Source organism: Syngnathus scovelli, chromosome 14, assembly GCF_024217435.2.
Source record: "Syngnathus scovelli strain Florida chromosome 14, RoL_Ssco_1.2, whole genome shotgun sequence".
NCBI lineage: Eukaryota > Metazoa > Chordata > Actinopteri > Syngnathiformes > Syngnathidae > Syngnathus > Syngnathus scovelli.
In genome coordinates, this window is record NC_090860.1 from 5,799,018 (window position 1) to 5,940,158 (window position 141,141).

The 141,141-nt window shown below is 44.9% G+C and overlaps 9 protein-coding genes and 1 long non-coding RNA gene across 18 annotated transcripts; 8 read left to right on the plus strand and 2 right to left on the minus strand.

The window, feature by feature from the left end:
- The first annotated feature begins 11,887 nt into the window (after positions 1-11,887).
- Positions 11,888-13,554, plus strand: noto (notochord homeobox). Its single transcript, XM_049740065.2, has 3 exons — positions 11,888-12,189; positions 12,269-12,447; positions 13,185-13,554. The coding sequence occupies exons 1-3, from the start codon at positions 11,892-11,894 to the stop codon at positions 13,389-13,391; spliced, it is 684 nt and encodes a 227-aa protein (XP_049596022.1). The 5' UTR covers positions 11,888-11,891; the 3' UTR covers positions 13,392-13,554.
- A 4,799-nt stretch (positions 13,555-18,353) lies between these two features.
- Positions 18,354-23,275, plus strand: emx1 (empty spiracles homeobox 1). The gene is made up of 3 exons (XM_049740063.2): positions 18,354-18,910; positions 20,074-20,258; positions 22,842-23,275. Exons 1-3 carry the CDS (start codon positions 18,490-18,492, stop codon positions 23,007-23,009), a joined length of 774 nt encoding a protein of 257 aa, XP_049596020.1. The 5' UTR covers positions 18,354-18,489; the 3' UTR covers positions 23,010-23,275.
- Positions 23,276-32,322: 9,047 nt separating this feature from the next.
- Positions 32,323-43,519, minus strand: rab11fip5a (RAB11 family interacting protein 5a (class I)). 3 transcript variants are annotated; one of them, XM_049740006.2, is made up of 6 exons: positions 42,998-43,519; positions 39,506-40,002; positions 38,765-39,203; positions 34,896-38,255; positions 34,028-34,139; positions 32,323-33,881 (listed from the first exon to the last, which is right to left on the minus strand). In XM_049740006.2, the coding sequence occupies exons 1-6, from the start codon at positions 43,330-43,332 to the stop codon at positions 33,624-33,626; spliced, it is 5,001 nt and encodes a 1,666-aa protein (XP_049595963.1). In that variant the 5' UTR covers positions 43,333-43,519; the 3' UTR covers positions 32,323-33,623. The 3 variants fall into 3 exon arrangements, with proteins under 3 accessions (XP_049595963.1, XP_049595964.1, XP_049595965.1); XM_049740007.1 differs by lacking the exon at positions 42,998-43,519 and adding an exon at positions 41,315-41,754; XM_049740008.2 differs by lacking the exon at positions 34,896-38,255.
- Positions 43,520-43,596: 77 nt separating this feature from the next.
- LOC125980660 (uncharacterized) lies at positions 43,597-52,375 on the plus strand. Its single transcript, XR_007485702.2, has 2 exons — positions 43,597-44,033; positions 47,704-52,375. It is a non-coding gene; the product is annotated as an uncharacterized lncRNA (long non-coding RNA).
- Positions 52,376-53,778: 1,403 nt separating this feature from the next.
- LOC125980649 (G-protein coupled receptor 151 protein) lies at positions 53,779-57,278 on the plus strand. The gene has a single exon (XM_049740061.2). It carries the CDS (start codon positions 55,175-55,177, stop codon positions 56,282-56,284), a length of 1,110 nt encoding a protein of 369 aa, XP_049596018.1. The 5' UTR covers positions 53,779-55,174; the 3' UTR covers positions 56,285-57,278.
- A 2,241-nt stretch (positions 57,279-59,519) lies between these two features.
- LOC125980646 (calphotin) lies at positions 59,520-63,619 on the plus strand. Of its 2 annotated transcripts, none has more exons than XM_049740039.1 (5): positions 59,520-59,649; positions 60,609-60,731; positions 60,969-61,149; positions 61,370-61,872; positions 62,220-63,619. In XM_049740039.1, exons 2-5 carry the CDS (start codon positions 60,609-60,611, stop codon positions 62,640-62,642), a joined length of 1,230 nt encoding a protein of 409 aa, XP_049595996.1. In that variant the 5' UTR covers positions 59,520-59,649; the 3' UTR covers positions 62,643-63,619. The 2 variants fall into 2 exon arrangements, with proteins under 2 accessions (XP_049595996.1, XP_049595997.1); XM_049740040.1 differs by having other exon boundaries at positions 60,969-61,140.
- A 459-nt stretch (positions 63,620-64,078) lies between these two features.
- On the plus strand, positions 64,079-67,944 carry LOC125980645 (mitochondrial antiviral-signaling protein). 2 transcript variants are annotated; one of them, XM_049740037.2, is made up of 6 exons: positions 64,079-64,131; positions 64,360-64,456; positions 65,184-65,306; positions 65,544-65,724; positions 65,939-66,447; positions 66,803-67,944. In XM_049740037.2, the coding sequence occupies exons 3-6, from the start codon at positions 65,184-65,186 to the stop codon at positions 67,223-67,225; spliced, it is 1,236 nt and encodes a 411-aa protein (XP_049595994.1). In that variant the 5' UTR covers positions 64,079-64,131; positions 64,360-64,456; the 3' UTR covers positions 67,226-67,944. The 2 variants fall into 2 exon arrangements, with proteins under 2 accessions (XP_049595994.1, XP_049595995.1); XM_049740038.2 differs by lacking the exon at positions 65,184-65,306 and having other exon boundaries at positions 64,081-64,131.
- A 1,293-nt stretch (positions 67,945-69,237) lies between these two features.
- On the plus strand, positions 69,238-72,353 carry pank2 (pantothenate kinase 2). Of its 2 annotated transcripts, XM_049740035.2 has the most exons (7): positions 69,238-69,685; positions 70,236-70,588; positions 70,661-70,914; positions 71,051-71,227; positions 71,324-71,447; positions 71,681-71,806; positions 71,867-72,353. In XM_049740035.2, the coding sequence occupies exons 1-7, from the start codon at positions 69,451-69,453 to the stop codon at positions 71,915-71,917; spliced, it is 1,320 nt and encodes a 439-aa protein (XP_049595992.1). In that variant the 5' UTR covers positions 69,238-69,450; the 3' UTR covers positions 71,918-72,353. The 2 variants fall into 2 exon arrangements, with proteins under 2 accessions (XP_049595992.1, XP_049595993.1); XM_049740036.1 differs by lacking the exons at positions 69,238-69,685; positions 70,236-70,588 and having other exon boundaries at positions 70,765-70,914; positions 71,113-71,227.
- A 375-nt stretch (positions 72,354-72,728) lies between these two features.
- On the plus strand, positions 72,729-84,042 carry loxl3b (lysyl oxidase-like 3b). 4 transcript variants are annotated; one of them, XM_049740028.2, is made up of 16 exons: positions 72,733-73,034; positions 74,737-75,081; positions 75,217-75,380; positions 75,476-75,693; positions 78,724-78,789; positions 79,406-79,450; positions 79,632-79,842; positions 79,933-80,113; positions 80,440-80,594; positions 80,931-81,101; positions 82,020-82,179; positions 82,278-82,521; positions 82,625-82,740; positions 82,897-83,033; positions 83,428-83,539; positions 83,620-84,042. In XM_049740028.2, exons 2-16 carry the CDS (start codon positions 74,745-74,747, stop codon positions 83,691-83,693), a joined length of 2,391 nt encoding a protein of 796 aa, XP_049595985.1. In that variant the 5' UTR covers positions 72,733-73,034; positions 74,737-74,744; the 3' UTR covers positions 83,694-84,042. The 4 variants fall into 4 exon arrangements, with proteins under 4 accessions (XP_049595983.1, XP_049595985.1, XP_049595982.1 ...); XM_049740026.2 differs by lacking the exons at positions 78,724-78,789; positions 80,931-81,101 and adding an exon at positions 81,690-81,845 and having other exon boundaries at positions 72,729-73,034; XM_049740025.2 differs by lacking the exon at positions 78,724-78,789 and having other exon boundaries at positions 72,734-73,034.
- Positions 84,043-84,265: 223 nt separating this feature from the next.
- On the minus strand, positions 84,266-85,835 carry mrps26 (mitochondrial ribosomal protein S26). Its single transcript, XM_049740066.1, has 4 exons — positions 85,471-85,835; positions 85,009-85,155; positions 84,628-84,751; positions 84,266-84,538 (listed from the first exon to the last, which is right to left on the minus strand). Exons 1-4 carry the CDS (start codon positions 85,683-85,685, stop codon positions 84,407-84,409), a joined length of 618 nt encoding a protein of 205 aa, XP_049596023.1. The 5' UTR covers positions 85,686-85,835; the 3' UTR covers positions 84,266-84,406.
- Positions 85,836-141,141: the final 55,306 nt, after the last annotated feature.

Sequence of the window (141,141 nt, forward strand, 5' to 3'; positions counted from 1 at the left end):
TCTTACCATTTAATCCTGCCGTTAGCCTTCCTCAAAACCAGCGGGTGCGGATGTTTGTTTGTCTCTGTGTGTGCCCTGCGATTGGCTGGCAACCGGTTGAGGGTGTCCCCCGCCTACTGCCTGAGGACTGCTGGGATAGGCTCCAGCACGCCTGTGACCTCCATGGGGAAAAGCGGTATAGATGAATGGATGGCTGGTTCACCAACTCCGGTCCTCAAGGGTGCCAATCTAGCCCGTTTTATGTGCAGCCCTACTACAACACACCTGATTCAAATGATCAGCTCATCAGGAAGGTCTATTAAGCCTGATAACGATCCTAATTATTTGAATCGGGTGTCATGCAGTGGGGGTGCATCTATAACAGGCTGAATTGGCACCCTTGAGAACCGGACTTGGTGACCCCTGCTAGAGTATCAAATGCACAGTTCATAAATAGATGGTTAAAAGTAATTCCACTTCCATTACAGGAGTCCAGCAGATATTTCATAACCAGTCACATACATCATCAAATGCGTCTGGTCTCGTTTGCTGGCACTGTAGCGCCCTCTTGTGTAAATATTTGATATGACACAGACCTGAACCGACTACTGTTTAAGGACAAATTTGGATGTAATTACAACACAATACAATACAACACAACAACCGAAAACAATAGAATTAGAGTAACAAAATACTAAATTATACCGTCAGAAAGTTTAGTAACATTTTTACATCCAAAATAACAAAATACGGTCGGTCGGAAGTGTTGAGATAGATACGTGCATGCTTATAAAGTGAAAATGTAAAATCTATACGAACATAAATACGTTTAAGAAATAATTCAACAAAAAATGTTCTTGGTTGCTGCTAGCTTTTTGTCCAGCAGATGTCAGCAGACGCCGGAGGAGCTGCCGTCTGCCTGTGTGTGGTCCTTGTTTGAAGTTCTCACTCCACTGCAATGCAATCAAGTGTAGTGTCGGGCTGTGTGCGTGTGTGTGAGGGGAAGTAGTGTGTGTGTGCTCATGATGGGGTCCATTATGAGGCGCAAAGTGTCCTCCAGTCTTTGTTTTAGTGCTTTGATGTGCTCTTTACATTGACATGGATGCATACAATGCACATCACTGTAAACCGCCGTTGCCATGGAGACGTCAACGCAAACAAAAAGAGGCATCATCGTGTCTTGTTTTTTTCCACTACTTTAGGCACGAGCACACAATATTGCGGGTTTTAAACAACAAATTTGCAAAAAAATAAAAGGACTTGCTTAATCATAGGCAATTTTATGAATCATTTTAAGATTTGTTTTCAAATTTTATACATTTTGGAATACACCTGCAATATTAATACTAATACTAATACTATTTTCACGGGTTAATGTTATGAATTTTTCATTTTTTAAATATTTTTTTATATTTTCAAAACTTTTACGCATGTAGGAATTATGGGTAATTTTATGAGGGATTTTTAGGGATGATTCTTAAACTAACCAATTTTGGAATAAGGCCGTAGCAATATAACGTGGGTAATAGCTTTGTCATTATTTTCCCATAAAGTGCCCAAGGCTGTGCGTGTGTGTGCTGTTCAGAGGAAGTGGTGCAGTACTATAAGTAAACAGAGTTTGCAAGGAAGCAGAGGAAATGATGGAGCAGCGATGCGTGGAGCGAAGGCCATATCCGGTCCGGCCTGGCTCGGGCGGGCCGGCTTGAGGTTCCTGAAAGCAGCGTGGCCCCATGTGAGCGAGCAGGCACTTTACGGACAATGACACCCACAGGAAGTGTAAACACAGGTCAAGTGTTAAAGTCCAACCCGCCAATTCTCACCTCCATTAGAGGGGGGTGTCTGCATCAGCACCCCCGCCGCCACGAGCAATTCACAGAACCCCCCCAAAACCTCAACACACGGCACCTGGGCCGAAAGGGTCATCAATGATATACTCTTGTTCAATGCCAGGATGAGAACACGATGGATTTAATCTCTTCTTGCCTGAGTTAATCAGATCAAAGGGTACTTTTCATCGTTTCAAAATAAATGCAGTAAATGAAGCTAAAATGCTCCACTTGAATGGATACACAGATGGGCAATGCTAAAGCGCTCAATTAAATTAATATAGTCAATGAAGCTTATGTGTGAAACAGCTAACATGCTAAATGAATATCGAAACAATTGATAAAACAGCGCGCATGCTAAATATGTATGTATGTAATATGTAATATGTAGTAGATGAAGCTAACACCCTAAGGCAAAACCGACACAGCAGACGGAGCTAACATGCTAACTGAAAGATTGAATTGTGACTAGCGTAGGAAAATCAATAAAAATGGATTCAGCAGATGAAGCTAACAAGCCAAATGACAACAGATTCCAGTTCTAAATGAAAACAGATGAAATAAATACAAGCCGCAACGGTTAACGTGTTTTGAGTGAAAAAGACGTTTTCAGGCATCCAGAATACACATGGCGAGTTCCCGGGTCGTTTCGGGAAGTTTAATCCCTCATTAAGTGAATAATGAGCCCACAGTGCTACTTCGATGGCCCCCGCAGGTCCTCAGAGGGGCCCCTCGAGGGGCTCGTACAGTAGCAGGTGTCGATGCTAATGGATAACGGCGGCCACATGCACAAATGCATCGCAAGCAACATCTGCATAGCCGACAGGCACTGCTCTTCACACAGCCAGTTCGCATGAAAGTACAATTTTGTAGGATTTTGATTCAGCACAGTTACAGTGTCCAGTTAGCTGGCTATAGCTATTGCCTACAGTTCACCCATATTGCCATGTGAGAGTGCCTTGTTAGCCGTGAGGGCACGCATCTCATGCAGAGAAAGACAGAAGCGTGAAAAGGAAAACTGAAGTTCGACTTGACAGCCAGTATGTGGACGGGGGCTTGTGGCTGGTTTAGAGCGCCTCATTGTTGGCCTTGAGTGCACACACCACACAGAATCGTATACTTCAGCAGTGGTTCTTAACCTGGGTTCGGTCGAACCCTAGGGATTCGGTGAGTCGGTCTCAGGGGTTCGGCAGAGCCTCCACTGCGGAGGTCCGAACACACCTGATTTATAAATTTGCATATCTGAAATAGTCTCGCAAAGGCAACAGCAGAAGTCCCACTGATTTGCTGGTATGTCATTTGTTGTGAATTCATGCATTGTTGGTTTTATTCTTTGAACAAGGTGATGTTCATGCACGGCTCATTTTGTGTGACAGTAAAAAAGGTCTATGTCTTGAATTTGAAAAAAAAAAAAGTTTTTTCACTAAAGAGGGATTGCGCATATGAAACTGCTGGGATTCGGTACCTCCAACAAGGTTAAGAACCACTGTACTACAGTTTTCATTCAACCATAATCTTTGATTGGTGATTTTTTTAATATAAACATTTCAAAGAATAAATAAGAAAAAATATCTATCATTAATATCTAAAAAAAAAATCTACGATTTTCTTTCAAGGTAAGTAATTAAGCAATTATGACCTCTTGTATAATTGCTGACTGCGAATGGGCTGCTATTGACGTACACGCACTTTCAAGCTCAATTGTGCACGATGGCCCATTAGGGTGACGTCATGCTGCCCGCATTCACTCCTATGACTTTGAATGGGCCAGCACAATGAATGCGGAGTGTATTCCTTGTCTGGTTCCAATACACGTCCGACAATCCGCCACTTCCTCCTTAATGAACTTCAACATTGCTTTTGTCATGAAAAGGAAGTGGATTTTTTTTTTTTTTTGCGAGACAAATTTATTTATTTATATCTAGAAAAAAAAAGCCCGATAGAGTTGGATGAAGGGTGGTCCCAGCACAGTACAGGCATTGTGTTTACCTGGTTGATGAGACGTCGGAGTGTCACTCAGCTGCGCAGAGCAAACAGTGAGCGAGCGCATGCGCACGTTGCGCTCTCCAAAAAGGACAAGCGGTGTTTGCAGAGCTGCAGTTGAAAGGCTGACTCGCAGACGCTGTTTCGCCTCAAATCGCCTCGCCCGCAGCAGCGGCACCTCGGTGAGCAAAGCAAAGAGATCACATGGCGCAATTAGGAGCGCAATCGCCTCGCAGCGCAGCGCAAACACGTCTGCACAAAAGACGCTGCTCAAGAGTGCAATCAGTACACGACACGCAAACACCGGCGGCCAATAATGAGGGGAAACCCAAATAGGAGTGAAAGTTGTTGGGATCAAACGGAGACGGGTTGGGGCTCGCTGATGGTGTAGGGCAGGGGTCCCCAAACTTTTTCCTGTGAGGGCCACATAACTTTTCCCTTCTCTGATGGGGGGCCGGTGTCAGTTTGTAACAGAAAAAGTGTGACGATCGTAGGGGTGCTTAAAATTTTTTATTGTTTTCCAGAAAGCCACACATAACCAAATAACCCTTTCCAGGTTCTTTACAGAAAAAAAGTCAGGAAATAAATAATAACACTATTAATGAAATAAATAATAACTAAATAACCCTCTCTGAGTTCTTCACAGAAAAAAACTGGAAATAAATAACACTATTTATGAAATAAATAATAACTAAATAACTCTCTCTGGGTTCTTCATAGAAAAAAAAAGCCATGGAACATTAACTTTCTGTTGTGCCATGCACAATCTAAACAGATAAAGCTCAGTTGTCAGAGCAGAATCTCTCTGACACATATGAGCAGTCTCTTAAAGTTCTTGTGTTCCTTCCTTATAATCCTTTTGTAGGTTCCAGTAGGCTTGTAGACACCGCTGTTTGCAGCTCTCTCTCATCAACTTCCCTGTGAAAACCACAAAGGAAGCAGGTTGAGAAACTGAACTAAGTGATACAGCACCCACACAGCACAATACATTTCACTACCAGTATGGTTGTAAAGATGGATTTTATCCCAGTAGATTTTATTATGATTATATTTGTTTATGCTCAGAATTACTCATTCAAGTCAGAAAAGTGAGCTTACCTATGTACAGTGGGGGAAATAAGTATTTGACCCCTTGCTGATTTTGCAGGTTTGCCCACTTACAAAGAATGCAACGATCTACTATTTTAATCATATGTACATTCTAACAGTGAGAGACAGAATCCCAAAGAAAATTCCAGAAATTCACATCGTATGAATTTATAAAAATTGATAACCGTCTGATGAGAAAAAACAAGTATTTGAACCCCTGGACAAACAGCAAGTATTCTGGCTCCTACAAGCCAGTTAGTCTTTCTTTAAGACACAGCCCCAATCCCAACAAATTATCTACATCAAATACACCTGCCACACCTCGTTACCTGTATAAAAGACACCTGTCAACACCCAAACAACCAGCATCCAACGTCACCACCATGGGCAAGACCAAAGCGCTTTCTACGGACATCAGGGACAAGATTGTTGATCTGCACAAGGCTGGGATGGGCTACAAGAGAATCGGAAAGCAACTTGGAGAGAAAAGATCAACTGTCGGTGCAGTTATCAGGAAATGGAAGAAGCACCACACCACCGCCAACCTCCCTCGGTCTGGGCCTCCACACAAGATCTCACCTCGTGGGGTCTCCCTGATCATGCGAATGGTGAGGAATCATCCCAAAACCACACGGGGGGAACTGATGAATCAACTGAAGGCAGCTAGGACCACAGTTACAAAAGAAACGGTTGGTAACACACTACGCCGTCATGGATTGAAATCCTGCCGCGCACGCAAGGTCCCCCTGCTCAAGAAGAAACATGTACAGGCCCGCATGAAGTTAGCCATTCAGCACCTGGACGACTCAGAAGAGGCCTGGAATAAGGTGATGTGGTCAGATGAGACCAAAATAGAACTTTTTGGCCTCAACTCAACTCGTCGTGTTTGGAGGGCAAAGAACACCGAGTACAACCCAAAGAACACCATCCCCACCGTCAATCATGGTGGTGGCAACATCATGCTTTGGGGGTGCTTTTCAGCCAAGGGGACGGGACAACTCCATCGTATTGAGGGGAGGATGGACGGGGCCATGTATCGTAGAATTCTGGACCAACATCTCCTTCCCTCAGTGAGAGAGCTAAAGATGGGTCGAGGATGGGTGTTTCAGCACGACAACGATCCTAAGCACACCGCCAAAGCAACAAAAGAGTGGCTGAAGAAGAAGCACATCAAGATTCTGGAGTGGCCTAGCCAGTCTACAGACCTGAATCCAATTGAAAATCTTTGGAGGGAGCTTAAAATTCGAGTTGCCAGGCGACAACCTCGGAACCTGAATGATTTGGAGGCTGTCTGCAGGGAGGAGTGGGCCAATATCCCTGCCGAAATATGCACAAAGCTTGTCACCAACTATAAAAACAGTTTGACATCTGTGCTGGCCAATAATGGCTTTTCTACAAAATATTAACATGCTGTTTGTCCAGGGATTCAAATACTTGTTTTTCCACATCAGACGGTTATCAATTTTTATAAATTCATATGATGTGATTTTCTGGAATTTTCTTTGGGATTCCGTCTTTCACTGTTAGAATGTACATGTGATTAAAATTATAGATCGTTGCATTCTGCAAGTGGGCAAACCTGCAAAATCAGCAAGGGGTCAAATACTTATTTCCCCCACTGTATCTTCATCAGTGTGAACTGTGGGCCTGCATCTGGCTGGTGAGAAGTTGAATATCAGGTTCCATTCTAGTTACAGCCAGTCTCAAGCACTGATGCAAATGTTCATCTGTCAATCTTGATCTCATCTGAGTTTTCAGCAGTTTCATGCGTGAAAAGGTTTTCCGCAGATATACGTGCTGCCAAAAAATAGACATTTTTATTGCGTGTTTTTTGATGTTAGGGTACGTGTCGTTTGGGAGGGCGGCATAGAAGTCAATGAGACTGTTGGGCTTGAATGCGTCTTTCAGAACATCACAGTTCTGTAACTCAGCCAACTCAAACTGATATGAAGGCTGGGCTTCATCAATGTCGGCAACAAAGGGGTTCTGAAAAAGACGGATTTCTTTTGCATGAACATGTAGTTCACTGAATCGCACACCAAACTCCGCCTTCAGCATTTCCAGTGCTTTCACGCACTTTTCAGCTGGGAACGGGACCGCTGGGTTCTCTGTCGACAGCTTTTGGGTAGCAGGGAGATGGACGAAGTTGTGCTTTTTCACTTGTTCCAAAAGCAGCGCTAATTTCACCTCAAATGCTTTTATGTGTGAATACATGTCGCAAATGAGTTTCCCCTCGCCTTGTAGCTGCAAGTTAAGGCTGTTAAGTATTTCTGTCACGTCTGTTAAAAATGCGAGGTGCCATTTCCATTCTGGGTTGATCAGCTCTGGGACCGTTTTGTCTTTTAAATGAAGAAATGCGTTAATTTCGGGTAGCAGATCGTAAAAACGCCTCAAAACTCTGCCCCGGCTCAGCCATCGGACCTCTGTGTAGTACAGCACATCTCCGTGCGCAGACTCCAGTTCAGACAGGAATTCTTGGAACTGCCTGTGTTTAAGTCCCTTTGCTCTGATGAAGTTTATGCACGACACCACAACCTTCATTACAGAATCCCACGTCAACATTTTACAGCACAGTGCTTGCTGGTGAATTAGGCAGTGGACTCGTAGCGGGGCGGTGAGACCCCTTTTTTCCAACTCCCGGTTCATGCGTCCTATTAGACTGCGAGTTTCGCCCACCATGCTAGGAGCCCCGTCAGTCGTGATGCTAGCCAGCTTTGACCAGTCCAGGTCCAACTCCTCCATGGTTTGGCACACTTTGTCAAAAATATCCTCTCCCGTTGTAGTCCCTTTGAGACTTTGGAGGGCTGCCAGCTCCTCGCATATCTCAAAGTTTGCGCTAAATCCACGAATAAAAATGAGCAGTTGCGCTGTGTCCTGCACATCCGTGCTCTCATCCAGTGGTAATGAAAAAAAGTCAAATTCTTTCGTCTTCTGCTGCAGCTGGGCATATACATTACTCCCGATTTCTTCAACGCGTCTGGTGATTGTACTCGCCGACAGACTTACGGCATTAAATACATCTTTCTTCTCGGGACACACCTCCTCCACGACAGCATCCATACATTTCTTAACAAACTCTCCGTCAGTGAAAGACTTACCGCTGCTTGCTATCAGTTGAGCAACCCGAAAGCTGGCCCGAACGGATGCCTGGTTCGGCTGAGCTTGGCGTACAAATGTATTCTGCTGAGATAGTAGTCCACTTTTTAGCTTAGAGAGTTTGTCTGCTCGTATTTGGCCTTGCAAGCTATCGTACTTGTCTTTATGACGGGATTCATAGTGTCGGCGAAGATTGTATTCTTTGAATACCGCCACCGTCCCTTGACAGATGAGACAAACAGCCTTTTCTTTGCATTGAACAAAAAAATAATCGTTTGTCCACTGCAGGTTAAATACCCTGCATTCTGAATCAATTTTTCTCTTACCTAACCTTTTCGCCATTATTCCGGTCTCTCTTTGACAGGACGGGGCCTAGGATTTTTTTTCTGGAGGTCAAATAGGAAAAAAAATCCGATAGCGTCTCTGGTATTGTTCAGAGGGCCGGGCCAAATGTGCTGACGGGCCGTATCCGGCCCGCGGGCCGGATACGGCCCGCGGGCCGTAGTTTGGTGACCACTGGTGTAGGGGTGCACTCGCCTGTCTTGTTGCCGGCACCGTGAGTTCGATTCTCCCATTGACGGTGTATGTGTCAAAAACTGGGGGGGGTGTATAGCGACGGGAGAATTAAGATGAGAGGAAAACTAATTTTAATTCAATTGGAATTATTTTGCATATGATATGTGAGAAATACGATTAAGGGTTTTTAGGGTCTCAGGAGGGGGAAGCAGTGCAACGTCAACACTGTTTACAGTGGGGATGGCGTGCTGCTGACCTCGACTTGGGACGTCGTGAGTCGGTGGAGAGAATAGTTCGAAGACCTCCTCAATTCCACCTACACGCCTTCCATTGAGGAAGCAGGGCCTGGAGACTCTGAGGCGGATTCTCCAATCTCTGGGGTCGAAGTCACTGAGGTAGTTAAAAAACTCCTCGGTGGCAAGGGCCCGGGGGTGGATGAGATCCGCCCAGAGTTCTTAAAGGCTCTGGATGTTGTGGGTCTGTCATGGCTGACACGCCTCTACAACGTTGCGTGGACATCGGGGACAGTGCCTCTGGATTGGCAGACTGGGGTGGTGGTTCCCCTCTTTAAGAAGGGGGACCGGAGGGTGTGTTCCAATTACAGGGGAATCACACTCCTCAGCCTCCCTGGTAAGGTCTATTCAGGGGTGCTGGAGAGGAGGGTCCGTCGGGAGGTCGAACCTCGGATTCAGGAGGAGCAGTGTGGCTTTCGTCCTGGCCGTGGAACAGTGGACCAGCTCTACACCCTCGGCAGGATCCTCGAGGGTGCATGGAAGTTCGCCCAACCAGTCCACATGTGTTTTGTGGACTTGGAGAAGGCGTTCGACCGTGTCCCTCGGGAGGTTCTGTGGAGGGTGCTTCGGGAGTACGGGGTGCCGAGCCAACTGATAAGGGCGGTTCGGTCCCTGTATCACCGATGCCAGAGTCTGGTCCGCATTTCCGGCAGTAAGTCGGATTCGTTCCCAGTGAGGGTTGGACTCCGCCAAGGCTGCCCTTTGTCACCGATTCTGTTCATAATTTTTATGGACAGAATTTCTAGGCGCAGCCGAGGCGTTGAGGGGGTCCGGTTTGGGGACCTCAGCATCGCGTCCCTGCTTTTTGCAGATGACGTGGTGCTGTTGGCTTCCTCAGGCCGTGATCTCCAGCTCTCGCTGGAACGGTTCGCAGCCGAGTGTGAAGCGGTCGGGATGAGGGTCAGCACCTCCAAATCCGAGTCCATGGTCCTCGATCGGAAAAGGGTGGAATGATGAGATCCTGCCCCAAGTGGAGGAGTTCAAGTATCTTGGAGTCTTGTTCACGAGTGAGGGGAGGATGGAGCGTGAGATCGACAGGCGGATCGGTGCAGCGTCGGCAGTAATGCGGACCCTGTACCGGTCCGTTGTGGTGAAGAGAGAGCTGAGCCAAAAGGCAAAGCTCTCAATTTACCGGTCGATTTACGCTCCTACCCTCACCTATGATCACGAGCTATGGGTCGTGACCGAAAGAACGAGATCTCGGATACAAGCGGCCGAAATGAGTTTTCTCCGCAGGATGTCCGGGCTCTCCCTTAGAGATAGGGTGAGAAGCTCGGTCATCCGGGAGAGACTCGGAGTAGAGTCGCTACTCCTCCACGTTGAGAGGAGCCAGATGAGGTGGCTCGGGCATCTTATCAGGATGCCTCCTGGACGCCTCCCTGGGGAGGTGTTCCGGGCATGTCCCACCGGTAGGAGACCCCGGGGACGACCCAGGACGCGCTGGAGAGACTATGTCTCTCAGCTGGCCTGGGAACGCCTTGGGATCCCCCGGGATGAGCTGGATGAAGTGGCTGGGGAGAGGGAAGTCTGGGAGTCCCTCCTAAAGCTGCTGCCCCCGCGACCCGACCCCGGATAAGCGGAAGAAGATGGATGGATGGATGGATGGATGGATGGATGGATGGATGGATGGATGGATGGATGGATGGATGGATGGATGGATGGATGGATGGATGGATGGATGGATGGATGGATGGATGGATGGTTTTTAAAACGTGACTAATGAAGGATCGTGAAAATATCACAAACAATGGTGGAAAGCGCACCCACCTGAAAAATTGGCAAAAGATTGCTGATACAGCTAGGGGTCCTCAAAAGAGCAACATTTTAATAAGGTTTATTGACCATAAAACATAATTACAATACAGTGGGAACAAAACTTCTAAACCAACTTTGACAAAAAACGACTGCAAAAATTAAACGTTAACAGCAAATTCTTATTAGAAATGCCTTTTTGTGTCCCTTTAACATATATTTCCGATTTTTTATTAACTTTTTTTCTTGGCACAAGTTTTGTCGTATATGTTAACTTTTTAAGTTTGACGTATACATGCTTAGACGAATAAATAATAATAAATTTATTAATTAATCATATAAATGCTGAACCTAACCCTCAATTCATAAATATCATGATATGTTCTATGTTGATACAATCCTCAAGTGTCCCAATAGAGCTGACTGTGATGTGCAAATTGCACTGACCTAAGCCAGTAAAGCTAATTGATAGATGATACTTTTTTCTCAATAGCCGAGAGAGAGGAGGTGCCAGGCAGCAAAGTTGCTCCTCTAATGACTTTCGCACTCATCGTATTCTTCATGCAGGGCACCCCCCCCCCCCCACCCACACACACGCATACAAAACCACAAATTCGCCAGATATGATACAGATAGCGTGGTTAAGGACGACACAGTGCATCAAGGTTGCAATCCTGATAGATTATATGGTCGTAATAGAAACAAGAGAAGCCGTAAAACAAAAAAGAGAAAAACATCGGTTGTCAAATTTGACGCCTCCATTAGGCGGCCCATTTCAGGGAGCGACACCCCGGCCGCAAAACGTCACACGTCGTGCTTGCCCCCGTCATTGTTCTCGAGAAAGGCCATAATCGTGTGTTTGTGAATCTCTTCATGGTTCCGTCGGCGACTTATTCAGCGGCTAAAATGGGAACGAGAAAAAAAAAAGTGGAGTTCTTGCAAGGTTCTCATTCGGTCACGCCGGTGAGATGATTTGCCTTTAATAAGATCATTTGGCAACATCAAGGTTTTCCCAGCAGTCGTGATTACATCTGGACTCAAGATCCATGCAGGAATTTGTAGGCCGGCTAATTCTGGCTGGGAGTCAACGACCCCCAACCCGCGTCTTCAAAAGCCCCCCCTTGATCCCCCTCCCCGCCCCCTCCTCAAAGGGTGAGGATGTTTGACAATCCCATCTTGTACTCGTCCCGCAATTAATTGGATACGTTGTTGGGATGTTGGCTCCTCTCATCTTTGGCTTGGGGGGACAAAAAAAAAAAAAGGGGGGGGGGGGGGTGTCTGCTGACACCTCCGCGTCTGGCCGGGTATAAAAGAAGGGAGGCCACCGTTAGCCTCGCATGTTCATCTCGTGGCAAGGATGCAGATTCCGAGCAGCAGAGCCACGGGAGCTTTCGGCGGATACTCGGTGCGTAATTACGCGCCGGCGCAGCCCAAGACCAAGTCATTCACCATTGACGCGCTGCTCGCCAAGCCAGACGAGCGCAACTCAGAGCGGGCGAGTCCGGGGCTCCCTTACCCGGCCGCACTGCACCTCGGCACCGGACTGACCTACGCGCCTTGCCCGTACAACATGCTGCCCACCGGCTATTCCGCCGTCTACTGCTGCCCGCCGTTCCCCTACCAGGCGTCCTGTCGCGGTGCCTTCTACGCGCAAGGTATTCAATTCAAGTCCTTCTCACTTGGAATGCTTTTCAATCATCTCACCTTGACTGACTTTTGTGACTGATTTTGCAGCGGCGTCAATGCCAAAGGTGCACGCGTTGAAAGCCAAGGGGGGCAAGTCCAAGCGCATGCGCACCAGCTTCACCAGCGAGCAGCTCTCCCGCCTGGAGAAGGAGTTCGCCCGGCAGCAGTACATGGTCGGCTCCGAGAGGTTCCTGCTCGCCTCCGCCCTGCAGCTCACGGAAGCGCAGGTCAGAAAAAAATACAATTAATATGATTGAGTTTACGAGACAAAATGAAGGCAACAAAGTTTTAATGTGCATTGAGGTTGCCATTAAATGGGAGAAAAATTTAACCGACACTCAGTGAGTGCTGACATAAGAAATTTCTATCTAAATCAATTTAAAGCATATAAAATATGTTGTAAATATGAAAATTATTGTTTTACACGTTAAGAAAGAAACATTAACTATGTCTTTGATACTGAAATTGTGTGTTTGATAAAGTGAGGGGGAAAACAAAGCGGCGATCAGTTGTCCAAACTCAGGCAAGAAATAAAACTGCTGTTTACGTGACAAATTAGAAGAAAAACACTTTAGAAGTTTCTTTTCTTCCTCAGGTCTTTGATGTAAAGCGAAAAAACCCTTATAACTCCTTGAGTGGGTGGTCATAGAAAGATTAAATTCCAGCACTCAAAACCAAATTTCCTTTCACGTATTGCGTGAATATATTAACCGTATATATTAACGGTCAAAACTCTTTTAAGACATTTCGTCTTTGATATTGTCAATTAAAGACACTCAATGATGATGAATGACAATTGCAAACACTGAAAAAGATTTTTCTTTGACATGAGAATGCATTTTGATAGTGTCTTTGATGTCTTTGATTTTGAGGGTAAAAGTTCTTTCAGTGATTAGTTAACTTCTAAACATTTTTAACGACTCCAAGTGACTTATTTTTAGTTCTTGTACTGTTCTTTTTGTAGGTGAAAGTATGGTTCCAGAACCGTCGCATCAAATGGCGCAAGCAGAGTCTGGAGCAGCAGCAGGCCAAGCTGGCCAAGCTGGGCCTAGCTGCCACCACCCCGCCCAAAAGCCCCGGATCTCAAGGCCACGCTGACGAAGAGGAGGAAGAATTCTCTGACTCTGACGTGGATGTGGATGTGTCCGATGATGCCCACGAGCCTTGCTGAAAACCCCCCTCCCCCAAAAGACTCTTGTCCACAGAAGACGACCTATTCCTATTTAATAGAAGTATAGTTATATATTTAATTTTTCTACATGCATTGCTCTTTGACTATTGTTATTTTTTGTATATTTGAATGACATATTCATAAATATATTTTATGCAATGAACGTCACTACTTTGCCTGGCTTCTTCATTCAATGACACAGCATTACACATTTTCAAAGCTGATTCAGCAAACAGGCCAAACGAATATGAAAACACTCACAAGGGGCTAATGCTAAAGTAATTCTAGTTAATAACCAAAGGTGCCATTTTTCGTCATTAAATACACGAAAGAAAAAACGGGGTTCACGGCATTTGGTTGGCAGAACAAATGAAAAGTTCTCTCGAAGGAGCCCCCCCCAATTACATCTTAGCAGCCAAATGCTCAGCACAGGTGTACCTAATAAAGTGAACTGGGGTGGACGTAAACGGCGAGCAGGTCCTGGGCCTCCCGTGGGCAACCAGAGACACATCAGCCACATGTGCCGGGATAAGACGCGAGAGCACGGTGTGCATCGGAGTGGCTAATTGGCGACGCCGAATCGCAGACAACGGAGCACAAAGGCGACACGCTGAGAAGGTTTCCATGTCACTAATCTGCTCCCAAGAGCTCTTAACAGGAGAAACGCTCACCTCGGGGATCAAGAGGGCTTGTTTGAGGCTTTCATCTTAGGTAAACATGACTACCAACACTTTGAGCACATCACGCCACAAAGGTGGCACACAGGGAAGCGTACCAGGTACTCTCCAGTTCTAAACTGGATGATGAAGTTGGCACGGTTTGCTTGGACAGAATGCTCTCAGCGCCGTATGACTAACAACCAACAGATTTGTGATTGACTTAAGTGAATGACTGACTAACAAACTAACTCATTTACGAACTAACTCACTCATTAAATACAACACTGATGATCAAACTTCCCAATGAACGAACAAAGATGATGAAAGCAAAAGAACAAGAGGATGGCAGCTGAGAAAAAAAACAAGAATTTAGCTGAAAAAGAGTGAAGCAGATCTAAGTGGCGAGTGATCTGATTTGCCCGCTAAGCCCGCAAAGCAGCGTGATGAGATGACGCCTGCTATCTCAGCATCCAGCGTAATCCCATTGAGGGAGGACCAGGGGCAGCCTGGGAAAAAGTGGAGGGGATGAAGAGGATTTGGGGAGGGGTCAGTGGAGGGGTGCAGGAAGGAGGGGAGGGGGGTCGTGCTCTCAATTAGCAAAGGCCACCTTAACGGCTGGAAAGCAACACCAGGGGCTGCCGGCTGCATGGGCTCCTTCAAATGAATCATTGCTTGTGATACCAGGCTTCAAAATCAGTGAGACATCAAATACAAAAAAAGTACTGTGCAGAATTCAAGACAAATTTAATCCACCGCACTATTCGGCTCAGTTGGAAAATTTATTTTGGTCATTTACTTTCACGTACCACTAGAGGGAGACCTTGTATCGTTTTAACAATCTCCAATAGTTAATAAGAACAAAATAATGCAGCATGACAAGCGTGGAGTCCAAATTGGAGGTTACATATGAAGATGGACATGTGGAGGCGAGAAGAAGGTGTGAAAGTTCTCATGCCTCGTCAAAATGGCGCTTAGCATATTTTATGTGGCGCACTCCATCTAATAGTCATTAGCTTTCATTACTGCGTTTGAAGTGGAAGCAGGCTCTTTTGTGAACCAGCACAATGGCGGACCAAGCACGGACGTGGCCTCCTAAGGGGAGGAGACGGGGACACGCCTCTTCCTGTCTGCATTCAGAGTGGCAGCCAATCAGCGCGCGGAGTGAAAGGGAACCAATAAAGTGGCAACAAAGGGCAACTTTACAGTAGAATGACTTCTGCTTGCAGTTCAATACAGACCATTTTAATTGCAAGTTATTATTTCGAAAGGATTTACTTGTAAAGGGGCGGTAAGCCCAAAAGTCTATCTATCACGTGATTCCACTGCCTCGATTGTAAATAACCTTTTCACTTTGAACCACAGGCAACTAGCTTAATATCTTAGAATTTACTGTATCATTGAGGTGCAATCGATTGTATTGAGCTGGATGTTTGTTTAGGCCGAGTGGGTGTAGTGGGATGGGAGGGGGTGGGGGTAGGCTATGTGGGGGGCGGTCGCAGCTTGTCGCGCAGGTGCCACATACGCGGCGACGTGCTACTTTTGCCATGTGGTTATTGTGGCAAGGGTGAATTTCTGCAGGTGGCGTACATTAGCATCAAGGCACACATTAGCGCTGAGCACACAAACAAAATGGCCAATTAGGTTATTTTAATGAAGGAGCCATCACATCTTCATTCATCTCACATTCCATTCAATCACCATAGCAATATTCGCTTGAAAAAGTATTGCGTTCATTATACATATTGACTTGCAGCAGATTGTTATTCTTCACTCACCTGTCGATTAGCATAAAGATGATGTCATCTGTAATAAGGAAATGTTTGCCACGTTGTAGTCCATATTCACTTCAGTCATGATACACTGCAAATTCTATGGTGTTAAAAAAGGGAGGGGACCTCAAACTGTTGTACCTGGCTTTTTCCGACAAGTGGCAGCATAAACCCAGAAAACTGATACAACACGAATTGCTCGTTTTCATTCGCAGGACTTGAACCGTTATAGGACAGTGCTCTTAAAAGATTTTATACCAAGTTCTACCAGAAAATTGTAAGTAAACATTCATCCAACAGCATGTAAATAAATAACACCTTCTCTTTTCTTTCTTTTTTTTTTTTTTTTTTTTTGATGAAGCGTCGGGAACGCTTTTTTCAAAAACGTCTTTTATCAAAAGTTTCTTTTGAAAGTACATTTTGCCAACACAGGGGGGCAGCTGTCATGTCTGAACAGGACATCAGACCAAAACCATTTTGGATTGCACGGGTTCATTTATTTGAATTCTGTCATTTATGCGGATTTATTTCAGTCAAGAACATTTTCGAACGGAGTTGTTGAGATTACGCGTGCATGTTATTTTAATTGGATAGTTCTGTAATTTTTTAAGAACGCCTGGCATTAATAACATTTGACACAAAGACGACAGTAAATTAATTAAACCGGATGATTCCCTATTAGCATAAGCGTTAACGAGCGAGGAAAAAGAATTGAAATCTCAATTAAAAAAAAATCAACGTTTATGGGCTGATAATGTTGATACTGTTTCATATAATTACTCTTTTTTAAGAAGTGTGTGGAGCACTTTCATTAACACCTTTGTTCATTTCTTTACCACTATATATTAATAAAGTTCACACGCATGATTAGATTATGCACACGTAAGGTGTCATATGCATTCTTATCTTTCTCTTTAGTCTACAATCTTGAAATGGGATTATTATCACATTGTGACGACGCATTTAGAATTAGTCAAACATCAAAAACATTGACGTGAAGTTCCAGGTTTCTGTGGGATGGTGAGACTCAGGTGATTAGTGGAGCCTGGAGCTCAAAGAATGCTGAGGCGGCATTTTAGTGTTGCCCTGCAGGCAAACAGAAAGACGTTTTCACAATATGGTCTTAAAACTACTTCTCTTTCTTCACTTTTCAATCTTTTAGTCTTCTCTTAATGTGTTTAAACGTCGGCAAAAATGTACATTTTCAGGCAGATCATTTTGTCAAAATATTAGGAACAGCACACGGGGCAATGTGAAAGATTTTTTGTTTAAATTGGCTCGAGAAAGTGTACCTAATGAAGTGTCCAGCCAGAAAAGAAACTGAACCGTGGCGCAGGTGGTTTTTCTGAGACACGCGCGTGCGCACCCAAACATTAACCTGCAGCGGGGATGCGCTTGAGCGCGCGTGCATGCCCGGGGGCTTTTCAGGATCAAAAAAGCTTTCATGTTGTTAAAAAAGAAAGGTTAACCCAATGACAAAATGTTTCATTCCTTCAAAGTCGTGACTCGTAAGTTTTAGCTTGACTCGGGCTGACGTCACTTGCGGAAATTAAATCTGCTCGGCTGGTGCGTTTAGGAGCCTTTAAAGCTCTAAACGCCTCATCAACAACTTGTTTAACGCTAATCATTTTCTATTGCAACTCGCTGCACATTCCCAAGTCACTTATTAACTGTCACGTGTTTTTTTTCTCTTTCTCACTCTACCTTTTCTTTCCACGACCTAAATCCTTCTCGTGGTAGACAAAGTGTTTTTGCCCAGAGCTTGCACACAATGTAAACGTTTTGATTAAGTATCTAAAAAATGGACAGACAAATAAAACACACTAAGATTAATGTGATTTGATTTTTATTATTATTATTAATTTTTCAGTGTGAGAACGGAGGCCAATTATCACTACTGTTAATGAGTGGCAGTGTTTATAGTGCCATTGTAAGTATACAATCTCAAGAATATAATCGACGGTTATGGAGATTTAAAAGCAACTAAAAATACTAAAATAAAACATGAAAACATGTTAATTTGCATTTGACAGTTTATAATAAAAATGCGCGACGACATCCATTAATGTGAGTCCTTAAAAAGATCGCTGGACGAAAATGCATGCTGGAATTGTATTATATATATTTGTATTGTATTTTATGGATTTAAAAAACCCAATCAAAAAGTCGACTTTGATATGAGTCCATTTTCTCAAGAGGGACACGCATGATCAAAAAGATGATGATGAGACGATGAGGGGGGAAAAAGTCGAAAGTAAAGAAGTTGACCGACCTTTCTCAAAATTAACGCATGGAGTTGGGGGAAAAAATGAAAATATATTTCAGCTAAGTTGGAAGAATTTTTTAACACCGATATGTACAAAACGTAAATTTTACTGGCTACAAAACGAGCTTCTTGACGGGCAGGTGCGGTGGTCCAATCAACGTCCGCGCAAGGAGGGGGGGGGGGGGGGGTCGAGGGCACCCCCACATGCACGCACGCTCTCACTTGCGCAGCCTTGCGTATAGAAGAAAGCTTTGGCGTCAAGGAGGACTTGCAGCACTGTTGACTTTTCAAGCAACATCTCCGAGCTCCGAGCGGAAAGAAAAGTTGGACATGCAGATCTAAACGAGGATTTAGCAGGGAACAGAAAGAAAAGAAAAAGAGCTCGACTTCTTTCTTGTCTGGAGATGTTCGCGCCTGCAGGCAAGCGCTGCTTCACCATCGAGTCTCTGGTGGCCAAGGAGAACCCGCTGGCCGAAGAGCCCATCCGCCCCACGGCGCTCAGCTACGCCGGTCCGGCCCCTGACGCCCTGATGGGCGGCTACCAAGCGGCCGCCGCTCCAGGGGTGGCTGCGGCGGCTGCCGCTGCGGCTGTTGCCCGCTCGCTCTACCCGAACCCAGCCGAGCTGGTGTTCCCCGAGTCGGTGAACCACCCGCAGCTGGCCGTGGGCCCCCACTCGCACACCCACCATCACCACCATCACCACCAACATCAGAACCAGCACCTGCAGCACCACGCGCACTTCTTCGGCACGGCGCAGCACCGAGACCCGCTCAATTTTTACCCCTGGGTGCTCCGGAACCGCTTCTTCGGACACAGGTTTCAAGGTATAATGCCGCTCCTTTTCCGATGAATGTCAATCAACGAGGCGCGGACGCAACGCGGTCATTTTAACTATATGCAGCACAAGATGTAATAAAAGATGCTTTTATATTATTTAAATGCAAAATTCAAGCATGCACAACATTTAGCCATTGGAAACCTCATCTGGCTTTAGAAATGCACGACAGCAATAATATATATTTTTAAATTATATTAACTTTAACAACGTGTTACTTATTACAGGTGTAAAGTATTTTTTTTTAATATAAATAGCATACGATTCAATACTATAGATCCAAAGACAGTAAGTTCATTCCTCACTTACTGAGTCATTCTGATGAATATTTGTCTTCGTACCTGATCACAATTTAATGCCCGCGCGCGCGTGTATGTGCGGGGGAGGGGGGGGGGCGTTGTAATATGAAAAGTCATACACACATTGAGAACTGCACTCGCTCAATTATTCATAAAGAAGCAAAATTACTGAGGATATATCCTAATCAAATATAAATATTTCGAAGAACCATGGTAGATTTTTTTCAAATGACAAAATTATCAATTGTATTAATAAACAGCAAATAAAGTAAAATGATCAAATTGAGTCAAACACATAATATATATATATATATATATATATATATATATATATATATATATATATATATATATATATATATATATATATACATATACATATAATTTAAATCATAGCATATAAAACTCTGCAATGAGCACTTCTTACTCAACATGTCCTGTACACACCAAATGAAAAGGAAATTCAAGTACATGTCTACATTAAATTACAATCACCATAACAGTACAAATTGCAAGTCGTTATTTATTACGAATAATTAATAACAGAATTTTTTGATTGAAAAATATTGTACTCATTTAGTTTTTTGCTACCAAAGCATTTACTGCATGTGTGCACTTCAGATGTTAAATATAACTTTAAACGACAATAAACGTGCGTTGGACATTTGAATAGCAGTAAAGAAGTTGATAGATATTTGGCGAAGGCAATTAAATCACGACAAAATGGTCTAAAATATAAATGTTTTGAGCTGCAGTTTTAAGCGTAAAAAACGGGCAAACAACTCACGACGACTCGGAGTCGTTCTTGCAAGGCCGTAATGGTGGTCCGGTGTGTGTCGTCCGCGCCCGGCAGGTCATGACGCGTCCCAGGACAGCCTGCTCCTCCACGGCCCGTTCGCCCGGAAGCCCAAGCGGATCCGAACCGCCTTCTCACCGTCGCAGCTGCTACGCTTGGAGCGGGCCTTCGAGAAGAACCATTATGTGGTGGGCGCCGAGCGGAAGCAACTGGCCGGTAGCCTAAACCTGTCCGAAACCCAGGTGAGGTCCCGGGGAGGAATTAAGGCAAACAAACACGGTGACTCCTCGCGTTCTTTTGAAGGACAAGTATTGAATAAATCGTGTCCATCTGAAATATCGACCCTTGGGGAGAAAAGAAATCATGCCACATCTACCGGAAACACCAGAGGTTAAGTGATTAAAAAAATTCCCCTTTTGATTATTTAGCAAATTTTGGCGTTTAATAAATATACATGTGCATTGTATAATATCAGCAACAATAATTTAAGTAAATACTGATTCATAGTAGCTTTGTGGATAATTGCTACTCTTAATTTGGACACAAATAGAGGTTAAATTGTCACAACAAAAATATTCACAGGATACACTTATACAGTGGAGCCTCGGTTTTCGAACGTCCCGGCTCTCGAACAAATCGGTATTCGAACATAAAATTCGAGATTTGTTTGCTTCGGATGTCGGACGAAATTCGGTTGTTGAACCTCGCGAGATGAGCCGAGAGGACCCGCATGCCAACTGACTCCGTTCGTTATTACATTCTCGTTACTTTGAGAATTGCATCAACTCTAATCATGCTTCCAAAGGAAGCAAGTGGGAGTAGTAAAGCCATCCTAAAACACAAAGACGCTCTTAAAACAATACGACAGTGAGCGCCCGGCGCGCTGCGGTTGCGCGATCGGACCAGATTAAGCTCCTTGCGCACTAGGTCCACTTAAATTTTGGAAAGTACATCAGGACATTAAAAATATTTTATAAATTTCAGCGACGGCTCTGTCACAATAATGCGACCAGCGCGGTGTAGTTGCGCGGTCGGCGACGCGCTACGGTTGCGCGTTCGGCGGTGCGCTGCGGTTGCGGCGATCGGAAAAAAATTAAGCTCCCTGCGCACTGAGGTCCACTTAAATTTTGGAAAGTACATCAGGACTTTAAATTTTTTTTCTAAATTTCAGCGACGGCTCTGTCACAATAATGCGACGAGTGCGGTGCAGTTGCGCGTTAGGCGGTGCGCTGCAGTTTCGCGTTTGGACAATTTATTTATTTTTTTTGCTTCGAATGGATTAAATTTATTTCCATTATTTGTAATGGGAAAACATGATTCGGAATTCGAACGATTCACTTCTCGAACAGCCTTCTGGAACGGATTGTGGTCGAAAACCGAGGCTCCACTGCATTAGAAATACAGAAACAAACCAACAGTGTAAATAAATACAGGAGCCAACGAAAAATGTTAAACATTTAAATCTAATCCAAGCATTGAGAGTGTTTATTTTTTTTAATGACGATTTATTCATTAATAATACGTTTGCTGTGGTGGTTGTATGTTAGGGACAATATGGTCCGTGGGCAATACGCGGCACACTACGTTCTGAAATCCATCACACCAAGCATTTGAGTGATCAAAAATCTTGTGATACTTGTTGTAGAATTTGTAAACGTATTATTATTATTATTATTATTATTATTATTATTATTATTATTATTATTATTATTATTATTATCATCATTATTTTATTATTTGATAAAACAGGCTAATTAAAATGAACAGTCATTTTGGTTTAATGCACTTATATTTTTTGATGTATTATAAATGATCAAAACTATTGGTAAAATGTTCACATTATAATTTTCTGCTTTAAGTGTTATTAAATAATAAAATGAAAATAAAATACCAAAAGAGAACGGACCATTCTCTTTTGTTGTTCAGACCATTATACTATGAACTACGTCTAAATAAATCCCATAATCATCAGTTCGACGTTTGTGAAAAAAACCTGTTCATAATCTGTGACCAAACTTTAAACTGATGTGCAAACGCCACCACAGCAAATCTGGAAACAGTGACAGCACAACACAGTTCGGGTCATGTGATCAAAGCAAGATTTATCGACCAGGCTTTTACTACCAGTCATAATGATGGCGTTCGCACCCTCGCTCTTGCCGCTTTGACAAGTCCAAAATAGCGTGTGGCATATCTACTGACATCACTTATTGGATGGAGGTGTGTGTTATTGATGCTATGTGGGTGTCAATTAGGCCTAATGGGCCATAAAAAGACATCTCATGAGCCAGCAGTATTGTTTGCGTGAATGACGAGACTTCTTGCTTAAGCTGCACCACTTGCTTCATCACCCTTCACCATCATAACACTAACACAAATACATGACATCAAAGTATCAGTTAGGATTGGCATATAAAAAAAAAATCTGACTTTTTTTTTTTTTTTTTTTTTTAGAAAACATAGTTTTTTTTAGTTTTATTCCAGGTCACATGTGACTACAGTCTTGTTATTAAACAGTGGGCGATGGTTTTTGACAATACTGGAGTACATCTTAATGAATGTAAATGATATGCGAAGTGAGAAGAAATCTGGCAAGGAGGCGACGGCAAGTCACGAAAAACAAAAAAACTGCAAGCAGGCATCTATTTGTGTGTTCTCGTAGACTCTGCTTGCTCCACAATATTGTGTGCGATGAACTTGTGTCACTCCCCAATGTTGTGCGACACGTTGTCGCTCCCCAATGTTGCGTAACACGTTATCTTCCCACAACGTTGTGTACTCACCGTGAATGGACTTACTCATGTGTGTGGCTTGCATCCGCACAGGTGAAGGTGTGGTTCCAAAACCGGCGGACCAAGTACAAGCGTCAGAAGCTGGAGGAGGACGGGCCGGATGCCCAGCAAAAGAAGAAGGGCAACCACCACATCAACAGGTGGCGTATGGCCACCAAGCAGACCAGCTCCGAGGACATCGACGTCACGTCGGAGGACTGAAAGAGAACAAAAAACAAAAGGAACAGAAACACTGCTGCCTCACGAGGACCAACAACACTATTTATAATGTAATATGATGAAGTATATGTACACGTACCGGGAGCAAACAAGACTGTGTGTGGAGTGGGACGAGATGGACTGGGACGAGATGGACGCAACCCCCCCCCCCCCTCCCCACTGTGTTCTCAAGCTGTTCTTTCATTAAAGCTGCTGTGTCAGTCACCAGCCGTGGTTTACTTTCATCCCCAGGCACACAATTTGCCCGTTTGAATGAACGCCTCCCTCAAACAGATGTCAGCCACAAGACGCTACTGCTCACGTACGCTAACCAAAACAGCAGCACCAATCCAAGCAGTCGCTCAGATGAATGATTCCTTGACATGAATTGTAAATTACTAACATAAGCCACATACTGTAACACTCCCGGGCCAGGCTGGTTTGGGCCGGGTCACGTTTTGCTCTCCTCACGCACGTCGAAGCACAGTAAGGTCTGAGCGCTTCTCGAGCCTCTTGAACAAATTGACACGAGGAGACAAAACCACGTCAACGTGCCAGGAAGTCAGTCGCCCGCCTTCTGCTGTTTGTTGTCGGGAAGACAAACATGTCAAGAATGTCGCTGGGCGCTTGCGCAGGTGTCAGGTGCGTTACCCAAGTCGCTGCGCACACAAGTTAAACAGACGGAGAGGGAAAGTAGTCGGCCATTGTGCGGCGGCTGGGGCCTCTGTAATCACCTGTCAAAAGAAACGGAAGGAATCTGTCGCTAATGACCGCTGGGCTTTAGCGATGAGCCGTGATGTCTGACCTTGATGTTTTGTTTTGTAAACCAAGAGGAGCGAGTGGGGGTGCTCTTCTCACTTTTTGGACAAAGAGCACAAAATGGGTGTTGTGAAGGACTGGCTTTCAGGAGATCCAACTTGTATGCACGCTGGTACACACACACACACGCACGCACGCACACAACACACATACACGCATGCCCACGCACGCACGCACGCACGCACGCACGCACACACACACACACACACACACACACACACACACACACCTTTAATTTAAAATCCATTGGAAATTAAATGAATCTCTGCGAGCTAGTTGTGCACCAAGTCAGCGGAGAATGAAACCAGGTGTCTCTTATCGCCTGTGTCAGCAAAGAGGACATTTGGTGATGGGAAAAACAAAAGTGTGTGTGCACCAGCAGATGACAGACGCCTTGACGAGAAGTTGGAGATAGCGAAGCGACTGTCTCCTTGCGCCATCATTAGCTCAATGCGCTAAAGAGCAGATGTTATTTCCTTCCTCCGCTTCACAAAACAGCACCTCGTGCAACAAACGTCGCGTCACTTGAGTCGCATGATAAGAGGTGCAACTGACGACAAATTGCAGCTTCACTAATTAGCATGCTACAAAGCCGCTGTTTGGGGATATTATGCTTCAAGAAAATGACGATTACGCAGTAAACACACACCAAAGTGGGCAATGGCTTAATATCCCCGATTCAATATGCTTATAACATTATTTGGACCCGCCAGGTCGTTGTTGAGGAAGGTGCGACTTCATTTTGCCAGCACACATCAATGCGACATGTGACATTTTTTCTTCACAATTGCCATGGCAACCATACAAACACTGTAGTTGACAGTGGAGGATGCGAGGCAGCAAATGTGAAAATGAAGTGCAAGCAGCACTCAAACACATATCGTCACCTGCGGCACTACCTTGACTTACAAGTGCCTTGACTTACGAGTTTTGCAAGTTACGAGCCATCGCTCCATGCAACTATATAAAACCAAAACCAGACAATCCAAGTTAAGCAATTTACCCACGAAATAATGTTACTTTATAGTTAGCTTCTTAAGCAAAATTCTAACTTTATGCTAGGCTAAAGACGTTTGAACTGGTTGAAAAATCAAAAGGCTAAGGTGAGCGACTTAGCATGCAAGCATTTGTGTGTATAATGACGTGGTCCGAAAGCAGGGACCACTCACTTGCAGGTGTTTGTTGCCACGTCTGATTGACTGACGCAGACCTGAAGGAAGGAGACAAAAACAAGCAGTTGTATGACAAGACGTGAAAGCGGAACCCAACAAATTGTGACAGTTTTAAAGACATTTTTAAACGTTGCTGCTAATGTGCAGAAAAAGGTCCAATTTGGCACATGGAAAGTCTGAGTGGAGCTTTGCTAATAGTTGAAGCAGATGGCAGAACCCAAGGTGTGAAGTGGGACAATTCTGTAGGTGGGGGAGCATTCAGGTGTCTTTCTTTTTGTTTTGTTTTTTGGGGGGGTAGGAGAAAGTGCAAAACTGGCTCCTCCATCGGAACGGAAGGCGTCTATTCGCTACATATGTCTGACTTTGCCACCATATGGCTGCGGGAGCTATTTCCAGTCGTAATTAAAACCTTCGGCAAGTGGAGAAAGGCGGTTTGTCTCATTCGGCGCGGGGGAAAGATGACTGCATAACGCAAGAAACAAAACACGTAAAAGCAAACAGACCAATTTGGACAATTAAATGAATTCAACAAGTCGATACATAACAAATACCTGCCATATCTAAAATCAAACTGGCTCTGGGCCTTGCTAAGAGACAAAATATGTGCTTTGACACCACTAAAGTGATTTTGTCCAGATTCTGTCCATTTTCAAACCTGCAACTTCTTCACCTGAACCAACTCAATCTATAAGCAGAGTTTTCCCATCTCCAAGGATAATACTTCCTTTGCCACGTGGGGACGGCGAGCACAGCGGGAGCTCCCGTGAAGGAGCTAGCTCCATCGCTCCTCCGCCTAACAAGGAAGAGCGGCTGCCTAATGAGGGAGCTCATTAACACGTCGGGCTGCCTTGTCTTAATTAGGCAGCTCGCTCACAAAACCGAGCCTGAGAGGAGGCGGCGTCAAAGAGGTCAACGACAGAATCAGGAGTGTGCTAAAATGCTAACTTGCTAATTCCAGCATGACACCCGTCGTTTGTATTTCATTGTGGAATAAACGCATGTAACGTCTTTGTGTTGACAACGTTCAGCATGTTCATTAGCTAATGCCAGTTAGCGCACTAGCTTGACTTTGAGTTTAGCATGCGTGGTTAGAAATTACAAGCGTGTACAAGCAAGTATAATGCTATTACCACTTCTTGGTACAGAATGCTAGTATGGTTAACGATACCGGAATTATAAATTGTGTTTCAGAGATTTTCTGTAACATCATGTAATGATGTTTTTGTAGGTAGCACAGGATCCGACGTCAAATACATCCTGATCAAGGTTTACCAATTCTAACTGTAATATCGAACAGAAGCAAAGCATTTGGCAGAACCGAACCATTAGTCCGGTCTGCTCAAACTAGAAGCCCACAAGTTGTAATTGCTTCACTTGAACTGAACGGTAAAAATGCTCTCAGTGGTGTGATCCATCACCGAAGGGAGGCCCTCTTACGACCATCTTGTTCTCGCTCTATTGAACACCAGCGAGGGCGATCTGACATTGAGGAGAGGCTCTGCACACCCCCACCTCCTTATTCACTCTGCAGTCTGGAATCCCAAACACACCTGGCTAGAGGACTCAAGCTTGTCAGGCCTTCACAAAGATGGCCGCATTCCTGAAGAGCCAGCTGGAAGAGGGGCTTTGCTTTCTGGCAAATGATGCACCCGAGTATCGCCGTCGACATCGGGATCCGTCTATGAATCAGTTTAAGCCACGCGGATCGGCCTTTTTTGAGATTCCCGTCAGCCATGAGACACCCTCCGACAGTTTACATGAACGCCATATCGCACAGAGAGCCTGCGATCACACTTGACATATTTGATTAGTTCACAAATGAGCATCTTCATTTCGCTTGCCATCTAAATTCAATCCAAAACTGGAGGTTGTACAGAAACATGGCCTGGTTATGTCCCAATAATAATCTGGATAAATAATAATACGAATCGTAATCTGCTAGATAGCCTCGAATCATGGAATCAATTAACGTGAATGCTGCAATCATTTGGAATTATTTGAAACTGGCGGCGATTTTCCGTAAGCTAATTTTCACTTGCATATTTGAAATTGCGTCAAACAATCGTGTGCGGTATTCACTGGCGAATTGCCACCGGCCACAATTCCAACAAATGGCAAATTAATCGCGAGACACTAGCCGGCGCCTTTGCCTCTGGTCGAGCTCTTTATCGTCTAATTGATTGACAGGCCAGCGCTTGATTAGGTTATTACAAATAAATATAGCCCTAAGTAAGCAAACAAACAAAATCCAAACACCACTTTGCTTGTGCTCCATCCAATTAGCTTTTTTTAATTACCTATTATGCTGAGGCGCACGGCAAAACGACAACAATGCGCATAGACAAATCGGCAAAACGAGGCCCTGACATAGACGCCACTTTAGGGGTAATTACCCAATTTGTTTGCGGCAGCAGAGTTCTAACAAGCAGCCAATTACCGCAAAGAAAGGCTGCGTCGCTGCGCAAACCTGTTGATTTAATTAGATTAACCGCGTGCTACGGCGCCGGGAAGCAGGCAAACAATTTAATTACCAGCCGGCGGCCCCGGGGCATTGTGGGACGACGGCTCTGTGGACCCACGAGGGCCGATGCTGCAGAAAGAAAGCAACACAAAGGAGACTCACAAACGTATTTTGTGGGATCCCTGCCTGAAAGAGAAATTCAGATCTCTGGATTTTTTGTGTTATGAATAAAGAAATTCAATTCTGTGACTCTTTCACTTTCTTTAACCATTACTTGGTTGCTGTACTTTATAAAGGTCGCTACAGTTCGTTCTGTGTCCACGTTTTGGTGCTAACCCGCTAATCGCCGTCTCAGAGCGCGGTCGGTGAAGAAAGCAAAATATTCTGACTCGGTTCCAACGGAAGCGTCCGCAACGCAGCGGGAGATGGATCTTAATCAGCGACCAGCCGTGTGTGACCTTTTCCAGGTCTGAGACAACCTGACGTTGCCCCCGCGGAGCCGCGACGCTTCCCGGGGTGAACGCCGCCTTCCCTGTTGGCCCACATGACAAGCTCTCAGATCCATAAGAAGTTCCACAGCAAGACACCGCCAGTGGCACTGAAAGGTGATAAAAAAGACAAAGAAAAAGCCAAATATGGGCATGGTTTTTGTCATAAGACTTGTTCGCTTGTGATGAGTCAGTGTTAAATTTCACAACCTTGTCACAAAGACCGTGCCCAGCCTCTGTACCGGCTTACCTCCAAAAGGCAGAAATTTGGGTCGACTTCCCGCATATTCAATATGCTAACCAGCTTTGTTGTGAATGGGTCGTTGTTCTCCCTAATTTGTTTTGGACGTCAGCTTTCCTCTGATTGGTTTGTTCCTGATATATCTGTTGGCTCTACGATGCTAATGACTTGATTCAAATTTCACATGCTGTGGATGAGTTTCGCTTTTCTGTCAAAATGTCGGCAAATTGGTGGTCAAGTCCACTTCATTTTCTGCCTTTGGAGGTGGGATGAGAGCCGAGCCAGAGTTGGGACGCTGCCTGTGTGTAAGGGTGTTGTTCTCAGTGGCGCAACAGGGGTGTGAAGTTTAACACCCGACATCCTAGGCCGACTCCCTAAAACCATTCGCGCTGCCCAGCACTCCTTTTGTTTTTGTACAAAATTTACAGGTGTCAAGCTCAAAGCGAGCGAATAAGTCGTCCTTTAGCGACCGCCCTGAGGCATTCACGAAAGCGACAGGAACAATGGCGGGGGTGCTCGGAGGGGGCGTGACCTCAGACCGGGACCCGTGAGGGGGTCAGGAGGTCGTCAATTAAAGGTCTGGTGAGGAGCCCCATTCTCTGAACCAAGGCACCTTTTGCACTCAACTCGAAATCTTCTTTTGGAACACTAACTGTGTTTGTAAGCAGGACTTGCTCAGAATATTTGAGCATATTTACGTTTTTCTCTTGGGACACCCAAAAGAAGCTCAACACACACCGACGGGGCGAGCATGTGCGAGCCTGGCCCACTGGCCGCTCCGGCGAGGTGACAAATGAGTTTCCTAAAAGGTGATGAGCGCCACTCGACGACGCCGTCGCAGCAAAAAATACCAACGCCCGTCGTCCAATTTGCACTAATTAGCTTGACATCAGGTTGGGAGAACGCTGTGGTCCCTGGCCGGCGCCCCCCCGGCCCCTTTCCGTCCTTGTCATTAGGAACAAGTCCAGGCGAGACCTGGCCCTGCGGGGTGTGCTCTGTGTGTGTGTGTGTGTGTGTGTGTGTGTGTGTGTGTATATGTGTGTGTGTGTGTATATATGCGTGTGTGTGTGTGTGTGTGTGCGTGCATGCACGCACGCACCCACACTTCATTGTGTTGCTATCACTGTCAGTGGAGAGCCCGCCCACCACTTGGTAGCATCGTTCCTCACAGACCTGAAATGACCACCACACAACCAGGAAAATAAATAAATAAATAAAATTAATACTAAATAAAAAACTAATAATAATTTGCATTCACTTTATTCAAAAATATGACATTTTTCCAAATTGACAAAAAGGCATCTACATAAGTCATTCTAAAATAACAGGCAAAGGAAGCTGTTACAAAAATTGTCTGATTCAAAACTATTGTTTGCTTAACTTGGCCACAAGCAGGGTGGAGAATTCATTTTCGCTAAATATTAATTACATTTTCCAATACATCCTTAATAAAGGTCATCATTTGAGTTTTTTGCGCTCCAACTGTCAATCAGTCAACATATCAAATCATATCGTCATCATATTAGCGGGAGCCAGATGTTTCCACACACCAGGTGGCGCCTGCTCATTAGTGCCTCTGACAAACTGTTTCCTGTCACCCTCTGACAGAACTCAAATCAGCTCGCACCATTTGCAATTAAATTCCGTAATAACGGCGCCAGCGACATCCCTCAAATCATGATTATTATAATTAATAACGCAGCATAAGGAATCATTTTGGAGCGCCCAGCCGCCGGCACCCGTGCCTAACTTGAGTTTAATTGTGGCAACTGCTAATTTGGATGAAAATCTGCTCTGCGACGATGTTGACATATGGATGTGTTTGAGAAAAAGATGCTAGGTCACTTTTAAGTTTTAAAGTCCCTGATTAGCAGGATAAATCCAATTAATACTTCCAATAACATATTAATCTTGTTTACCGCATCAAACTATACATATGGTTGGAAAAATTCCATGCATATTCAATTATAACCATAATTGTGTTGCGTCTGTGCTTTAATTCCGAGTCCATTAAGAGAGTAATTATTTTTATTTCTTGGATGTAGAGTCGGGAGAAAAGTGGGGGTCATTTCTTTGCCCTCAACCGCTGATCTCCAAACCAGCGTCCCTGTTAGAGAATCTGCCCAGTGTTTAGGCCCAAAGTAAGCATGTTATTCATGAGTTAAAAACTGTTTCTACGACAATAAAGCAACTTCATGTGAGAATATTTCTTAAAGTTCAGTACTAATAGAAATTCTAATTGTCAAATGTTACCTGCTCAGAATGGGACCTATCACTGCTGGGCTGCCAGATATTTTTCTATTCTGTTAAGATATTGTGTTTTTCTCCATTTCTAGTTTGTCAATGATGAACAAATTTGCAGTTTAAGAACACTTTTAGCTTCTTTTTCGTTCTTTACTTTAGCTAAGGAGAGGGGCGCTTACTTTTAGCTTAGCACCTGAGGTGCATTATGGGAATGTAGTTTTACAACCAGGCTTGTTATTGGACTGGGTTTGCTCGGGTTTTATTTCCGACGCAACCTGAACAGTTGCGACGACAACGTCAAAGCAAACTAAGGTCACGTTTTATGAACATTCATATTTTGATGACGAACAAAATGGCTACTTGGAAACAACGTTAGGTTTTTTTTGACAAATAAACAGGGACGTTTTTACCTTGAGCTTATCGCCAAGGTGCATTGTGGGTATAGTAGTTTCCGACGACAGTTACAAAGAATGATGTATATTTGGCGATTTGCGAGTTCGTTATGTCTAACCATTCTTTATTAATAAACTTTAATAATTTAATGTCGGAGAAAACCCACACGGGTCCGGGGAGAACATGCAAACTCCACACAGGGAGGGCCGGAGGTGGAATCGAACCCGCACCCTCCTAACTGTGAGACGTACGTGCTACCCAGTGTGCCACCGAGCCGCCCGTGGGTTTTCTCCTGGCGCTCCGCTTTCCTCCCACATTCCAAAAACATGCTTGGTAGGCCGATTGAAGACTCCAAATTGTCCCTAGTTCAAAGTTCAACATTGAATTTATAACAATTTGTTGGCTGAGACAGAATATTCTTTTGTAAATTAAAGAATTTACAGATGTGTGAGTGTGAGTGCGAATGGTTGTCTGTCTCTGTGTGCCCTGCGATTGGCTGGCAACCGGTTCAGGGTGTCCCCCGCCTACTGCCCGATGACAGCTGGGATAGGCTCCAGCACGCCCGCGACCCCCGTGGGGACTAAGCGGTTCAGAAAATGGATGGATGGATGGATGGATGGATGGATGGATGGATGGATGGATGGATGGATGGATGGATGGATGGATGGATGGATGGATGGATGGATGGATGGAATTTAATGTCGGACCTGTTCGGCAAAACGTTCACAATCATTTTATGGTTTACATCGCAGTCAGAATGGCGAGGTGCATTATGGGTACTGTAGTATTTTACGATTCCCTCTGCTAAATCAGGGACATACATAGTTTGTTGCGATAGAAAGCAAAATCATGTTTTAAAAAGTACCCAGGAAGGGCTATACAATTCTTTAGTCATAATTTTGGACTGTGCAAATTATATAAATAATCAAATAAATTTGAAATGTGCTGCTCGGTAGCGCACTGGTTATCACGACCGCCTCACAGTTAGGAGGGTTTGAGTTTGATTCCACCTCCGGCCCTCCCTGTGTGGAGTTTGCATGTTCCCCCCCGGGCCCGCTTGGGTTTCCTATGGGCACTCTGATTTCCTCCCACATCCCCAAAACATGCTTTGGTAGGCTGATTGAGCACTCCAAATTGTCCCTAGGTGTGAGTGCGAATGGTTGTTCGTCTCTGTATGCCCTGCAATTGGCTGGCAACCAGTTCAGGGTGTCCCCCGCCTACTGCCTGATGACTGCTGGGATAGGCTCCACCACGCCTGCGACCCCCGTGGGGACAAGCGCGGTACAGATAATGGATGGATGTATTTGAAATGTGCCCGCGAACCTCGTGTGGCTAAGTGGCTCAGAAGATGAATAAATCTATACATTTCAAACGTGATATTGTAATATTTCACATAATGTCTTGACCTGTGTGGGTGTAGTTTTGCTTGAGACCCGAACCTATTGTAATGAATAAAACATGACAAGAAAAAAAATACATATATATTTTGAGGCAAACATAGTGAGGAAGAAATACTATATATTCTTTATTAAATATACAAAATTGTGTGAAACAGAATTGCATCATCACAGCTTGTAAACGCTCTTTTGCGACACGTGGATCTGGGGAGGCTGGCGCCCCCCACCACAAAAAACATTCGCCTCAATAAAAAGCTTTCAAAACGGAAGACATGGTATACAGCGCTGGTCCATACACAGCCACAAATCCATGAGCAAAAATATAGGCAAACACATATCTTTTATTGCACTGATTTTGCTGCAAACTTAATCAACATTGTCTGTTTGGCAAACAATCTTGCACAATAAGCACAAGCTTAGTAAAATTCTGGAAAATGTGAAGCGCTGTGAACATTTCCCGAACAAACTTAATGCATCTGGAAAGTATTCACGGGCCTTCACTTTAAGCGACTTTTAGAATTGGTAAGAAAAAGAAATACACTATTTTGGAATGAGGCTGTAACTAGAGCTGCAACTAACAATTACGAAACATATAATTTTGTCGCATTGTGATGATGATCCAAATTTTATCCGCACAAAAATTAGGTGAAGCTGTCAATTTTTATTGCCTCCAGCTGTGTCGTCTACCACACATGGCTGTAAAACGTACTGCAGTTCAAGATGAAAGTGACAAAATAGGGTGAACATTCTGCATTTGCTCTCATTTGTGTTCATAACAGGCAAGGTGAGGCATAAAGGACTTTTTCTTGTTTCCTCCCCACTCCGATTCAGCATCCAGCAACATAGGTGCGCACATGCCCACCATCCTAAAACCAATCCAACCTGGCGGGTGAGGAGCTGAAAACAACCTGAGGACTACGTATCTAGCATATTCGTTACACTTCAGCATCTGAAATGCAGCGGTTCTCAAACGGCAGGTTTTGGGCAGCTGATAATTCACCAAAGTGTAGAATAGCGCAAATTATTGCCGAAGAGAGTTTAAGATTTTCTTTGACTTAAGTATCGGTGTCTGGTATCGGAACCCTATATAATGCTCGATACAGAGCAAATGAGGTCTAATCAGACAAATTGATGTGCGCTACATTTTAAAGTGTAATGATTTCATTCGGTTCAACCAAGACCAATTTTTCAATTCAAATTGTTTTTTCTCGCATGCCTAGTTCCTTTGGCATTTTGGGGTACACATGTTCAATTGCTGTTGGGACTATGAGGAGGGGGGGCGCCGGATCTAGAAGGTTTGAGAACCTCTGCAAAAACGCTTGTATCAAAAAAGGGACAGCGTAGCGGTGAAAAGACTAAAAAGCTGTTGGGGTATCTGAGATTCCCTGTGGGGAGCGTGCCATCATTTGAGCCTGGATCGCACCTGCAGGAGGGTGGGCTTCTGCTCCATGATGCGCACCAGGAGCGTGTCAATGTAGTCCTCCAGGTCCCGGACCTGCGGCTTCAGCTTACGCAGTTCCACCTCCCGTTTGGCCAGCAGGGCGCGCTGCTGCTGAAAGTCCGCCTTCTGCTGATCCAACTCCGCCTCGCGCTGCACCAGGAGACCAATCAGTTCGCTGTGGGTCAGGTGATAGTACGAGCCGGCGCCCTCCGTTAGGATCTGGAAACAGGAAAAAAAAATTTTTACTGAAAAAAAATATCATGTTGATGTTACAAGTCTTGCTGGTAAGAGAATTTTGAGGAAAGGAAATGTGAAAAAGTGCAGTGATATTTTCTAAATGAACTGCAAAGGAACACAAATTGGACCTTCTCGCCGGTCTGACTTCTCCTGCCAGGGTGGATGCTGGACTTGATCTTCTCCAGGACTGAGCGGCCTTCGACCAGCGGGCCACTGCTCAGGGGCCGCACCGGGTGGGGACTACAAAGAAACCACACAAGAGACTGCGTTACAACACACTCGGACGCTCTGCGTGCCATCCAGGGTTTCTTGCAAGGGTTAGCATTTTTTTTCCCTAAAAACGACATTGAATTGTAAACATTTTGCGCAACACCAGACAATTCTACATCCCACAATCTGAGAGCGGTCCAGGAGGTGCACCTCCTTAAAGCGGTGAAAATTAAAAGTCAAATGCGCCCAAAGTTGTTTTAATTGCATGCGTTTATGCAAAACAAGTACAAATGTGAGAAGAAGTGTGTTATTGCCCCAGGTTGAAAAGGAAACGCTATCAGTGACACAACAACACCTTTTTTGGGGGGGCAAAGTGTGAGAACAGGTCCTGTGAGGTAAGGGGGATGTGTGTGTGTACGTGTGTGTACTTGTGTGTACGTGTGTGCGCGTGTGTGTGTAAGGCAAAACAGGAATGAGTGGAGGTGGGGAGAGGGGTTGTGTTAGGAATCGGAGGGCAAAATAATAACTGCTAATTGGCCCGCGGCAGTGTTTCCCCTCCCATTACCACGGAGACAGGACACATACACACACAAGACACCTACGGAGGGAGTCCCGGCAGGATTAGTGCGCATGTGTTAACTGGGAGATTAAAAGAACCACCACTACCAAGAGGATCCCCTTCGGAGTTGATGACACAAAGGAAGAAGCAGGTGAAAGGGCCAGAAAAGGCTGGAAAACTGGAAGGAAGGGGGAAAGATGGTTCCCTCAATCGACGAACAAGCTCACCTGAGCTCCTGATGAGTTGCGTGCTCCTGCTGGCATTCCAGTGCCTCCTGAGGTTTCAGTGTGACGGGCAGCAGCGAGGCATTAGAAGGGGAGGAAATGAAAGAGGGGAAGCAACTATTTTCACGGGTTAGTGTAGGAGCGGAGGCCGTTGAAGGGCAGGGGGAGGAAGGGGATGTGGATAACGCCTCGGGGGAGCAGGACTCTTTCCAGAAGGACAGTGGAAGGGTCTTGTCCCAATTGAACGGGAGGGTGCTTGCGCGATGTACTGTGGGGTGGTGCGGTGGCAGGTTTTCCACCATCTGGTTACCAAAAACCTCATCAGGCTTCAATATAGTTGGAGTTGCAGCGAGAACTTGCGAACCCCTGAGGTCACCTCGAGTGAGACCTGCATCTGCTCGGTCTGTCATCACTTGAGTCAACCAGTCGGTGATGTGCGTGTTAATGTTTGGTCCAGTGGTCAAACCCAGTGAAGCGCCGGTGTCTTCCGGAACCTCTCCAGCCTTCCCAGCAAAGGTAGAGTTCTCTGACCCTCGCCTCTCGGTGGGCTTTGAGTCACCGTAATGGTTTGGAGATAAGTGGAATGAAGGAACGCTCATTGTTCTCTGGAATATTTTGGGAAGTTGTGGTGGTGGGTTTTTCACAAACATGTCATCAAAAGCAGTGACAAGATCATCCCCGAAAGGCTTTGCATATGAGTCTGTTGATGTTGCAGGGAGAACCTGAGAACTTCCATCATCCCCTCTGTTAAAACTTGACTCATAAGGATCTTGTCTGTCTTCTGTAACCACAGACAACCAGTCATTTAGATTTTTTGAATCACTGGGAAAACTCTCTGGAATCAGTGAAGCAGTGGTGGCACTCTGAATCTCTCCTAGCTCCCCACAGAAAGTAGAGTTCTTCGCGATTACCATCTCGGGGTGTGTGGCTATGCCATAATGGTGCTGCAACTTTCCATCGAGGCTTTGGAGAAAGCTCCTAGAACTCTGGGATGTTTGAGAGACTTCTGGTGAAGGTTTGTTCACAAATACATCATCGAGAACGGTGAACTGTTCGTCGTCAATGGTATTCGGATACGAATCTGAAGGAGTGCCAGGGAGGACTTCAGAACTCCCATCATTCCTTGCTGTGAAGCCCAAGTCACAAGATTCTATGAAAGCTGATTCACAGGTATCTGGTGTGTTCTCTGACATCAGAAACAATGAGTCAGCCTGGTCATTTGGGCCACTGGTAGAACCCCTGGGGCTCACTAAAATTCTAATGGGTTCTGGAATCTCTTCTAGCTTGCCACAGAAGGTAGATTTCTCTGAATTAATGCTCTCAGTGGCGTCGGGTACACTGATATGGTTTTGGTGGTCCTGCAAGTTTCTGTCGGGGATTTTGGGAGATCCCCTGGTGATCTGGGACATTTGGGGTAGTGGTGGTAAAGGCCTTTTCAAAGACACAGCACTGAGATCAGTGACCTGATCGCCCTCAATGAGCTTTTGATAAGAGTCTGTATGAGTCACAGGGAGAAATTGGGAACTATTGTCGTCCCCTGCTGTGAAACAAGGCTCAAAAGTATCTGGGCTGTCAGTCATCACCAAAGACAAGTCATGTTGATTGTTTGGATCTTCGGTTGAGCCTTTTCCACAAAATGAACCATCGATGAATTCCGAAATCTCTCCTGATTCCCCAGAGAAGGTCGATTTCTCCATGTCAAGTGTCTCTGATGGGTCATATATGCCGTACTGGTTTTGGTGGCACTGCAAGTTGCCATTGAGGCTTTGGAGAAAGCTCCTGGTGCTCTGTGATATTTTTGAGAGTTGTGGAGGGTTTCTTGCAAAACCTACATCAAGAGCTGTGAATTCATTTCCCTCCATGGGATTTGAAAAGACGTCTGTTGCAGGGAGAACTTGAAAATTCTTGTCCACTGCTGAGAAATCTTGTTCATCAGTTTCTGATCTGATTTCCAGAATTGGAGCCAACAGGTCAGCTTGGTTATTTGAGCCATCTGGACTCACTGAACCAATGGCGGGTTCCCCAGTTTGTCCGAGCTCCCCACAGAAAGTCAAGTTCTCAGAGTGTGACTTCTCAGTAGGGTTGGAAATCCCAGAACATTCTGAGGGCGGTAGAGAGCAGCAATTTTGGTCATCCTGTGAGTCAGTGTTCATGTTGAGGCTTTGGAGAAAGCTGTTAGTGTTTTTGTCACAATCTCCAAGATGCCTGGAAGGTACAGGAGATTCCCAGCAACCTTCCTCAAACGACAAGGATAGGTCAGTGCCTGGGGGAGAGCTGGGAATGTCCAGAGATGGTTGTCCACTTAATTCGCCTTGAGATACGTCTTCATTGTTGTCGTCATCAGATTGCATCTCACATTTTGGCTCTAGGTCCAGGTTCTCTGGAGTTTGCATGTCTGTAGCTTCTAAACCTGCAATCATTGCACTAGACATAGTCGGCGGTGGTGTGAAGACTAAGGACCCGTCTGAATCCCACCATTCCGAATCGTCACTCTGACTTGCAGTTCGTTGAGCTGCATCAGTCAAAAGCTCATCTGTAGACGTAGAACCCTTTGGAGTGATAACTGTTTCGGACAAGATCTCCAAGGTTGGAGCAACGCTGTCGAAATTCTGCGGCTCAGTTTCATCCAAGGAGCACGCTGAGAACTTGTCCGATGCAGAATTTGAAGAGAAACAGCAGAGGAAATCATCTTCAACTGAACTCCCGATGCCCGAAGAACCATCTGGGAAGGGAGCCATGTTAGTAGCGCTGTTAGCTTGATGCCATCCAGTGGGAGGGTGTGATTCCAAAGTGTTAAACACTTCGTTGCAGTACTCAAAGCTTTCATCCTCTGGGATGGGGTCCAAAGAGTGCAGGTGGCTGCAGGTCGTCATGTAGTTGCTCAACATGACACTTTTGGTATTCAGGGAATCATTCCTTTCATCACTGCCAAGTTCCAGCTGATGGGTGTTGGTTAAAATGTTAGATGTCAGGTCTTTTGAACCTTGCAGCCTGCAAGCAGCAAACTCCTCAAAAGAATCGTCCCATTCCGTATGTGGTTCCTGTTCCTCAGCAGATGCAAAAGGGTTTGAAGACTTCTGGCTTAAAGGTATCTTCTTGCCCAAGCCAATGACGTGGTCTTCGGTAGTTTGACTCTCCCAAGTCTGGGTGTCTGCATAACCCGTCTTTGGAAAGAGTTGCTCAATAGGAGGCCGGGAATTGGAAAGAAAGGGCAGGGGGGGCAACGAGGAATCGTACAACGTGTCGTGCGATAGGAAAGGGTTGCTGGGTGACAGGGGTGGTGAGGAACAGAAGGGGTTAGAGTGGTGCAGTGGGTCAAGGGGTGGCTCAGTGCCGGGATCTAGTTCATGAGGTGCCACCGAGCTGTGGAAGGAAGCGAACACAGTCCTCCAGATTAGTTCAGGTGGTTGACACTAACCTGAACTGAAGGGCTTGGAAAGAGTTTTGCTCTTGCACTCAATCGGATTGATTTGAAATACAGTCGACAACCGTCTTAGCATAACTTGTAATGCTTTCATTTGTAATTACTTGCTGTGCACGTGGATGTTGGATTTTTTTTTTTTTTTTATCTAATCAGAATTCTGTTTCTTTGTGCTGCCATGTCAATCTGATATGCCCAGGGCCTTCAGAATGCCTAGAATATTTGCAATGGGGCTGTTCCAGATCAGATCAGATTTATCGTCACTGCACTGATATGATGATTGCGAACTGCTCCAGGTAATGTAGTAGTACATGTTATTTTCCAGTATTGAGGGTTTCTATTACTGGAAAATAATACTGGATAGTGGTGGAACTGGGAGTTGGATAAATGCCCCCTGAATGCTCAGGTACCAAAGATATGGCCCACCACTGGTATAGATTACGAAACTCACCTGGATATACTGTGCGACTCCTTGGACCCGAACCATCCTTTGTGTTTGCCCTCTGTGCCAGAGTCTTGTTCAACCTCCTCGCCTGTCTCTTCTCTGCCCAACACAGGGCAGTTTTTCTCCATGGCCGCTGCAATAGCAGCACTCTCCTCCTCGCCGGCCTTGTCAAAAGACCAGCGTCGTCCATCGCCCACGGTGCCATGCAGGGGTTCGGCAGAGGCCCGCGGGTGAAGATTCTGCAAAGACACGGATAGAGGCAAAGTCTTCTGCAGGTGTCCCAGGCCCAAAGAAGTTTCTAGAGCTCCTGAGGCCTGATCCTGGGGCTTGTGCGTTCCATTGATGCCCGCGGGAAGTTGAGGCACGGCTATGGTGATCTCATTGATCTCATCGCTAAAGTCACAGCGCAAGGGAGACAACCTGGGTGATGTGTCAGCCGTGCGCTCTAAAGAGATGACAAGACACAAACAAGGTCATGAGGAAACACTAGACTGGTGCATAGGTTTGTCATTTGCTATAGATGTACCGCTGGGTTTTTCTTGAATTCAGCATTAGCTTTGTTATCATTTCAAAGTTCACTGTTTTGTGCATGCATCATTGGCCCTAAAAGGGACATTTCAAATTTCCAAGGTTCTTTTGAGTCCAATGCTGTATCCACTAAAACTTCCCAGTTTCCTTGAATGCACCATTAGCCCAACATATGTACATACATAAACAATGTGCTAACCGCTGCATATTTTCTGTCACCTGGGCTGTCAGCGGTCAGGTTGCTGCTGTTACTAGGTGAGTTGGAGAGGTCGGAGACCACCACACTGATGCCAGCTGTGGGGCTGAGACTCCCACCACGCGACGACGACTCGCTGCTCTCGGACCCCAGCGACGTGCTGGAGCGCGTGTCCGACGACTTCCTCAGCTTGCCTCGCAGAAAGAAAGTCCTCATCTTACTGCGCCTCACTTCGCCGCCCTCGTCGTCCTCGTAGTCCTCCTCGCCGCCCCCGTCGCTGGGCAGACGTTGGCGCACGCGGCTCAGCGGGCCGGTGCCACCTGAGGTTGCCTCATCTTCACTGGATCGCCTCTTGCCCCTCATGCGCTCCTTCAGCTTGCTGAACGTGGAAGCCCCTTTGTCCTTCATGACCAGGTCGTACATGCTAGCCGTCAGGTTGTTGCGTGTGAACTGGACACTGACTTGAATGTCGCCTCGCTCTTTCTCCTTCTTGCCGGTCTTGGAGTTAAGTCGGTACCACCTGGACACCCGCGGAAATGCAATAACAGTCACATCAACATTGGCAAAGTTTTTGCTGGTTTTGGGGGGGAGTTGCTGAAAAGGTTTTTGTTGTTCAAGCTAAAACAGTGGTTCTTAACCTGGGTTCGATCGAATCCTAGGGGTTAGGTGAGTCGGTCTCACGGGTTCGGCAGAGTCTCCACTGTGGAGGTCCGAATATACCTGATTTATCATGTAAATTTGTGATGACGCATATCTGAACTGGTCTCGCAAAAGCAACAGCAGAAGTCACACTGATTTGCAGGTATGTAATTTGTGAGTTCATGCATTGTGTTGGTTTTGTTCTTTCAACAAGGTGATGATCATGCACGGCTCATTTTGTGCACCAGTAAAATACATTTATGTCTTGAATTTGAAAAAAGAAAAGAAAAGAAAAATCGCTAAATAGGGGTTAGGTGAATGCGCATATGAAACTGGTGGGATTCGGTACCTCCAACAAGGTTAAGAACCACTGAGCTAAAGCAATAAAAAGTAGGACTTTTGTGCCCTCTCATGGAATGGCTAACATCTGCTCTATGCTCCTTGTGAGTGATTTTATTTTCAATGTGTGCTCTGCCAAATTTTGGCTTGTAACACAAAATAAAAAAAATAAAAGACAAAACGACGGCCCTTAACTTGAAAACATCGCAAGTCATGCCCCGTAAATAACGATTGCGCTCACTTCTGTGTTACAGTGCTCGTTAAAGAATGAAAGAATAACTTTCAAGTGGGTCACAGCCTGAAGTGAATGAGTGTATTGTTTGTTTGAATGGGGTTAATCCAGCCAAAGTGAGTCCAAGTGTGTGTGCGTGTGTATGTGTGTGCGCGCGCGTGTGTGTGCGCGTGCGTGCATGTGTGTGTGTGTGTCTGGCCAGGCAGCTTCCATAATGTCCTCTGAGCAAAAACAATGATGTCAGGCAACCACCACTTACACTCAAAACGACAACACAAGTTTAGCTATTAGCTCCAGTTAAGAGAGAAGCTATCTTGCCTGCAATCAAAGGCAAATCTATTTACCCAAAGTTGACTAACAGGTTAGCACAGTGAGATAGACGGCGTTTTGATTTTGCTCTTTTAGTACACACCTAACGACATCTGACTAGTCAGTTTGAATGTGTTATTTAGTTTGAAAGACGTTTGTGTGCTTCCGTTTAGCTAACTTTAGTATATAGCATGTCTTGTTTGCATTGATGACATTACATTTTCAATCACGTATTATCTCTCGTTTCAAAAATTTTAGCACCTTGTAAGAGTTAACTTGAAAAAAAAGTAGAATTAGAAATGATCAAACGTACCAGTCTGGGTAGTTATGCTGTCCTAACGTTGACGTCCATTTCACCACCGGCACAGACACACTAACACACACGCAGCGACGATTGCCAGAGAAAACAATTATCTGCTCTGAGGTGGAGTCTCAAACACAAATTGGAATGCTGACACTTTTGAAAGCCGCACAACAATAACCAACACCTAGCGCAACCGGAGGAATGCATTTTGAATCCGAAGACTAACTAGGCACCAACTCAATGCTATTTAACCTTAACCCTTAACTAACCTTAATTTCTTTGGTGCACCCAAAGGCATAAACCATAAAGTACTAAAAAATAAATCAACGAGCCTCAATGGAGGCATAAAAAGCAACAATTCTGTAATATATTTGTTTAAATGTGAGTTCTTTAGCTGAGAGCAGTACTGTGCGAGGCGTGGACTCGAGTTTCCCGTCCAACAATAGAAGCACGGTAACTCCCCTCAGCCAAGGTGGAGCTCACATTCCTAACGCAGCGGCCAGCTCGGGACTTTTCTCTTCATGGCCTACTTCCTCCTCTTTCAAAGAAGCATTCAGAATGACATTCCAGTTTATTCTGATTCACCAAAACTGTTGTGCAAACTGTGCAACAAGCTAACACCTTCATGCCAAAGATCTTACAGGAAATACATGCATGAGAGCTTGTCTTTTTTTTTTTTAATAACGCTGCATCTGTTTCCCCATCTCTCAAAAACAGGAAGTCAGAAGCCCCTACATGTCCCACGCGAGAAAGCTGATAAACTGATGAAGTCTACTGGGATATAAACATGAATGTACACAACATTGTGGAGGACTAAATTCTAACTTAATTTAAGCCGTAATGTAACTCTTGCTGCAAATGGTCCCTTCTAATCACCTCGCCTTACCCACTAGATTTAGTGAAGGAAGCAAAATCGGTCGACCAGGTCTGTCATGGCAAGATGTGTCAAAAAGCCTCAAAGCCTCATGACCCAAACTCAACAAAATGTCTAGCAATTTCCGTTTTTCCAGCATTAGGACCTACAAAAAATGCTGGCTTTGGGTTGCCGGAAAAAGTTTCAAAAACCCATGATGCAAATTAATCAGGAAGTCGGCCATTTTGTTTCTCGTAACAATTTGGCCAATGAGCCTGCAGGCCACAAAATAGGGGATGGTCTGTTATCTTGCTTATTGCAATGTTCAAATGATCATTTCAGAATGATATCAAGTGATGTGGTTGAGCGCCATGATGGGACAACTAAACAAAAACAACAACTGGACATGGGCGGAGCCTCTGCAAATGTCTTAAGCTTTGGAGTGCGTGCGTGTGTGTGTGTGTGTGTGTGTGTGTGTGTGTGTGTGTGTGTGTGTGTGTGTGTGTGTGTGTGTGTGTGCGCGTGTGTGTGTGCGAGCAAAATAAAAATGCTTTTAGTCAATGGGGACCACCAAACTGTTAGATAATCCATGGAAATTGGGACAGAGGACGCAGCATAATCCCGTTGGGGAAATAGCATCTTCAGCAAGCACATCAACAAAAACAAACGACTGAGTGTCGTAGACGGTTCTAGAAGGTACAGAATTGTGGGTGTGTACTCGGGCTGGTGATGGTGTGAGGGTGTGTCGATGCAGCAGCGATGTGTTGACATCCCAAACGTGGATGAGGAGTGCCGCGATGCGTTCACGGAACGTGGGAGAAAACAGCGAATATACGTACTGATTTTTCACACCGCGGCTCTCGTGGAAGATCTTCCGCAGCTGGATGATGGCCTGACCCAGGAACACGTCCAGCCCGATTACCGCGCGGTGCATGACGGTGAGGACGAGCTCCGGGCCAGTGTCCATGTCCAGGACGCCGGGTTGCAGCTCGAAGCAGCACTCCTCGCGCCACTCGGGCTCGGTGGTCTTTTCGGCTACACACGTCAAGTACTTCTCCTTGGCCAGCTGGATAACCGCGTACACGTCGCTGGTGCCGTGCTTGCCCTTGCCCCGCAGACCCCTGCCTCGGAGCACCGTCACCTGAACGTGTGTGGGCACCCATGGCTGCTCCATGTCCTCCCCGACCCACTCCCCTCCTCGTCCCACCGTGTGTGGAGCCTGGTGGAGGTGGCTGGCGCGTCCCCCACCTCCACCACCACCAACTCCTCTTCCTCTTCTTTCACATCTGCCGTGCGGGCTATAGCTCGCGTGGTCCGGTGGATATTCCTCCACTTCTGCAGCTCGTCTGCCGCCCGGCCGGCCGAGGAGTGGGCCTCTCTGCGGGCAGCGACGTCACGCCTTCTCCATCCGCCCTCATCCTCCTCCTCCTCCTGTATCCGATGCTCCACTTCCGGGTCCTGCAGCACCACGTGCATCCTCTGGACACTTGTTTAGGTACCTAACCGCTAAAAAAACAAAAATAATACCCATAATAATTTATTTCATAGGCACATTTTGTATGTAAAAACAAAAAACAAATAAAAAACACGCCTTTTTGTCCTAAACGTTACAACCGCCCATATGACCTGACAGTAGAATATTATTACAATTATCTATGAAAAATAATCCCTGTCTTGCCCCGTTTGATTCCTTTGATTTAATTTTGTCGACACTTTCATTGTTATTTTAAAACTTGTAAAGGCACGTCAAAAGTAGCCAAACAGAAACCAAAAGGCGTGACCCGGGAATATGTCAATCACTTGTGATGGGCAGCTGCGTCCACACCTCGATCGAACACCTTAACATGCGGAATTAACACTTTTTCTGCGCCACAGGTAAGTCAATGATCACCTTTTTTGGTTTTAATCAAACGACATAGCAATGCTATTTTATTGAAGGGTGAAAATCGTGCTGTATGTTTTTTTCTGTGACTTTATCACAACTATATGTGCTGGGGAATATTTTCTAACGATAGTTGCAGGAAAGCGCAAGAAAAGTCTTGATTTTGCGCCCTGCAAAACCGTGTTTAAGACTAGCGAGCAGGACATTTTGAACATGTTTGTTGTAATCTAGAAGAATTCAAAGTACAGGCTGTTGCACTGACGGCAAGTTACATATGTTTCATTGTTGACAATTGCAACCCAGTTTCTCTCGGCACTTCGCTTTGCCGTCGCCCACGTTAGCTCAAGTGTGTCGACAGGAAATGATGGGGGGGTATTTTGACAGAAGCACTAGAGGTGACGACAGTAAACTCAACAATTGAAATTCTTCATGTTCAGCATGTATCGAAATGCAATTCAGTAGTTCCAGCTTCCCCCAAAACAACATTGTGCATTTGTGTTGATAAGAAAAAAATGACACTCAATAATATTGTGCTTTACAAAACTTGACATTTTTTTTGGGGAAGCCTTACGGTATGCAAGACTGGAAAATAATACCTGGACTGACCATTTTCACTGATTAATTTGAAATTCAGCAAGCAAGTATTTACTTGCTTATACACTCTACTGTGGCAATTATAAAAAAGAATTCCATGTCAGGTCTGGAACGCATCACCCATTGGTCACATAATGAGAAAATAAACATGTAACAGTGTACAAGAAGGGAGTTAATTTAAGTGAAATGAGATTTGAGTGAATGAAATAAAATGAGGCGAGTGAGCGTAGAGGCAGTTAACGAGAATTTAAAATAAAAACGTCTGACCTTTCCCAGTCTGAAATGAAATCACAAGACAGACATGCGTGGATAATTGAGACAATTTTGACCTTGATGGAAAAAAGTGGAGGACAACGTGATGACTCGTGGATTGCACATCTGCCTCCTTTTGTTCTGGGTTCAAATCATGGGCTCGGGCCTTCCTGTGTACTCAGGTTGCCTCCCACATACTTCAACTTAAAGTTATTTTCTTGGACTTCATTTTTTTCCCAAGCTCTCTTGAAAGTACCACCTCCACTACTCAGGGTCTTCTTCAGAACCTCTGACACTAGCGCCGTCACTCCTGGAAAAGTTTCTAGTTGTGTCTAAAGTTCTCGTAGTGGAAACGTGCCATTCGACACGTCAGTCAGCTCGAGCAGTTGACTTGTCAGGCGGGACTTGAGCGGACTCAAGAGGCCCCCGAGACTGACGTGTAGCGTCAGCTAAAGTGTCTCCTTTGACAACCTAATCTGGCTCATTAGCAACTTCATCCCGTCCAATCGGTGGGATGGCGCGTAGATTCCGACACCGATGAGTGTCTTCTATTCCGGGATGCCGGGTGTCAATCATCCCCTCATCGGGACGCCGATCTGGATGGCACAGCTGTTACATAACCGCCGATAATCCGCATGGACGCGTACACGCACGGTGATGAAGACAATGACAGAAAGCAGCTGCCACGCGCACGCACACACGCGCGCACACGCACAGCGCCAAGAGAAACAGACGTAAGAGTGCAGAGTGCAAATGGCCTACTTAGAGTTTAAAGTGGCTAATTAGAAAGCTAATCAAGGCTCACTTTCTCACCCCCGACATTCGTAATGAAACGCTCCCGTCCTCGGTATGTCCCGAGACAGCTGCAGAGGATGGCCTACAAAAAAATATCAAACAAAATCACTACTTGTTTGGCAAAATATATTTTAGTAGAAAATCATTCAAAGTTTTTTTTAAATAGGACTTCAAGTCTCACCATCATCTTGATCAACATTAAAATACAAACTGGCAGCATGCTAAAAGTACATTTCATTTTATTGTCAGTCACTGTAGCGTTATGCACAGATTAAGAATGAAAACTGTCTGAATGGAAAATAAAAAAAAAAAGCCAGCCTCATTTTGCAACTTCAAATTTGGCCCATAGCGCTTTCATGTAAAGAGACCCACAAAAACCTCAAAAGTCATGCTCTGTTGTCATGGCCTCATTTCATGACGCTGATCCTCCCTTGGTGTGATGAAAATATATCGTCTAATATATCGTCTTAGATAGCTTAGATTAAGCGAGCAGCTGCCTTACTGGTTTTACTGGTCTTATTGGTCTGACTGGGCGTCATGTGTAAATATTTAGGCTGCAGCCACAAGCTCAAGTATCCTGCGGGGATCATAAAGGACATATAGACCAGGTGCTTTTTGTTCTTTTTTTTTTTTTTTTGTCTAGTGAACATTTTATTCTAACGAGGATTTGCACGGCAAATGACCGAAAATCAACAGTGCATATCAAAAGCGACATTATTGTGGCATATGATAAAATGTCTCCCACCAGCCAATTAAATGGCAATAATTGGGCTGGTGATCAGGAGGAAGTGCTGGAGGACTTTTGTGTGCATGTGCGTGTGCGCATGTGTGTTATCGAGGCCGAGGAGATTAACTCAGCGCCACAAGCTACAGAGGCGTAGCAGCATGGCAATAATCACCTGCTGCATTCAGGTGCCGGCAGGAAAAATGGAATTTGCGATACCATCGAATGGATTCAAGTTGACCTTTACACAAGGGTACCCGGAACCTTGCGCCGGCTGGAGTTTAAAACGTACGTAGACATTTATTGCTGGAGTTGGGTGGACTTCTTCTTCGTCCAAAATCAGACCCCGATCAAATCATCAAAGAGCCCCATACTGGAACTACTTATGATATCGGTACCTGGCCCAATGTAGCCATTGATACATGTTCGATATTTAATGCAATCATATTGTTTCATTATCATGATATTAGTGTAAGATCAAGTTGTAGTGATACCGTAGCCTCCGATATCAATATCTGATACTTCATATCATAATAGCTGCTGATATCGATATTTGATCGGGTCATATGAATACCCCAAGCTAACCCGATGCCGTAGAATCAGGACTGGGAAAGCCGACCATTGCCAAGTGCATATTTCCGAGTGGCGCCTGAACGCAGCAGCGGCCTGCACCATGGCGCCAGGCCACCGAGGCCACCGAGACCATGGAGGCCAGCACTGCACCCTGGAACAGCTGTGGCGGCTGGCCGTGTTTGTCTTGTCGGAGTCATGCCTCGCGTCTCCTGTGTCTCATCTCTCGTTTGCTTTAGCAGCTGTGCAGAAGACGAAGAAGGAGATTCCTCCTTTGTCAGGCGACTTAGGCGCGCTTTGTCCGCTTTACATTTTAATTAGCTGCTAAACGGCGGCCAGAGGACCTCCGGCCAGCTGTCAATCACTCCCTAAGCACCCACCAGAAAAAACAACAAGCAAAAAAAAAAAAAAACGATTAGGTGTCTCAAGTGTGTCTGTAACGCCACCTGTTGGTGGTCGACTGCATCTGCACAGCGTTTGTCCATGCTAAGACGGACTGAATGAAGTACACTCTCGATAATACAGATTGTAATTTAATTAAAAAATCAAATGATTGAATTATAGCAAAATTATCTATTAATACATCGGATTTACTGAAATACATTTTATTGACATAAAACAATCAACTGGATGCCACATCTTGGGTAGTCAACGTATTTGTTATGCAATGAAGCATGAGGTAAAATATGTATTGTCTAATGTCTTTGTCTGCCTTGTCGTTTTATAAGGTACACCTAGATGCCACTCCATTAGGTACACACACACGCCACGCCGAATGAAGACACGAATGATGTGCGCTCCGGGAGGGGATGACGGAGTTAATACGGCGCAACAAAAGCAAGGAGCGCATACAAGAGGGGCCCCCACACTCCCCCTCAAACCAGTCTTTAGTCCTTTGATGTCCCCCAGGGACGTGAGTGGGGGGGGGCGGCCAGAGTCCGCCGGTAAGCCCCCCGTAATTGAGTGTTTGTCGTTGCCCGGGCAGAGATCATTTCCCACGAGGGTCTTCTCTCCTGCTGCTTGTATAAAGGGAGGATTTGTCGAGACCCCTGGACTTCTCCTTCCTTTTCTCGTTGACGCCCCGCGGAACAATGAACTCGCGCGCTCGCCAACCACGATGAACGCGGCGGTGCATATCGAACCAGATAAATAGGCAACATTATGAATAGAGACGCGGGTATCGTAATGCATTCCAATTTCTTTCAGGTCATAGTTTTCAAACTGGGTTGTTGAGTTATTTACATAATTTTTATATACATTTTCATGATTTGTTGTTATTGTGAAATCTTTTTGATTTCTAATTTAGACTCCAAAAACAGTTGTCTTCCCCCAAAAAAGAATCTAATTCTCCTCAGACTACCATTTAAACAGAGAATTTTAGCCTTCAGGATTTCAGGTAGTTTGTTTTTTGTCACGAAAACTGTCCTCTTGGAAATTTGCCATATTTGTTTCAACATATCCTACATTTATGGTTACAAAAATGCTACATTGAAGCCAAGGCTAGCATTTGCTAGATTTTGTGTTCATGGCCACTTTTAGCTGAGTTAACATGTTTGTTGGCTTTGTTTACATCCTGGCTTCATCATTTTCACTCGCACATCTGGCTAAGTCACTTCACAAACACGCAGCTTCATAGCATTGTTAGCACTTTTAGCAAGCGGACTTTTTTTCTTCTCGAATCCAGACGTGTTGCTACCCGTCACGGTCAACTGTGGACCTCGTGGGGATTAGCAGAGCCACCGTTTGCTCTCCAGGGACCCGTGCGACCTTCACCCTTACCCTGCGCGGCAACCCGCACTCAATGAGACACACTATCAACACACGAGCGCCACGTTAGCGTTAGCAAACTGTAGCATTTGGTCACGTTCCACCTCAGCTGTTATTTACACTTGTGGCTAGTCCAAGTATCTAATCTGCATCTTAATGGATCTTTTGTGTTGGGGTCAAGAAAATTGACTGGTAGTAATCTAGGAAAACAATAAAATTTTAGGGAGAGGAATGTAGTCCAGAGATTATGACACGCAGTTGTAATTTTCAGAGCAGTTCATTATTTATTCTTCATTATGTATTTTTAAAGTTAAAGTTAGTAAGTGTAACAAGAATTTAGAATCAAGGGGATTGTTTTAGATTGTGTGTGTGTGTGTGTGCGTGTGTGCGCGTGTGTGTGTGGTGCGTGCGTGCGTGTGTGCGTGCGTGTGTGTGTGTGTGTGTGTGAGGGCGGCTCGGTGGTACACTGGTTAGCACGTCCGCCTCACAATTAGGAGGGTGCCGGTTCGATCTCACCTCCGACCCTCCCTGTGTGGAGTTTGCATGTTCTCCCCGCGCTCCGGTTTCCTCCCACATTCCAAAAACATGCATGGTAGGCCAATTGAGCGCTCCAAATTGCCCCTGCGTGCGAGTGTGGATGGTTGTTTGTCTCTGTGTGCCCTGTGATTGGCTGGCAACCGTTTCAGGGTGTCCCCCGCCTACTGTACGATGACTGCTGGGATAGGCTCCAGCACCCCCGTAGGAACAAGCGGTATAGGTGTGTGTGTATGTGTGTGTGTCATAAAAAGAAACACAATAAGAAGTCAAATGTTTTTGATTTATGGGCTTTCAGGGGCGCAAGAAAAGATGTTTATTTTATTCATGCGCACATACACACGCACACACACACACACACACACACACACACACACACACACACACACACACACACACACACATGCACTCTCTCCCTCTCTCGAACATAATCTACGTGTGCATCAGGCCGTGTGCATAATGAAAACGTTATCTTGATGCTGGCCCGAGGCCGACGCTCCCGTTCAGCAAAACAGGAGCGAGCAAGCAGCCAGCCACTTGACGTCACGTGACCGGCGGGAGAAACTAAAATCGTCAAAGAATCTCTCGGGAATGCGGCGGCACGGCCAAAGCCCGAAATGGGAACAATAAGCGCAATTGTCAAGCCATTAAAATAAAGGCCAGCTTTGAGCAGATAAGAGCTGCGTGGCCTTGCCTCCATCTATTTAACATTCATTGGATTGAATAATCCCGTTTTATTATCGTCAATAGTCTGCATATTTACCCTCAATATGCTAATTTATGCTAGCTGCCAGCGCCGCGCGGTTTAATAAGTTTTTTTTTCTCGTACCTGCTCCAACTTTCCCCCCCTTATTGTTTTTTGTAGCGCCCCGCGGCCCCACCAGTTACATTTCAATCAAGTACGTCATTGGAAAGTCATTATGGCAAACTAGGCGTCGGTAATTGGGGCAGCGTTCTGCATAGTGGCGCCCCCGCAGGCCGGGGGGCCAAATGACGACATGAGGGCTTATCTCACTTGCTTTTTAAAAGGGCAAATAATGGACAATTTATCCTTCATCTGCTTGGGGAAATAAGAATGTGTTCAATGTCGGAGAGGAGCTCACATGTCGACGACCCAATGTGAACCAGTAAATAATAAATTTGGGCGGGGGGGGGCCTCAAGTTGTAAAAAAAGTCATTTTTTTCATGCGTAGTTTATGTGATATTAAGTGGCGTTGTATTTTTTTTTAAAATAATCTGAAAATTAGACGCTTCAAAACAACTTTTCGGATTTTGACGTGATTTTGGTAGACCATGTGAGTTTTATGACACGACTGATGTTAGCATGTTTCGCAAAAGTGGTCAACAAAACTTTTATATTCCTTGACGTAAAAATAATCGTAAGAACATTGTACGCATTAGACAATGTCGGACCACATCTGCAATCGCGGCTAATCTTCCAAATGATGCCGACTGCGAGCCGAATGGTCGGCGACCTCTCTAAACGCGATGAGGTCGAGACGGCCGCCGGCTCCCATTCGCCATCGGGATTAAAGGCGCTGCCGAGCCGTCGCGACCCGCTTGGCATTCAGGAGGCGAGCCGGCGCTTTTTGTTTGCGTTGGGATCAATCAATGAGGCGCGTTGACAAATAAGCTGACCAATGAATGCGTGCCAACGGACGCCTTTGAGTTTGACACCTTGACATCTTGGATGCCTTTGGCGTTGACTCCCGCTCGTGATGCCTCTGGCGCGGACACTACATTACGTACGCCGTGTTGACACATGTCCATTTTATTTCCTAACTACTACAAAACACATTTCCAATACCGTGGACCGAGCTAAGGAGAGGAATTGTGTATTTATGCGTACAGCTGATTTTTGTTCACGTAGCATAAAACATTCTGCTTTCTCTGGATATATTTCTGTTCCCTGATTTTTTCCAAATCAAATGGTCATTTCTTTGCCAAATAGATGAATTTGGATTTTTTCACGATTTCTGAGTAAAAAATGTGACAGATCTTTGGAGAGGTTATTTTTTGTTGATGCTGTTTGTTGCACTAGTCAGTTCCGCCCCCTATAGAAGGAAATGTCAGCCCCTGTTTTGCATGCAATTACAAAAGCAAATAACCGTCTGCTGCTCTCTCGTGGTCATTTTGAGTTATCACACACGTCTCAAACGGCAAAAACCGAGAGAGGTGTGTATTTTGAATGAAAATGTTTTAGCTTAAATCAGAATAAAATATAAATATAATATAAATAAATATATAATATACAAAAATATATATATATATATGTGTGAGTGTGAGTGCGAATGGTTGTCTGTCTCTGGCTCCAGATTTTACAGTAGAAGTACTAAATTACCCAAACAATTTTGTGTTTTCCATGAAAAGTCACACTTATTCACCACCAAACGTTGTGAAATGAATAGAAAATAGAGTCAAGACATTGACAAGGTTAGAAATAATGATTTGTATTTGAAATAAGATTTTTTTTACATCAAATTTTGCTTTTGTCAAAGAATCCTCCATTTGCAGCAATTACGGCATTGCAGACCTTTGGCATTCTAGCTGTTAATTTGTTGAGGTAATCTGGAGAAATTGCATCCCACGCTTCCAGAAGCAGCTCCCACAAGTTGGATTGGTTGGATGAGCACTTCTTGCGTACCATACGGTCAAGCTGCTCCCACAACAGCTCAATGGGGTTCAGATCTGGTGACTGCGCTGGCCACTCCAGTACCGATAGAATACCAGCTGCCTGCTTCTGCTCTAAATAGTTCTCGCACAATTTGGAGGTGTGTTTGGGGTCATTGTCCTGTTGTAGGATGAAATTGGCTCCAATCAAACGCTGTCCACTGGCTATGGCATGGCGTTGCAAAATGGAGTGATAGCCTTCCTGATTCAGACTCCCTTTCACCCTGTACAAATCTCCCCACCTTACCAGCACCAAAGCAACCCCAGAGCATCACATTACCTCCTCCATGCTTAACAGATGGCGTCAGGCATTTTTCCAGCATCTTTTCATTTGTTCTGCGTTTCACAAACGTTCTTCTTTGTGATCCAAACACCTCAAACTTGGATTCATCCGTCCACAACACTTTTTTCCAGTCTTCCTCTGTCCAATGTCTGTGTTCTTTTGCCCATCTTAATCTTTTTCTTTTGTTGGCCAGTCTCAGATATCGCTTTTTCTTTGCCACTCTGCCCTGAAGCCCAGAATCCCGCAGCCGCCTCTTCACTGTAGATGTTGACACTGGTGTTTTGCGGGTACTAGTTAATGAAGATGCCAGTTGGGGACCTATGAGGCGTCTGTTTCTCAAACTAGAGACTCTAATGTACTTATCTTCTTGCTCAGTTGTGCAACGCAGCCTCCCACTTCTTTTTCGACTTTGGTTAGAGCCTGTTTGTGCTGTCCTCTGAAGGGAGTACACACCGTTGTAGGAAATCTTCAATTTCTTAGCAATTTCTCGCATGGAATGGCCTTCATTTCTAAGAACAAGAATAGACTGTCGAGTTTCAGATGAAAGTTCTCTTTTTCTGGCCATTTTGAGCGTTTAATTGACCCCACAAATGTGACGCTCCAGATCTGAACCCCATTGAGCTGTTGTGGGAGCAGCTTGACCGTATGGTACGCAAGAAGTGCCCATCCAACCAATCCAACTTGTGGGAGCTGCTTCTGGAAGCGTGGGGTGCAATTTCTCCAGATTACCTCAACAAATTAACAGCTAGAATGCCAAAGGTCTGCAATGCCGTAATTGCTGCAAATGGAGGATTCTTTGACGAAAGCAAAGTTTGATGTAAAAAAAATCTTATTTCAAATACAAATCATTATTTCTAACCTTGTCAATGTCTTGACTCTATTTTCTATTCATTTCACAACGTTTGGTGGTGAATAAGTGTGACTTTTCATGGAAAACACAAAATTGTTTGGGTGACCCCAAACTTTTGAACGGTAGTGTATATATTATATACTGTATAATATACAAAAAAAAAAAAAAGGGCGGCTCCTTGGCGCACTGGTTAGCCTCACAGTTAGCAGGGTGCGGCTTCGATTCCACCTCTGGCCCTCCCTGTGTGGAGTTTGCATGTTCTCCCCAGGCCCGCGTGGGTTTTCTCGGGGCACTCCGGTTTCCTCCCACATCCCAAAAAACATGCTTGCTAGGCCGATTGAGCACTCCAAATTGTCCCTAGGTGTGTGTGCGAGTGTGAATGGATTTTCGTCTCTGTGTGCCCTGCGATTGGCTGGCAACCAGTTCAGGGTGTCCCCCGCCTACTGCCCGATGACTGCCGGGACAGGCTCCAGCACGCCCGCGACCCCCGTGGGGACAAGCGGTACAGATAATGGATAGATGGATAATATACAAAATGTAAAAAATATAGTTGTATCATTAATATAGTTGGAATATAATCAAAAAACAATGTGTGTGTGTGTATAACATACTAATAAATAGATAGATCCTATATATATATATATATATATATATATATATTTTATTTTTATTTATTTTTTAATTAACCATACATACACAGTGCGATTATTAAAATAAAGACTGTCAATCAACGTTAGTGACAGTTTCTCCAACCCACCACACCAGGGCGCGCTTTAATCACATTCTGGTTGGTTTCACCAGCTCCGTTCGGAACTGCACCAACCCACCGAAATATTGGACAGGCAATCAATCAGTCATCAAGACAAGAAGACATCAAGAAGACATTGAAAATCCCTTTTTACTCGGAATGTCCAGTTTAGTGTGCAGGTCGTCCCAAAAGTGAGGCATGTATTGAAGAATGTTCAAATTGCCCAACTACAGCTTTCGTCCTTTATTTCATTCTGATTAAAAAATTAAAAGCACCCCCTACCCCCTTTTCCCCCAAATGCACCCCCACGAGGCTGCCATGAATTATTTGCTGTTTTGCAGGCGGGAGGGGAGCTTGCCCTTTCGCCAAAGGCACCCGCTCATTTATTAGCTCTTTGCGTGATGCCTGACAACGGAAAAAAAAAAAAAAAAAGATAAAAAGCAGTCGAGTCTCGCATACTTACTGTTCGGCACCTACGGATCTTTTTTGGGGGGTGGGCTCAGGGTTGTTACGTTTTTTTTTCATTGGCAGGAAGAGTATGTGGATTACATTCATCCTCTATTTGTTCAGCCTGGGAGCAGGGCACAGAATTTCCCAATCAAGAATAAAGACTATTAAAAATATGGTCTTGCCACTTGTCGCATCATGCAGGGCAGCCTCACCACTGGGTTCCACCACGCCGCTTAAGCGACCAACGCGGTCGCCTAGCAACCGGCCCTCTCCGTTGAGGTGACAGCATTTGAGTGGGCGCCCCCTCACCTCTCCGTGCCGTCCCGTCTCACCCGCGCGCACCCCAGATGCTCGTCGGGTAAACACCTCGCCGTGTGCGGTCGGTAACCGTGGCAACAGTCCTTCCAACAGCTGCTCCATACGCGACCTTGATGATGTCGCTCAGAAGACTGTAAATATCTTCAGCGAAGTGTCACAGTCGAGCGTCTGCGCGTTTGATTGGACCTCCACTCAATTAAACAGATTCATACAATCCATAATAACAAAATAGCACAGGAAGCTTAGCTCACATCCCCATGGATGAAGAGCCACGGGTTCGACACCCAAGGTTTCTGTGAATGTGTGGTGCACCACTACATATTTTTTTTAATTTGATTTTTTTGCTCAATAAAAGTTGTGCCGTTGAGTGACGTCACGGTTTGTCTGCCTACCAGTCATGACGCACGCGCTCAAATGGTGTCACGCTGCGGCGTGTCGCGATTCTTTCGGGCTCTCGCGCTTCATGACGTCGACGCCGCCGAAATGGCGGCGCCGTAAATAGTCCCAGTTGGCCCGCCTCACCTCAGACGCGCGCTCGCAGCCAGCCGACGACCTCCTTCGAACACTTTGCGCAAAGAAATGGATTCCGATCCCAACGGGACTTTGGTCGACTTCGCGGGAGGACTCCAGCTCCTCGACGGGGAGGACATCCGGACGGCCGTGCCGGCATTGCTCGTCGGCATGTGCGTTTCCGGCGCCGCGGGCAACCTCCTGGTGTTGCTGGTTTTCGCGCGCGACTTCCGAGCTGGTCAAGGCTCCGAGGCCAAGGCTCTGCTCGCTTCAGTGGCCGCTACGGATGCGCTCCTCCTGGTCCTGTGCGCCCCCGTGCGCGCGCTCGCCGCCTACAAGCAAGCCTGGGTCCTCGGCCGCTTCGCGTGCGCCACAGCCGACTGGTTCCAGCACGCCTGTCTTGTGGCCAAGACGCTCCTCCTGGCGGTCAGCACCCGGGCCAAGCACACCCCGGAGGGCGGGGCCGCCGCACACTGTGGCTGGATCCTGTGGGCCGTGGCGTTGGTGTGGCTGCTGTCCATGATCTTGCCCATCCCGCAGATGCTGTTCTCCGCGTTGCAGCCGCGCGGTGCGCACAACGTAGTGTGCGTGTCACAGATGCCGGCGTGCGCGTCGCGGTTCATGGCCGTCTTCTACAAGATCTACCCCACTGCCACCTACGTGGCTCCAGTGCTCTTCACCGTGGCTTACTACACTAAGAGCCTCCACCGGGCGCTCAATTATGCGCCAAACCCGCGCCGCCTGAGCAAGGTGACGCTGGTGCTGCTGTGTCTGAGCACCACGCTGGGGCTCATGCTGCTGCCTGAGTGGGGCACTTTCACCTGGGTCCGACTGGGCTACCACAAGCCCCCCGCGGGAGTGCTCCTGTGCGCGCAGGTGCTGGTGTACGCCTGCGGCGCGCTCTCGCCGGTCCTGCTCGTCACCATGTACGACGACGTGCGCTGCGGCTTGGTAGCACTCTGCATGGCGGCCGCCTGCCGCGGCGCCAAGGCACCCGGAGCCCCCAAGACAACCGAGGGCAACGGAGCCGAGCTGGGCGGCGCGGGGGCCAACGCGGTGCTCACCAACGCCGAGAAGACCTTCCCGGATGTGGAGCACTTTTGGACAGGGCGCAGGAACACGCAGGTGGAGGAGGAGCAGGACCCCATCCCCTGGGAGAAAGAAGAGAAAATGCTCTAGTCTCATCGTCGTGCATTCGAGATTGCAACTTGTCACGGAGGAAGAGAAGCAGCCTGCTCCCACTTCAAAGGTGTCCAAACCTCCAAGAGGTGCCATGTCACCTCGTGTTTAGAAAACAATGGTCAAGTCAAGTTCCTATTGTATATTTATAACTTAACACAAAAAAGGAAAAAAATCATTGTCATATTTAATATAACAGCAATATTTATACATGTGTATTATATACTGTTTACATGTGTAGAATAGCTTTTTATTCCGTTTTTATTTAAAATTTGTTATCTTGTAATATTCAATACTTTTTAATTGAGAAATACTTTGTGAATGATAATAATTTGTGAAACTGTTCATGTTTATTTTATTTTTGTGTTTAACTCTCATGCCACGAAAGCAACATGTTTCTTTTTTTAAATTAAAATCTGAGATTTGTGTGGACTGTTAACCTTATTTTAAAAATGATTTGCACTCGCAGTATTAAATATATCTGCATTTTTGAACGCGGATGAGCAACAAAACATGATCAGGTATATGGACTCATCCCAACTAAATCCGAGATTAGCTCGCTTTTTAATCGCAGATAAAAACACACTCCAATCGTTTTCAGATATGGAAACATCTCACATCTTCGCACTGCATCCGCCACTAATCTGTTGGGTTAAAATCCTGCCTCGGCGATTACATGACGAGAGCGCGGCAGCTCCAAAAAAGTCAATAGGGTATGTGACCTCATTTTTATTGTTTTCCAGCAACTTTGACAAGATCGATAGTTGCAGACTCGCATCAAGTCTTGTTGTTGTAGCTTGTGTTCATGCTTGCCAATCAGAATCTCACTTCCGCAAAATCTGTATCATGAAATGTTCCAAATTCATTTCCTATTTCAAAGTGTGCTGATACGCCCATAACGTCTGGCCTAATTAATCCGGTTGAACGCTGCAACATGATGCGGCTTCTTGTCACGTGGTAAAACTTGTTGAATAAACAAGATATACAAGTCTGAGTATTGACATGTGTTGGGTTGGTACACCAAAGGGTTAATGTGTAAAAATGGGGCAGCATGGCGTTTTCCCGCCGCTAACCTTTCTTGGGTTGTGAAAGGGAGGAAAAAAGGAGCATTGAGTGGTCTTGTGTGTTGAACCCCGTGGCTGCGGCGCGACGGCTTTGACATTTCCCTCGTCTGGCCGAGGAAGACGGAATTCAAGACAAAAAAGGGGGGGGAGAAAAACCTCTTGAAAACCTCTTGAAAAGCTCTTGACCGCGATTGTGCGACAGCACATCATTTATTCATTGATGGATGGTTGCCGCGAGCGTGCATGCGCCCTCGGGGTCACTGCCTCGTCGCTTTTTATTCTCTCTCGTTTCGCACTCCATCAGTTTGCTACATGTTTTAAAAATGATTGCAAAAAGGTTTTGCAAGTCTTTGAGTCATTATACTTGCTTGTCCAACTCGCAGGCATTGTACCATATTTGGTCAATCGACACGCGTGAAATACACAATTTTACAAATCTTCAAGTCATCAAGACAGTGCACCATGTAGATATGAGTTCATCCGGCGGGCGGGTCAAGGGTCCCACCATCCGAGCTAATGTAAAGTTTGTGATAATACACTGCAGCATCCCTTACGCTTGACTTGCTATCAAAACATTGCCGGCTGGCCGCCATGAAAGAAAATGGGCCTGGCGGGGTGGGGGGGGGTGGGGGGGTGCGCTGAGCAACACCCGTATGTCAGGGTGGTGCATGGGATGGGGATTTTTTAAGATTGAAGAAGAATTTTTGTCCAGATGAAGCAAATGTTCGTCGTGCTCTTTTCGGCCGACGTCACCACTGCTTTCTCCTTTCTGTCGGTTTGTGTCTCATTCAAGCGTGACGGACGCGTCGTCGCCTGCAGCTCTCCACTCGTCTATGAAGTTCCTGTCCTGTCTCGCTAAGGACTTTTTTCTTTTCTTTTTTTGTTAACTAGGACACATCAACAAATGTTTGTTTTGTGTTTTGCCCTGAGAGCAGCTTGGAGGATTCTGGGTCAAGCTACCTTGCGTTTTCCGGCCGTCCTAAGTGATTTTTTTCCTTCTGTATTCTAACAGGGTGGAAAACATCACAACATCCACATTTGCACTCACAAAAACTTTTTTGGGTCAAACTTCTGATACCATTTGCATGGAAACACTCCTAATGTAGTCTGAGTTGTTCTTACAGTAGGACCCAACAGATGCCTTCACCATTTACTGAACTACTTATGACGCCATTTTTCTGAGGTAAACGCGGCATGCTCACACTCTTGTAAAATGGACACCTGAGATTTAAAAAAAAAAAAAAGGCCACTCGGCAGGAAAAAGCAAAGTTGTTTAATTGGAGTGTCTTTCTAAAGGGTAATGACATTTACATTGCACCACTCGGCCATCTTTCATCGTGTCACCAAGTCAACATCCTGCCCGTTGACGTCAGCCCACACAATCATGGGTCCTGTTTATTGCTCTTGAGCGCTTATATGCTTGATGCCATGTTTTTGTCTACCAATTTAGCAGCGTGGAAATGGCGTCATCGTGTGGTTACAGAAGGGCACTGCAGACAATTATGGCTCCTGTTTATTGCTCTTGAACGCCAATGCCTTATTTTTGTCTACCAATTCAGCAGTGTGGAAATGGCGCTATCGCGTGGTTACAGAAGAGCACTGCAGACATTTAGCATTTACTACATTTCTTTTTCGCTGACATCCTGTTTTATTTATCAACAATCATTTTTGGGGGTAAAAAATATTTATATTTTAAATTCAATGAGTTCACTCTCAAAGCTAAGCCATTTTACGACGTAATGGCGCATGTGATGAATATTTTATACTATATTTGATATGGTTGATATTTAGATATGACCATAACATTTCATGTTTTTTTTTATTTCATATTTACTTATTTTGTTTCAATTCATTCTAAAATGTTGAGCTGTTTTTAAACATTAAATGCAAACATCTCCACATATTTTTACTTAATACTTGGTTAAAATATTCAAACTGTAATTAGAATACATTACTTTTTCATGGCTATGTTTCTATAGTGTGCCTCGTCCTTGTTCGTGTGCGCGGATTATCTTGACGGGATTAGGGACAGATGTAAAGCAGAAATTGAGATCAAATCTAATCCTCACTGCAGAGCCACATTGACATTGGATTAGGAGCCGTCAAACCGCACCCATTCTGATCATTACCGCACTCTGATTGGCCCTTGCGTGGACTGACGGCTTCTTCGTCCAATTGGAACGTCGAAAGGTGGCACGGGGGCAGATGTGTGTGGAAAGGAGCAGCGAGGGCGCTGTTCGGTTTTAGTGCTGGATTTGGTCTTCAGGTGACACTAGCCGCAGCAGCCCACTCACGCCAAAGGTGAGTTTGAAACACGAAAAATTTCACGCCATTCGCTGCTCGTCGCGTCGAAGAAATTACGCTTTATTCCCGCGACTGCGGTATAGCTGTGTAGTGCTTCCGAGTCAGAAGTTCAATGTTGACCTAAAAATTTTACATTGTGAATATATGATCAAAATTGCTTTTAGGGGAGTTTCACACAGCGCAGTATCAGTGTGAGTCATAGATTTGCTGCTAAACGGGTTTAAGAAGTGAATTTCATTGTTATTTATATTTATCTATTTATATTTATAAATATCTACCTTGTCAACCCGGTCGTTGTAGTGTAGTTTTTTTTTGTGATCATAATCATAATAATGAAGTTACAGTTGCATCAAAATGAAAATAACACAAGACGTGTTTTGGAATATTGCACAGAGGTCAAGCGTTGCCCTTGTGTTAAGGAGTTGCCACCGTCCTTGTATGTGCGTGTGCTTCCTTGTTAATCTGCAATCTGTCATGACACCACACACTCACAAACACGCACAGACGCACTTGCACACAAATCTTTTTACACAATGCACCTGCCTAACTTTAGTGTCGTGACACCTGATCACCACTTGAGTCCAGGTGAGTTGAGGCGATTGTTCAAGCCCCAGAGTGACAGCAGGCTTTTTTGGGTGACATTTACGAATGCATTGTGCAAACAAAACGAAGTGGACACACAACAAAGGTGTGTGTGTGGGGGGGAGGGAGGGGGGGATGCTGTGACGTTTCCATAGGGAGCTATTAATAAGTAATTTATTTGACATTCTCCCCCTCCTTTTTTGTAAAATAATCCATGACAAATCTGACCTTGTGTTCTAAAGTCCTTTTTATGTGAGTTCACATGCTCACTTTTACTTTTACTTTCACTTTCACTTCCATTTTGTTGTTCTCTTAACATTGTTGTATCAGGAGGGAAATAATTGCACAAATGTACGATTGTGTTCTCCTTCTAGATGTCGTTTGCTAGCGACAAGCTGTACAATGGCTACCTGCGCACTCATATGCCAACCATCGTCACCAAGGTCAAAGTGCGTGAGATCGTGCCCCACTTGCCGTGCCTGACCGATCAGGACCGGGTGAGACTCTTATGTGCTAACGAGCCACATGCTGCTTCACCAAGTGTGAAGATATGATCTGCTTACAAGTGCATGTTTGTCCCCACAAGGTGGATCAGCATTTCGCATATTAGCAAGCTCCTACACGATTAGATTATGTCTCCAGACTTGGTGAAGCAGCATGTGGCTCATTCGTTCTGTTCCGAGTACGGTCCAAGTAACCCAGTTGAATGTTTGTCACGTGGCGTGCGCTGGCAGGAGACCATCGAGGCCAAGCGGGAGATGTGCGGCAACTTTGACAGCATGGTCCTGCTGCTGGACTGCCTGAAGAGGCGGGACAGCTGGCTCGAGCACTTCATCCGCGCTCTGGACATGTGCGAGCACGGCGCCATCGCTGCCGAAATCCAAGCCGAGTATGACAAGCTCCAAGGTGCCAGGAGTAAGAGCCATTTCACTTTCTGGCTTCGTCTTGCTTTTTTGCTCGCCGTTGTATAATGTGGTCAGCATGGATAACTGTCGAGAGAAGCCATTGTTATTTATGGCATAAGCGAAATTTTCTTAGATTTATGGATGATGTCCACGTTTTATATTTTCATTGGCCGAGCTGCATCCACCCATATTGTGAATTAATTTGTCTTTGTTTATCATCGTTTCTGTAGACTCCGCCCCCAGCTCTCCCCCAACCGGCGTTGTGAAGATCCACGTCGATCCTGCTCCGTCCGCTGTTCACCTTTCCGGGTTCGAGACCAGCAGGCCCAGCCAGGCTGCAACTTCCCCGTTCTGCCCTCCTCAGGCCGACCCGGAACCAGAGATTCAAACTCCCGCACCTGCTCCACCGCCAGTATCTGAACAGCCACTTGCCTCCTCTGCCTCTGAAACAGATATGGATCCTCTGGAAAGCTCTGAATCTAACAAAGCGGCGCCTGAGGAGGTTTTGTTCAGCTGTGACGCGTCGCTTGAATCCGACCAAGCTGCGGAATTGTGCGACACAGCCCCGTGCGATGTCATTGAAAGCACGCCGAAAAGTCCCATTGACTTGGAAGTGACCGACGCTTGCCGGACCCCCGAGAAGCACCCCGTGCAGGAAACTGCCGCAACTGTGGAAAAACTCACTCCTGTAGCTGTTACGCCAGGAGATATTTTGGAAGCTCCGGCAACACAGGTGAGAAGAGCAAGGCTCTTTAACACATCATTTTATAACGTACCGTATTTTCCGTCAGGCACGTTCTCAGTTTGTTGTGTATGTGTCATGTAACGTTGGCATACTGTACAATTGTTCAGCCTGTTGTTGCGTCTATTCTATTTTTATTTTTATTTGCCTTTCAAGATGATATTTCTGTTCTTGGTGTTGGATTTTATCAACTAATTTCCCCAAAAAATGTGACTTAAACTCCAGTGCAACTTACATATGTATGTCTTTTCCTGCTTTGTTATGCATTTTATGACTGGTGCGACTTGTACTCCGGAGTGACTCATAGTCCAGAAAATACGGTCATTTTTCCATTTCAGATCATCGTCGAGAATTGTTCGGCAACAGGAAATCCTGTGGACCCCGTCTTGTCCGTTGCTGTCGCCTCGGTGTGCCTGAGCACACCCCGCACACATACCAGCATCCCACCGCAAGACGATCCCAACTCCGATGGCGCCGGATCCGAATCATCGGCCAACCCCTATTCCGGTGACACGGACCGTCTGGAAATAAGCGAGGACATTGAGGAGGACGGGGTGCAGGTGAATGTGGTGCACATCTCCCAACAGTCGTTCGTGCTTAACTCAGACGGCCAAAGCACGGATAACGGCGTCGCCACCAAAGAAGTCGAGGCTGAGAAGCTGAGCCCTCGCGGCGCGCTGCCTGCCAACGGCAAGTTCATTGCGACGGCGCTGGGAGTGGGCGCCTGCGCGCTGTTGGTGGCATGGAAGTTGAAGCATTAAGGAGAAGCGCTCCACCTTCAAGGCAGCGTTTCCCAACTGCTTTTTGAGCCTTTCACATTGAAAAAAGTCTCACAGCACATCACCTGGCCCAAAAATGTCCTAGTTAACTGCACACCAAAAGAATTGTGTTTTAGCGCATTCAGGGGGCACGCTATCGGCGTTACTCAACTGGTAGCCGAGCTCTATCTTTCACTATTTTGGAGCCTCCTTTTATGTATTTTCTGGGGGGTTTTCCCATTCATATTCGGCAAGCTAGTTAGCAGACACATAGACAAGATAACAACACTATTCCCTCTGGCGTGACCAATTCATCTCGACATGTTATTTTCACTTTACAAGGACCTAATAGAAATTGTATAATTTTCCGCAGCACAATGGTTGGGAATCACTGTTTCAAGGAGACCGATTTACGTGTGCCTTATTGTCATGAAAACCTCTGATGTTTTAAGGTTTAATACTAGCAAGTATGCAGAGTTTGTAGATGTTATTTTTTTTATTTATTTGAAGATATGGTATTGTTCTATGCTGGATACACACTGATATTGATTTAATGCCACGTTTTAATTGTATGATTAGCATTTTTTGTAATGGTAACAGTTATAACCATCTTCTAATAAGGAGTGGGAAAAGCTCGTGCTTGAAGGCCACATTAGTAGAACCCTTATTATGGTTATATGATTGAGAAAAAGTTTGTATTTTAAATATGTACTGTTGTTTATTTTAATATTGAAGTAAAACTCATTAGATATTCATTTTAAAGTCTAAAAAAATTGTCTGTTTCAGGGTAATATATTTTTTAAAAGCTGTTTAGTCACCTTATTAAGTGGCACGAATATAAAGAGAAACAGTAAAATTGTGAAAGGCTGGAGGACTGCTGCTGCTTACTGTGTATAACTTACACAGTCCTGTTTTGAAGCCATTTCTTTGTATATACATAGTGATTTGTATAGTATGATAATAAAATTGGACCCCCTAAAGTCATATTGTCATGTTTTGATTCGTAGTTTTAGTGAATATTGATTAATTTGATATAAGCAGCTTCAGTGCACCAAAGATCATCTTTTCTGAAGATTTCTCTTCTTTTTTTCACTTAAAATTGTCATTTTATTATTGTGCCTACAGAGGAAAGGCGTGTCTTTGGACATGTTTCGAGTTCTGATTGGCTACTCAGCCGTCACTCTTATGACCGCGCCTACTTGACGTTGAACACAGCATCCAGGCAAGTGGCAAGATAATTTAGCTAGTTAGCAGGGAAATTAGCCTCTTCGCCCACAACCGTTTCAGTCACCACCGAAATATCATCAGAGCTGCCCCTGATTACCATTAACAACTGCATTCATGTCGTAAATTGGCCCAATTGCTCGTCTTTTTTTTTTTTAAATGGAGACCAACGGCCACTACCAGCGCGACGATAACAGCTCGGACGCCTAGCGCGAAACACCCACGAAGAGGCAGCCGCGCTCCGACACAGACGTGCCCGGCGCAAAATGTAAATAGAATACATTATTTTTTCAACGCCTATGTTACTATAGTGTGCCTCGTCCTTGTTCGTGTGCGCGGATTATCTTGACGGGATTAGCGACAGATGTAAAGCAGAAATCGAGATCAAATCGAATCCGAACCGCAGAGCCACATTGACATTGAATTAGGCACCCATGCTGAGTTTCCTGCTTACTGATTGGCTTTTGTGTAGACTGACGGCTTCTTCGTCCAATAGGAAGGCCTAAAAGGCCGGGGCAGATGTGCGTGGAAAGTTTTCGTGCTGGATTTGGTCTTCAGGTGACACTCGCAGCAGCAGCCCACGCACGCCAGAGGTGAGTTTGGAACACGAAAATATTCACGCCGTTTGCTGCTCGTCGCGTCCAAGAAATGACGTTATACTCCCGCGACTGCTGTATAGCTGTGTAGTGCTTCCGAGTCACTAGTCCCATGTTGACCTAAAAACTTTACATTGTGAAAATATGATCAAACTTGTTATTAGGGGAGTTTCACACAGCTCAGTGTCAGTGTGAGTCATAGATTTGCTGCTAAACGGGTTTAAGAAGTGAATTTCATTGTTGGGTTATTATTGTTGCATGTTGTTTGACATGTCAGTTGTTGAACAAGGAAAAGAAAGATGTTGAGTAACAGTTGGTTCTTTATTTGCAAGCTCTTGGGTTGTTTAATGGCGGTCAGTCCATGAGGCACTGGAGCAGACAAAATAACAACCCCTCCCTGTCCGTGTTCGAATTGAGCAGTTATGTTTATATAAAATAATAAGAGGATTTGCACATATATGAACATGAAAAAGTATGAGTTTGTCTTCACAAATAAAATATGTACACATTGCTGTTTCTCCCACTTCATCCCCTCCTTTTTTGTGCAATCCATGGCAAATCTGACCTTGTGTTCTAAAGTCCTTTTTATGTGAGTTCGGTTGTCTTCTTGGAGGTTACATGCTCACTTTTAGTTTCACTTTCACTACTATTTTGTTCTTCGCTTAACATTGCTGTATCAGAAGGGAAACAATTGCACAAATGTACGATTGTATTCTCCTTCCAGATGACGTTTGCTAGCGACAAGGTATACAATGGCTATTTGCGCACTCATATGGGCACCATCATCAACATGATCAATGTGCGCGAGATCGTGCCCCACTTGCCATGCCTGACCAATCACGACCGGGTGAGACTCTTATGTGCTAACGAGACACATGCTGCTTCACCAAGTGTGAAGATATGATCTGCTTACAAGTGCATGTTTGTCCTCACAAGGTGGATCAACATTTCGCATTTTAGCAAGCTCCTACGCAGTTAGATTCTGTCTCCAGACTTGGTGAATCAGCATGTGGCTCATTCGTTCTGTTCCGAGTACAGTCCAAGTAACCCAGTTGAATGTTTGTCATGTGGCGTGCGCTGGCAGGAGACCATCGAAGCCAAGCGGGAGATGTGCGGCAACTCTGACAGCATGGTGCTGCTCCTGGACTGCCTGAAGAGGCGGGAGAACTGGCTCGAGCACTTCATCCGTGCTCTGGACATGTGTGAGCACGGCGCCATCGCTGCAGAAATCCGAGCTGAGTATGACAAGTTCCAAGGCGCCAGCAGTAAGAGCCGTTTCACTTGCTGGCTTAGTCTTGCTTTTTTGCTCGCTGTCGTATAATGTGGTCAGCGTGGATATCTGTTGAGAGGAGCCATTGTTATTTATGGCATAAGCGTAATTTTCTTGCATTTATAGATGATGTCCACTCTATATTTTCATTAGCCAAGGCGCATCCACCCATGTTGTGAATTATTTTGTCTTTGTCATTGTTTGTGTAGACTCCGCCCCCAGCTCTCCCCCAACCGGCGTTGTGAAGGTCCATGTCGATCCTGCTCCATCCGCTGCTCACCTTTCCGGGTCAGAGACCAGCAGCCCCAGCCAAGCTGCAACTTCCCCGTCCTGCCCTCCTCAGGCCGACCCGAAACCAGAGATCCAAACTCTCGCGCCCGCTCCACCACCAGTATCTGAACAGCCACTTGCCTCCTCTGCCTCTGAAACAGATATGGATCCTCTGGAAAGCTCTGAATCTAACAAAGCGGTGCCTGAGGAGGTTTCGTTCTACTGCGACGCATCGCTTGAATCCGGCCAAGTTGCGGAATTGTGCGACACATCCCCGTGCGATGTCATTGAAAGCCCGCCGAAAAGTCCCATTAACCTGGATTTGACCGACGTTCGTCAGAGCCCCGAGAAGCACCCCGTGCAGGAAACTGCCGCGACTGTGGAAAAACTCACTCCCGCAGCTGTTACTTTGCCGCCAGGAGATATTTTGGAAGCTCTGGCAACACAGGTAAGAAGAGCAAGACTCTTTTACACAACATCATTTTATAACATACCATATTTTCCGTCAGGCATGTTCTCAGTTCGTTGTTTATGTGTCATGTAACGTTGGCGAACCGTACAATTGTTTAGCCTGTTGCTACCTTGATTCTATTTTTCTTTTAATTTGCCTGTCAAGATGATATGTCTGTTCTTGGTGTTGGATTTTATCAAATAAATTTCCCCCAAAAATGCAACTTATACTCCAGTGCAACTTATATATATACATATGTCTTTACCTGCTTTATTATGCATTTTATGGCTGGTGTGACTTGTACTCCGGAGTGACTTATAGTCTGGAACATACGGTAATTTTTCTATTTCAGATCATTGTCGAGAATTGTTCGGCAACAGGAAGTCCTGCGAGCCCCGTCTTGTCCACCGCCACTGCCTCGATGTGCCTGAGCACGCCCCGCACACTTACCAGTATCTCGCCGCAAGATGATCCCAACTCCAACGACGCCGTATCCGGATCATCGGCCGACCCCTATTCTGGTGACACGGACCGTCTGGAAATAAGCGAGGACAATGAAGAGGACGGGGTGCGGGTGAATGTGGTGCACATCTCCCAACAGTCGTCCGTGCTTAACTCGGACGGCCAAAGCGCGGTCAACAGCTTCTCCGCCAAGGAAGTCCAGGCCGAGAAGCCGAGCCCTCGCGGCGCGCTACCCGCCAACGGCAAGTTCATCGCGACGGCGCTGGGAGTGGGCGTCTGCGCGCTGTTGGTGGCATGGAAGTTGAAGCATTAAGGAGAAGCGCTGCACCTTCAAGGCAGAGTTTCCCAACCACTTTTTGAGCCATTCGCATTGACAAAAGTCTCACAGCACATCACCTGGCCCAAAAATGTCTTAGTAACTACACACAAAAAGAATTGTGTTTTAGCGCATTCAGGGGGCACGCTATCGGCGTCACTCAACTGATAGCCGAGCTCTATCTTTCACTATTTTGGAGCCTCCTTTTATGTATATTCTGGGGGGTTTCCCCATTCATATTCGGCAAGCTAGTTAGCAGACACGTAGACAAGATAACACTAGTCTCTGTGGTGTGACCAATTCATCTTGACATGTTATTTTCACTTTACAAGGACCTAATAGAAATTGTGTAATTTTCCGCAGCACAATGGTTGGGAATCACTGTTTCAAGGAGACCAATTTACGTGTGCCTTATGGTTATGAAAACAGCTGATGTTTTAAGGTTTAATGCTAGCATGTATACAGAGTTTGTAGATGTTATTTATTTATTTTTAGATATGGTATTGCTCTATGCTGGATACACACTGATATTGATTTAATGCCACGTTTTAAGTCAAAGTCAAAGTCTGCTTTATTGTCAATTTCTTCACATGCCAAGACACACAGAGATCAAAATTACGTTCCCACTATCCCATGGTGACAAGACATGTTCACAATGTACATACAAGTAAACAAAACAAGAAAAATAAAAGAAGGCACAAACAATGAATAAATAAGAGTGATGAATAAATAATAAATAAACAACAACACAATAAGCACAGGACGCTACGCAGAAGGGGGAAGAGAGTTCAGGATCCTAACAGCCTGGAGAATGAAGCTGTTGGTGAATTTGGCGGTGCGGGAGCGCAGGCTCCTGTACCTCTTCCCAGAGGGCAGAAGATCAAACAAAGAGTGAGCGGGGTGACGCACATCACTCACAATCGTGGTCGACTTGCGGGCGAGATGGGAGGCGTAAATGCCCTTCAGGGATTGTATGATTAGCATTTTTTGTAATGGTAACAGTTTTAACCATCTTCTAATAAGGAGTGGGAAAGTGCTCCTCCGGCGGTCATGACAACATTCTACCGTGGCACAATTGAGAGTGTCCTCTCCAGTTGTATCGCTGTTTGGGGTGGTAGCTGCACTGAATACAACATGAGGGCCCTGCAGCGCATAGTGAACACGGCTGGTAAGATTATTGGTGTTTCACTCCCCTCCCTGAAGGACATTTACACCTCCCATCTCACCCGCAAGGCGACCATGATTGTGAGTGATGTGAGTCACCCCGCTCACTCTTTGTTTGATCTTCTGCCCTCTGGGAAGAACTTTTTGTTGGGACAACAGTCTGGCTTCACCAAGTACCCATGTTTTTTGTGCATGTGGGATAGTAGAGACCGTGCTCAGCATTACACGAAGAAGGACTGGCCTGTGCGGGAGGAATTGGTGCCTTCTAAGGAGAGGAACGTCATCAACGATCCTCTGGTGGACAGAGACAGAATACTCTTCCCACCTCTGCACATCAAACTTGGCTTAATCAAACAGTTCACCAAGGCTCTGGACAAAGATGGTGACTGTTTCACTTACTTGTGCCAAACCTTTCCAGGATTAACCATGGAAAAGTTGAAAGCTGGCATCTTTGACGGTCCTCAGATCCGTGAGCTCATCAGAGATCCAGAGTTCGAAAATTCAATGAACGAAGTGGAACTGGAAGCTTGGAAGGCATTTGTTCTGGTAGTGAAAAACTGTGATTTTGTCACATGATCCGATTTTTTCAAATCAACTTGGCACAAAAACCTGACCTGATGGAGACAAATGGATGTTATTTCCTGATTCAGCAGCGCAAAGCTACCCTAAATTAGTTGTAAAAATCAAGACAACATTCAAAAAGTAAAAAATTGTTGCCCAGTGTTATCTTTTCTGAAGATTTCTCTGCTTTTTTTCACTTAAAATGGTCATTTTACTATTGTGTCTATCGAGAAAGGCGTGTCTTTAGACATGTTTCGAGTTCTGATTGGCCACTCAGCTGTCACTCCTATGACCGCGCCCACTTCGCATTGAACACAGCACCGAGGCAAGCGGCAAGTTAATTTAGCTAGTTAGCAGTGAAATTAGCCTCTTCGTCCACAACCGTTTAAGTCACCACCTAAATATCATCAGAGCCGCCCCTGGTTACCATTAACAACTGCATCCATGTCGTAAATTGACCCATTCGTTCGTCTTTTTTTTTTTTTTTTTTTTTTTAAATGGAGACCAACGGCCACCACCAGCGCGACGATGACAGCGCGGACGACGAGGGCGAAACACCCACGAAGAGGCAGCCGCGCACCGACACAGACGTGCCCGGCGCAGGCTGTCTTCTCCAGAGCGAGGCCGACAAGGTGGCGGCGGCCGCGCTGGCCGGACGTGCTCCGTCGCCCCGCCGAGCCTCTAACGCTCCTCCGAGGCGTCGCAGCGATTCCGTGAAGAAGAGCAGGCCGCGTAAGTATTGTTGTGCCCTTAACAACATAATAATAAAAGAAGACCTTTATAATTGTTGACTAGTCAGTGACATTTTCATCGATTAGTTAGACACATTTAATGAATAAATTAAGGTAAATGTTGGCGTAAATTGGCGGCTTTGATGCACACGGTAATGTCAGACAATGACGTTACAAGAGGTAAAATTTGCGTTTTATTAGGTGTTTGAAGTATGTAGCTGTTGTGCAACAAGATGGCGTTGGTGGCACACACTGTTCCTCTGGAGGTGATGGTGATGATGGTGATCATCACCATCAGTACCACTATGAGATGGATGAATGCCATCATGTGACCATCACCATCTGACATTTTCCCTCCAAAAGGCAACACTTGATTAGATTACGAATGGCCTTCGAATCAATTAAAAAAAACGTAATCATTTCAATATATTCCCATTCCCTTATACATATGTGTGCAATCTACAATGCTATTTCATGACCTATACTATATTTATTCATGTAGCAGTTGCCATCCGAAAGTCACCGTCTGCATGTTGTCATTTGAAACGTAGCATTCCCGTGGTTTGGCATGGACATCGGCGGCACACTGGTCAAGCTGGTGTACTTTGAGCCTCGCGACATCACAGCGGAGGAGGAGCAGGAGGAGGTGGAGAACCTGAAGAGCATCCGCCGTTACTTGACGTCCAACACGGCGTACGGCACCACAGGCATCCGCGACGTGCACCTGGAGTTGCGCGAGCTGACACTGTGCGGCCGCACAGGCAACCTGCACTTCATCCGCTTCCCCACGCAGGACCTGCCCGCCTTCCTGCAGATGGGCCGCACCAAGCACTTCTCCAGCCTGCACACCAGCCTCTGTGCCACCGGCGGCGGCGCTTACAAATTTGAGGCCGACTTCCGCTCGGTGCGCTAACCTTGCATGTTTGCTTGACGTCCGTCAGCTGCTGATATCACCCGATTCCTTCCGCCAACCCAGACAGCCGACCTGCAGTTGCACAAGCTGGACGAGCTGGACTGCCTGATCCGCGGCGTGCTCTACATGGATGCGGTGGTCTCCCCAGGCCCGTCCGAGTGCTACTACTTTGAAAACCCGTCTGAGCCGGAGCGTTGCGTGCAGCGGCCGTACGCGCTAGAGAACCCGTACCCACTGCTGCTGGTCAACATCGGCTCCGGCGTCAGCATCCTCGCTGTCTACTCGGAGAATAACTACAAGCGTGTCACCGGGACCAGGTACACCCCCCGACACACACATACTCCTTCCCCGCTAAGAAACAACAAACCAACCATATTTGCAAAACCATTCTTGTGAGATTTTCCGATACCCGCATGGACCCTGTTAGCGCTTACCGGTGGGGTGACTTTTCAGCCTGGGTGGGGGGACGTTCCTGGGCCTGTGCTGCCTGCTGACGGGCTGCTCTACCTTTGAAGAGGCTTTGGCAATGGCGTCACAAGGCGAGAGCACCCGCGTTGACAAACTGGTGCGGGACATCTATGGAGGTGACTACGAGCGCTTCGGACTGCCGGGCTGGGCCGTGGCCTCCAGGTGCGCAACTATGACTTTTGAGAGACAAAGTTTTGTAATATTGTGACTTAAAAAAGAAAGTAATTGACCGTTCCCTGTTTTTGGCCACCTCAATAGTTTTGGCAACATGATGTCCAAAGACAAACGCGAGTCGGTGTCCAAGCAGGACCTGGCCAGGGCCACGTTGGTCACCATCACCAACAATATCGGCTCCATCACGCGCATGTGTGCGCTCAACGAGGTGAGTTGGTACCCGGCCGAGCGGTGACTTCTGCTGACAGTTGGCGTGGTCCTGCCTGCCTTCAGCCTCTTTACGGTGCTGCCTTGTGGCGTCTTGATCAAGCAGCATTGTACAGGGCTATGAAGGCGCCGGGTTTGGCGTCTTAGGCCAACCGACTCAGGATCTCCTCCGCCGATGTTGTCCAAAAGAGCAAACGGGCTGATTAAAAGCCACAAATTGTGCTTTTCCGCAAGAACATCGAGCGCGTGGTATTTGTGGGCAACTTCCTGCGCGTCAACACGCTGTCCATGAAGCTGCTGGCCTACGCCATGGATTACTGGTCCAAAGGCCAACTCAAAGCACTCTTCTTGCGCCACGAGGTCAGCAAACAGAATCCAAATTCTCGCGCTGTGCTGGATCTGAGACACTTATTTTTTTAGGGTTACTTTGGAGCTGTTGGAGCTCTGCTGGAGCTGCTGCATCTGTCCTGAAGCAACCGAAAGAGAAAAAAATGGACAAGGTCAAGCTGCTGCAAAGCAAAACAAAATGTTGCACTTTATAAGGTCTGAAGCGTCCAAGTCATCGCTGCGTCGTGTTGTGTTTTTTGTTACACCAAAAAAATAAAAGCCTTCGCCTTCCAAACTAGTTAACCTCTTAGCCCATTATCTGACGGTTGCTAACTAAAACAGCGGATACATCAGACGCCTCTACTCATTATTGATTTGGCGAGGACAATAGCACACGTTTGTGTCAGTTTTGCGGACGTGTGGTCCTGTAAAAAAAGAAAAGTGCCTGCCTTGTGAAGACAATCGCTTTTGTATACTGTGAGGAAAACAACGCTTGATTTGAAAGAGAAGGACCTTTTTTCTGTTTTAGGTTACCTATCCAAGTGTGATCATTCCCCAATAAACAACTTGATTACTGGCACACACTTGTTTCTTCACGCTGACAATATGCTCACCAATTGAGTTTTTAAAAATATGTCCTTTAAAACCCAGTATTTTATAAATATTACAAATTATTATGAGAACCTCATGCTTACGAAATAAATGAGGGCAGATTTGGAATCAGCGCAAACAAGCATCCATATCCGTTACTTAATTGAGCATTACCTGGGGAACAGCATGACGTCATGTTATGTGAGCTACAAAACAGCGCTCATAAAAAGTATTTTTAAAAATAAAGTCAATTTCAGCAGTTAGTTCTTTTAATTCTTTTTACCTACTTACCTTTCATTTTTTCTTGCCATTACGCAAGCAACAGACAGGCATGAAAGAGTCTGTGTGTGTCTCCCAGGAATTAGACCCAGCCCTCCTCCTTTTTCCTCCTCCTCTCCCCTCTAGGTCCTTTTGCTCCTTTCCGTCGGCCAGGCTGTACAGCTGGCAATTTGCAGACATCGCCGAGGAGGCGACGTCGTGCCTACCATACACTTTGGAACTCTTGTTTATCTCCCCCTGCCCTCTTAACTATACTGGCAATTAGACGGAGCCAAGTGTGAAGGAAACGTGAAGGATTTCTCTGCCTTGTTTCACCACTTTTTGGACCATTTTTTCCCCTGCCAGGAAAACAAAAGTAATTGAAGCGCTCCCTCCACTCTATATCATTAAGGTAAGCACGTAGACAGCCTACAATTGCAACTTTCCAAACACATAATACAAAAAATGGAAATGTTGTGTAACTTAAAGTGTAGTGTATTTGATTGGCTTGTGTGTTTACATGAGACAAAAAGATAGGCACTGGCTATAAAGTGAAACCTTACGTAAATGACCGCTGTATCCTGTGAGTATTCCACCGGGCATCCTCCAATTTTTCATGACGTCATGTTGAAAAAACTGCTTCAAGAAGGCTATTTCGGGGGGTCGCTGATGGTGTAGGGGTACACTTGCCTGTCTTGTGTTCCGACACCGTGAGTTCGATTCCCGCATACAACGCTGCGTGTGTGTGCGCGTGTAAGAAATGCGGTGCAATTTTGGGGTGAAAAATGAAATTAGCTATCAGGTTTATTACGTATTGAAAAATACAACTTTTTTTTTAAAAAGAACCACATTTTATAAAAATACAGTTGCATCAAAAAATGTCTTTATCTTGGCAAAAAAATCGGAAAAACAATGTTTTTATTGAAATACTACAATTCATTTTCCCAAAAATCAACGTTATCTTGAGAATTACTTCATTCTCATAAAAAAAGTGTTTCTCTGCAAATATGACTGAAATATTACCTCCGTAATATTACAATTTACAAAAAGTAGGACTTCGTCTAGAAAAAACTAGACAAAAAAACAGCCTGACTGTTCCGTCTTTCTGTGCGTGATGCACAGCTACTCGTGGCCAGCAACAAGACGCTCCAAATCTGCAACGAGAGGAAGCATTCTTGGGGTTTAGGCAGAGCTAGCTAGCTAACTGAACACACGTAAACAAAGGTCCTCAAGTTATGCTATCATTCTCCTCAATTAAGTATTACACAGACTTTGCATATGTTTCCATTATTTTAATATCCCATATTTTGAAACAAATCTCACCTGAGAAGTTTTTTTATTAATGATGACCACACCATCCAAATTGCTACTTCAGTCACAGATCAAACGAATGAATCAGTCTTGTCGAAGAGGTTTCTTTGTGGCTTCTGGAAAGTATTCCCTCCCTCGTGATCCCGACCCAGACAGTCCCCACACACACGTGCAAAATGTTCCCACTGTGATGTTGAGTCAGGCCGCCGGTTCGAGCAGCAGAAGACGCACAGCTGCCGTGCGGTCAGCGAGGTCAGCAACCTCTGGCACCAATACGGGGAAACGAGCAAACACGCTGCACCCATGGCTCAGTTTAGCACATGAGGTGTGATCGGGCTGTGAAAGAAAATTAAAAAAAAGGCTTTCTGAAGGTTTTATTTACAGGGGATGAAAGACTATCAATTTGGAATGGGCGAGTAGCGATACCAGGTATTGTATCGGATCCATGTTCTAAGATATCGGGTACTTGTGTAGAATGTCAATACAAACCGCTGATAATTAAGTCAAAAGAAGAAATAAATGAATGATTTGGACATCGAGTAAGTCCTCCTCGGTGGTAGACAGGAAAAATCTCAGTCATGTTTTGGAGCGGGAGCCTCCCGTCTGGTGGTCTCTGTACAAACACAAGACACTACTGGATTTGTGCAGACCCCTCTGTGCCCCCCTCCCACCCTACACGCACACAGACAGTCGTCAATAGCACGTTTATGTAGCGTACAACTCAAAAGTCAAGCTAGCATCGTGTTCATTTGTGATGCGTATTGACAGTCAAATCAAATCTGTTTGATCTGTTTGGCATGTAGGCGTAAAAATGTCAGCGTGGACCGGCAGGCATCACTTGTCGCTACTCTTCTTCCTGGCCTTGTGCTCGCCCTGCTGCCTCGCCCAGATGCCGGTGCCGCTTACCACCCTTCGGCCGTCGGCGTCACCATCCGCCCCGCAGTCGCAGTCAGAGACGCTGAAAGTGCGACTGGCCGGATTTCCGCGCAAGCACAACGAGGGCCGCGTGGAGCTCTTCTACAAGGGCGAGTGGGGCACCGTGTGCGACGACGACTTCTCCATCGCCAACGCCAACGTGCTGTGTCGACAGCTGGGTTTCGTCGAGGCCACCGGGTGGACACACAGCGCCAAATACGGAAAGGGACAAGGTAGGACGTGCCCCTATCGAGTGCAGCCTATTGTTCGTATATTGCCCCCAACATATTTCGCGGGAGTTATGTTACTGCGGTGAAGTCCGCCTAGCAACAAGTCAAGTGGTCCCATGTGTGGTAATTGCGTTGAAGGCAAGATCTGGCTGGACAACGTGCAATGCGGCGGCGGCGAGTCGAGCATCAGCGCATGCAAATCTCGCGGCTGGGGTAACAGCGACTGCACTCACGACGAGGATGCTGGCGTGGTGTGCAAAGACGAGAGGATCCCGGGTTTCGTGGACGCCAATGTCATCGAGGTTGCTCCGCTGGGATGGAGTGTTTGCTCCTTTTCATCAGCATCATTTCATTGCTTGTGTTTGGCAATACTTTCATTCTCGTAACCTTTCATCAGGCTCAAGTGGACGAGAACAAGCTGGAGGAGGTGCGCCTGCGCGCGGTGGTGGCGGCGGCCAAGAAGCGCCTGCCCATCACGGAAGGCGTTCTGGAGATCAAGTACAAGGACGGCTGGGCGCAGGTGTGCGACGCCGGCTGGACGGCCAAGAACACGCGTGTGGTCTGTGGCATGCTAGGATTCCCTCAGGAGAGGAAATTCAACAAGAACTTCTACAGGTCAGTGGCGCCGGTCACCATGGTGTACCTAATGTAGTGTCCATCTAAGGCAAGCTATTCCGTAATGAATTCTGCGGTCGTCCCATTTTCCACCGTTGCTCCCAGTCACGCGGCTCTTTCTCTTTTTTGTTATCTGGCTGCAGCAATGGGAACGACAATGACGTGTCTCATAATTAGAGCACACAAAGAAAACACTACTAAGAAAAACAAAGCTGGAGCTCGTGCTATTTGCTCAAGTTCCTAAAAGGGCACATTTGCTCTCCTCTGAAGATATTTGTCTTTCGCATTCCAGGTGGACAGAGGAGAGAGCGAAAAAGACTTTTCGTTAAAAAACGTGCGTGTGTGTCGTGCAGGCGTCTCGCAGGAGCTTGAGGAGAAGTGCGTGTGTGCGCGCGTGTGTGTTGTCTGTCAGGTGTGTGTGAAGCCTTGGTGGGAAGCAACCACATCCCGTGGCGGGGCTACTGTACATCCTGTTTAACGAGCCTTTGGTCACAAGGCGCATGTGGTGACCTCGTTAACGGCGTTGTGGAGCAATTTGTGCGTTTCAGTCCAAAAACAAAATCCAAAGCGACCATTTTCAAGCACAAATTCAATTTGCTTTTTCCTACTACGTCAACCTTCATCATTACTTCTACATTGGACCTTTTTCACTGCTTTTATGTGCTTTTACTTTTTGACACAGTTATTGCAGGCCGCTAGTGGGAAAACCTACCGTAATTTTCGGACTATAAGTCACGTTTTTTTTCATAGTTTGGGTGGGGGGGCGACTTATACTCAGGAGCGACTTATATATGGGTTTTTTTTCACAAATTTTTACTTGATCATTAACACATCACTTAATTACAAGTATAGTTGACCACTTCACATGTTATGTTTTCACTTCACATGCTTTTATATCTTTATCTTGAACATATTCAAAACATAAAAAATAGAGAAAAAATCAAATAGAGCAATTAACACTTTAAAGCGCCATATCCAAGTCCACTGTCTGCTGTATGCACACTTGCTCCATTTTTGCTCCTCTTATATTTATTATGTTATTTGTTTATTTATTATTTATTCATCACTCTTATTTATTCATTGTTTGTGCCTTCTTGGGTTTGTTTGTGTTGTTTACTAGTATGCATATTGTGTACTATGTCTTGTCACCGTGGGAAACGTAATTTCGATCTCTTTGTGTGTCTTGGCATATAAAGAAATCAACAATAAAGCAGACTTTGACTTTGATGAAACAACCAAATAAACAAAACAAAAAAACTACATCTGAAAAAGAAATATATTTTCAGACGAAACTGGATGAGGGCGCTCTAAATGGGAAGGGCTTAGGAAAAATGGCACCAAAAAGAAACTCATATTTTGCAGGTAACAAACTTCAAGTTGTAAAATATGCAGCCCAAAACAGTAATTGAGCAGCAGAAAGAAAGTAAAGGACAAACGTACTCACGTATGTACTACCGGCATCATTAGCGACTTTGTTTCTAAGTGACACGGAGGACGCAGAGAGTGAAGGAATTAAGGATTTGGAGTGACATAGAAGGTTTGAAAAACTATTATGGCTTTTACGGACGCCCGGTCTTACTCTACTGAGCTCTCGTTCACCTCCGTGGATCGAAGTTGGGGGCCGGCGCTCGGCTGGGTGGCTGTCCGCGGACGGTGCATGGGGCTCTGACATGGCTTTTACGCGCGCCCGGTCCTATTGTATGGAGCTCTCTTCCACATCGGTGGCTGGAAGTCCACGCCGTCACCCGCTTGGAAGTTTGTTTTGTTAAATAAAGAGCCGTTTACCAAGCCCATGTCTTTCCTTGTACTTTGTTAACGCTACAATATAGTTATATAGTAGATCTGTGGAATAACGACGAGGCAGACGTCAGGACGCACGCGCGGCGTTGTTGACAAAAGACGAGGAATTTGATCGATGGATTTAATGATTTAAAGTGCACAGATGGTTTGATAATATTGCTTATATAATAGTTATTAATAGTAATATAATTTGTATATCGTCATAAGGGCCTGTGGAATATTTTGAATTGCAAGCGCCGTCAGCCGCGCGCACCCATTGTTGACAAAGAACGATCGATGGATTTAATGAATTGGAGTGACACCGATGGTTTTATAAACATGTTATTTATGTAATAGTTCTCTTTAATAACTCTATATGTTACGTCAGGCCCATTCTCAGCTCTTCGTTTGTGTTTGTCACGTTAGCATACCTATGGTTTAGCCTGTTGTTGCTATCGTATCGAACGATCGATGGATTTAATGAATTGGAGTGACACAGATGGTTTTATAAAAAAAATATTTATGTAATAGTTGTCTTTAATAACTCTATATGTTACGTCAGGCCCGTTCTCAGCTCTTTGTTTGTGTTTGCCACGTTAGCATACCTATCGTTTAGCCTGTTGTTGCTATCGTTTATCCTGTTGTTGCTCGTTCATGACTGCTCTTGGTGTGGGATTTTGTCGAATAAATTGCCCCCCAAAATGCGACTTATACTCCGGAGCGACTTATATATATTTCTTTCACTTTTTGGGGCATTTCATGGCTGGTGCGACTTATACTCCGGAGCGACTTATAGTCCGAAAATTACGGTAGTTGCCGTGGCAACATTACAGTCAATGTTTTGTCTTAATATCAGGCAGTGTAGCATCGATTTTACATGTCACTAGATATTGTGGCTATCGATTTATGGCGAGCAAGAAACTTTCATTGGAATTTATCAGGTGGTGAGTGGGTGGAAAAAAACATGTTTTGAGTTCCTAAATAAAATAAGCCACACAAGCCTGAAAGGTGGGTGCTAAATGTTTGGAATATCTGCGTCGTTATGTTTGACCTCAATTTGCGCTGCCGACTTGTGGAATGTGAGCGCCGCAATTCACTGATGGTGACCTGACCACCCCGCCCCTGCTTTGTCCCATCCCGCTGCAAAAAATGAACAGCAAATATGGACTGTAAGAAACTTGAGCTGTAACTCAAAGATAAAAAAATCCACTGTAAGAAATGTGAGCGCATGTGGCTGTGTGGTGGTTGCAGACGTTTGAGAAAGCGTACCGCCAAGAGGGTGTCCAGGTCAAAGGTTAACATCACAGCAGGCGCCAGGTACTCTGTCGCCAGGAGGAAAATGTGCCCGCCTCGCCGTCCGTGTTCTCGTTTTCCTCTTAGAGTAGCTACTAACACTTTTCACAACTAGATGGATGTGTCAATAACCATTTGTAACCCGAGTTTAGACTCAAGTCACACACAAGTTGACTTTTTACAATATTGAAGAAGTCAACCTGTTCTGCGTAAGTGTTTGGCTATTAAACTCGTGCTCATTTAAATGTGTTTGCATGTCGGAAAGACTTTGTGATGTGATTGATTCTTCAACAACAAACAACTTGGTGGCATTGTATTTGAGAACTCAGGTTCCAAAACTCACAAAGTTGTTCCAGTTCGGCAACTAAATGGACAATCGTGGGAAAAATTTGAGTTTCACTTTATCCTGCAATTGTTCTAAGGTTTTGTTGAAGAACCCTCCAAAGTTCTCCTGGTAGGTCATTGAGGTGCTCGTACACTTGTGCTCTTCACATTGATTCAGAATGCGTCACTTTCACCCAGCCTGCTCTGACTAAAAAAGACAAAACAAAGTGACACTTTCCTTCTGAAACAAGTATTCCGAATGCTTTTAATGCCGTGGGGCTAAAATTGTGCAGTCTAACCCGTGTTTACCTTACAGGCAGACAGCTAAAGCTAAATCTAAACAGAGCAACCCCGGCCCAAGGTAACGTGAGCACTTGTAAAAATTTTCCCGTGGTTATTAAAAAAAAAAAAAAAAAAAACAGCAACAACAATTGACTCAAAGCCGACTGACACGTGGACTGATTTTACAAAATGGACCCATGGTCAACATTTACACCCGGTATACGTGACTCAAGCTGACAATGCGTCCGGTGCCTTGGCAGGTTGTTTTTGGAGCGACAGAGGAACGTGTACCGCGTGCACTCAGTGGCGTGCGCGGGCACCGAGGTGCACTTGGCTGCGTGCCCCATGGAGTTCAATGGGCCCAACACCACGGCGTTGTGCCGCGGCGGCTCTCCCGTCGTCGTCAGCTGCGCGCCGGGGCTGCTCTTCATGCAGCACCACGGCGCACTGAAGAAGAAAACCAAAACTTCGGTAAGGGCCCGCTTGCCTCCAACAAACTCTGACGCGCGGTCGTTCCACAACATTGTATGAGTCCCTTTTTTTCTCTCTCTGTCTCGATAGAGCACGGTGAGGCTGAAGGGCGGGGCCCGTCTAGGCGAGGGCCGCGTGGAGGTGTTGAAGAGCGGCGAGTGGGGCAGCGTGTGTGATGACCGCTGGGACCTGCAGTCGGCCAGCGTGGTTTGCAGGGAGCTGGGTTTCGGCAGTGCCAAGGAGGCGATGACGGGGGGACGCATGGGCCAAGGTGAGCCTCACTTTCCTCAAATGGGAGGCTTTTGAATGTCTTGAAAACACAAATCTACCCATTTTAAAATACATCGGCAGACTGCTAAATCTTGCAGACTTTCCACTCTGGTGAAGTCAAGCGAGGGATTGTTCCTAATTCCACGACGAGGGTCGTTTATGGTACAGTTCCTCTTTTCAGCAAATCAAGGACAACATTTTTTTCCCCGCGAACGTGTTGTTTGCTAACGCTTGCTTAAATAAACCTTCCTGGTTCAAAGTGCTTTCCCAGTGCCCGTAAAAAAATATAAACATCATGTTTGTTTGTTTGTTTGTTTGTTTTTCCAGGAGTCGGTCCCATCTACATGAACGAGGTGAAGTGCTCGGGCCTAGAGCGTTCCATCTGGAACTGCCCGTTCAAGAACATCACATCGGAGGACTGCCAGCACACGGAGGATGCCGCCGTGCGCTGCAACGTTCCCTACATGGGCCTGGAGAACTCGGTCAGAGCGACACATCTCTCTTTGGGCCAGCACATTAGTCACATGACACGTGTACAGCTCTTGTGATTGGTCACTCAGGGAAATGTCTTTTTTGCTACTAATATTTTGTGATGATATCATGCCGAGACATGATCACGCCAATTTAGTGCCTAGTTGACGAATGTGATCACAAAAATATGCTAACAAACTCACATGGCCTCATGATGGACGTCACGATTTCCATACTGCCATGCAATTGCTCTCAAAGGCTCCAGTGGGATCCCTCCCAAAAAACAAGCTTTTGGTTCCGATCCCTCTGGATCTTTGCACTAACCCCGGCTGGGCCCCGCCACACAGATCCGACTCGGAGGGGGGCGGACCCGCTACGAGGGCCGGGTTGAGGTTCTGGGTACCAACGCCAATGGCACGGAAGGCTGGGGTCTGATCTGTGGCGAGACCTGGACCACCAAGGAGGCTATAGTAGCCTGCAGGCAGCTAGGCCTGGGCTATGCTAACCAGGCTAACCAAGTAGGTTGCTAACACCTGACGTAGCCGGCTGAATTTATTTGGGCGATTCTTTTATTATATTTTATTGGTTGATGGCCAAACGTGTTCTTTTTCATTTGTGCTTTCTGCTAAAAATGTGACAGTACATAATAACTAATAGCTTTTCTTTGTGGCGTGCAAAGAAAAACATCCCGCGTTCCTGGTCCGAGGACTGACCTCATCCCACCCCTGCAAAAAAAAAACCGCTTACATTCTATCTCGTGCCTGGCACACGTCTTCCACTACCTGCACGCAACTTGTGCCATTTGAGATTGAATTTGAATTCCTAATGCATTGATATATTAACGTAAAAATTGGCATGCAAAAAATTATCTCCCCAAAAATATCAAGGAAAAAAAAATTTCAACATCTCAAAAAATGAAGTCTTCACATTCAAACATGAGATGGTACAAACGCAATCAAACCATTGTCAGTTTCTCCGATATCAAGTTGAGCTCCATCGGTCATGTGACACTGAAAGTAACAAGGCCTTTCAAAAAAGTCAGTATTAGAATTTGCCAATGAGCTCGGATGCCTGAGTGACTCCCAGCAGGGTGTGTGGTTCCGCAGATCCGGTTAGTGGGCGGCCGCAGCACGTACGAGGGCCGGGTGGAGCTTCGGGTAGGCTCCAGGTGGGGTACGGTTTGCAGCGCAGGCTGGAGCACCAGGGAGGCCATGGTGGCGTGCAGGCAGCTCGGCCTGGGCTACTCCATGCACGCCATCACCGTAAGAAGACCATTGTGATTAGTGAATTAAATGTTTTGCTTAGCCCATCTACAAATCTGTCCGTTTCAAAATGGCCACCTCTGCGCTTGAGTCTTCATCTCGCGATGACTTCCTGAGCGTGTGTCTTCTATGCTCTGATTAGCCGGCCGCTCTGTGTTTGCCCCGCCTCCCAAGGAAACGTGGTACTGGGACAGCAGCAACGTGACCGAGATGATTTTGAGTGGCGTCAAGTGCACCGGAGATGAGATGTCGCTGATGCACTGCCAACGACACAAGACGCTCAATTGCCAGAAGGCCGCTGCCAAGTTCGCCGCCGGTGTCATCTGCTCAGAGAGTGAGTGTCAAGGGAATTTTTTTAATTTCTTTTTTTTTTTATTCAATAATTGGTATAACTTAAGTAGTCTAAAAGGTGTTTGTCCGCTTGGGGCGCAGCGACGTCCGACCTGGTCCTGAACGCCACGTTGGTGCAGCAGTCAGTCTACATCGAGGACCGACCCCTGCACATGCTTTACTGCGCCGCTGAGGAGGACTGCCTGTCCAAGACGGCCGCCAAGGCTAACTGGCCCTACGGGCACCGCCGCCTTCTGCGCTTCTCTTCGCAGATCCACAACATCGGTCGCGCCGACTTCAAGCCCAAAGCTGGACGCCACTCGTGGGTGTGGCACGCCTGTCACGGGTAAGAAAAACAAAACAAAAAACACTCAAGTGGCAGCCATTTTAATATTCATTTCTCCTGGATGTTTCTTGAAAGCTTAAACGGTACTCCTGTGTTTTCTCAGACATTACCACAGTATGGATATTTTCACCCATTACGATCTCCTGAACGCCAACGGAAGCAAAGTGGCCGAAGGGCACAAAGCCAGTTTCTGTCTGGAGGACTCTGACTGCGAGGAAGGTCAACACAAACTTTTCATGCTGGTCAAATATTCTGAAATATGTGCAGCATTGTGGTTGCAGTTCGCGTACTGTCCTTTGAAGGCGTTATATGCATCCCAAATATTTTTGGGGGATTTTTATCCAATGATGACCTTGATGATGACACCACACGCAGGTGTTTCCAAGCGTTACGAGTGTGCCAACTTTGGTGACCAGGGCATCACAGTGGGCTGCTGGGACATGTACCGCCATGACATCGACTGCCAGTGGATTGACATCACAGACGTCAAACCTGGAAATTATATCATGCAGGTAGCAAGCGCACACTCTGTGGCACACGTGCTTCTGATTGGGTCCATTTGGGCCACTTCCCTTGCCGGGGTGAGCCGCAAATGGCTGCTTGGAACCAAAATGGCTGCTTCCAGTTTTGGGCATCCTGTCATGTATGCCCAATTTTGTGTTGCCAGCTACGACTGGTGTCAGGAGGAGTTCCTCAAGGAAATGTTTGAGGTCCATTCAGTTTTCATGGCATTTACTTTCTAGTGGTGGAATGTGTTCCAAAGTCTTTCTCCAGGTAGCATGAGGGTTGTTCTTGTGCTCTGCAGTGGTTTACTTGTGTTGTAAAAATAAAAGAGAAGCATTTTTGTTTTTTTGCCCTTCATCTCCTTATCCAACCGACTTTGCTTTTACTTCCCGGTCCATGCAGGTGGTGATAAACCCAAACTTGGAAGTGGCCGAGAGCGACTTCACCAATAACGCCATGAAGTGCAACTGCAAGTATGACGGCCATCGGATCTGGTTCCACAACTGCCACGTCGGTAAGTTGCCGCCGCACTCTTTCCGGGATGATGAAAATGGCTTCACTTTGTTGAAACCCCAATCATATGTCCTCCCACAGGTGATGCCTTCAGCGAGGAGGCGGAGAGAAGGTTCGAGAAGTACCCGGGACAGTTGAATAACCAGATTTCTTAATCCCAACAAGCGACGGGTGGAAGGAGATATCACGGTGTACGTTTAGGGCACTCGCCGTTGTTTTTCTTTCCTCTACGTAGCGAGGTTTCAGTGAGGAAGCGTCCATTTTGAAAATCCGTGCTTGAGCTGTTTTCAGTCATTCTTTTTCTTGTGAATGTATTTATTACCCGTTCAAAGGTGCTCCAAAGATTCCCAGGATTATCTTGTGAGATGCAACGCTGTTTTATTCTGTTTTTTTAGGATTTTACAACAAAGATTGGACAATGGTAAATAAATGGAAATGCTGTATGTACACTGATATAATCACACCTGCTGCACTCAATTAAATGAGATGATGAATTTGTAAGAATCAACAGTTTTTAATTTAATACGTAACACCCGTGAACACATCGATTCGCATCCTGGCGTTGGTCGGTTCTGCTGTTCTCTTCTCAAAAGTTTTTGAAATTACTTGGCTGAGTTACTAAAAGTCTCGCAGTTTTCCAGCGACTTCGAGCAGGATTGGCAAGACCCGTACCAGAAGTGGGGGAAACGTCATCAGAGAGGTAAACACATCAACTTTACTCATCGACTGGCTGCTTTTCATCCTTTATTGGCATGACATTGAAAATGACGATCAGAAATGTGGACAAGAAAAGCCAGCCATCAAGAAGTGGTTATAAAATAACTTTTTGATGGGTGATCCTTGCAAATGTCTTTCTTGTCCAAAATTGTCACCGCAACACCGTCTGTTTAACGATTCGACCTTCCTTATCCACGGCAAAGTTGTAATTCTTAGGGTTGTCCAGAGCTTCCTCAATGCGTTGGTCCAAGTTGTCTAACGTGATGAAGTTCTTTGCTTCTTCCTGTGGCCAAAAAAAACCCAAAAAAAACATATGACCAATACCAAAGACATTGTTTGACCAAAAAGACAAATTTGGGTGAAGATGTGTACCTGCAGCTGCACAATTTCATCTTCTTTCTGCCTGACGAATTCTTGCTGTTGCTCTTCTTGCTGAAGAGCTTCTTCTAGCTTCTTGCGTTCAGCCTCTTCCGTTTCCTTCTGGATCCTCACAAGCCTGGAAAACAACAACGTTTTGTGATTTATTTTTTAAATTATTTTCGTAAACTGTTTTGAACCATTTTTCAAGGTTATTTTTTAAGTAATTTCATTCTAAGTCTCTGACAATTGCAAAAACTACAGTCTTATTTATTACATAGAAAATAATAAATTTCTTTGTGCAATTTGTGTTTGTTTTTACTGATGTATAATTCCAATTACACGGCATTTAAATAGTTAAAACTGTTGAATCTTCAGCATTAGCATTTGGCTGACCGAAGACGGAGCAAGCGCAAGTTCTCTTGACGGTTGAGGTCCATCAGATTACTGTGTTCCTCAGCCTCCTGCCGTGCTCGCTCCTCTGCCATGGAACCCGTCTCCTCCTCGTACTTCCTCCTTAGCACCTCCTCCTTGAACTCCACACTGAAATGACCAACACAATAAAATAAAGGTTGTTAGCTGGCTCACACTGTGCCTTTAGATTTTTAACAATGATTAATATACTTATGGAAAAAAAATACATCGGACAATAATGTTTAATTATCCAAAAATACCATAAGCACAATTCAATTTTCTTCTAAAATCCCAAATATACCATAAGCACAATTCAATTTTACTCTAAAATATAAACAACATTATACCTGAACGCCTAGCATTAGCATGACTGCGTTTACCACAAAATGAGGCCAAAATGTTGTCCAATTAAAACATGTGTGATGTGGAACGTTAGGGTGGTACCGCAGCGCCCTCATGATGAGCTTGTAGTCGGTGTATCTCTCCCGCAGCACGACCATCTCCACCGGGTCCACCGGCGGTGGTACTTTGATTCGCCCCAGCTTGGACTTGGCCACCGGGTCGGTGCGCGACTTTCGTCCGCGTTGCGCCTCCACCAGCGCGGTCCTTCCAGGCGCTAGCAGCCGTGCAACTCGCACGCTTCGGAACATCGCCGCCATCACCACCGCTTGTCAGACGCTTGCCGTGGCCGCGTTCAGAAAGTAGAACAAGTCCAAATGTGTCACATTGACACTGAAGAATAACAACTATCAATGTCCTCAGGTGGCGGCCATCTTGTGCGTGTCCTCTGACACCAGGAAGCAATCGGATGATGGAAAGAGTTTTCATTGACACTTTCGCCGTCTAGAGGTTAGGATAAGTTTTGCATTTAAAGTCAGTGTACGTCTCTTGTCCTGTTGTTGGCGCGATGTAAAAAAATGAGAGGAGAATAAACCGTGGCTGCGAGTCATATCTTCTCTCCAAAATAAGTTTGGTTAGGGTTACGCTATGAACTCCGCATCACATCAGTTATAAGCTTGTCACTCAATACAATACGGTATTGTATTATAGCTAGATAATATTAGGAATATTTAACTTTCGTCTAGAGTGGCTATTTGCCCTGACGTTTTATGCAAGTTTAATAACACTGTGTGATGCTAGCCTAAGAGTAACAAAACCTTCTTATTTTTTTCATACAGTCAGTAAAAAAAATGTTAAGATGGAGACAAAATAATTAACTTTGTTTCCTACTCGAAACAAATGAGTGAACAATGGAGAAAAGGCAGTACAGTGGAGCCTCGGTTTTCGAACGTCCCGGTTCTCGAACAAATCGGTAATCGAACAAAAAAAAAAAAAAATCGAGATTTTTTTGCTTCGGATGTCGGACGAAATTCGGTTGTCGAACCTCGCGAGATGAGCCAAGACCCGCATTTATTACATTCTCGTTACTCTGAGGATTGCATCAACTCTAATCATGCCTCCAAAGGAAGCAAGTGGAAGCAGTAAAGCCATCCTAAAACACAAAGACGCTCCTAAAGCAATGCGACAGTGAGCGCCCGGCGCGCTGCGGTTGCGCGATCGGACCAAATTAAGCTCCCTGCGCAATGAGGTCCATTTAAATTTTGGAAAGTCCATAAGGACTTTAGAAACATTTTCTAAATTTTAGCGACCGCTCTGTCACAATAATGCGACCAGCGTGGTGCAGTTGCGCGGTGGGTGGCGCGCTACGGGTGCGCGTTCGGCGGTACGCTGCAGTTGCACGATCGGACAAAATTAAGCTCCCTGCGCACTGAGGTCCACTTAAATTTTGGAAAGTACATCAGGACTTTAAAAATATTTTCTAAATTCCAGCGACGGCTCTGTCACAATAATGCGACCAGCGCGGTGCAGTTGCGCGTTCGGCGACGCGCTACGGTTCGGCGGTGCGCTGCAGTTGCACGATCGGACAAAAATGCGCAATTTTATTTTTTTTATTTATTTTTTTTTTGCTTGGAACGGATTAATTTTCCTTCTATTATTTGTAATGGGAAAACATGATTCGGACTTCGAACGATTCACTTCTCGAACAGCCGTCTGGAACGGATTGTGGTCGAAAACCGAGGCTCCACTGTATTTTGTTTTCTTTAATGTTAATAACATGGAGGGCGCAAAACATTTTCTTCTCCCTAGGGCGGCATCACAGAAAATTATTGAGAAGCACTACCTTAAACATTGGAGGAAGTGAAGTAGAGTTTTTGTGTGATAACCGCATAACTATAATAAAAACCAAAGTCCCTAATCTGAAGGCCTCCCAAAACACTAATTGGGTGAAATCTGCTGATGTGCAGGTACACAAGGAGAGTATCTGTCACGGAACGGATGGAACAGGGGGACCAAGTGCAGCTTATTGAAGAAAACAAACTAACAGACTCGGTAAACTGACATAACTTACTAACAAAACCAACAACAGGACTGACCGACAAAGACGTGTAACAAAAAGACATGAAGACATTAACAACAGGAACCAAAAGACATCAAGAAAACAACAACACACACAATGATCCGACGGGTCGTGAGGGGCAGACAGGACTTATATACACGACAGGTAACAAGAGGCGGGTGAGAATACTCAAACTAATCATGGACACACAGGAGGGGAGGGGCGAGCACACAGACAGAAACCAAGACAGGCACATAGTAACACGGCTGGGGACGAGACGTGACAATATCTCCAATCCAGTTGAAGTAAGAGAGGATGAAACGGGAATCATAGCTTCAGTCTCGATTGTCCTATCCCCAAAATGTCCCATAAACCTGCTGGGACCTCTGATGACTAGATTGGAAATTGCAATAATTCCAGTAAAGGATGGTATGCGAGCATGTAGAGCAGGGGTGTCAAACTCATTTTCACCGAGGGCCACATCAGCGTAATGGCTGTCCTCAAAGAGCCAGATGTAACTTATAAATGTAACTAAATGTAATTGAATGTAATGTAAAATAAATGTAACTACTCCTTAATGTTAAATAACTCATTATTTATTATAACTTATTAAAGTGACAATTACAGTTGCATAGAAAACATGTTTGCTTGTTGCTCTAACATAAATCCTTTTAAATTATGTCAGCTTATGAAAACCCACATAACTCCATTAATGAAGGATCAAACTGTCCAAGTGAATAAAGAAAAGTAACATAAAACTGAGCTGCAAAGAACATGTAGGATATGTAGCATTTTACAAAAACAGGCTGCACACAGCCTTGCATCGAACTGATGGTTTGATGACAACAATTTGTCTGCATGCACACATAAGACCTGCAAACATTAAATAATTACAACAGCAGCTACACATAAATAATATGTAATCAACTAAAAATACCTAAATAAAGCTTGACTCAGTTCACAATTATATTGGTCAAGTTTTTCGGTTAGTCTTTGATGAGGAGATGCTGCCTGTCCTTGAATACATCAAGTGGATTCTCTATCGATTGCTCATGTTCTGAAAATGATAAACACAAAACAAAATGCAAGCACACAAATTGCACACAGTTTAACTGTTCTTCATCTTGATTGCATTACATTTTATTATATTTTAATTAAGTTTTTAAAAAAATGCTTACCTGTGTGTTTTCTGACCAGATGTCTGACACCGTTTTCCAGTTACCAGTGTGTCAATGTCTGATTTTAGGTCCTGTGCTGAGGCAATGTGTAGAACAGCATGGAGGTTGTCATCCGTGAGGCGTTATCTGAGCTTGTTTTTGTTCAGATTCATTATGGAAAAAAACTGTTCGCGGTGCTCCCAAACATGGACAGAACACGGGCAGCATGAAGTCGAAGCTGTGGCATCAAACCAGGGGGCAGCAGACGGTAAAAGTCCTGGATTGCAGCATCCTGGAACTTTGCGCTCAGGCCGCTGTCGCTTTGAAGCACAATTAGCTCCATCTGAAGGTGTTGGGGTGCAGTGTAGACATTGGTGGTGAAAGGATTGGCAAAGATGTCAAAGCCAGACTGTTGTGCTCTGAAGTCAGAGAAGCGCCGACCAGCTCAGTTTGGTAGCCAAGTGAGCAGATGAAAAAGTCTCGGGAAATGAGGCTGACATGCTCTGACAAACAGGAAAGAGGACAAGATTGTCCTGTTTCACTTGCCACATCCATAAGTCCAATTTACGCTGGAAACCCGTGATCGTGTCGGACAACTGCGTGATGACTTGTTTGCGTCCCTGCAGCTTCTGATTCAGCTGGGCGAGATGGTCGGTTAGGTCACACAACACAGCAAAGTTACACATCCACTTTGGATCTGATAGTTCAGACATGAGTTTTCCTTTACTCTGCATAAAAAGAGCAATGTCTTCCCTGCGCTAAAAAAAAAACGCTTGAGGACTTTGCTCCTACTCAGCCACCGCATTTCTGTATGGTACAGCACATCCCCGTGTTCCGAGCCCATCTCCAGCAAAAACTGCTGGAACTGACGGTGATTCAGGCCACGCGCCCGAACGAAGTTCACTGTTTTCATGACTGTGGTCACAATGTCCTCAATCCCCAACACCTTCCCACACAAAGCTTCTTGATGGATAATGCAATGATACGTTGTCAGAGGCGTGTAACAGTTCATTTTTTGCATTTTCCCCTTCATTAGTCCAACCAAGCCCACTTTTCCTCCACTCATTGCTGGTGCACCGTCTGTAGTTAATCTTACCAAGTTTTCCCACTGCAATGCATTTTTACTTACAGACTTCTCCACTGCATCAAAAATGTCCTGTCTCGTCGTGGTCCCATGCATTGCAGCCACATCCAACAGCTCCTCATTGATAGAGAGGTCCGACTTTACGCCTCTAATAAAAATTGATAACTGCGATGTGTCCGTGTTATCTGTGCTTTCATCAACAGCTAATGAAAAAGCTGTGTCGCTGCGTGTCTCCTCGGCCAGCTGTGTTGCGAGATTTTCTGCTAGTTCCTTCACTCGGTCGGCGATGGTGTTTCTTGATAAACTGACATTTTTAAAAGTCTGAAACTGGTTGGGACACACCTGCTCAGACCTTCAGCATGCACTGCTTCAAAAACGCTCCCTCGGAAAAAGACTTGGAAGCGTGGGCGATTTCTTTAGCCACAATGAAGCTAGCTTTCACCGCGGCCTCGTTTTTGGCTGTGGATTTCATGAACAAACTCTGCTGCAACCGCAGTTTGTCTTTTAATTCTTTGGCAATTTGTAGCTTTTCTTGAAGGCTAGCTTTAGCGTACTTAGCTCCGTGTTTGGTGTCAAAATGTCGACGCAGATTGTACTCTTTGACAACCGACACCGCCTCGTAACACAAAAGACATACCGGTCTTCCTGCTTGAAGCACAAACAAGTATTCGCCTTCCCATCTTTCTTGAAACAGTCTCCCGTCTGCATCAACTTTTCTCTTTCTGGACATTTTGGTATCATTAATTATATCTAAATTCCACATGGACACGGCTGCGGCGAGCGTAGTCGAAAGGCATTGTGGGAAATGTAGTTTTTGGTCAAAGCACGCTCTTAATTAATTTTTGGGTATTTATTTTTAGACACTCAAAACTTTAAACTATCAAGGGCCACATGAAATGACATGGCGGGCCACATCTGGCCCGGGGGCCTTGAGTTTGACACGTGATTTAGAGTAAGAGATGTTGACATATGCTACACAAGCAGGGGAACAGGTTTGCTGTTCCTATGACATCTCTTCTAAACAGAATCCCAAGCTACCAAGCAGTTTACTGAGTGAAGCTCGAAAACAATTGTCCCGACCTGAATCAGAAATGACTCGTAATTAATTACATGTCACCATGAATATTCTCACTGATCCACAAGATGAATATATTGAACGTTTTCTCAGTGACACAGAAGTAACCTTAACAATCACTGCTCTGTACACTGATCGCAGGTCATTTGCAGCTGCTGCTGTGCTCCTGCCCGCTTCTCAAGAAGACAAATACAAGTTGTCGGCTGTACCCCACATTTCATTGTTCAAACCTCACAGTATAACATGGGCAGATGTGGGTTGCCGAATTAAACTTGCCGGATCGGTCACTGATTATGATGACAAAGGTGATGGGTGGAGCTACAGTACCAGTTGTGACATGTGGAAGCAAACAGTGTGTGATGTAGTTGTTGGAAAGGCACGCGCTTATGCGCTTTCCTGACTAATCAACATTTGTTTGACTAGGATAAGGAGCAGGAGGAATTGGCTGAGCTTCCTGAAAAACTGTGGACAAAGGGCCCATCTGATATAGGACTTTTAACATCCATTCCCCCAGCACAGATCGAAGAGTTAAACAATATCCTTTAAAACAGGAGCCAATAAATAGGATTGCCCCTGTTATAAATGATCTTTTGACAGGAGAAATCATTAGGAAGTGCTCGTATTCTCCTTGTAACACTCCTATTTTTCCAGTTCAAAAGGCCAATAAAATTGATTGGCGAATGATACAAGATTTACGAGCAGTGAATGATGCAGTACAGACAAGAGCACCTAATGTGCCTGACCCACACACACTTCTAAACACTTTGAAACCTAACCAGACATTTTTCTCAGTAATTGATCTTAGCAATGCATTTTTCTCAGTGCCAATTCACCCAGACTCACAGTTTTGGTTTGTGTTTACCTTCAAAGGACAAAGTTATACGTACACCAGATTGCCACAGGGATTTGCTGATAGTCCAACTATTTTCATTCAAGCTATCATGACCTGTTTGGCTGATTTTCAGATGACAAACAAAAGACAACTTCTAGTTTATGTAGATGATCTCCTGATAGCCTCTGAAACTGAAGCTGTTTGCAAGGAAGACTTCTTAGCTTTGTTACACTATCTCTGCAAAACAGGGAATAAAGTAAGCAAAAACAAACTACAATGGGTCAGACGAGAAGTGAACTATTTAGGTCACACGTTGTCAGCTGCTGGAAGACAGAAACAGAAAACCAGAAAACAAATCATTGCAGATGCACCGAAACCTCAGACAAAAAAACAAATGATGTCATTTTTAGGGCTCTGCAATTACTGCAGAGCATGGATCTCACATTATGCAGAAAAGACGCAACCGCTGCTGAATATTGTGCATGGAGTCCCCATGGCAATGACAGAAAAAATAATATGGACACCAGTAGCGGATGATGATTTTGTAGTACTCAAACAGGCTCTGATGGAAACTACAACCCTTATCTTACCAGACTACAATAAAACCTTTGTGCAAACAGCAGACTGCAGGAATGATTTTATGACCTCAGTATTGCTGCAGAGTCATGGCAGTAAACTAAGACAATTGCATTTTATTCAAAAAAATTGGATCCAGTGGCTCAATCCTTACCAGACTGTGTCCAAGCAGTATGCGCAGCAGCGCTTGCAGTGACACTATCCGCAGATGTGGTCCTCTTCCACAAAATGGAACTGCTAGTTCCACATGCTGTAGATGTGTTGCTACTGCAAAGCAAAATGAACTTTTTGTCACCTGCTAAACACCTATCTTACACTGCTACACTTCTGTCACAACCGTATATTGTGATAAAGAGGAGCACAGTCATTAACCCAGCAACGTTGATCCCGTTGCCAGGGGATGGAACCCTACATAACTGTTTTAGATGCTACAGAACATCTACAGCTGCCCAGACAAGATTTAAGTGACACACCACTTGATAAGGGGGAAAAGTGGTTTGTGGATGGATCATGTTCATGCTAAAGGAAACAATCAATGTGGTTATGCAATTGTAAAATTGCAAAACCACATTGCTGAATCAGAAAAGCTTCCATACAACAGGTCAGCGCAGGTTGCTGAGCTAATTGCACTAACAAGAGCTTGTCAATTAGCAGAAGATAAAGTTAAATTTAAAGTCCCAATGATCATCGTCACACACACATCTGGGTGTGGTGAAATTTGTCCTCTGCATTTAACCCATCCCCATGTGATTTTGATCCATCCCCTGGGGGAGAGGGAAGCAGTGAGCAGCAGCGGTGCTGCACTCGGGAATCATTTGGTGATCTAACCCCCCAATTCCAACCCTTAATGCTGAGTGCCAAGCAGGGAGGCAATGGGTCCCATTTTTATAGTCTTTGGTATGACCCGGCCGGGGTTTGAACCCACAACCTTCCAGTCTCAGGGCGGACACTCTACTACTAGGCCACTGAGCTATACTATAGTCATAGTATACTAAGTCACTATACACAGACAGTCAGTATGCGTTTTCTACTCTGTTCTATTTAGCAAAACAATGGGAGCGCAGAGGGATGACAACATCAACCGGTAAGCCGGTTACCCATGCCTCCTTGTTAAAAGACTTGTTGCAGGCCATCCATTTACCTGCTAAACTAGCTGTTTGTAAATGTGCTGCTCACACCACAGGCACAGATGAAGTCTCAAATGGAAACAGATTAGCAGACAAAATTGCTAAAGAAGCAGCAGCAGAGAAACATGACCATGAATTTTTTAAATAGATTCAAAGGACACACAACTCATAGATAGAACTATACTGACAGACTTGCAGAACAATGCTCCAATGGAGAAAAAACGAATGTGGACGACAAAAGGTGCAATGATGAATACAGATAATATCCACCGCATCGATGACAAACCTGTTTTACCAAAATCACTTTTTAAGGAAGCAGCAATTGCGACACGTGGGCCTTGCCATGTGTCACAATTAAGAGAGGCTCATTTGAAAAACCTTCTTACCTATTTCAAACCATGCACATGGATATCATTGAACTCACACAAAGCGGACCTCGCAAATACTGCCTGGTGATGATTGATGCATTTTCCAAATGGGTAGAAATTATTCCATCTAAACAGCCAGATGCCTTAACAGTGGGAAAAGCCATTTGCAAAGCCATCATATGGGCTCATGGCATCCCCCAAATCATGTATGTCAATGTGAGGGATGCGTACAAGGCCACACCGCTCCCCCCACTGGGGAAGTCAGACCACAACCTGATCCACCTACAACCAGAGTACACCCCCCTGGTCAAAAAACAGCCCGTTGCAACCCGCACCATCAGGAAGTGGACCCCGGAGATGGAAAGTGTCCTGAGAGACTGTTTTAACACCGCAGACTGGGATGTGCTGATCGATCCACACCGTGAGGACATAGAGGGGTTGACACACTGCCTGACGGACTACCTGAACTTCTGCATGGATGTGGTCTCTCCTGTTAAGACAGTCCGCTACTACCCGAATAACAAGCCTTGGGTAACACGGGAGGTCAAAGCCGTCCTGAACAGGAAGAAAGCCGCCTTCAGGAGCAGAGACAGGGAGGCCATGAAGGCAGCACAGCAGGAGGTGAAACACTGTGTGAGGGAAGCCAAAGACACCTACAGGACAAAGGTGGAGCAGAAGCTGAAGGAAAACAACATGAGGGCCGTCTGGGAAGGTGTGAGGACTATCACGGGCCACAACACCAAGACCAGGGTCGTTGAAGGGACAATGGAGAGGGCGAACGAGCTGAACAACTTCTTCAATAGGTTTGATCGGCCCATGACCCCCCCACCTCTACTGCAGCCATCTCTCCTTCCCTCCATAACACACCACTCCCGAAACAACACAGCACCCCCCCCCCCCTCCTCCTCCTGCCCCCCCCCCACCCCAGATACCACAGCACACCACCCCCGAAACACCACAGCACCCCCACCCTCCTCCTCCTGCCCCTCCACCCCGGATACCACAGCACCACCACTCTCCTCCTCCAGCCCCCCCACGCCAACACAAGCTCTGCCTTACATCACGGCAGACCAGGTCAGAGGACAGCTGAGGAAACTTCGACCCAGGAAAGCACCAGGCCCGGACAAGGTGTGTCCCAGACTACTGAAAACCTGCGCTGCTGAACTGGGGGAACTTCAACGGATCTTCAACCTCAGCCTGCAGCTGGGGATAGTGCCTACACTATGGAAGACATCCTGCATCACGCCGGTTCCTAAAAAGACCCGGCCCAGTGAACTGAATGACTTTCGGCCGGTGGCACTTACTTCACACCCGATGAAGACATTGGAGCGGCTCTTCCTCAGTCTCCTCAGACCTCAAGTGCGACATGCTCAGGACTGCCTGCAGTTTGCATATCAGCCAGATGTTGGAGTGGAGGACGCCATCCTCCACCTACTGCACCGAGTTCACTCCCACCTGGATAAGGGAAGCGCCACAGCGAGGATTCTGTTGAGAAAGACAGATGACAGAGAAAGGGGTGCCACACATTTCGCTGGCTCTTGCCCCAGGACACGAGGCCAGACAATTGGGCTCCATGGTCAAGCAGTTGTTGCAACAGACCGATTGGCGGAAAACTCACATTCCTAATTTGTACTGGTCTGAGTCTCAGAATGCATACCAAATTAAACAACCCATGGCAGACACAGGATTGCTGGAGATGATGTTGGTGTCCCGCACACACAGTAGGGAGTTAACTGATCATGAGGACGCTGAAGTAATGCTGGCGGCCTTGCCCGACACACTGTGGTCCCAGGGTCCATTTGATGTCGGGTTTTGTCATTCGGTGGCCCCTATTGATCTCCAAATGGATGAGACGCAGCCTATCAAACGGCCTCAATATCGTTGGCCGAAAGAGGCGGACCAAGGCATGGAAGGCACTCTGTGTGGCCTCTGGGACGCAGGGGTGTTGGAAGTGTCCGACGGCCAAATCGCACTCCTTGCTGTGGCGTTACCAAACTGGGTGGAGCTTGGGTCAAGGTGGACAGGAGCTTCATTGTGCACTGAGTTTGACAGAACTGAGGAGATTTGATAAAAAATTGAAGAATGCGTAGAGCTACAGAGAAAAGCATCATAGTCAGAGATTTAACAGATTTGGATAAAACAAATAGGCTAAAACGGTAAGAAACAAGAGTGAGATCTGATATTTTGGCTCGTCAGGCTTAAGAAGTAGAAGTCGAGTTAGATACATTTTAGAATAGGACATTTGGACTAAAGTGGATTCGGTCAAGAGGAACAGGGGCATTTTGGCATTTTAACAGGGATTGACAGCAAGGGAGATTGAGGATAGAAGATCTGGACAGCAATGACGTAAATTACATTAAAAACTGCCCATTCTAGGGAGAGGTGCTGGATGGTGTGACAGGCAGGATTTTTAGGAAGAGAAAAAGGGGCGAGTTAGACTCGCCAAGAGGGGCAATAAAGAGAAGCAGACTGAGAAACATATTTGAGCTAGACAACAGGAAAAAGGGGGAGAGCCAAATGATGATGTAAAAATCCAGAGGGAATAGTCGGACCCATCTTTATTGAATTTAATTAGGATAATTAATAGAGATCGAGTTTGTAGGAGCAATCTGAGGTTATGGAGGCTCCCCTGACACGCGGGTCCCACAATCGTCTCCCCCCAGATAGACATATATGACAATTTGCGATGAATCTGATGGGCGAGTTTATGGAAAATTGAATTGGAGATTTTACAATAGGTCATGTTGACAAGTATGTCCAAATGTGAAGTTATTATTAGGAGTCAATGTTTGCCTGCACACTAACATACTAACTTTGCTTAGTGTGGGAGGAGAGCTGAGTGATAGAGACGGATGTGTGTGTCTGCGAGTGTGTGGATGGATGCGTGCGCATGTGATCATCTATGACTGTGTGTGCGCAGTATGATTGGCCAGAGAGGTCTGAAGTTGGGGTGATGTGTTTGCAATTGAGGATAAAATTCCTCTCACCTGAAGGGGTGGTACAGACTGGAGGGTCTGGAACTGGTAAGTGATGAGTTCTGACCGGAACCATGGCTCAATGATCAATCAGGGGCACCATCGACAACAAAACGGTGTGATGGAGAAGGCCCATTTCAGTGATATGGTCAGACAAGACAGAACTAGTATCGAACAGCAAGACTTTGGACGATTTGACGTGTGACGACTTTGAGCTCACCCGACGGGGTGACGGACTAGGTGGACAGTGACCAATTGTTTGATGCTTGAACGTGTTTGCGACAATAGCACGCTCTGCTTTGTTTTTCTGTGTGACTTTATTTTTTTTTTTTTGCAGCATCAGCCACCAGCCAAGGAGCGGATTGCGCGTTGCTTGCGTAACTTGTTTTCATTCTTGCAGGTTGTCGATTGCATTCGTGGAAAGTTTGTGTTGGATTTACAAGAATATGTTAACCCTTGCCCTTTTGGTTTTTATGATGAACTTTGTCATGCTGTCATGTGTCGTCCGGATCACTTCCGGTTTTATTGTGTGATTTTCCTCTCGTTCCAGTCGGTGTGTCCTTCCCCTGTGCGTCTGGTCACGTGAACCCCTGATTCCAAGTGTGTGCACCTGCGCCAATGACCAACTGTCTTCACCTGTGTTCCCCTCCTGTGTCCATATAACCCGCGTCTTTCCCCGTATCCAGTGCCAGTGCGTCTTGCCTTGCTGAGAACACTAGCGATCACGAAACCCTTGAGTCCACGTAGAAGCCTTGTTTGAACGTCTTTGCTCACCGATGTTAACTTGGTTACATCGCTATCTTGTTTTTGTATTTCCCTCGGTTCGAGGCGCTTTGATTTCTCCTTTTTCTCCCTCGGTTCGAGGCGCCTTAGTTTCCCCTTTTTTCCCTCCTCGTGAGGCGTTTTTTGTTCGACCATCAGTGGAGACAATAAACACTTTGTTGAACTTTGGAATCTCTGCATTCGAGTCCTCTCCCTGCTCTGCGCCTGACAGAACTTGTTGATGACGTGGTTTTCAGGACATGATCCGCGGGCGCCAGGATTCATTTTATGACTGTTTTTATTTTGATACTTGATGTCTGTTTTTGTGTGTACAAATGTCCGCTGTCAGCCGGGCTATAAGCTCACTGACAGGAGTGCGATGATTTTTGTTTGTGTTGCCGAGTGTGTGTGGTGGACAGTCAAGTTTCAAGGACTTGGGGTGATGGTCCCGGGGCCCAGATGGTAACTAGAGGTTCCGCGGGCCTGGCTACAATGAGTGTGGTGATGAGAGGCGACGCTTTGCAGGTTCCTTTTGATACGTAATGACACATTGGGTGAATGTGTCAAAGGGGGAGAGTGGTAAAATAGAAATGGGTGAGTAGGTTTCAATTTGTAATTGTGATATACAAAGTTTTTTTTCCAAATTCACTTGCTTTCAAGCTTTAACAGGACATGCCAGAATTCACCCAGCAGTGATGGAAGGAGCAGAGGAAGACCAGTGACATCTGGTTGTGGTGTGGAGATGACAAATTATAGGATCGCTTGCCGAAGAATGCATCAGGTATCTGTGCCCTCGTGTCGTTGATAATGCCTGTGGTGGTTGTCCCCATTGAAATACAGAATCTCAATTGGAACCTGGAGTCCCCACTGGCGGGGCTCCTGAAGCGAGCAAAAAGAGACGTTTTGCCCCGTGGTTGAGCGACGACGATCCAACATATATTGACACTATAGACGTGCCCCGGGGTGTGCCAGATAAGTATAAACTCGTTAATCAAGTGTCCTCGGGATTCGAAAGTATCTTCCTATGGATCACCCCCAATAAAAATGTAGACCGTATTAATTACGTTCATTACAATGTCCAACGACTGGGTAATTATACAGCTGAATCATTTGCCGCAGTTCATGAACAATTGGCTGCAACGTCGTTAATGGCGTTCCAAAATAGAATTGCGTTGGACATGCTATTGGCTAAGGAACATGGTGTGTGTGGAATGTTTGGTGATGCATGTTGTACTTTCATCCCAAACAACACGGCACCAGGAGGCCGACTGACCAGGGCGTTGGAAGGACTAAGGACACTGAACAAAAAGATGAAAGATCATTCAGGCGTACACACCGATATTTGGTCTGATTGGATGAAAACGTTCGGAAGCTGGAAAGGCCTCATCATGTCTGTGCTTGTTGCTGTAGCTATTTTTACTCCAATTATGATTTTATGCGATTGTTGTTGTATTCCATGTATTAGGTCACTCACTGTCCGGTTGATCGAGAAAACCGTTGGCCCATTGCCACCGATGGGCCAATATACCCTGGTGACTCAACATGAGCAGCGGGGGGAAGGAAGGATCGACAGCGCGCTGGTAGCTGTTTGCTAGGGTAACGGGTGATGACCTCATAAATGAGGTCATGAGAGGGAATAAAGGGAAATGTGCTTTTGGGAGTTTGCAAACATATTTTTTAAGGTTGTGTTAAACTTATAATCATATTAATATCTAGTATTAGAGTGCTCGTGCGGATTGGTGGGGGGCGAAGAATGTGCAGGCAAACTGCATGAACTTGTTTTCTTGGAAGTGTTGTGTATAGGCCCAGACAGGGAGTACTGGACCAGAGAACACCTCAAGGTCGTTAAGGAATGAGAACAACAGCACGTCTATGTGGCTCGGGCTTCGCGGGAAATTCCAACCACCTGACCTCCGCGATAGCACCGACACGGGGAGGAGATGGCCATCGACCAATCATCTCACAATATTTTGCATGCTTTAATATTCATATTGTGTTTCTTTAAAACTGGGCAACCCGGAAGAATGTGTCGTCTTTTGGTGGTCACAAAAACGCACGAGTTTTAGTGTGAGGGACCCGGGACCCAGGCCTGTATTAGTGCGCTTTGTCAGGAATAAATAATTGGTAAATTTGGTCTGATTGATCTACTGGTCTTCTCTTTGACAGAACGAACTCGTAAAATTGTTAGGTGCGCCAGTGTGTGGATTAGGACATAACAATTTATGTGTTAAGTGTTGATCGCAATTTGGAGTCAGATCAATAACTAGAATCCGTAACCTAACAGCATATACATATATATATATATATATATATATATAACATTTTACAGTAGAAGTACTGTATTTATAAAACAGTTAAGTACTGCGGTTTCAGTTGTATTTACAGTATTAGATGTTTAAATTGTATACTAAATAACATTTAAATACTGTGATTTCAGTTGCATTTACAGTATTAGATGTTTTAACTGTATACTAAATAACAATTAAATACTGTGATTCCAGTTGCGTTTACAGTATTAGTTGTTTAACTGTATACAAAAATAACATTTAAATATTGTGATTTCAGTTGTATTAACAGTGGCAAGTGTATTTTAACGTCATGGGTTTCCACTTGAAAAGGAAGTACTTGACCAGACTGGGATTCCACTCTTTGTGCGGGTTTTTAATTAGCAAAACAATCAAGGTGAAAAACCGGTAGTCTCTTTGGTCTCCTCTTCCCATGAGTTTTTTCCTTTCTCCGTGGAGCTCAGTGCGATTCGTTGCTACTGCTGTGTTGCTCGCTGATCGAAAGGATTGTTGTTTGCTGCTGCTCCTGCTGCTCACTGGACAAGCGGATTGAGCTGTTTGCTGCTTATGAACCCTGGTGTGTGCATGCTCCCAATCAGGATAGATTGAGCTCAGCTGTTGAGGTGCTCTGAGGAGCTCCACTGCGTGCTGCACGTTCACGTCATCCCCTGCAGTGACCCCTTGTGGTCACATGCACCCACAGACAGGTGCGCACCTCCCAGGTTGCCGCAACACCTCCCACTCGATTTTTGCGTGGTGTACCATGGAAAGGTCGCACTTTTCAGGCAAACTAGTGTCCATCACACTGATATTCTGCGGGGATGAGGAAGATGAGGTGCCTACGTCCCTGTGCAGATTGGTTCAAGCTGTAGGACTCTTCGTGATCTTGACAGTAACTTCGGCTGCACCATTTCGGTGAGGTGAATCGGCTGGAAGGATTCCCCACATCCAGTAGGTCCCATTCTTGATAGCAAGCATAGCCAAGCTTGGAAAGGAATGAGGGAAACAGCTCTGGGGTCTTCCTTAAAGGTCTGGATCCTGCCTCCACATTAGGAGTCCACTTGAGTGGTCCTTGTAAACGACCAGTCTATCAGTTGTAGTGTTTGGAAAGCGTACGCCCTCCTGTGCTGCCAAGCATAGGTTATGGAACACGGCTTCTCTTTCATCGATCGTGATGATGCCAGATGACTGCACTGCCTCCCACTTTTCTTTATCTCCAAACTTACATAGGAACTGTTTAGTTGCTCTCAAAATCCATGCTAGTGTCCCAACCAGCCGCCTTAGACTACTGAAGCGCCTTTCGTCCACTAGCCTTTGGATTGCTTCTGCTGGTGGTCCTCTGAACTTTGAGTCTGTCTCCTGTGCTTTCTGTTGACTTCGGGTGAGAACCGCAGCAAATGTCTTCTTTTGTATTTTTGAGATAGCATCTCTTGCTTGTGCAGCAACATCTTTAGCTGATTTTGTCAGCCATTCACTCTCAGGAAGCTGAAGGAACAGTGGCCCCGACTGCCACTCTGATTCCTCAGTAAGGTCATCAGGATTGGCCCCTCTGGTGATGATATCCGCAATGTTTGCCGGTCCTGGTATCCACAATCTTGAATGTTGGTGTCTACTCTGGATCTCGCCAACTCTGTTAGCAAAGAAGGTCTGGTAGTCATAACTTTCATGCTGTATTGCCCCCAAGTTGGTCTGACTGTCAACAAGATGGTACCATTTCCTCACATTGATTCGGCAGTGTTTCTGGAAGTAGTTCTTTAGCCGGGCTGCAAAGACTGCTCCGCACATCTCTGCCTTCACAGGGTCACCCTTGTGGTCCAGAGGAGTCAGCTTAGCCTTAGACTCGACTAGCCTCACGACGGCACCATGGCTGCAGCTCCAGCGCAGGTACAGCATGGCGCCATATGCCTGCTCACTGCCATCAGAAAAGGTAATGCCACATGGTTTTCCATCTGGATCTGGCGGTGTGAGGGGTCTGGTGAATCTGATTTAGCTTAGGTCAGCATACTCTTCAAGGAGCTTTATGGAATCTTCTCTGAGTTCTTTGGACAAAGTGGCATCCCATGTGTCTTCTTTGCTGTACATGATCTTTGCTTCTTGGAAAGCACTTCGGACCAGGATGGCTCCTTTCTGCTTTGCTGGAGTCACGAGGCCAAGTGGATCATAGAGACCAGAGACTTGGCTGTTAGAATAATTAGTTTTGCAGAAGTGCTGGTCGGCCTGAACCGGAGGTCTCATATCTTCGCTCAAGCCAACATATCTGTCTAGCTTTAAGGAGTTTGTTGGATTTTGTCCACAATTTAGGGAGCGCGCTATCTGCGCCTCACGGCAAAAGCCATTGCCAATCACCTGTTATCCAATTTACTCACTGCATGCTTGTTTGATTGCTTCAGATTTAGGAAAGTGCTAAGACACTGAAGCAGAAATTAGATTTACACAGGTTGGTTGAGTTCAATCACAATTCTTGTTCAGAAAGCTCTGTTTTCAGGAAAGTACAATACAGCGCTGGGCCTTTCAAGAGCGGAAAGTCTCCATTCAGAAAAGGCAACGTTCAAGGTTCTTTGGTCAGCTTATATTCAGTTGCACATGCCAGTGTGGGCCGAGTTTGATGGGTGATGAGTCTTTGGGGTGGGGCAAGTTCGCAGGAGAGTTTGATTCCATGGGTTTGGGCCTTTCACAAGGCTGTTAGGACCCTGAACTCGCTACCCCCTTCTGCGTAGCGTGCGGCACTGTTGCGCTATTTTCTGGAATGTCTGCTGTACGCGCACTTGCTCCTTTTTTGCTCCTCTTATTTATTTATTTATTTATTTATTTATTTATTTATTTATTTATTTATTTATTTATTTATTTATTGTGTTATTTATTCATTATTTATTCAGCACGCTGTTGTTATACTTGTTTACTTGTTTGTCTGTTGTGAGCCATGTCTTGTCACCGTGGGATAGGGGGGAACGAAATTTCGGTTTCTTTGTGTGTCTTTGGCATGTGGAGAAATTGACAATAAAGCTGACTTTGACTTTTTGACTTTGGTTTGGTGAGAGCTGGTTCCGTGGGGTTGGGTGCTGATTATGGGAGAGTCGATGTGTGGGGGCTGTTGTTTTCCTTTCCGTCTTTCAGCCTTGACCGATCATCTATGGCTTGGCTGTCTCCCTCTGGCACCTGCTGGTTTTATCTCCAAGTGACCTTCCTGTAAACATTCCCCTCCATTCTTGCACATACACTGTCGCACCTCATCCATTCATCATTTTGTACGGAATTATGTGAGCTTTTGGCTGTGACATCATCAATTTATTAATGTTCCCTGACTATGCAAAGTTTGTACTCACCACTTACCATGTTTTTGTTTGTTTGTTCTTTTGATACTCCATGTACTTGCTTACGTCATCATATTCTTAGTTTAATCATGCTTTCAACCATATCTTTTCTTTGTTAGGCAAAATATTTCCCTCTGTCCAGAACGTTCAGTAGTAATCGAAAACTGGCGTCTAGCATTAGTTGAAACATAAGATACAATCAAGTACTGAACATTTTTAGATGACTTTGGCAGTATCCGTGATTTAGAAAATCATCAGGCATGCATTAAACAGTTCCTTAAGGGTCATTAAGTTATTCAGGCAATATATAAAAAACATTTGTTATTTCAAAGTGCTCAGAAATATATATCAGATCATAAAGTTATAAAAAACATTCTCATTACCACTTATCAAAAATGTCTATGTTAGATAAATTGTATATATATGTTATCATGCGTTCCCTAATGAGTACTTATTAATAAAGTTATTGCGCAGAATGCTTGCTGTTTTTTCTTGCAGACATCACCCAGTCCACAGCAAGTCAAACGATGCTGTCTGGAGCTTCCTGACCTTCTACACATCTGGGAATCCAAGAAAGTTGTTGATGTCTGCACATGTCATTTTGTCTATGCACTCTTTTCTCCTGACTACTTTGTTTCCCATAACATTCACTTTTCGTTTCTCATGGGGTCCGCGACTTCTAGTTTCACATAGAATCTCGTTTCTTCACTCTTGAGACTAACCCACGCTTTCCCCCCCACCTATCAGGGGCTAGTCTCACATTGTAGGTAGGGCATTCCTTAATAAAAAGAGAGGGGTGTAACCATGACCTTTAGTGTATTTTGGATTGCTGTAAGTCTGGATGCACTCCTCGCGAGAAAAGATCAACATTCTGTCTCACTGGTTTTGTCTGCTGATCCTTTTGCTGAATCTGAACCTAACAGATTTTTGGGGGCTCGTCCGGGATCTCAATAGGACTATTTCTGGTTCCGGCCGACTTTTCGACGCAGGACAAGTCCTTGGCCAAGGCATATAGATAGAGAAACCCTTTTCACGGGGCTGTCTCGATCAGTCGGTTGGACACCGGAGTGGTTGACGAGATCATCCGAGGAGAAGGCCCAGCAGACTGTGAGTACGAATCTTGATTCTGTTGAAGTAATGAAAGTGCAGTGACAAGAGGTCACTTAAAACCTTGACAATTCTAGACCCTATCAAGTGCAATTAGAAACAGTAAATTCTGCTGGGATGTTGGAGTCCCCTGACTGATGAGTCAGTTAAATTCCATGGGAAAGCGGACCCATCTGTTTTCTAGAGAAGTACAGGTAATTTGGAGCAGTTAAATTCCGCTGAGGTGTCGTGGCCCTCCTAGTTAACCTTCCTAGCTTTCTGCTGCCATCTGTGGTGTTTTCTTAACTCTTGTTTAGCTGGTTTGGCTTCTTTATCCATGAAAAGATAGGTTTTATATGGGCTTTAGGGGAAAAGCAAAAATAGGGTTTTTCTTACACAATAGGAAGGTTAAAGAGTTTAGATTTTGTGAAGATCCACGGGAGGGCGGACTCCCCTGCTTGCCTGTGAGACGATAAGGATGCGCATTGTGTGTGTGTGTGTGTGTGTATGGTTTGACTGAGAGTGATCTCATTTGAGCTCTCCTTTATGTAAACAGTGGTTTTGTGTAAAAGCAGAGGAAAGGAGACTTACCACTCATTGAATATTTTACCACTGTCCGGTGAATAAAGTTGGCTTTAGGACACTGTAGGTGCCATTCGAATTGCCAACTCCGAAATTTAGAGAAATAAACCATGGGAAAATCAAATAGCAAACAAAAGCCGCTACCCCGACATGAATTGAAATGCAAGGGGTCGGCACCGACAATATAAAATATCTTGACAAATGCATATTTTGGACAGAGGGGTTTGCATTATGCGACGTGGCGGTGGCGAAGCGCTCCGCACTTCAGTTGCCCCCCCCCACCCTTGTTATCAGCTGGGAAGATTGTCATGTCTATGTTGTGGGCCCGTGTGTGTGTTTCTGTGTATGTTTGTCTTTGTGTATCAGTTTGTTATAAAGGTTGGAATTGCGTTAAATTGGTGCACAAAAGCGGTGTGCTAGACAATGGTTTATCAGATTTGCATTGTTAAATGTAAAAATTAGAAATGATAGAATAATCTGAGGGTTGTGGTCAGAAACTCGTCCAACGAGGAGAGCGCCCAGCCCTCATAAAAATGTGAGAGTAGGAGAGAACATACATTGTAGTATTGGATAAAATTAAATTATTGATTCGTTATGACATAAAACTATACAAGGACACATGTAAGGACAAGTCAAAGATTTGAATCACTTAGAGTTAAAAACAACATTGCAAGGGGGGCGCTTTTTATCAAAAGAACACCAAGTAAAGTATTAAGTAGTGGGCATTCGTGATTGGGATTGAATTAAGGATAAAATTAGGTCAATGATTAGAAATCAATGGTGCTCTACACAATAAGGCTTAAATTTTAATGGGGAAATATTTGGAGTACTGTGTTGGTCTACATAGGTCATGGGCCTAGTTTATTTGGTTTTGTTTGTGGTTTGGGTTTATTTTGTTTATTGTTAAGGTGTCCCTTGTTATTCTCTTATCCCCTGCATTGCAAATGTCTTCTTGATGCAGATAGGTTAACAGGCTGGGACTTTTGTGAGGAGATAATTTGTCGATTGATGGGGGTTAGTAATTGTCCAAATTCTAGTCACATGTTTTGAGGGACCACAGCAACAACATTATATTTAATTTCCAGGCCATTATTTAGTATGATATGACGGTGTCTAGCTAAGTAGACTGTTCTATCAAAAAATGTGAGAGTGAAGGAGGAGGTTTGATTTGTAATCTGACATTTGGGTCCCATTTTGAAGAGCATAGATTGTTTTTGTTTGTTTATTTTTTAAGATATGTTTAACAGTTTATCTCGATGCAGTAAGGATATAGAAATTTTGCAAGATTTAAAATTAAAAATTAAAAAGCAAAATTACATTCTCATTTTCCCAGATGTGAGGGACATTGAAAGATAAGGAAGACGAAGAAAAGATAAAAAAGAACTTGCTGTTGCACAGACAGGAAGATGATGACACAGTGTCAGCGCGAGCTCGCTTAAGACCCGCAGCTGAGAATGTGATGAATGAAAATGAGAAAAATGATCAAATTACAGAGACAGATGTTGTGGCACGGCAAAGCGAACCATCCTTTCCGTCTTTGTACCCCAAATTAAACAACTCATTGCTTCCTATAATTTGAGAGGTGACGAAATACAACAGGTTTTCATGGCATCCTTAACCAAACATTGGGCAAGCGTTAAAGACACCTGGAGTCCTTTTGATCTCCAGGGCCGTCCATTGGACTATAACGAGGTGCCATTACAAATACAAATTGACCAACTATTGCAGGATAGAAATAATATTTCAACGTAGAGCAAATTACACAGACATTGGCCGGACTAAACAAAAACAAGATAAGTTGTTTGAAGACTTTAGACACAGACCAGAAAGAGTGTTCAACTGATGTCTATGATCAACAACTCAAAAATGCTCTACATGCAAATTTGCGACCAGTATTATGTCGACAACGAATAAATTCGACAATTTTTTTCCCTATAAAATGGTGCCGTTTGGGTTTGAAGTACATAGTCGCTTCAAAGGAGGAAAAGCATGATTTAAGATACGCGATTGATCAATGAGAAGGCTATCCCTTGTGCCAGGGGTGTCAAACTCATTTGTTCGCGGGCCGCGGTTTGGTCATGGCTTCTTTTGGAGGGCCGGTATGACTGTCATACCCGAGTAGATGTGTGAGCGCCTCATATTGTGGGGGCTGCGGAACAGGCTGACGAGTACCTCGCTTTCAAATCAGACAAGTAAAAACTGGTCTAATATTTGAAATTTAACATATTACTAAAAGTGAAGATAATTTGCAATTCAAGTGATGGCACATGTATATGAAGCACAATTTGACACCTGTGCCTTATACAAAGGTAAAGTTGGATTGGAATTTGATGAAACGGATATGGACATCCACATATTCCATTAGAGTTTAAATTGCTTGCAATTTAATTGCGATTTAATTAACACCTGTGTGATTGATTGATTGATTGATTGATTGATTGATTGATTGATTGATTGATTGGTTGATTGAGCGAGCGAGCGAGTGAGTGAGCGAGCGAGCGAGTGAGTGAGTGAGTGAGTGAGTGAGTGAGTGAGTGAGTGAGTGACTTTTCTGTCGCCTGCGCGTCATCTTTCTTGCATGGCTACGTTGCTGTCTCAGCCACATCTGACCGTTGAAAGATGCACGACACTCAATCCTGCCACTCTCATTCCCCTTCCTGGCGATGGCGAATTCCATGATTGTGTCGATGCTGCCCAACAAATTGCAAAGGCTCGGCCTGATTTTGAAGATACGCCTCTGCCAGATGGTCATGTGTTTTTTGTTGATGGGTCTTCTAAGAAAAATGAATCTGGTGTGACCCTTACTGGGTATGCCATTGTTACTGCCGACATGGTTTTGGAGGCTGCTAAACTGCCATCCAATATGTCTGCACAGGCCGCTGAGCTCATTGCTTTGACTGGGGCCTGCAAATTGTTTGTAAACAAATCCGTCACTATCTGGACTGATAGTCAGTATGCTTTTGCTACAGTACACGTGTTTGCTCAGCAGTGGAGCAACCGTGGCATGATAACTTCTGCAGGGAAGCCCGTCGCCCATTCCACATTACTGACTCGATTTTTGGACGCTGTCCAGCTACCTTTAAAGGTAGCGGTTTGCAAGTGTGCTGCTCACACTGCGTGCTCTGATCCTGTTTCTCTCGGTAATGCTTTTGCTGACAAATCCGCGAAGGCCGCTGCGAAGGCCTGCTCCGTGTCCTCTCGTCTCTCACAGCTCATGATTCGATGTCACACATCTCCCCTGATGTGTTGCTTGACATGCAATCTCAGAGCCCCTCCCAGGAACGGCTCTCTTGGGGTAACGGGGTGCAACTAAAAACACTGTTGGTCATTTTGTGTGACCTTTGGGCAAGCCTGTCTTGCCTCGTAACTTGTTCAAATGGGCTGCTATTTCGAGTCATGGGGTCACCCATGTCTCGACGGGGGGTATGGTGAAACAAGTTGAAGCTATTTATACAACGTACGGCTTTGCAGCTTTTTCAAAACAATTTTGCAGAGCGTGTTTGATCTGTGCTAAACATAACCCACAAGGCAATTTAAGACCTCAGAGAGGGAAATTCCCGACTCCATTGTATCCATTTCAGACAATACATATGGATTATATCCAATTACATAAATGTGAAGGGAAAGAATATTGTTTAGTCATAATAGACGCATTTTCTAAATGGGTAGAAACATTTCCTACCAAACATGCTGATGCACTCACAGTGGCAAAAGCCTTATGCAAAGACATCATTCCCAGATATGGTATTCCAGAAAAATTTACAGCGACAATGGTCCACATTTTGTAAATCAGATCACATTGGGAGATTGTTCCACATAAATCTAAAGAACCATTGTTCCTATCGTTCACAATCAGTTGTTGAGAGATCTAACACGACTATAAAAAACAGATTAAAGAAATGTATGGAAGAAACCAAACGACCATGGACTCAGTGCTTAGACCTGGTCAAAATGTACATAGATATTACAAATACAACAGGGCTAACTCCCTATGAAACAATGTTTGGAAGGCCTTACAGGCTTCCTCAGTTCAAGAACACGTGGGAGATCCCCGAGGAAGCCACGTTAGCTGATTACATGAGAAAAATGTTAGAACGTCAAAAGAATCTAACCAATAACACTGATGGTGAACCCATTTCTCCGCAGGAAGACCCCAAAGTGGTACCGGGAGACTGGGTCTTGATCAAGAGTATCAAGAGGAAGAATTGGCATTCACCCAAGTGGGAAGGTCCTTTTTTGGTACTACTCACGACACCTAATGCTTTGAAAATAGCCGAACGCAACACGTGGATTCATTTATCTCATTGTAAAAAGGTGATCTCTGCAGACCCAACCTAAAGTACGGAAGGTGAGCAAAGTCTGGTAATAGTGCCTGATCCTGGTGCCAAGATCCAGGGTTGACACGAAAGCTAGCAGAAGCCAAATTCCAAGACACCAACCCGAAGCTCAGGGTGTTGACTCTGAGGAGATCCAAAAACATGAGCATTAGAGAGTCATTTGGTGAGTGCTTTAATCAGGCTGTGGCCTGCGCTAAGTCTGCCATGTGTTTTTGGTTGCTTTTGCTGGTTTGTGTTACCATTATATTTTTTTCGGGGGTTATTTTATTTGTATGGATAGAGTACCATGAGCCTCGAACATTCTTCTCTCAGGCAGCTACCAACGCTAATTCTAATTGATATGGCTCATGGGGGAAAAATTGCTAGACATACTAAGCGCGACACTAAATCCCCTTTTGATCAGGTTGTTTCTATTCCAGGAACCGTCTGCGTTCCAACTTGCGTACCATGGCTTTTGTCTTGGACTTACAATAAGTCATTAATGTTTACTGTGGCTCCTAATACATCTTCTTCTATTATTATACCTATGAAGAGTTTGAAAGGTTTCGAAATGGTCACCCCGCTCTCTGGTTCCAGTGAAGAGGCTGTGTTCTTTGCTAAACGAGTGACTTTGAAAAATCAGGGCAAAAGCCTCCTTTTGTCTCTTACACTCGCTGATGGTCAAATTCTTCCTCCAAATGCCACCTTGTTTAACGCTTCTTGTTGGGGTTTTCAACTGTGGGCTTGGTCCTCTGGAATCGATCCTCGCTTTCCTATTGCTATTTGTCTTAATAGAACAATGTCGGTCGCAGACCGTCCCATCCATCCATCCATCCATCCATCTTCTTCCGCTTATCCGGGGTCGGGTCGCGGGGGCAGCAGCTTTAGGAGGGACTCCCAGACTTCCCTCTCCCCAGCCACTTCATCCAGCTCATCCCGGGGGATCCCAAGGCGTTCCCAGGCCAGCTGAGAGACATAGTCTCTCCAGCGCGTCCTGGGTCGTCCCCGGGGTCTCCTTCCGGTGGGACATGCCCGGAACACCTCCCCAGGGAGGCGTCCAGGAGGCATCCTGATAAGATGCCCGAGCCACCTCATCTGGCTCCTCTCAACGTGGAGGAGTAGCGACTCTACTCCGAGTCTCTCCCGGATGACCGAGCTTCTCACCCTATCTCTAAGGGAGAGCCCGGACATCCTGCGGAGAAAACTCATTTCGGCCGCTTGTATCCGAGATCTCGTTCTTTCGGTCACGACCCATAGCTCGTGACCATAGGTGAGGGTAGGAGCGTAAATCGACCGGTAAATTGAGAGCTTTGCCTTTTGGCTCAGCTCTCTCTTCACCACAACGGACCGGTACAGGGTCCGCATTACTGCCGACGCTGCACCGATCCGCCTGTCGATCTCACGCTCCATCCTCCCCTCACTCGTGAACAAGACTCCAAGATACTTGAACTCCTCCACTTGGGGCAGGATCTCATCCCCGATCCGGAGAGGGCATTCCACCCTTTTCCGATCGAGGACCATGGACTCGGATTTGGAGGTGCTGACCCTCATCCCGACCGCTTCACACTCGGCTGCGAATCGTTCCAGCGAGAGCTGGAGATCACGGCCTGAAGAAGCCAACAGCACCACGTCATCTGCAAAAAGCAAAGACGCGATGCTGAGGTCCCCAAACCGGACCCCCTCAACGCCTCGGCTGCGCCTAGAAATTCTGTCCATAAAAATTATGAACAGAATCGGTGACAAAGGGCAGCCTTGGCGGAGTCCAACCCTCACTGGGAACGAATCCGTCTTACTGCCGGAAATGCGGACCAGACTCTGGCATCGGTGGTACAGGGACCGAACCGCCCTTATCAGTTGGCTCGGCACCCCGTACTCCCGAAGCACCCTCCACAGAACCTCCCGAGGGACACGGTCGAACGCCTTCTCCAAGTCCACAAAACACATGTGGACTGGTTGGGCGAACTCCCATGCACCCTCGAGGATCCTGCCGAGGGTGTAGAGCTGGTCCACTGTTCCACGGCCAGGACGAAAGCCACACTGCTCCTCCTGAATCCGAGGTTCGACCTCCCGACGGACCCTCCTCTCCAGCACCCCTGAATAGACCTTACCAGGGAGGCTGAGGAGTGTGATTCCCCTGTAATTGGAACACACCCTCCGGTCCCCCTTCTTAAAGAGGGGAACCACCACCCCAGTCTGCCAATCCAGAGGCACTGTCCCCGATGTCCACGCAACGTTGTAGAGGCGTGTCAGCCATGACAGCCCCACAACATCCAGAGCCTTTAAGAACTCCGGGCGGATCTCATCCACCCCCGGGGCCTTGCCACCGAGGAGTTTTTTGACTACCTCAGTGACTTCGGCCCCAGAGATTGGAGAATCCGCCTCAGAGTCTCCAGGCCCTGCTTCCTCAATGGAAGGCGTGTAGGTGGAATTGAGGAGGTCTTCGAAGTATTCTCCCCACCGACTCACGACGTCCCGAGTCGAGGTCAGCAGCACGCCATCCCCACTGTAAACAGTGTTGACGTTGCACTGCTTCCCCCTCCTGAGACGCCGGATGGTGGACCAGAATTTCCTCGAAGCCGTCCGAAAGTCATTCTCCATGGCCTCACCGAACTCCTCCCACGCCCGGGTTTTTGCCTCAGCAACCGCCGAAGCCGCGTTCCGCTTGGCCATCCGGTACCTGTCAGCTGCCTCCGGAGTCCCGCAGGCCAAAACGGCCCGATAGGACTCCTTCTTCAGCTTGACGGCATCCCTTACCGCCGGTGTCCACCAGCGGGTTCGGGGATTGCCGCCACGACAGGCACCAACGACCTTACGGCCACAGCTCCGGTCGGCCGCCTCAACAATGGAGGCGCGGAACATGGTCCACTCAGACTCAATGTCCCCCGCCTCCCCCGGGACGTGGGAAAAGCTCTGCCGGAGGTGGGAGTTGAAGCTCTTCCTGACAGGAGATTCTGCCAGACGTTCCCAGCAGACCCTCACAGAGCGTTTGGGTCTGCCAGGTCGGACCGGCATCTTCCCCCACCATCGGAGCCAACCCACCACCAGGTGGTGATCAGTTGACAGCTCCGCCCCTCTCTTCACGCGAGTGTCCAAAACATGCGGCCGCAAATCCGATGACACGACTACAAAGTCTATCATCGAACTGCGGCCTAGGGTGTCCTGGTGCCAAGTGCACACATGGACACCCTTATGTTTGAACATGGTGTTCATTATTGAAAATCCGTGTCGAGCACAGAAGTCCAACAATAGAACACCGCTCGGGTTCAGATCAGGGGGGCCGTTCCTCCCAATCACGCCCTTCCAGGTCTCACTGTCATTGCCCACGTGAGCATTGAAGTCACCCAGTAGAACGATGGAGTCCCCAGAAGGAGCGCTCTCCAGCACCTCTTCCAGGGACCCCAAGAAGGGTGGGTACTCTGAGCTGCTGTTTGGTGCATAGACACAAACAACAGTCAGGACCCGTCCCCCCACCCGAAGGCGGAGGGAGGCTACCCTCTCGTTCACCGGGGTGAACCCCAATGTGCAGGCGCCCAGCCGGGGGGCAATAAGTATACCCACACCTGCTCGACGCCTCTCACCGTGGGCAACTCCAGAGTGGAAGAGAGTCCAGCCCCTCTCAAGAGGGCTTGTACCGGAACCCAAACTGTGTGTGGAGGCTAGTCCGACTATATCTAGTCGGAATCTTTCTGCCTCGCACACCAGCTCGGGCTCCTTTCCAGCCAGAGAGGTGACATTCCATGTCCCAAGAGCCAGCTTCTGCAGCCGGGGATCAGACCGCCAAGGTCCCTGCCTTTGGCTGCCGCCCAGCTCACATTGCACCCGACCCCTTCGGCCCCTCCCACAGGTGGTGAGCCCATGGGAAGGGGGACCCACGTTTCCATTTCGGGCTATGCCCGGCCGGGCCCCATGGGCGAAGACCCGGCCACCAGACGCTCGCCTTCGAGCCCCACCTCCAGGCCTGGCTCCAGAGGGGGGCCCCGGTGACCCGCGTCCGGGCGAGGGAAAACAAAGTCCATTTATGGTTTTCATCATAAGGGGCTTGGGTGAGCCGTGCTTTGTCTGACCCCTCACCTAGGACCCGTTTGCCATGGGTGACCCTACCAGGGGCATGAAGCCCCCGACAACATGGCTCCTAGGATCATAGGGGCACGCAAACCCCTCCACCACGATAAGGTGACGACTCGCGGAGGGGCGCAGACCGTCCCGTTACAAATAAATACACCCTGTCAGCAGGAGCAAAAATCACAAGTACGCTCCTCACTGATGTAGATAGCTATTTTGTGGCCTCCACAGGGATAAGCGGTCATACTAACAACTGGCTTCTTATGGCTGAGCAGGCCGCAAAGATGGCTGGCGCCAGTTGCGTTGCATGCATGGGTCCAAGACCTCTTTTGAAAATCATACCTGCGAATATAGGTCCTAAGTGTGCTGTTATTTTAATGTTAAGCCTGTCCATTTCACCCGCTCATGATTGTTTTAAATGGGATAAGGTTTACCCTGTTGCCGCTATGACAAAATATAAACCCCTTTTTTCGTCCGATGTAGCTAAGGGTAATTTTACATGTCTTAGATTACCTGGTACCGGTGAGAAGCTCGGCGCTCTACCTGCTCCATGGTGTGGGTCCATGACCAATGTCACTGCCCCTTTTTTGCTCATTGCTCGTAGTGATATTTGGTTTTGGTGTAATAGTAACAAATTTTATGATAGGTTGCCTTTCAACAGCTCCGGAATTTGCGCTTTGGTAACCCTATTGCTACCTGTTCATTTGATACCGATGTCGTCTTATGATCTAACATCTTTTGCTAAGTCCGTGGTTCCCGTATTTTGGCCGAGAACAAAACGAAGCGCCGAATGGCGGGGCGCGGCTAATCCAATTTACATTGACGCCATTGGTGTTCCTAGAGGAGTACCGGATGAGTATAAGCTGGTGAATCAGATAGCAGCTGGTTTTGAATCCGCCCTGTGTTGGTGGTGTACTATTAACAAGAATGTTGACAGGATTAACTACGTCCATTACAACGTGCAGAGGCTTGGAAACTGGTCCGAGGCGGGTTTCAGGGCGGTCCACTCCCAACTGGCCGCTACTTCCCTCATGGCTTTCCAGAATCGAATGGCCCTTGACATGCTACTCTCAAAGGAGGGCGGTGTCTGCGCCATGTTCGGTGAGCAATGTTGCACGTTTATTCCGAATAATACTGCAGCCGGCGGAAGCCTGTCCCAGGCCCTTGAGGGCCTGCGGACCTTGAACGGGAAGATGAAGGAGCACAGTGGGGTGAACACAGAGGTTTGGACCGACTGGTTGAACGTGTTCGGAAAGTACCGCACCCTGGTTTCCTCTGCCCTGGTCTCCATAGCCGTTTTCTCTGCCATTTTGACCTTGTGTGGATGTTGTTGTATCCCTTGTCTGCGATCCCTAATTAACAGACTAATTACAACTGCTATCTCTCCACCAGCTGAGACTTTCCCGTTGCTCCAAAGGGATGACCTTTCGATCGACGCGGGTTCCTTCTCTAGTGACGACCCGGTCGACGACTCTTTTGTGGTAAACCTGTCCGGTTTGTTTCTTGACCCTAGCTTTGCCGATTATGACTCAGTTTCCTCCCGTGTGTAAGTTAGTTCTTGCGAAAGACATTGGCCGGACTAAACAAAAACAAGATAAGTTGTTTGAAGACTTTAGACACAGACCAGAAAGAGTGTTCAACTGATGTCTATGATCAACAACTCAAAAATGCTCTACATGCAAATTTGCGACCAGTATTATGTCGACAACGAATAAATTCGACAATTTTTTTCCCTATAAAATGGTGCCGTTTGGGTTTGAAGTACATAGTCGCTTCAAAGGAGGAAAAGCATGATTTAAGATACGCGATTGATCAATGAGAAGGCTATCCCTTGTGCCAGGGGTGTCAAACTCATTTGTTCGCGGGCCGCGGTTTGGTCATGGCTTCTTTTGGAGGGCCGGTATGACTGTCATACCCGAGTAGATGTGTGAGCGCCTCATATTGTGGGGGCTGCGGAACAGGCTGACGAGTACCTCGCTTTCAAATCAGACAAGTAAAAACTGGTCTAATATTTGAAATTTAACATATTACTAAAAGTGAAGATAATTTGCAATTCAAGTGATGGCACATGTATATGAAGCACAATTTGACACCTGTGCCTTATACAAAGGTAAAGTTGGATTGGAATTTGATGAAACGGATATGGACATCCACATATTCCATTAGAGTTTAAATTGCTTGCAATTTAATTGCGATTTAATTAACACCTGTGTGATTGATTGATTGATTGATTGATTGATTGATTGATTGATTGATTGATTGATTGATTGGTTGATTGGTTGATTGAGCGAGCGAGCGAGTGAGTGAGCGAGCGAGCGAGTGAGTGAGTGAGTGAGTGAGTGAGTGACTTTTCTGTCGCCTGCGCGTCATCTTTCTTGCATGGCTACGTTGCTGTCTCAGCCACATCTGACCGTTGAAAGATGCACGACACTCAATCCTGCCACTCTCATTCCCCTTCCTGGCGATGGCGAATTCCATGATTGTGTCGATGCTGCCCAACAAATTGCAAAGGCTCGGCCTGATTTTGAAGATACGCCTCTGCCAGATGGTCATGTGTTTTTTGTTGATGGGTCTTCTAAGAAAAATGAATCTGGTGTGACCCTTACTGGGTATGCCATTGTTACTGCCGACATGGTTTTGGAGGCTGCTAAACTGCCATCCAATATGTCTGCACAGGCCGCTGAGCTCATTGCTTTGACTGGGGCCTGCAAATTGTTTGTAAACAAATCCGTCACTATCTGGACTGATAGTCAGTATGCTTTTGCTACAGTACACGTGTTTGCTCAGCAGTGGAGCAACCGTGGCATGATAACTTCTGCAGGGAAGCCCGTCGCCCATTCCACATTACTGACTCGATTTTTGGACGCTGTCCAGCTACCTTTAAAGGTAGCGGTTTGCAAGTGTGCTGCTCACACTGCGTGCTCTGATCCTGTTTCTCTCGGTAATGCTTTTGCTGACAAATCCGCGAAGGCCGCTGCGAAGGCCTGCTCCGTGTCCTCTCGTCTCTCACAGCTCATGATTCGATGTCACACATCTCCCCTGATGTGTTGCTTGACATGCAATCTCAGAGCCCCTCCCAGGAACGGCTCTCTTGGGGTAACGGGGTGCAACTAAAAACACTGTTGGTCATTTTGTGTGACCTTTGGGCAAGCCTGTCTTGCCTCGTAACTTGTTCAAATGGGCTGCTATTTCGAGTCATGGGGTCACCCATGTCTCGACGGGGGGTATGGTGAAACAAGTTGAAGCTATTTATACAACGTACGGCTTTGCAGCTTTTTCAAAACAATTTTGCAGAGCGTGTTTGATCTGTGCTAAACATAACCCACAAGGCAATTTAAGACCTCAGAGAGGGAAATTCCCGACTCCATTGTATCCATTTCAGACAATACATATGGATTATATCCAATTACATAAATGTGAAGGGAAAGAATATTGTTTAGTCATAATAGACGCATATGTCTTCTTTATTGATTTGGTGTGTAGGTATAATTATATGCTTAAAATGTTTCTTTTATTGATTTAATATGTGAATATACTTGTCTGCTTACGTACTTTATTCAATGAGGTTTGAGCATATCTGTTTTTGGAGCTAGGCAGGACTTTTTGTATTTCGACCCCATTCCTTCAAGTTCTTATACTCCCTTTTTTTTTTTTTATTTCAGCTCGTACACAGACATCATCAAAGTCACACTTTCTTTACAGAGCTTAGAGTTCGTTCCGTACTCGCCGAAAACGGAAAGGGTGGAAGCAGCCTTGCTTATCGAGTCCCGTCCCAAAAACTTTCATCCAAAGATTTTTCTCGTTTTCACAGATATTTATCACACAGCAATTTCATGAGAGTCTTCACAGATATTATGTAACACATTAATTTTAAAATAGTCAACATCAAAATTTATGGTTATGTATGATGCTAATATTTGTACATTAGTACATTTACACATTAGTTTCAAAAATAGCCAACATCAAAAATTTATGGTTATGTATGATGCTAATATTTGGAATTTGAATGATTTGTAACGAGTGTAACAAACAGCTATCAATGCTTTCGTCCCAGGGTTGCCGCGGACTCAGCTTACGTCGTTGGTCAAAGTTCAATAATCCTCTGAGGTCGTATTTTGTGTCCCTCAGGGTGAATAGGCTTTGAATATTTGCTGGTAGCATACATCTAGAAACTTTGTACACATTTAACAGTCCTGCAAAAGTGATTAAGTCTTGGAGCTTCAGTATTCCAGTGTTTATAAAGAGGTCCTTCGTGTGAGAATTGTACGGCTTTTTGCAAATGATCCTCAGAGCTCTTTTCTGTTGTTTGTAAAGTGCTTCTAATGATGTCTGGTATGCGTGACCCCAGACCTCTGAACAATAATATAGATGTGGCTCTATGAGTGTCAAATACATTATTCTTAAAGCAGATGTACTAATTTTATTTTGCAGCCTCCACAGAATGGCCATATTTCTTGATATTTTTTTGCACAAGTTTGTAATTTGTTGTTTCCAGTTAAGTAAACAATCAAGTGTTATGCCAAGCATTTGATACTCATTAACTCGTTCAATCTTGATACCGTTGGACACTAACGCTTGGTTTTCTTTTCCCAAATAGCATATATTTAGTTTTGGATGGATTTAAAGATAATTTATTTGCATTGAACCAAGCCTGTAAAATTGACATTTCTCTGTTTATACAAGCTTCCATGTGTCTTAAATTATGTGCAGTACATAATATACTGGTGTCATCGGCAAACATTACCATTTTGAGGGAACATGCCTTTGCAATGTCATTTATGTATAGCGTGAATAACCTAGGGCCCAAAATTGACCCTTGGGGGACGCCACACGTTATTTTCAATCTAGGTGACCTTTTGGTCTCTAGCTGTACAAATTGGGTTCTATTTTTTAAGTAACTCCTGATCCATTTTAAGGCTGCACCCTTTACCCCATATCTATACAATTTCTCAATCAATATTTCATGATGAATTGTGTCGAAGGCCTTTTTAATATCAAGAAATATTCCAATACTATATAGTTTTCTATCCATCGCCATTTTAGTGGTTTCTACAAAATCTAAAAGTGCATGTGCAGTCGAATGTTTTTTACGAAAACCATATTGATTTTTCGACAGTATATTTTTTTGTTCAATGTAATTCTCCAGCCTGCTATTGAATAATTTCTCAATGATTTTAGAACATTGGGGGAGGATAGAGATTGGGCGATAGTTGGTGATCTGGTGTTTGTCTCCTTTTTTAAATATGGGTAGAACTTTGGCAATTTTCATTTTATCAGGAAATATCCCACTGTTGAATGATAGATTGCAGATATGTGTAAGTGGAGGCGAAATGGCATGCACTATATATTTTAGCGTCCTCATGTCTAGTTCATCAACGTCAATTCATTTCTTGCCTGAACAACTCAGTATAGTATCTTCGACTTCCTTCAAAGTTATCTGGGACAGTGAAAAGTCGTCAGCAGTATTGTTTATTCCACGATCAAAAACATTCCAGTTTATCTCCTGAGAAGGAATGTCTCGGGCGAGTCTTGCCCCCACTTCGACAAAGAACATCCACTATTTGACCGTCAATAACCAAGTGTGTTTTTTCATTTCTCTTTCTTCTGCCCTCTGTGATAGAATAAATTATGTCCCAAAGTTTTTTAGTGTAATTTTGGCTTTCGGCTAATAATCTTCCGTTGTACTCTTGTTTGGCTGTCCTCAATTTATTATTGACAGAATTTCTATAAGTTTTATACTTCTTGTGAGATCTATCCGTCTTGTCCTTCAGAAATTGCTTATATAATGTTTTTTCTTGCATGCATTTAGTAGTGTTTTGTTTAGCCATGGTTTGACATTTTTGTTTTTTTTTGATTGTACGCTTGTATTTTTTTCTGTGACAATAGGACAGTGCTTTTCATATGTTTCAAGCAATGTTTTTAGAAAGTTTTCATAGGCTCTGTTGACATTATTTTCCATATAAACCTCGGCCCATGAATTTCCTCTGAGTTCTTGGTCTAGGTTTCTAAGTACGGCATTGCTTTTTGTTCTCTTTGGTGAGTTTGCTGACTTTTGAGGGTTTGGCATTCTTTGGCCACTAATGCAGAAGACCGGTAAGTGATCAGATATATCACATATCAGGATGCCACTGATATGTTTACCGTAATAATTAGTATAGATGTTGTCAATTAGTGTTGCACTCTGAGGCGTGATTCGGCTTGGTTTGGTAATGAGTGGGCGTAGCCCGTGTGAGTACATTTGGTTCACAAAAACTTCCGTTTGCGTGTTTTGACTCCGTCTTAGTAGGTCTATGTTAAAATCACCACATATGTAAATTTCTTTGTGTCTTATTTTTGAGAGGAGTACGGTCACTTGATTGTTGAACATTACAAGGTTGTTCGACGGAGCTCTATACATACAGCAGATTACAGACTTTTTCCCTGTACACAATTCAATTTCTACCGTCAGACATTCGAGCACATTCTCTATTTCAAGGGACAAGTCTTCCAAAATCTTCCAGTTGAGCCTGTCGTCAACGAACAGCGCGACTCCACCTCCAGATTTCTCCGACCGTTTTTTTTGGGACAAAATTATATCCGTTGTTAGAGATTTGCTCACTCCAACTTATTTTGCAAGAACCACACGGTAGACAAGCAAGTTCTTTTAGACACCTGCAGGTGGAGAGTCCATTCGTCGCTGTGCGTGCAGCGATGTTCGAATAGAGCTCTGGACTCTCCTTCCTGCAAGAGAATATTTATTAAGAGAAACAGAGTGGGGGTATGAATGGGCTGAATAGAAAGCCCTTGTCCTCTAGTCTAAACATCTCAGGGGATGTTTTACGATCTTGTGATAAGGAGGACATGGTAAGGTATTTATTACCTGTTGCATTCCAACATAATCCTATGATAAAGATAACCTGGAAAACCCTAACATCTCCCTCCTGTTTTATCATATGATTATGCTACCCCAAACAACAAAGACAAGTAAGAAAAAACACATATATATGTATAATGAAGAAAGAAGAATAGGAAAAATAAAAACAACAAACAATGATAGCAACACTTTCCAGTGAAGATGAGGCATTGCCTTAATACCCCAGATCAAACTTATTGTGTAAGCGAAAAACCTGCTGGCCAGATGTCATTAGCAGGAAAATTCTTACACGGCCCCTTTGCCTCAGGCGACCAGAATGCTATCAATAAAAACAAAAAGAAAAACAACGAAACAGTACATCAGCGTATCCATTACTTGCGAAGCATATTTGATGGTCAAATCAACAAGTTTCCGTAATACATGCTCAACAGAACAGCATCTACGCAATCCACGTCTCATTATCATTATCACATCTGTCACGTCTAAGAAGTTGTATATGTGCTCGCGTTTTCGTCAGCTGCTGATGTTCTAGTCTGTAGGTGAGGTCTGTCACACACACTGGCGCACACACTCGTGTCCAGTTGGCAGGCAGCATCGGACAACTCTCGTGACCACAAAACCATGATCTGTACTGAACAGGCACGTGCACTCATAGGATGCAGGTGAGGCAGTGCCTCTGAACTTCTGAATGAAGTAGGTCCCGTCCGATGGTGCAGCCATGTTGGTAGTAGAGCCCTTACACCTTGAAAACGGCTCTCTCATCCTGGCACACAGCGGTGATGTCCAAAGCTCCCATCCAGTTTCCTCCTGGAGAGCAGTCGTTGTTAATGCATTTGTGGGTCCTGCAACCTTGGGTGCAACATGTGTAGTCAGCAAGACTTGGAATGGTCCCTCCCGTCGTGGCTGGCCCAGTTCCTTCTTTTGATGACCTCGATGTAGACCCAGTCTCCTGGATTGATGGGGTTGTCGACCTGTGAGGAGGAAAGATCAAGCGGCAGTAAATTTGTCTTTGACACAGTTTGAGCGTCCTGATCATATAATCTGCCAAGGACTGCTCTTCATCTGTTGTTTGCAACTCTCGTAGTCAATTGTCGTGCCCATTTAACTGGCAAATAGGAGTGTTTGCGGGAAGAGTTTGAACACCTCCTAATGATTCCCTTTAACCAAAAACTATTTATGACAGGGGTGTTCCCATTTATTGCCTCCTGGTTTAAAAGAGATTGTCTTACCCATGCCTTCTTTCTCCTCACACGCTCGCACACACACAGGGTGTGAACACACACACACACACACACACACACACACACACACACACACACACACACACACACACACACACACACACACACACACACACACACACACACACACACACACACACATCTGCACGCACACATACACAAAACGGCATACAAAGTTCAGACGGACGACAACAAGACTGTCACAATTTTACAGAGATTAGTCACAAACAGAACACACAGACAAAGGGATTCTAATCCATCTCTCATGTAGCTTCTTTTGATAGAATCTCCTATCGGTAACTGTATAGCAGACGTTTTAGCATATAATCCCATACTCTGCTCTCTCGCTTCTACTTTTTCATGTCGGTGCAGTCGTAGGTGTCCCCTATTGCAGTCATTGTCTTGTTAACTGTCGCCGTGTGACTCCTATGCATGATTGTGTGAATGTCAAAAATTGAACGTACCTAACTTTCTGACCATCCAACCTCCACTGTGGTATAAAAAACCTTACTATTGTATTGAGTAGGTACATTGAGCAACCTAGCTTCCTCCTGACTGCCAAATGTCCTGTTCTAAAATTTATATAACTCGACCTCTACGTTTTAAGCTTGATGAGCCAAAATATCAGATCTTGCTCTTGTTTCCTACCGTTTTAGCCTATTTGTTTTATCCAAATCCGTTCAATCTCTGATTATAATGCTTTTCTCTGGAGCCCTACGTATTTTTCAAATTTTTATTTATTTATTTATCAAATCTCCTCAGTTCTGTCAAACTCAGTGCACAATGAACCTCCCTTCCACTGTGAACCAAGCTTCACCAAATTTGGGAACGCCGTAGCAAGGAGTGCGATTTGGTTGTCGGACACTCCAAGTCCATATCTTTTTGCCGCACTTCACCCTCTCAAGTTGGTGTTCTTTTGTTGTTGCTTCAGAGCGACCCCATCCATCACTCTTGAATGAGTCCATTGTTCAAATGAGTCAATTTTCATCATTGTGAGTTCCTCCGCTTTTCACTGTCTTTTCTCGTCCCCGAGGATGTTGTCTGTCCTCCGGAGTGTACTTGTCCTTCTCCAAGCACAACAGCAGTCTTTTCTTGTCTTTCGCCAAAGGTCAAAGGTGCTTCAGAGCCAGGCACCATTTTGTAGTTGTTCACGACTGCAGGCGAAGACTCGGATTGGGTTTCAGGGGCCCTGACACTGAGAATGACAGGCTGGGACGTCAAACTTGTAAGACTATCTCCAAATGTAGCTGCTTCCATCAATTTGCTGGTAACATTTATTTACCAAACTTCAAATTCTCCTAATAACAGCGGTCTCGTTTTTATATAGTAAATCCTGCAACTCATCCTATTTTTGAGCTACATTTTATCTATAGTTCCAATTTAATCGGACAGTATGTTGTCTTCAGTATCATTATTGAAAATCAACTCATCGAGGTCTGCTTTCCACATCAAGCCCTGATCTGTATGTCTTGACCTCTCACATGTTATTGTCATGCTTGCTCAAAAATGTGACTTGGAGTATGGTGCTGTGAATTCTCAATCTCCCCAATGAAATTGGATCCCACCTCGTAGTTCTTATCGTTCTCATGTTCCTGTTAGCCTGCAATTGTCCAAATCAAAAATGTTTTCTTTTAACTGTCTTTCTTTTGAACCTCTAAATCTCTCGTGTTGCTAACCTATCTACACCAGAATAAAAAAATTACCACAATATAACACCAAATGTATTCGAAAATTCATTGTTATAAAGTGTTGTATTATTACTATCTTCCACTATCTGTCCTACTCACTCCCCCCTTTTGAGGCTTGGCAACGCCCATGCCTCACACCTTGACAAACTTTTTGGGAGAATGCGTTCTTTACTACATACGATTCCATCATCATTTAATTTGACTTTCTTTCCAAAACGCTTCTAAATTTCTCAGTTCACACATCTTCTACATGTGTTACTGGTTCTCCAGTTTTTTTCTCTAGTTAATTATCAATCCAAAAGCTACGTGTTTCTTTCTAGCATTCAACCTGCTCAAAATCACTCTTTCATCAAAGTCGTTCTACTAATTTTCTATAGTAGTCGCCAACGACTTCAACCATTCAACCTTTCATTCAGGCAATCATTCATCAATGCTCATCATATGCATCTCACACAGTCTCCAAAAAGGAGTCTTCTTATCACATTGGTCCCATTTCATCCAAGCTCACCACACAACATTCATATATCATTTTCAACTCAGGTTTCCTGGTAGAACAATCCACCAATTCAAAAAACTTAACTAAAACAAACAATTGGCAAAATAATCTGAGTTTTTTCTTTGTTTTTAAATTTGAAGAACTCAATCTCTCAGATTTAGCTTGCATTTAGAATTTTGTATAATCTTATAACACAACCAATCAATTATTCCTATTAAATGTAGCATTGCAAAATCTTAAATTCACAATTTAGCTTCTCCCAATTCCTGAAAGCATGTTCTGTTGTTTTGTTAACTCCGAATTTCTCATGTGGGCTCGACACTTAACATGCACTAGTGTGGACTAGTTTCTGCTTGCAGATTTCTCTCTTTTTCCTCTCATTTTTATCTTTCAAAATCATTTCTGTTCTGCGGTGCAAATTGGATAGACCACAGTCTAGCAAATTTTTTTTATACTAAAACTTTAGCCAATGTTCATCATTTTAACATATACGCACACACATGCACAGCTCTCGCATGCAAAAGGTAGTTCCCAGCACCAATGATTCGTCACAGGCTGGCCATTTCCTGTGGTCGATCATGAGCTGGTCCCTCCCATGGACACGAGGACAGCGCATTCTAATTTTATTTATTTATCTTCTAGAAGCAAGTTGCATTTCTTTACCACTTGATTTGCATATTTTAACTTCAGTGTAACACAATTTGATCCCTATTTATTTGTAATTGGGCCTACAAACAGCATTGTCATACTTCTTGTGTGGACAGGGGCTCTAACAATCTAAAAACATTTTTGATAACCTGACAATGACACGTTTTGCTGTCATATGGGAGAGGTTTCAGATCTTTTAAATTTCGATACATGATTTGCATAGGACCGGAAACTCCTCTTGCCCCTTGCTTGAGCCGCGGCTTGAGCTGCGGCCTTGCACCTGCTCACAGGGGCCTTATTGTCTCCTGGTCTGACAAACACTTGTGACCGCATCAGTTTTCATCCTTCTAGCGTTTGTCTCTTGAATTCGTTCTCATCTCTTTGTGAAGATTTCAACCACACTCTAGCACTTCTACCACTTCTTCCACATTTCAAATTTCCCTATACTCCATACATTTTCTTCCACTTCAGCATGTATTGCATACAATTAAGAAATCTACTTGCCATGAACTTCTCGTTTTAAAGAAGAGCAGAGCAAGAGATTTACCGTTCTTATTTCCCATCTTAATTTTAGTAGTTTAAGGTTTTACAATTTTTTTCAAATTTTTTTTTCTTTGAGGATCCTCAATGCAGGTTTAAATTGACCTTTCGACAGATTACTAGCCTGTTTTATTGCCGTGGATCAACGCTAGAACTGCTTCTTAGTCAATTTATCCTACCAGTCACACACTCAATCACACAAGTTATCCCTGCCTACGCGAAGTCCTCCTTTTAAAAAAAGGAGCTGCTTCATCCAGTGAGGGGACTCTACAACACCCCCCACCTTCCCTGGGAACTAAAGACAACAGTCCTTGTCCCCAGCCCTGCCAACGCGAAGTCCTAGCTGCTTCATCCAGTGAGGGGACTCTACAACACCCCCCACCTTCCCTGGGAACTAAAGACAAAAGTCCTTGTCCCCAGCCCTGCCAACACGAGGTTGTACTTCTTAGAACAGTGGTCGTCAAATAATGATTCACGGAGGTACTGAGATTTTAAAACAGTTTGAGAACCACTGCTCCAAAAGAGACACCTCATCCAGAGGGGGACTCTACAACACCCCCTCCTTCCACAAAACTTATTCCTGTGCACTTCTTCCTTTTTACGCGTTTCACAAACAACAACACAATCACACAACTTCAGGCCTTTAACTTACTTGTCCCCTGGTTCGTTGCACTGCCGGGTCCCGTCAATCCACCTCTGTCAGACGAAGGCAGACCTAAGATGCTGGCCCAGCGAAGAATTCTTTTCCCAGGACTTTCTCCTCCAGGTCCTCTTAATGGACGCTGGCTTGTCGACAATGCAGCACGTCCTCCTTCGTCAGCCAGATAGTGGGTATGAGGGATCCCGGGTTTCGGCACCAAAATGTTAGAGATTTGCTCACTCCAACTTATTTTGCAAGAACCACACGGTAGACAAGCAAGTTCTTTTAGACACCTGCAGGTGGAGAGTCCATTCGTCGCTGTGCGTGCAGCGATGTTCGAATAGAGCTCTGGACTCTCCTTCCTGCAAGAGAATATTTATTAAGAGAAACAGAGTGGGGGTATGAGTGGGCTGAATAGAAAGCTCTTGTCCTCTAGTCTAAACATCTCAGGGGATGTTTTACGATCTTGTGATAAGGAGGACAAGGTAAGGTATTTATTACCTGTTGCATTCCAACATAATCCTATGATAAAGATAACCTGGAAAACCCTAACATCCGTTAAGATGAAAAGCTGCTCCCCTTTCTTCAGTAATCCATGTTTCCGATATTGCAATAATGTTGAAGCGTTTGTCCAAGGTCAACAGGTAATCCTTGATTTTGTCGAAATTTGCGTATAAACTCCTGCTGTTTATATGGATCAAAGAAAGTTTCTCTCCGTCGTCATTTATTTTGTTTAGGTTTTCTTCCAAAAAAATATCCACTAGTGTCCACTTCACTTGTATAAAAATTGCTTTCCGAGTCAATGCTTAGATGTGGGTCATGGGCACAATATTGATTTGTAGGCAGTCACATTTTCATAGGCTTTTACCAGGTCCATCAGGGTCTTTTGTTTATCTTGATTAGCCAGATTCCATGATTTATCCGAGCTAATCAAAGATGTTTTTCGACTTTCCATTTTCTTAATTTGCAAATTGATCCAGCTCAACCAAGGCCCTGACGAGCACTGGTCTTGTATTTTCTGGGGTAGCTCCATTTGGTTTCACGTAGATTTTACAATTTGACGTCCAGGTGCTATGAATTTTCCCTTGTTTTCTTAATTGTCGGGGTTTCCAGGCGATGGTGGCGTTTTTTTTAGTAAGATTTTCGTGTATATAGACATTGGAACCTTTCAAATTTCTTCCTTTCTTGAGCAGATCTGTTTTAAATGTTTTGCTTACAAATCTCAGCAATACAGCACGGGTGTCGTAGCCTCTGTCACTTGCAGCTTTTTTTGGAAGCAGATAACATGAATCCAGAGTGTCTTTCTCCAGAGCTATGTTCTTTGTTTTAAGAAACGCGGTAACTTGAGCTTCAATGGAGCGGTTATCCTGCTCCTCTGCCTGCGAGCCGATAACACCACTCGCCTGATTTGCATAAGTTCTGGGCAAGATTTTAAGGCCGGTAATGATAACATCATTACCTTTGATCTGCTGGTCGAGTTCCTCCACTTCGTTTGTGAGGTCGCTGATCAATTTATTCTTGTTCTCTTCTTTGAGAGATTTGACCTCTCTCCTTAGTTCCTGGACCTCCGCAAGTTGTTTGATGATTTCTTGCTGTCCACTCTGCATTTCTTTCAGGACTTTTTTAACTTCTTCGATTTAATCTTTAACGTCTAAAACTTCTTCTATTCTACTCTGCATTTCTTGCAGAGCTTTCTTGATTTCTTCATAACTTTCGGACTCCCGGGTATCCCTTTTCGGTGCCATTTATAATCCTCGCGTCTTGACGTTAGCTTTGATAGCCTAGCATGGTTAGCAACCACAATGGCGATTTTGTGCAGTATTTCCTTCCAAAGCTTCCGCCGAGTGCTAAATGTTTAAGTGAGAGTTGCCAGGAACGCGCTGAGACGCTTCCTCTTCTGACGGCAAAATATGGAGAAAAGTGCCACTTGTGCTCAAAAGAGCGAGGTACGTGCGCACCTGCGACACCTGTCCCGCTTGAGTAATTAAGTGTTATAAAAAAGTATTTTCTTATCTGTGAGAGGCCCTCACTAGTTATGAACAGAACACCTTTGCTCTTTGTTTAGTTCAAGAGAAGTTCTTTCTCTTTTATACCTTGTAGTTTCTATTCATAAATTGTTGTTGACCAGGACATATTTACTCAATGTTTGTTTAAGTAGACTTCATGCAAGTTATCTCACATCTACTTAACGTTTGTTGGAGTGTATGCACGAGAGGTATCTAATTATTATTATTGTGTGATACTTAGCAAGAAAGTCTAGAGCACGTTTGGAGATCGCAGCCCAGGACGAGGCTGCAAACCAACTAGGGACAGACTCTGCATTGCTGGGGTCACGGATCGGCCGAGGCCTCGCACTACACAACATCTTTTAGTTAGCTAATCAACGTTGCTACAGCCACAATCTCCCCTCCCTTTAGTGTAGCAACACCTCTTGTAACTAGGGCAACCCAAAATAAAAAGAGGAGATCGCGGAAGAGGAGTCCAGAATTGTTGGAGGACTGTAACTGGGCCTTCTACGGAATTCTCCTCGCGAGCAAAAGGAATACTGGTTGTCTTCTCCTCTTCTTTCAGTCTATAAAATAATGTCTTATGGTACTTAGACCTGACATTTTTATTTGGTCCTACGAGCCGGATGCCTGGTCCACCATCCGGCGTCTCAGGAGGTGCAACGTCAACACTGTTTACAGTGGGGGTGGCGTGCTGCTGACCTCGACTCGGGACGTCGTGAGTCGGTGGGGAGAATACTTCGAAGACCTCCTCAATTCCACCTACACGCCTTCCATTGAGGAAGCAGGGCCTGGAGACTCTGAGGCGGATTCTCCAATCTCTGGGGTCGAAGTCACTGAGGTAGTTAAAAAACTCCTCGGTGGCAAGGCCCCGGGGGTGGATGAGATCCGCCCGGAGTTCTTAAAGGCTCTGGATGTTGTGGGGCTGTCATGGCTGACACACCTCTACAACATTGCGTGGACATCAGGGACAGTGCCTCTGGATTGGCAGGCTGGGGTGGTGGTTCCCCTCTTTAAGAAGGGGGACTGGAGGGTGTGTTCCAATTACAGGGGAATCACACTCCTCAGCCTCCCCGGTAAGGTCTATTCAGGGGTGCTGGAGAGGAGGGTCCGTCGGGAGGTCGAACCTTGGATTCAGGAGGAGCAGTGTGGCTTTCGTCCTGGCCGTGGAACAGTGGACCAGCTCTACACCCTCGGCAGGATCCTCGAGGGTGCATGGGAGTTCGCCCAACCAGTCCACATGTGTTTTGTGGACTTGGAGAAGGCGTTCGACCGTGTCCCTCGGGAGGTTCTGTGGAGGGTGCTCCGGGACTACGGGGTGCCGAGCCAACTGATAAGGGCGGTTCGGTCCCTGTATCACCGATGCCAAAGTCTGGTCCGCATTTCCGGCAGTAAGTCGGATTCGTTCCCAGTGAGGGTTGGACTCCGCCAAGGCTGCCCTTTGTCACCGATTATGTTCATAATTTTTATGGACAGAATTTCTAGGCGCAGCCGAGGCGTTGAGGGGGTCCGGTTTGGGGACTTCAGCATCGCGTCTCTGAAAGACCGCACGCGGCAGGACCACCCGAGGCGGGATCCTAAAATCCTTTTCAAGGGCTGGCTGTCTGCTCGTCAGCTGGGATCTGAAGGTTGAAGGCAATCCGAGGTGCAGAGGTGAAGAGAACCAGAGGGTGAGTTTGTTTTTGTTTAAAAGTGTGGTGCGGTCGAGGGCTCGTCATGCCCTGTAAAACCCTAGGTGAGTAAGTAGGACAACGGAAGGCCACAGACCCTGCGACTTTGATGTCTATTGTATGCAAATGAGGTAGGGCTCATTAAAGTTTATGGCATTTTATGGCGCCATAAATCGGCGCCATTTTGGATTGGGGGGCATGTGCGTCAGTCTGGCGGGCGCCAAGATAGCGCGAGACGGCGCCATCTTTGGCTGTCGCCATTTTGGTTTGCTGGCGCCCTTTTTTGGATGGCGACATGTATGGGGCCTGCATTTTTGTGAAACAAACAAAAGAAGTGATACATCTGAGCTAGATTTGCTATCAACCAGTGAGTCTCGGGGTCAAGGGGGGAGTTTTGTTGAAAAAAAGTAGATAGTCAAGGTGTTGCTGCACATAATTTGACATACAATAGCTTGTGGAGCATCCGCGCGTTGAGTCAGGAGAGTCAACATTATTGGCTCCGAGTTGTCTGCGTGTAACTTTGTTGAAAAAGACTTCTGAAGGAGAAAGTTTAACATACAATAGTTTGAGCTGAGGTCGAGTCATTAAAGCGCCGTCAATATGCCGACGAAGTTATCTGAAAGAAAGAGACTGGCTGTTGGGAGCATTTAATTTTGGAGGGAGACAGATGAAGGCCTCTGAAGGCCTTATATTTCAGTATATTTGATGTGCCTCCAGCATATTTCGTATGTTACAATTTGTTTAGATCGTTTTTATGAAAGTTGCCCAAGTTAAAAACATGTCCTGACTAAAAACACGTGATACACAGAGGTGTGGTTTGAGAGAGGGGGTGGACCTGCTGCAGCTATATTATGGCAGAGTATCGAGCGGCTAGTTCACAGAAAAGAGCTAAGCTAAAGGTTTGGTGTTAAACTGAAAACCTGAAGCTCAAATCATGATAGCGGAAACACCGGTCAGTATTCATCTTTGCCGTAAAGGCCCTGATGGATTGCTAGACGCACCCAGGAAGAAACATATGTATCTCAAGCGTATGCAACAGCCTCCTACAGAAAAACTTGAGCAGAACTGGTATCTAACACCGGAGACTCTGTGGGGATTTAAAATTTTTTATGAGGTCGGCAAGCTATCTTTCTTCATGAGAAACCAAGGGGGCTCTGGACCAAACAATGACTGTGAGCCAGCAAGCATGTACGGTTCGTTGAACTATAATGACTGGGGTGTTTTAAATCAACTCCTACCAGAGGTTTTGACTGAATATCTCGATGAATACGGATTACAAGGTGAGCTGAATGTAACATGGGTTTCAAGAATTACAGCCAGCAGGAGATGTTTTTTTTTTTCCGGCTTAAAGTTTCTCCTCAAACTGTTGATGGGACAGAAGATGGAGAGCTAATCGATCTACTGTATCTGACGCTAGAAGTGTTTAACAGCGAATGTGGAGTTTTTCAAACAATAGTGAATGTACCATTCACAGAATGGTATAAACGAATGCAAGCATTTGGTGACAGTGTTACGGGACTCTTTCTATCTAGCCGTGTCTGGACAAACATCATCGGGGTGAAACGTAAACTGACTTTAGAGTAACCCTTACTAAAAAAGATAACTTTAAACTCCCCCCACCCTTGCCCTCCTCACACGTCTTCAGTACAAACTTTCCAAGCCCCCCTCTGTTTTTTACCTACTGTCACAGAAAGGTGGGGCTGTAGTCATTAGCATACCTATCTAAAATGTATAAGAAAGGGCTTTTGGGCTCAGCCTCCACACCTACCACCAAGAGACCGCTCTACACGTCAGAGAAAGAAGACGACTTTTACCAAGTTTTGCACCTGTGGAGAACGGGCCGGGAGAAAAGCTTTCCAGAGGTGTGCAAACCGTACCGCATTGTACAATCACACTCTGCTCCAGCCCTGACAACTCTGGCACAGCGCAAAGCCAGGCCGACACAGCTTTCATCGCAGTTCCACGACCAAACGCACCGCCTGAGGGGTCGAGATCACCGGCTACAACGTGGTCAGCACCCGAGGGGTTTGACATCTTGCCGATGCCTACACCCGAACCGAGCGTCACGACGTCACAAACAGCTGAGCGGGTGACCTATCTCTTATCAGCGGTGCTACAGCTGACTACGCTGATCAGCGGTTCGCGCGTCTCTTTGGAGCTTCGTCATCAACCTGCGAGGTGTTTGAGAGTCCTGAGACCCTTTTGGCGACCCCGGGGTACAGCGGCGAGAGCCGCTTAGCAAATGGGATGGAGCAGCAGCATGAACATTGGTCCTCGTCTCGTGCCATCGACCTGTTTGACGACGCATGCGCGCGTTACCCTAAAAACGGTATGGATTTGCCCCGCTTATCTGACACTGACATTGCCCACATACTCAATACAGAGACAGAGGCCGGGGTAACCGGTGATTTTGCGGGCTACATGGATCTGGCCGCGGATGACACAATCGTAGAAGGCTATCCGAATATCGTTGTCGACTACCCCTCACCCACCGCTGGGGGTAACATTCCGACGCAGGACTCCCCGCGGATCGACATGGACTTTGAACTAATACCGTCGCTGTCATCAACGCCTGCAAGAGTCAACACACAGCCACATGAACACGGTATGGAGGTAGAGCCGCTTTCATGGCTGGTGGTGGAAGATTACATACGTGTGAAACTAATGGTCGCTCATCTTTTGTACGATGCCTTAATTAAACATGCAAAAATGAAATGTGACGGGTGTACCCTTGACGATCTTAGCCAGTTGCATCACACGTGCCTGTTTATTGAGGATCGCTGCTTTTATTTCTATGCGAATTATGAAACAGTGATGGCTGAGTTGTGCAATACTAACTTCCTCCACACTTTATCGACCATGCTTTTCTATTTTAGGACATCCGGCTCTCTTAAAAACATCCATTTGCTGCCATTTTGCACGACCTCGCGCACGAATGCAAGGTCTTTGCTCGTCTCCGTTCTATAAAACAAGAATTCAGTGGCATTGTGTTGTTGAGTAATAGTGAAGTCGAACTATTATTTAGAACCTTTGGAAAGACACAATGGGAAATATTGTGAGAAAAATGTGGGCTCAATTGGCGACTGTTCTAAATGTTTTTTTTTAACTGATAACATTCTGGTCGCCTAAGGCAGAGGAACCGTGTGAGGCTTTTTCTGCAATTAATATCTAGCCGCAGGTTTTTCACTCACACAATAAATTTGGACTGGAGTATTGAGGAATCACCTCATCGTCACTAGAAATTATTGCTGTCATTGTGTTTTCTTAATTGTGTTTGATTGATCGGGGTTAACATAATCATATGATAAACAGGAGGGATATGTTAAGGTTGATAGATTAGTTTGATCCTATGCTTATGTTGGAATGTAACCTGTAATAATTAACCACATGTATCTTGTCTTAACAAAGTAGTAGAACAAAGTGCTAAGATCCTTTGAACTGATTGACGAGCTGCAGAGGAAGCAATCAAAGTTGTTCTGTTTACACAACATCGTAAAATACCCCCTGCTATGATTTGACCAGAGGCCAGGGGTTTCACGCCCATCCTGTCCACTCTCACCCCCACCCTGTTTCTCTCAATAAAAATGCTCCTGCAAGAGGCCTAGATTAGTTTGATCCTATGCTTATGTTGGAATGTAACCTGTATTAACCAAACGTATCTTGTCTTAACAAAGTAGTAGAACAAAGTGCTAAGATCTTTTGAACTGATTGACTAGCTGCAGAGGAAGCAATCAAAGTTGTTTTGTTTACACAACATCGTAAAAGACCCCCTGCTATGCTTTGATCAGCAGGCCAGGGGCTTCAACCCCATCCTGTCCACTCTCACTCCCACTCTCAACCCCCACTCTGTTTCTCTCAATAAAAATGCTCCTGCGAGAGGCCTGAGTTAGACTTCATTCGATCATCACTGTCCACACAGCGACGAATGGACTCTCCACCTGCAGGTGCTTAAAAGGACTTACTTGTCTCCCGTGTGGTTCTTGCAAAATAAGTTGGAGTGAGCACAACTCTAACAGTAATGGAGTAAATCAGATGAATTATGTGGAAGTAGTTAAGATAAAAATAAAATAAAAGGCAGAAGAATGCAGAAGAAGTTGAATAATAATAAAGTCAAGGCAAGTTTATTTATATAGCCCTAAATCACAAGCAAGTCTCAAAGGGTTTCAAATGTACAAAAATTGACAATTTAAAGTGCAGGGATAACATGTGTGAGGGCCACAATGATGATCAAAAATACTATTTCTTATTGTTTTTGTTATAGGTACAAAGGGGGAACGTGGAAGAAGGTTTTCAAAATTTGTGATATAGCGTGACTCCATTATCAAGAGTAAGCATTTCTTTTTAATTCTAAGAATTGGCATCAACAAAAATGAGAACGATAATCTTCAAGTTGATAGTGTAAGTGGCAGGAGGAAGCTGTGTATATTGTTTCTTTTAAACATTATTTTTAGTATCATTATTTTTTAGGAGGGTCAGTAATGCTTGTGAGGAGATGAATGAAGGAACAAGGCAACAGTAAAAGGGAGTGCTCTATACATTTTTGGTTCTTTGCCAGAGGTAGTTATTTGGAGGGATGAATTTAAACTGAAAGCAAAATGGAACTGTTTAGTGGAAGAAATATGGGAAGGTGGAAATATTGAAGTTACAGCTCAACACAAAGTGTCAAATAGTCTTAAGTGTGAGATATGAGCAAACTAAATGGGGAGTTAAATCATGTTCCAGCATTATGCATATTGGCAAACGATGAGAGGACAGGAGACCAGACAATTAGATATTTATTTTGGATGTAAAATAAAAAAAGGGAAATTTTAATGGAGGAGAAAATTTTGCGTAAGGAGGGTTCAATCTAATATTGAATGTTTTTATGTGTGTGTTGTGGGATGACTGTTTGTCTGTAATGGTGTATGAATGTCAAGTCTGTACTTGTGGTGTGGTGTTTGTGTATTGTGAATGGTTAACATGATTCAAGGTTGGGGTGATGTGATCACAGCAGAGGATAACATTCCTCTCACCTGAAAAATATAAAGATACTACAGATTTGAAAATTGATCAGGGCTAATTTTGGACTAAATATGGGTTTAGGATTACTCTGGGGCACCATTGACAACAAAAGACTTCGATGGAGAAGGCCCATTTCAAGATTATGACTAGACGTGACTATACAAGCATTGACAATCAAGACTCTGAGCCAAGACAGAGTATGACAACAACTCTGGACTTCCCTGACAGTGTGACGAAATGTATGTGACGGAAATTGTGATGACTTGCTTTGTTTTGATGTTTACCCTAATTGTATTGCAGCATCTAACAGCAACCCAGGGAGCAGATTGTGCTTTATTTGTTAAACTCGTGTTTACTTTGCAGGTTGTCAACTGCAGTCTTGGAGAATTTTATGTCATGTCTGTGAACATGCATTAACAACTAACCCCTTACTTTTCATAATGAGTTTGTAAATGTGATCGTTTTCAGGACAGGCTCGGCAGGTTCCAGTTTTCAATTTCACACGTTTGACATGCGCCCGGGTGTAGATTATTTTTTGTTTATCATTTTGAATTTTATTTTTATTTGTTGGTATTATGAATGTTTATTGTGCGGAGAGCTGCATGCACAGCTACAGGAGGGTGATGGCTTTTGTTCATACAGCCATGTGAGATGCTGCCAGTCGAGTTTCAGGGACTGAGAATTGATGATTCTAAGCCAGGATGGTATCTGGAGGTACACCTAAGTCCAGCTGGCGATGGGTATGTTACCATGGGCATTGTTATTTTTATTTTTAACCATAGTGACAATTTTTTTAGAATGTGTCAAAAGGGGGAGGGGGGAAAAACAAACAAAACAAAGGGGGGAATTGTGAGATTTTAAGTGTTTTCAGATTTGATGGTTTTTAAGTCTTCAACATGCTAGACGGAGGAGAAGAAGCAGCTCAGCAGAAATGAAGTGAATGGGAGACAACATTGTGAAATGGAGCCAAAGCCTGGTAACAAGTGTGGAGAGTTTTAAAATACCTTATAAATTTTTTTTAGTCCTTTACAAGATAGGATCAAATAGGTGGGAGAGCATTAAATGTAAAAAATTGGAACAATAACTTACAGACTAGAAACGAATTAGGAACAGGTGGATAACTTATGCAATCATTTCCATATCTTTCTGTCCTGTCACACCAACCATCTGCATGTCCTGCAACATATTCATCTCTCCCACACTCTCCATTATTTTGGCCAGTAGAGATTTCTAAGCCTCGCTTCTAACATTCTTTCCCATAACTTCATGCTTTGCTTAATCAACGTAACAACACCTCTTTAGCTACTACAGTTCTGCGCATCGCCGTGGCCTGAAATAAAAAAATAGGAGTCAGCACCTTTCCAGGAATCTTCTCGCTTTTTAAGAATCTCCCCTGCCATCTCTCCTTGATAGTTCCATGCTGTCACTGGAATGTCGTCTAGGCCAATTGCCTTTCCACTCTCCATCTTTTACAAATGTCTGGGTATGAATTTTATCTATATTTATTTTTCTCACTCATTGGCGGCCCCACAGAGGGACTTGAAGCGGCTCCACAGAGGGACGTGGTGTGCCAACGGAGGTACCCTGGTGGTATCAATAGTTTTGGTAACCTCAGTTAAACTGAGGTCAACAGAGGGAGTGAAGGAATGGGGTCGAAATACAAAAAGACCTGCCTAGCTATAAAAACAGATATGCTCAAACCTCATTGAATAAAGTACATAAGCAGACAAGTATATTCACATATTAAATCAGTAAAAGAAACAATTTAAGCATATAATTATACCTACTGTTAGGTTCAAAATCAGAAAAAGGATCAGCAGACAAAACCAGTGAGGAAGAATGTTGAGTCTTTTCTCGCGAGGAGTGCATTCAGACTTACAGCAGTCCCGAAATACACTAAAGGTCTGATTGCACTCCTCACTCTTTTATTTAGGAATGCCCTACCCACAATGTGAGACTAGCCCCTGAGGTGGGGGGAAGCGTGGGCTTTGTCTCATGAGAAAAGAAACGAGATTCCATAAACAAAAAGAAGTCATAGACAAGATGTCATGAGAATCGAAAAGAGTGCAAGGACAAAATGCTATGTGAAATAAGAAGTCACAGAAAAGACACCATGAGAAAAGAGTGCAAGGACAAAATGCCATGTGCAGACATCAACAAAATAGTTTGAGCTATCAACAGCTTTCTTGGATTCCCAGAGATGTAGAAGGTCAGGAAGCTCCAGACAACATCGTATGACTTGTTGTGGTCTGGTGGACGTCTGCAAGGCGAAACAGCAAGCATTCTGTGCAATAATTTTATTAATAAGTACTCATTAGGGAACGCATGATAACATATATATACAATTTATCTAACACCCACACATCAAATCAATAAAGAAGACATAACTAGACATTTTTGATAAGTGGTAATGAGAAAAGTTTTTGATCTGATATATATTTCTGAGCACTTTGAAATAACAAATGTTTTTGATATTGCCTGAATAGCTTAATGACGCTTAAGGAACTGTTTAATGCATGCCTGATGATTTTCTAAATCACGGACACTGCCAAAGTCGTCTAAAAATGTTCAGTACTTCATTGTATCTTATGTTTTGACTAATGTTAGACGCCAGTTTTCGATTACTACTGAACGTTCTGGACAGAGGGAAATAGTTTGCCTAACAAAGAAAAGATATGGTTGAAAGCATGATTAAACTAAGAATATGATGACGTAAGCAAGTACATGGAGTATCAAAAGAACAAACAAATAAAAACATGGTAAGTGGTGAGTACAAACTTTGCATAGTCAGGGAACATTAATAAATTGATGATGTCACAGCCAAAAGCTCACATAATTCCGTACAAAATGACAAAATTGAAAGAATGATGAATGGATGAGGTGCGACAGTGTATGTGCAAGAATGGAGGAGAATGTTTACAGGAAGGTCACTTGGAGATAAAACCAGCAGGTGCCAGAGGGAGACAGCCAAGCCAAAGATGATCGTCAAAGCTGAAAGACGGAAAGGAAAACAACAGCCCCCACACATCGAATCGCCCATAATCAGCACCCAACCCCACGGAACAAGCTCTCACGGAACCAGCACCCACTCCCATGGAATCAAACTCTACTGTGAACTTGCCTCACCCCACAGACTCATCACCCATCAAACTCGGCCCACACCGGCATGTGCAACTGAATATAAACTGAGCAAAGAACCTTGAACGTTGCCTTTTCTGAATGGAGACTTTCCGCTCTTGAAAGGCCCAGGGCTGTATTGTACTTTCCTGAAAACAGAGCTTTCTGAACAAGAATTGTGGTTGAACTCAACCATCCTGTGTAAGTCTAATTTCTGCTTCAGTGTCTTAGCATTTTCCTAAATCTGAAGAAATCAAACGAGCACGCAGTGTCAGGGTTTTCCAGATTATCTTTATCGTATGATTATGTTGGAATGCAACCTGTAATAAATATCCTAGCTTGTCCCATCCTACACAACGTCGTAAAACACCCCTTGCTATGTTTTGACTAGAGGTCAAGGGCTTTCTCTATCCAGTCCACTCTTACCCCCACCCTGTTTCTCTTAATAAAAATGCTCTTGCAGGAGGCGAGAGTCAGATTTAATTCGATCATCGCTGTATGCACAGCGACGAATGGACTCTCCACCTGCAGGTGTCTAAAAGAACTTACTTGTCTCCCGTGTGGTTCTTGCAAAATAAGTTAGAGTGAGCACAACTCTAACAGTGAGTAAATTGGATAACAGGTGATTGGCAATGGCTTTTGCCGTGAGGCGCAGATAGCACGTGCCCTAAATTGTGGACAAAATCCAACACTTTTCAATATTAAAATAGTTTTGCTTAAATCTTTGCTCTGGCATCTTTTATAAGTTTGTTTTCAACATAGTACCTTATTATCTAAATTAAATTTACTGAAATGAATGTGTATGTGACACAAAAATATTTTTTTTATTTTGGCTGGTAAAAAATATACTTGGCCGGTGGATTTCATCATCTTTTGTCATGTCATTGTGGTGATTAGTACACAGTCAGAGCCATAAATGCAATGGTGCTAATTATCCATCCATCCATCCATTTTCTGAACCGCTTAGTCCCCACGGGGGTCGCGGGCGTGCTGGAGCCTATCCCAGCTGTCATCGGGCAGTAGGCGGGGGACACCCTGAACCGGTTGCCAGCCAATTGCAGGGCACACAGAGACAAACAACCAGTCGCACTCGCACTCACACCTAGGGACAATTTGGAGTGATCAATCGGCCTACCAAGCATGTTTTTGGGATGTGGGAGGAAACCGGAGTGCCCGGAGAAAACCCACGCGGGCTCGGGGAGAACATGCAAACTCCGCACAGGGAGGGCCGGAGGTGGAATCGAACCCGCACCCTCCTAACTGTGAGGCGGACGTGCTACCCAGTGCGCCACCGAGCCGCCTGGTTCTAATTATTAACTAGAAAATGCAATTCCTGGAGAAATTGCTTGTGAAGGCGAAGACTTTGAATAATTTCTTGGGGAATGCTGCCGAATGATGATGAAACAAGTTGAAGTACTTGAAATATGTATAGAAAATAGAAGTGTAAATCGAAATTTTGGAGAATTTGTGCTGAGTTTCAAAATTTTAAATTTGTTATTTTTGGTAATTGCTAAGTAGTGGAATGGGTAGGAAAATGATGAAAAATTGAAAGTTGGAACGGGTTGAATCGGTTGAAAATTGAAGAAATTAAACACATTTTGGAGAATTTGCGTGAATTTTAAATTTTGGAATTTTTGGTAAATGGGAAGTTGTGGAATAGGTAGGCAAAAGATGAAAAGATGAAAGTTGGAACGGGTTGAATCTGTGGAAAAACGTAGAAATTAATAGGGAAAAACGAAATTTTGGAGAATTTAGCGTGAAATTCAAATTTGAAAATTGCAATTTTTGGTAAGTTGGAAATTGTGGAATACGTAGGCAAAAGATGAATTGTTGAAAGTTGGAATGGGTTGAATCGGTTGAAAAATGTAGAAATGAGAAATAAAAAGTGAAATTTTGTGAGATTTTGCGGAAATTTCAAAATTGAAAATTTTGAAATTTTGGTAAGTGGGAAGTTGTGAAATAGGTAGGCAAACGAACTGTTTAAAGTTGGAATGGGTTGAATTGATGGGAAAATGTAGAAATTATTAGGGAAAAACAAAATTTTGTAGGATTTGGCGTGAATTTCAAATTTGAAAATTTGAAATTTTTGGTAATTTTTAGAAAAGGTAGGCAAATGAACAATTGAAAGTTGGAATGGGTTGAATCGGTTGAAAAATGTAGAAATGAGAAATGAAAAACGAAATTTTGTGAAATTTTGCGGAAATTTGAAAATTCAAAATTTTGAATTTTTTTTAAGTGGTAAGATGTGGAATACGTAGGCAAAAGATGAACTGTTGAAAGTTGGAACGGGTTGAATCGATGGGAAACTGTAGAAATTAGAAGGGAAGAACAAAATTTTGTAGAATTTGGCATGAATTTCAATTTTGAAAATTTGAAATTTTTGGTGAGTGGGAAGTTGTGGAAAAGGTAGGCAACCGAACAGTTGAAAGTTGGAATTGGTTGAATTGGTTGAAAAATATAGAAATGAGAAGTGAAAAACGAAATTTTGTGAATTTCTGCGGAAATTGTAAACGTGAAAATGTGAAATTTTTGAATTTGGCAATTTTGGGAATGTCGAAAGAGTGGGAAGATGTGGAATAGGTAGGCAAAAGATGAACTGTTGAAAGTTGGAACGGGTTTAGTCGATCGAAAAACGTAGAAATTAGAAGGGCAAAACAAAATTTTGTAGAATATCGCGTGAATTTCAAATTTGAAAATTTTGAATTTTTGGTAAGTGGGAAGTTGTAGAAAAGTTAGGCGAATGAACAGTTAAAGTTGGAATGGGTTCAATCCGTTGAAAAATGTAGAAATTAGAGGTGAAAAATGAAATTTTGTGATTTTCTGCGGAAATTCTAAACGTGAAAATGTGAAATTTTTGAATTTGACAATTTTGGGAATGTCGAAAATCTTTCCGAATGTTATTCAAATGTGCTGAATGATGTGAATTTCAAATTAGAACGACGTAAATGTGAAATGTTTAATGTGCCATTAAGAATAACTGGGGGGGAAAAAAACACATGATTTAACAAAACTATTTGAGATGACTCCTTTAAATAAACCATCTTGAACTTTCAATGCAAAAGTTATTATCTGAACCTCACCTGTATCTAGTCAGTTAGCCAATCGAACTCCATGAAGTCCCTGATGAAGGAGATCACATGGGGGTTCATGTATGAAGTCTTCCTCTTCAAGATTCAAGAGTTTTTATTCGCCATGTTTGAGCATTCCAAACAAGGAATTTGACTTCGGTACATCACAGCCTCTGTTCAACATTTAGGTGACTAACAATACTCAGGACATGTGAAAAATGACAAATATTGTTAAACTTCCACCACTCTCCCAGTCTTCCAGCTCATCTGTTCCTTGGCACTGCACTTGGTGGAGTCAGGATTAATCCTGACCAAAAATTTATGAAATGAGTATAGGAGTTAGAGGTTGAGACAATATCTACATGTCAACGAGTAATCAGTTAGCAAATCACAACTGTGATTGGCGCGGGATTAATTAAAATAATCGATAAATATATTTTTTTAAATTAAATAAATAAAATATTGCAGTATTTTATACTTGGATTAAATTTATTTTACTATTAAGGGGTGATAATACTGCCTGAATAACACTTGTTACTCTAGGTATTCACATAATTTCAGTTATGCTACAAGTAGTTAGTTGTGAACACAATGGCAGCCAGCAAGAATTGAAATGCTGTGTTGCAATTATCAGAGAGATATATAAAATGCCAGTGGGAATAAAGTTAGGTATATAATTTTATCGGTTAATACCGCTGAATAAATTCCAATATTGTGTTGGCTTCCACCTGATACTCTAGGTTGAAAACATACTAACAGCCGAAGAGTGTGGCCAAGGCAGTGGTGAAGTCAGCCAGGTGTCGCATTCCTGCATCACCTGACCTCCAGCCAAGCCCCAATCAAGGAATTGCCAGCACCTGCTACAGCTCGTTAGGTCCCCTACTTAACCTCTGTGTATTCTGCCAGTTGTTGTCAGTTCGTCTGCTTACCCTGCCCGTGACACCACTGCCTTTTTGCCCCCTGAACAGTTGGTCATCAAATCTACTTGGTTGGCCTATTTGCAGAGTTGGTGGAAATCGGCTACTAATATGTAGATATGCTTGTAGCAACTGGTGTCTTTCTGCTAAGGTACTGCAGAGACTTTTAAAATGATGCAGTTTTCTTGCACATTGCTTAAAATATGAGTGCTTGCTTTCAAAGCGCAATGTCCA

What these genes read in the sequence shown, in the direction of transcription:
- emx1 (XM_049740063.2), top strand. Translation starts at nt 18,490, where the DNA reads ATGTTCGCGCCTGCAGGCAAGCGCTGCTTCACCATCGAGTCTCTGGTG. An exon ending in CTTCGGACACAGGTTTCAAG is followed by an intron (nt 18,911 to 20,073) that starts GTATAATGCCGC and finishes CGCGCCCGGCAG; the next exon opens with GTCATGACGCGTCCCAGGAC. An exon ending in TAAACCTGTCCGAAACCCAG is followed by an intron (nt 20,259 to 22,841) that starts GTGAGGTCCCGG and finishes GCATCCGCACAG; the next exon opens with GTGAAGGTGTGGTTCCAAAA.
- pank2 (XM_049740035.2), top strand. Translation starts at nt 69,451, where the DNA reads ATGGAGACCAACGGCCACCACCAGCGCGACGATGACAGCGCGGACGAC. An exon ending in CGTGAAGAAGAGCAGGCCGC is followed by an intron (nt 69,686 to 70,235) that starts GTAAGTATTGTT and finishes TTTGAAACGTAG; the next exon opens with CATTCCCGTGGTTTGGCATG. An exon ending in AAGCGTGTCACCGGGACCAG is followed by an intron (nt 70,915 to 71,050) that starts GTACACCCCCCG and finishes GTGACTTTTCAG; the next exon opens with CCTGGGTGGGGGGACGTTCC.
- LOC125980645 (XM_049740037.2), top strand. Translation starts at nt 65,184, where the DNA reads ATGACGTTTGCTAGCGACAAGGTATACAATGGCTATTTGCGCACTCAT. An exon ending in GCCTGACCAATCACGACCGG is followed by an intron (nt 65,307 to 65,543) that starts GTGAGACTCTTA and finishes GTGCGCTGGCAG; the next exon opens with GAGACCATCGAAGCCAAGCG. An exon ending in CAAGTTCCAAGGCGCCAGCA is followed by an intron (nt 65,725 to 65,938) that starts GTAAGAGCCGTT and finishes TTGTTTGTGTAG; the next exon opens with ACTCCGCCCCCAGCTCTCCC.
- noto (XM_049740065.2), top strand. Translation starts at nt 11,892, where the DNA reads ATGCAGATTCCGAGCAGCAGAGCCACGGGAGCTTTCGGCGGATACTCG. An exon ending in CGGTGCCTTCTACGCGCAAG is followed by an intron (nt 12,190 to 12,268) that starts GTATTCAATTCA and finishes CTGATTTTGCAG; the next exon opens with CGGCGTCAATGCCAAAGGTG. An exon ending in TGCAGCTCACGGAAGCGCAG is followed by an intron (nt 12,448 to 13,184) that starts GTCAGAAAAAAA and finishes TTCTTTTTGTAG; the next exon opens with GTGAAAGTATGGTTCCAGAA.
- loxl3b (XM_049740028.2), top strand. Translation starts at nt 74,745, where the DNA reads ATGTCAGCGTGGACCGGCAGGCATCACTTGTCGCTACTCTTCTTCCTG. An exon ending in GTGTGGCACGCCTGTCACGG is followed by an intron (nt 82,522 to 82,624) that starts GTAAGAAAAACA and finishes GTGTTTTCTCAG; the next exon opens with ACATTACCACAGTATGGATA. An exon ending in CTGGAAATTATATCATGCAG is followed by an intron (nt 83,034 to 83,427) that starts GTAGCAAGCGCA and finishes CGGTCCATGCAG; the next exon opens with GTGGTGATAAACCCAAACTT.
- LOC125980646 (XM_049740039.1), top strand. Translation starts at nt 60,609, where the DNA reads ATGTCGTTTGCTAGCGACAAGCTGTACAATGGCTACCTGCGCACTCAT. An exon ending in CAAGCTCCAAGGTGCCAGGA is followed by an intron (nt 61,150 to 61,369) that starts GTAAGAGCCATT and finishes TCGTTTCTGTAG; the next exon opens with ACTCCGCCCCCAGCTCTCCC. An exon ending in TGGAAGCTCCGGCAACACAG is followed by an intron (nt 61,873 to 62,219) that starts GTGAGAAGAGCA and finishes TTTCCATTTCAG; the next exon opens with ATCATCGTCGAGAATTGTTC.
- mrps26 (XM_049740066.1), bottom strand. Translation starts at nt 85,685, where the DNA reads ATGGCGGCGATGTTCCGAAGCGTGCGAGTTGCACGGCTGCTAGCGCCT. An exon ending in TTGCGCTTGCTCCGTCTTCG is followed by an intron (nt 84,752 to 85,008) that starts GTCAGCCAAATG and finishes GTTGTTTTCCAG; the next exon opens with GCTTGTGAGGATCCAGAAGG. An exon ending in ATGAAATTGTGCAGCTGCAG is followed by an intron (nt 84,539 to 84,627) that starts GTACACATCTTC and finishes TTTTGGCCACAG; the next exon opens with GAAGAAGCAAAGAACTTCAT.
- LOC125980649 (XM_049740061.2), top strand. Translation starts at nt 55,175, where the DNA reads ATGGATTCCGATCCCAACGGGACTTTGGTCGACTTCGCGGGAGGACTC.
- rab11fip5a (XM_049740006.2), bottom strand. Translation starts at nt 43,332, where the DNA reads ATGGAGCAGCCATGGGTGCCCACACACGTTCAGGTGACGGTGCTCCGA. An exon ending in AGCCGCGGTGTGAAAAATCA is followed by an intron (nt 40,003 to 42,997) that starts GTACGTATATTC and finishes GCGGGTGTCCAG; the next exon opens with GTGGTACCGACTTAACTCCA. An exon ending in GAAGTCAGACCGGCGAGAAG is followed by an intron (nt 33,882 to 34,027) that starts GTCCAATTTGTG and finishes TCCTGTTTCCAG; the next exon opens with ATCCTAACGGAGGGCGCCGG.